Source organism: Delphinus delphis, chromosome 13 (assembly GCF_949987515.2).
Source record: "Delphinus delphis chromosome 13, mDelDel1.2, whole genome shotgun sequence".
Classification (NCBI taxonomy): Eukaryota; Metazoa; Chordata; class Mammalia; order Artiodactyla; family Delphinidae; genus Delphinus; species Delphinus delphis.
This window is the reverse complement of record NC_082695.1, coordinates 88721703-88847175: the sequence shown is the minus strand read 5'-3', so window position 1 is coordinate 88847175 and position 125473 is coordinate 88721703. Positions and strand designations below refer to the sequence as shown.

The window sequence follows — 125473 nt, the reverse complement described above, 5'->3', positions numbered from 1 at the left end:
GCCGGAGCAGCCAGCCAATGGGGGAAGAGTGTGCATGGGACCCCTGGGCACTGCCCCACAGGCCCCTAGGGGCCCCTGTCTTAAGCTGGACTGGAGACTCAGCAGTGGGAATGGGGGTCTGTATTGAAGCTCCCTCCCCTGACCCCCCCCCTCCTGCCACAGTGGACTGGCCTGCCAGCCTCTCACCAGCATCTGTGCAAACTCTCGTGAGAGTTTGAGAGGGTGATGATGTCATTTGAGGGGGTGGGGCGAGTGTGTCGTGCCACGTGACCAATCACGTGGGTTCACCAAAGCTTTGATTTCATTCGCATGGGGTGGGGTGGAGCTAGTGGCAGCAGCAGGAATGGGTGGCCCCGCCCACATCTCAGAGCCAATGGGAAACCAGATGTGAGGAGAAGCCTGCCCTGCCATTGGAGGATAGAACTTGGACTATCAGAACTTTGACAAGTATGCCCTTGATTGACACATCTCGGTGAACTGACTGGATAGGGTCTCCTGACTTAGTAATTATTTTCTGAGAAAATTAATGTCACACCTTTTCTTGAGAATTCTGATTTTTAAGTTAGAGCTGCTACATGTTGTGTAGGAGAAAAGTTAATTGCATACATTTGTTAAATCTCTTAAACGGCCTAGAAGTTCACTGATGCCCAACTCTTTAAAAAATTGTGAGGCAATAATTATTTTTCAAAATGAATGAAATCATGGAGTAGGAGGCTTTCAAAATGCCTTTGGGTCTTCCTTCGTGGAGTCAAGCGCCCAAGGGGGAAGAAAAGGGCCACATTGCCCTCAGAGAACTTGCAGTTTAACGAGAGGCCTGGTGTGTCTTCACACAGCTACTTTAATTTATCGCTCCTCAATAACTATTCCAGACCTTTCTCACTTCATTGAAGCTGCCGGGATAATCCTCAGCTTCCTTTTCAGCAGAAGACCAAGTCTCCTCCTTCTTCCAGAACACCAAGACCATCAGACCTGGTCTCCCTGGAACCCGCTCCTGGCCCCACGCACACGCCTGTTTCCTGAGCAACCGTCCTGATCAGAGGCTGCGTCTGCTCACGCCCTTGGCCAGCACCTTCACCCCTGGCCTGTTTGCCCTGCCCAGCACCTCATTGTCCAGCCCTCCCTCTCCCGTAATTCCAGCTTCTCTCTTTCTACTGGTAACTTCTGTTCAGTTTAGCCCAGTGACTAAAAACATGACAGGCACTAAATAAATGTCTGAGTTAATTTAAAATTGTGTTGAGGGCTTCCCTGGTGGCGCAGTGGTTAAGAATCCGCCTGCCAATGCAGGGGACACGGGTTTGAGCCCTGGTCTGGGAAGATCCCACATGCCGCGGGATCCCACATCCCACATGCAACTGAGCCCGTGCGCCACAACTACCGAGCCTGTGCTCTAGAGCCCGCGAGCCACAACTGCTGAAGCCCACGCACCTAGAGCCCGTGCTCCGCAACAAGAGAAGCCACAGCAATGAGAAGCCCACTCACTGCAAAGAAGAGTAGCCCCCACTCGCCACAACTAGAGAAAAGCCCGCGTGCAGCAACGAAGACCCAACGCAGCCAAAAATAAATACATACATACATAAAATTTATTTTTAAAAATTGTGTTGAATGCTGGGCTGATGTTACTTAGCCACAATTTGCTTTTTTCCTACAGGAATACAGGCCATAACTGAAGGAGAATTTGCTCTTTATAGTTATTTATGAATCATGATTTAATTTGATAATAGATCACAGCAGTAAATGGGTAGGACGTCCCTAGATATCTTTCTTCAAGTAATTATGGGTGTGATGAAAAGTTAAAGCCTTCCAGTCACCCTTGATCTAGACCACGGCGCTCCAGTATGGAGGAATCGTGTCACATTCCTCCCGATGCCTCAGCTGCTTCCACTCCTCACCCTGTGCTCTCTTGTCCCCACCCTCTGCACTCTGTAGATATCCCTTGGCTACCAGTGACCTCCCGACTGTTACACCCATGAACAGATTTTAGCCTCATCTTTTATTTGTAACCTCCTCCCTGTCCTGAAACACTTCCTTCCCAAACATGACCTTTAATCTTCTCCACCCTCTTTGATCGGTCCTTACACCTTTACCAGCTTCCCTTTCTCAGACCATCCTTGAATGTTTGTCCCAGAATTCTTCTGGGACACTTTTGTTCATATTCATCACCACGTCCTATGTGCCAGGCACTGTTCCAGGTATTGGAAACCCCATCCCTTTCAGTTATCACTCTCCATACTCTCCCTTGTTAGTCTCAACTGCAGATTCAAACTTCATTATTTCGATTCCAGTAATGAAGTGTATCCACCTCTTCCCTAAGTTTCAGCTTTGTTTTCTGGCTGCCAACTTGGCAGCTCCACTTGGGTGCCCCAGGTGTTCAAGGCTGAGCCCATCATCCCTCCTCAACAGCCCCTCTAACCGTAAGCAGCGTGCTTACCACCCTTCATCTTTCCCATCTCCAGTTTTCTAATTTTACATCCTAATGCTCCTCAAATCTGTTCCCCCCACCTACAGCCCTCTTGCCATGTGTGCATCTCCTGACAGGAACACCTGCACAGTCAGGCACCGACCTGACCTCCAGCTTTGGTGTCTCAGGGATGCTCTGCAGTCAGCTAGGTAGAGATGCAGCAAAAAGCGAATCTGACCCTGCCATATCCAGTCTTACCTTCAGCCATTCCACCTCCCCCCACCACCGAGGAGCAAGCCCAGCTGGCCAGCTTGGAACACAAGCTCCCCAGAGCTGACCAGTCCAGCCCATCTCCCGCTGCTGCAAACACTATACAGGGTTTGTTCATGGAATTGCTTCCTTCCCTACTACCTGACCTGATCTCTATCCCATTGCCATTAGAGGCTGAGTTCTGGTGGCTTCTCTTCCAGGAAGATCTCCCTGACCACCACGACCGCACAAATACACATGGCGAAATGTGGTGGGTTCTTCTTGACACGCCCAGAGAAGTCTGTGTGTGTCTATCACTTCACTCACCATGCTGTTTGATCATCACCTGCTGACGTGTCTGTCTCTCTCAGCGAGTGCTATACCAAGAGGAGCCATGTCTTCTGATCATCACTGTATCCCTGATGCCTAGGTTACTTTAATAAAATTTATATTCATAAATATTTTAATAAATATCACAAGGTTTTAATAAATGTTGAATTTTCTCCCAACATCTTATGCAAAACTTTGAACATACTGAAAAGTTGAAATAAATGCACAGTGAACACCATCACCTAGATCCTTTTTTTAACAATTATTTTTAAGAGTATCCAGTATTCTTTTCTGTTTTTAATTAATTTATTTATTTTTTGCCTGTGTTGGGTCTTCGTTGCTGCGCGTGGGCTTTCTCTAATTGTGGCGAGCGGGGGCTACTCTTCGTTGCAGCGCGCGGGCTTCTCATCGCGGTGGCTTCTCTTGTTGCAGAGCACGGGCTCTAGGTGCGTGGGCTTCAGTAGTTGTGGCACACAGGCTCATTAGTTGTCGCTCAATGGGCTCCAGAGCTTGGGCTCAGAGCTTGAGCTGTGTCACACGGGCTTAGTTGCTCTGCGGCATGTGGGATCTTCCTGGACCAGGGCTCGAACCCGTGTCCCCTGCATTGGCAGGCGGATTCTTATCCACTGCGCCATCAGGGAAGCCCATCACCACCTGGATCTTATAATGAACAATTTTACTCTATTTGCTTTATCACCCAGCTATCTAACTATTCATCTCTTTCAATTCTTTTTTTTATTGAAGTATAGTTGATTTACAATGCTGTGCCAATCTCTGCTGTACAGCAAAGTGACTCGGTTCTACACATACAGACGTTCTTTTTTTATATACTTTTCCATGATGGTTTATCACAGGGTATTGAATATAGTTTCCTGTGCTCTACAGGAGGACCTTGTTGTTTATCCAACCTGTATACAACAGTTTGCATCTGCTAATCCCAAACTCCCAGTCCTTCCCTCCCTCACCTCCCTCCCCCTTGGCAACCCCGAGTCTGTTCTCTACGTCTGTGAGTCTGTTTCTGTTTCATAGATAGGTTCATTTGTGGTATATTTCAGATTCCACATATAAGTGATATCGTATGGTATTTGTCTTTCTCTTTCTGACTTACTTCACTTAGTGTGATAATCTCTAGGTCCATCCATGTTGCTGCAAATGGCATTATTTTGCTCTTTTTTATGGCTGAGTAATATTCCACTGTGTATATATACCACATCTTCTTTATCCATTCATCTGTTGATGGACATTTAGGTTGTTTCCATGTTTTGGCTAATGTGAATCAACTATTCATCTCTTGTTCCATCTTTTTTTTGTTGTTTTTTGGATGCATTCAAAGGAAATTGCAGACATTGGTCTACTATGTCGCTAAGGTCGCTAAACACTTGAGTATGCATGGATATGTAACAAATGACATTTAAAACTACAATCAACGGCTTTGATGTTGCAAGGACTGTCCCTCCCCATGACAGAGGAATGAGCAATATGACCCAGAGGGACTCAGTCATCAAATCATTCAAAATCAGAAGTTAGACCTGAGGACTTATATGCTGGCCACGTCGTAGCACAAACAAGTGTGTTCTGCTTCTTCTCAACCTACTTGGTGTCGGTACGAGTACAGATGCTTTGATTTTAGCTTCAGTTGAGTCTACAGATGTGCTGGGCTTTTCCTACTCTCTCATCTGGTTCCTTCTATAAAATCAGCATCAGCTTTTGCAATACTCGCTGTCCACCGTAAAAAGAGCAAAATCTGGGTGACCACAGAACGGAGAGAAGTCTTAAACTGGCCCCAGAGCCTGACACGTTGGCCCACAGAGGGAGCCGTTGGGCGTGTGCTGCCCTGAGGGCCCCACCCAGCTTCCAGACAAAGAAAGAAAGAGAAAGGAGTGTCCCTTCCTCTGGGCGGAGCTGGGCTAGCACCCTCTGCAACTGCATCTGGCAACACACAGAGACAACTGTCCACGTGCTCACCTACAATAAAATTAATTGCTACGCTTAATCCAAAACCGCTGAAATGTCTATAGAAGGGGAGATGATATTCCTTGTGAACCCGACATGGGATCTTCCCTTTCTCACCTTGGTTTTACGTTTATTTGTGTGTCTACTAGACGCCAAGGAGACGGTGATGAGCAGAAAAAAGAAGCTCAATCCCTGCTTTCACAGAGCTTAGAGAACAGTGAGGGAGATTGTCATTAGTGAAATAAGTACACAGTGAAAGTTTAATTACCAACTGAGCAGAAGGTAGGCTCTCCAGGTATCTATAGCCCAGAGACCTGATCCGGCTGAGCAGTCCTGATGCAGTGGCAACCTGAGGTCAGAGGGCAAGGAGGCATGAGTTGATCAAGGCAGAGAGAGGTGGTGAGGGGAGATGACTCCGGGCAGTGGGAACAGCCCTGCAAAGCCCGGTGCCTGGGGCAGGTGTGGCACAGGCTGACCAAGGAAACCAGAAGGACTGAATTACAGGTCAGGTCACAGGAAGAAAGTACATTATGAGGGGAAGCTAGGAGCCAGATCAGCAAACCATTTGGGTCTTTTTTAAGACCAGTGAGAAGCCAGTGAAGTGTTTTCAGTGAGTGGGATGACAGCGTGCGATTTGCTTTTGGAGAGCACAGCTGGCTCTAGTGTGGAGGAGAGCAGGTGTGGGAATCAGAGGAGAGTGCCGGAGAGATGCAGGGGGAAGAAGATGGCCATTTGGAACCGGGATTTGGCGGGTAGCCCTGGAGATGGAGAGCAGATAGCTCCAAGAGGTATTTAGGAAGTGAAGTGAACCAGACCTGACAGTGTGGACGGGGCTGTGAGTGAAGTGTCAAGAATGAGGGCAGTGAGGACAGATAGTGGAAACACTGGAAAGAGAATGAAGGGATCACAAGTTTGGTCTTGACAATGTTGAAGAAGGCTGTTGAGACCTCTAGACGCTAAAATCAAATAGTTGGAAATACAGGTCTGGATCTACGAATGCAGGTCTGGGTTAGAAATATAAAGTCACCATAATACAGATAATAATCGAAGCTGTTACTGAACCAAAGTTGGGTCAGCCGGCCTACGCACAGCAAAGCCAATCCGCTGCCACTGGGCTGCGGTGAAGGAAAGGGCGGCGTTTATCGCAGGCACCGTACAAGGAGTCCAGGGTAGCTGGTGCTCAAGAAGCCCGAACTCCCTGAAGGGTTTCAGCAAAGCATTTTTAAAGGCCGGGTGAGGGAGGGAGTGGGGGTCGCGGGGTATGTGATCAGCTCGTGCACAATTCTCTGACTGGTTGATGATGGGGTACCAAGGTGGTGTCACAGGGGTTCACCGTAGGCTCAATCCTTAGGCTCCAGGAGGCCTGGGGGCTATATGCTCATGGTCGTCAGGTAGTCAATTTCTTCCACTTGGTGGTGGTTTTAGCATCTGTAAAACAACTCAGGAAGCGTGCATCAGATACTATTATCCAGGTACTTCAGAGAGGAGCTGCAGCAGAGGATATGGGGGAGGGGTCTGTCCCGAGAAGACCCCATAGGGTCCTGCTCAGTTACAAAGCCATGAACATGGGTGAGAGAGAGTAAAGAGTGAACCAGCACGAAGGAGTGTACTAGATGGGACTTGTCCTTGAAGTCACTTCCACCCTGAGATTCTATGATTTTAATATAATAATAAAGTTAAAATACAAAACACTTTGTAGACAACTGCCTTCCTAGGTTAGTTATGACAAATAAGATAACGGAAAAGTTGAACTGTACAGTCAGTTGGTGGTACTATGTAATCAGCAAAGCATTAGATCCCATACTGATAGAGAATAATTCTAGAAATAATTTCTTCAGAGGAAACGTTTCAGATATGTTCATTCAGATTATCTAGATAAGGAATTGCAAAACTACTGTGAGGGCTGATGGGATTAGGCTTGGTGTGGTATATGACCACTATAATTTAGCTTACAGTTGAATGGTGAACACAACCAAATAATCAGCGGGAAAATGGTCTGTTATGGTAACAAGAGGAGGAGCAATTAACGCAGGCCGGCATGGAGGCGAGCTGGCCAGACAAAGTGATGTCCGTGCGCGCACCTGAGGGGCAGTGCGGATGCATCCAGTTGAAGAGAGAAATAGGGGAGAAATCCAGGTAGAAGAAGCTGCCTGTCCCAAAGCCAGGAAGGAAAAGAAAGCAAGGCACGTTCCGGAAAATAAAAGGTCAGTTTGGTTACCAGTGTAAGGGAGAGAGGCTGGAAGCCAAGCAAGATAGCTTAGAAGAGCAGCGGCAGGGGAGCCAGTAAAGGCCCTGAAGCAGGGCGGGGGCGGGGATCTAAATAGCACAGGCTTCGGAAAGGTCACTCCAGGTTCAGTTGTTAGCATCCTTCTTTTTCAGACAGTTTCACAATCTACGTAAGTCCAGTTTGTCACGTGGAAGTAAATGAAGATCCCCCAAATGAGAACAAACAGAGGCTCTTTATCTGGGTCTGGCTGTAGCAGGCGTGTCAGCCGCCATCACCTGTGTTTGGTAGGGACTCAGAGGCAGGCAGATGAGTGAGAAACCTTTGGAGCGAAAAGGGAAGGCTTCAGGCAGGTGCCCTGGGGAGCTGCAGGCGGCTAAGTAGAGTTGGGACCCCTCGTGTTTGTGGAGCAGACCGGGCTAGGGGGCACATTTGGCTTTTTCTGGCTGGTCCTAAGTTGGAAGTGGAAGCAAAAAATAATAATAATAATAATAAGGAAGCTGGCAGTCACTGACGAAGTCCTGATCATTCCGGGCTGATCGCTGCAGAGGCTGTGAGTCAGAGACTGTCATAAATGGTCTGACCCTTGTCCATTTGTGTATTTAGTCTCTCAGTCCCCTTCCCACTTGGGTCTCTGTCTCACCTGTGGGAAGCTGATCAGTTCAGGGACGGTGAGGGATCCAGGTCTTCACAGCTTGGGGATTCTCTAGCTGTCTCCATCAACAATCATATCACGGGATTTATTTTTTCTTTTAGTTGTCCCGTCATGGCAATCATCTGAGCTGATGAGGGAGCAGCTGCACAGAAGCCCATGAGGCTGGATAGAACGTCGTGACCACAACAAAAACAAGAGCCGTCAGTAGTCCTGTAGGTTGCTTTGAACTAGGAATACCAGCTGCCCAACCTAGGGCGAGAGAAGAACGTCCCGTAGACCATGAGGATTAACCCTAAAGAGACAAACAGCTTTTTCTTTAAGGTGACGTATCATGTGCTCCGCCTGGCCTGTCTCACTGATCCAAGCACAGCAAGTATTAGCAGTGGCGCATGACTGGCCAACCCGAAATCTAGAGCACTGTGGTCATCCCTCTCTGCCCTGCCAGTCTGCAGTTCCCGGGGGTGGGGAGGCGGGGGTGGGGGTGGGGGGTGGTCATAGCTTCCCCAGAGTTAATGGTAACTCTCTTAGAGCCTCTCTCTTTGTGTGGTCCCACATTTGGGAACACTGCTCTGGTTGTTGGCATCACAACGAGTCTGATTCCTCCAGGAAAAGTGCCTGAGTAATCAAGGTGGCCTCATTTCAGAGCTCATGTCTCAGTTAGAATTTCCAGCCTTAGTGACTTCTAGATTTAGGGCCTCTGTGTATAGACAAGTCTGAGAATACGCTTCCTAACGTTCATGAGGGGTTGGTCTGAGGCAGCAGCACCTAAGGTCCTGGTCCCCCAAAACTAGTGCCCAGGAGGGGCCCATGGAGACCCGGTTAAAGAGAAGTTGTCTGGGACGCAAGGCCTTACTTCAGCCGCTTACGTGCTTTGGGCTCTTTCAGGTGGCAAGTGTTTGGCCCATTGCTCTATGAAGGTTGTTAAATTCAAATTTATAATTACCTAGACTCTGATCAATAGATTGTTATAGAGCTTCCCTGGTGGCGCAGTGGTTGGGAGTCTGCCTGCCGATGCAGGGGACACGGGTTCGTGCCCCGGTCTGGGAGGATCCCACATGCCGCGGAGCGGCTGGGCCCGTGAGCCATGGCCGCTGAGCCTGTGCGTCTGGAGCCTGTGCTCCGCAACGGGAGAGGCCACAACAGTGAGAGGCCCGCGTACCACAAAAAAAAAACTAAAAAAAAAAACCAAAAAGTTAGCTGTTTTCAGAAACCCTGAGCTCCTTGGACCAAGAGCGCTCCAATAGCCCTATGGGCATATGGTTGACTCCTCCAGGGATACATCAGTCACCCTGTGATCTGGTAACAGGGAAGGCCGATGCATTTAGGGGTTTCACCTCCAACACTAGACTCCGCCTTCCTGCACACAGGTCACGGCGAAACATTGCAAAGGACTCTCTACTACACCCAGTCCCGTCATCAGCGGCTGAGGCCGCCTCCCCGCAACATCATCCTAAGCCGTCTCTTCATGATCTTCAGCTCAGGGGGCTCGTCTGTTGGAAGAGACACCTGAGAAAACTGCGCCTAAATTTCACTGAAAGGCCCCTTACCACCCACTGTTAACAACAAAAGCCAGCAGTTAAACTCCAGAGTCCCATTTCACAGCTCGGTGCATGATTCCCAACTAGAGAAGCAGTCCGGAATTCCATCTAGCTGGAAGACTATTTCAAAGGGGACCTCAAAATCCAGGGATTCCTTAGAAGCAGCCCATTCAGACAAGACATTCAGAGTGAGCTGATGACCTCTACAGTGGAGCAATTCTGCCCAGGTCTCTAGTGAGTGATGGGTTTGCTGGTTCCCAGGACGCCGAGTTAAAATTCCAAGGGCTCGTCCAGACTGCTTCTCCGCAAACAGACAATGGGGAGTTTGTAGCCAGGATGTGCAGGGAAGGAGGCTGGTGAAGAGCTTTCTTCAGGTTCTGAATGCCTGTTGATATTTGGCTCCAAGAGGAAGAGGACCCTCACTGAGGACTTACTTCGTAAAGACATGATACAATCTTAGAAAAATTTGGCCCCCATTGTCTGCAACATCCAGTTAAGCCTAGAAGTCCTCCCTAGTGTCCTCTGGTGAGGGGTCTGGGATAACTGTGTCTCGTCTTTAGTCTACCGGGAGTGAGCCTTCCTCTTTAGGTAGGTCATACCCTAAATAATGGACTGTTTTGGTAAAATTTGGTAACTTATCTTCCAAAACCTTAAGTCCCTTTTCTTCCAAAGCTGAGAGAGAGTGAATGGAGTCCTTCTCACAGGCTTTGTTCTCTGAGAAAAGTAGGAAATCATGTACATGTTGCGCCAGAACTAAATCATGAGAGAACTTTAGATCCTTCAGGTCTTGGTTCAGGATCCGGGGGGCAGCCTGACAGGGGCAGAGGTTCACCACAGTGGCCAAGTGGCTTCCAGAGCAATTGGACGTAGGATGGTATCTGGGCTCTACTGGGAACTGAGAAATCACAATTTTGCTGATGGCCCTGAGGCCTTGAGCAAAGCAGTGGCCTCACTCATTTGGTTCCTTTGCTTGCAGGACGGAGTGTTGCGAAGGCTAGCGCAGGATATGAGAAGCCTGTGGACGTAAGGCCTTCCACAGAGGTTTGATCTCTTCCTTTGCTTCTTGCTTCAAGGAATATGGGGGAAGCTTAGGAATGGTTTGGTAGGATCTAGTTGAACTATTACAGGTCTGGTCCAATTATGTTTATCCTTGTCAGGTACTGCATCGAGACCTTTACCTGGGGTCTGCATAAATATCGTGGGGGAGGCAAAGGTATATCCAGGGCAGACACAACCTGATTATGAATACAGGAGTCTTTTGGGACTCAAGAAATAGTCCCTGTGGTGTGCGTTTCATCTTCCAATTCCATCAGCAGAATAAGTCGCTCCCTATTGCATTTGCTGGAGTGGTACCACAGAGCAGGAAGGAATGCTTCTCAGCCAATGGCTCAGACATTACAATTAAGGGCTGAGAGATCTGGAAAATCCGGGGGTCATCAGAGATACCTCCCACCTGTTGTGATGTGTTGACTAAAAGGTAGCAGAGTTTAATGTAGGAAGGGTAGCACCCGTATGGACCGGGAACTGATGAAGTTGACCATAACCTCAGTGATCTTAGCTGAGTTAATTCACCTTGAGTGTTTCAGGGCGCTGCTCCCTCCTTGCAGCACCCTCAGGGATCTGAGTCGAGGCTTGGTCTTGGTCTTGGTCTTTCTTTTGCAAGAAGGGATGATCTTTGTTCGAGTGTCCCTCTGTGTACGGTATCTACACACGTTCCGTCAGGAGATGGTTGGTTGGGGGGTGGGCCAGCTGGCTCTTTGATCTGCAGGGTCCCAGGTTTATTCTGGGTCCTGCCTCATTTTTGTTCTAAAGCCAGGTGCTGTCGTTCAGGTGAAGGGCTATTTCCCGTTCTGATTTCTGTTCTTGAATTAGGCCTCCAATCTCAGGTCTAACTGCATAGACCAGATGAGACAAAAGAGCTGCTGTTTCATCAGCACCTTCTTTAACTCCAGAATGTCCTCAAAATCTCCTATAGTTTCACCTTTCTTTGTTTGCATGATGAATTTCGTCCAGTAAATTTTTACAGCAAATGTTTCCTGTATGGCTTTTAGGAAACTCTGGCCTACTTATCTGGCCTTCTTTGTACCCTCAGGTTTATTCTGCAGATCCCTCTCCAAGTCAGTCCAGTCAGCTTTTGCCATCCAGGATTTAGAACCTGAGGTTCTGCTGATATAGGTCAGGCAACCCTGGCTCATATGAGTCCAAAAGAATTTGTTTATTTTTAAAATATTTACCTATTTATTTATTTAGCTGCGACATGCGGGATCCAGTGCCCTGACCGGGGATGAACCCGGGCCCCCTGCACTGGGAGAAGGGCCACGGGGCCACCGGGGGGCCCCTGAATCTGAAAGAACTTCAATCCTATGAAGAGTTGCTGGTTTTATCTGGGTTCAGGGAAATCCTTGATTATAGCTTTTAATTTGGCTTGAGGCCATGGTTTACAGTCCACAGCTGCCTACATATTTGGCTTATGAAAGGTACCTGCCAATTTGGGGTTTTAGGAGAGTTTTGGGGAAAGGCAGGGGGCCTGGACGGGGGAAGAGGCAGGGAGAGTGGGTGCAGGTGCGGAAGGGAAGTGATAGGAGTGGGGGAGGGAGACCTGGGTGCAGGAGGCCCCTCGGGACGGGGCTTCCTAGGGAGGTGAGTAGTTGGTGGGAGCTGAAGTTTGTCAAGTTGTTCATTAGCTTTGGCCAAATACACTTCCAGCGAAAGAATTTGGATTCAGAATTTAATTGGGAGGTCTCCACTAATCAAACAGTGCTGAGATCTCTCAGCGCCATTTGAGCCTGAGAAATCCGGCTCCCTTTCTCTTCTACATACCTCTCAAATGGACCTCTTTTCAAGCCAGATGTTCCCCAGAGGGGCCACTGAAGGCCCAAGTTGTCCTTGGTGAAGTGATGTCATTGAGAACGACAGGTGCAATAACTGGGGTTACAATGAGAGAACATATAAGAAGCAGGGGTTGTCCTGGAAGCGGGGTGGGGCGGGGGATGTAGACGTGGATGAGCCACAAGAGCTGCTGACAGTCGGAAGGAATGTGATGCTCTTGAACATGGTGCCTTTAGCTCCCCCCTGACCGTTGGCCCCAGCAGGTGGAAACCAGAGAGAACCGCTGTCTCTGGACCAAAGCCAGGCTCTCAGGACACAAGCTTGAGATGAAAGAACAATCTCATCCTATGTCGCTGCCGACCCCAAGCAGAGTTTGCCCAAGAGGACGCTGGTCCACAGGAATCACAGACCGCTGGTCTGGGAGGCCAGCTCCAGCCACAGGCTCATGGGACCTATGTCAGGTTCTACTCTGTGATTATAATTATGACCAAACTACTTTTAGTCAGCACAGCGCAAAACAGCAACGCCAAGGCAGCAAAAAAGGACAGAAAGGAATGGTCTGATTCCAGCAAGGATGCCGCACAGATGGGAACGAATAACAAGACCTGGGCACCAAGCACAGTAAACGCTTAGGAACTCACATCAAAGAGAGTGGGACCTCCCGCAAGGGTTTCTGTGGGGACCACAGCTGGTCAGAGGCAGGGGTCCGCGGTGACAGGCAGGACAGACTGGAAATGAGAGCAAGCAGAGGCTGGGTATCAGAGCTGCTGTGGCCAGGGGTCAGCCGCCCCCGTCACAGGCTGGTGGGGCGTGGGAGAGCCTTGGAGTGGGTCAAAGGGAAGCCTCTGTGTGTTGCAAGGAGGCTCCGGGACCAGGGCGCTGCAGGTGGCTCCTTGAAGCAGGGCGCCCTGGGTCTCAGGCTTCGCCTTCTCTGAGCTGGAAGCAGGGTGAGCGACAAGGCGGCTGCATCACTGGCCACGTCCCACCTCCTCTCTCAGGCCCTGGAGCCGGGGCTGAAGCTCGGGGTCTTTGCACTCACCTGACCTGTGCGCAGACAAAGGGGCGTAAGTCAGGGGAACCTGGCCTCCCCTGAGGCGTCTGTGCTTCAACCCCAGAAAGTCCTTAAGACGCAGGGAGTGAAGTTGTGACGGTGGACTGGTGGCTCTCGGGACCTGCTCACCTGAGAAAGGGTCCGTTCCTCCTGAACCCTAGGGCCGTCCAGGCCCCTTTGCGGCCGCGCACTAACAGCCCGGGGACAGGCAGCCTCACCCTGGGTGTCCAGTCCCCCGCCTTGGACGCCCCTCTGGGCAGTGACCGTGGTGGGACCCCACTGCCACCGCCACATTTATGAGTTGGCGATCAGATTTATCTCAGGATTTTGTGTGAAGGTGGAATGAGATGTCGTTTCTAAGTATCTGGGCACAGTGCCTGAAACCAGCCAGCACTTGGGTGACCTGTCTCTCTGCTTGCAGACGTGTATCTGTGTCAGCTGAGTGCTATCAGCCTTACTTCTAGAGAATGGTAGCATCAAAGATAGGTTGTAATTGTCCATTACTGATTGGAAGATGGCAAAAGAGTCCCAATAATTTACTTTATTACCTGATTTTACAAGATTATGTAGATGGAGAAGGGAGAATGGGGGGGGCTTCAACACATAGCAATATGTCACGGCAGTGTTTACGTAGGGTCAAAAATCTAAGCGAAATTGTCATTTTTGAGTGAAGATGATGAGAGGAAGGCAGAGGGTGATCCGCGGATCACTCATGTTTGCTTTCACTGTGGTGAAGTTTATACAATGTGCGCAACGCAGGAGCATTTAGTGCATTCAGAGTGCCATGCGGCCACTACCTCTTTCTTGTTTAAAACCATTTTCATCCCCCCAGGATCACATTCGTATCCATGAAGTAGTCACTCCCCCTCCCCCACCCCCAGCCCCTGACAACCACTGGTCTCTTCTGTCTATGGGTTTGGCTATTCTGGACACTCATATACAAGGAATCAGACAATATGTGAGCTTTTGTAACTGGCTACTTACGTTTAGAATAATGTTCTTGAGGTTCGTCCGAATTATAGCATCTATCATAATTCATTCCCTTTAACGGCTGAATAATATCCCACTGTACATATGCACACTTTTTAATCCATTCATCCACTGACGAACGTTAGAGGTATTTCCATGTTGGGCTATTAGGAATAATGATGTTATAAACATTCATGTGCAAGTTTTTATGAGGATATATGTTTTTATATCTTTTGGTTATATATACAGGAGTGAAATTGCTGGATCATGTGGTAATTCTGTGTTTACCTTTTTGAGGAACTGCCAAACCCTTTTTCTATAGTGGTTTCACCATTTTACAACAATTTAGGAAAGCTCCAATTTATTCACATGCTGCCAATACCTGCTATTTTTCATTGCTGTTATCGTTGCTGTTGCTGTTTTTGTTGTTGTTACCATCCTCATGGATGTGAAGTTGTATCTCATTATGGTTTTGACTTGCATTTTATTAATGACCAGTGATGTTGAACATCTTTTCATGTACATGTTGGCCATTTATATACTTCTTTGGAGAAATGTCTACTAAGATTCTTGACCTATTTTTTAAAATGTGATTTATTTATTTTTGGCTGTGTTGGGTCTCCATTGCTGTGCACAGGCTTTCTCTAGTTGTGGCAAGCAGGGGCTACTCTTCGTTGTGGTGCACAGGCTTTCCCTTGCAGTGGCTTCTCTTGTCGTGGAGCATGGGCCCTAGGCACATGGGCTTCAGTAGTTGTAGCACTCAGGCTCAGTAGTTGTGGCTCACGGGCTCTAGAGCACAGGCTCAGTAGTTGTGGCACACGTGCTTAGTTGCTCCGCGGCATGTGGGATCTTCCCAGACCAGGGCTCGAACCCGTGCCCCCTGCATTGGCAGGCAGACATTTAACCACTGCATGACCAGGGAAGCCTGTCTTTACCCATTTATAAACTGGGTTGTTTGCTTTTTGTTGTTGAGTTGTTAGAATTCTTTATGTGTTATGAATACTAAACTTATCAACACATGATTTGCAAATATCTTCTCTACTCCGTACTTTTATTTTTATTTGTTTGATGATGTCGTTTGATATACGAAAGTTTTGATTTTGATGAAGTCCAGTTATTATTTCTTACGTTGCCCATGTTTTGGTGTCAAACCTAAGAATGCCTTTTTCCAAATCCAAGGACAAAGAGATTTACCCCTATATTTTTTACAAAGAGTTGTATGGTTTTAGCTTTCACACTTTGGCTGTTGATTTTGAGTTGATTTTTGTATACGGAGTGAGGTAGGAATCCAACTCTATTATTTCCTGTGTGCACATCCAGTTGCTGCATCACTATTTGTTGAAGAGACTCTTCTTTCTCACACTGAAGGGTCTCAGCACCCTTGTCAATTGGCCATAAATATATAGGTTTATTACTGGACTCTTCTATTCCATTAGTACATGTGTCTATCCCTATGCTAGTACCAATACCGTTTTGATTACTGCAGCTTTGTGATCAGGTTTAAAACCAGAAGTAGGAGTCTCCCAAATTTGTTTTTCTTTTTCTATTTGTTGTTGGTTATTTGGGAACCCTTGCAATTCTTTTGAATTCTAATGAATTTGAGTAGTGGCTTTTCCATTTCTGCAAAAAAAAAGGCCATTGGAATTTTTATAGGGGTTGCATTGAATAGGTAGTTTGTTTCTGGAGTATTGTCATCTTAACAGTATTGTCTTCCAATTCAAGAATATGGCATATTTTCCCACTTATTTAGGTCTTCTTTACTTTCTTTCATTAATGTTTTGTAGTTTTCAATAAACAAGTCTTTTACCTCCTTGGGTAAGTCAGATCCTAGGTATTTTGGAGAGATGCTATTGTAAATAGAATTGTTTCTTAATTTTCTTTTAGACTGTTCATTATTGATGCAGAGAAACACAACTGCTCTTTGTATGTTAATCTACAAGCAACTTTGCTAAATTTATTTATTAGCTCTACTTTTTTTAATTATTCTTTGGGATTTTCTATATGTAGAATCATCTGCAATTCGAGATAGTTTTACTTCTTTCTTTCCAATTTGGATGCCTTTTATTTATTTTTCTTGCATAATTGCTCTGGCTAGGACATACAGTACAATGTTGAATAGCAGTAGTGAAAGGGAGTATCCTTGTTTTGTTTCTTATCTTTGGGAGAAAGTCTTTTACCATTGAGTAGGACGTTGGTTTTTAGTAGCTGTGGATTTTTCATAAATGTCCTCTATCATGTTAAGGAAGTTTCTGTTTCTAGTTTGCTGAGCATTTTTATCGTGAAAGAGTGTTGAATTTTGTCAAGTGTTTTCTCTGAATCTATTGAGGTGATCATATGGGAGGGGGGGTTCCTTCATTCTATTAATATGGTGGGTTACATTGATTGATTTTCTTATGTTGAGCCACCCTCACATGCCTAGAATAAATCCCACTTGGTCTTGGGGTATAATTCTTTAATGTGCTTTTGGACTCAATTTGCTCAATTTTTAGGTTATGAATTGAATTCTGTTCCCCTGAAGAAAAGGTATGTTGAAGTCCTAATCCCAGATACCTATGAATGTGACCTTATTTGGAAATGAGCTCACTGCAGATGAAATTAGTTAAAATGAGGTCATACTAGAGTTGAATGAACCTCTAATTCAATGTTCCAGATGTCCTTATAAGAAGACAGCCATGTGAAGACAGAGACACAGAGGGAGAATGCTATGTAAAGATGAAGACAGAGACTGAAGTTATGCAGTGCAAACCAAAGAACACCGAAGATTTCTGACAAACCACAAGAGGCTAGGAAGAGGAAGGAAGGATTCCTCTACAGGTTTTGGAGGGAGCATGGCCCTGCTGACACTGACTTTGGATTTCTAGTTTCCCAAACTTTGAGACAATGATTTGTGTTGTATTAAGCTACTTAGTTTGTGGTACTTTGTTCCGGAAGCCCTAGGAAACTAATACACTATATTCATAAGAGACATTGGTCTGTAGTTTTCATTTCTTGTGGTATATTCATCTGGCTTTGGAATCAAGGTAATAGTAGCCTCAGAAAATGTGTTAAGAAGTGTTCCCTCTTCTGTTTTTTGGAAAAGTTTAAGTATGATTGGTGTTTAAGTCTTATTTAAATGCTTGGTACAATTCATCAGTGAAGCCATCTGGTTCTGGGCTTTTTTTTTTTTTAACTAACTAACTAATTAATTAATTAATTTAGTTTTGGCTGTGTTGGGTCTTCATTGCTGCACGTGGGTGTTCTCTAGTTGTGGTAAGTGGGGGCTACTCTTCGTTGCGGTGCGCGGGCTTCTCATTGCGGTGGCTTCTCTTGTTGTGGAGCATGGGCTCTAGGCACGTGGGCTCAGTAGTTGTGGCTCATGGGCTCTATAGCACAGGATCAGTAGTTGTAGTGCACGGGCTTGGTTGCTCTGTGGCATGTGGGATCTCCCCAGACCAGGGCTTGAACCCATGTCCCCTGCATTGGCAGGCAAATTCATAACCACTGTGCCACCAGGGAAGGCCTGGGCTTTCCTTTTGGGGAGAGATTTTTGTTCATTGATTCAATCTTTACTTGTTATTGGTCTGTTGAAATATTCTATTTCTTCTTGAGTCAGTATTGGTAATTTGTCTGTTTCCATGAATTTGTCAAATTCCCCCAGATTATCTAATGTGTTGGCATACAGTTGTTCATAGTATTCTCTTCTAATCCTTTTTATTTCTATAAGTTAGGTAATAATGACCTCCCTTAATTTGTAATTTTCGTTATATGCATCTTCTCTGTTTTTTCCTTTGTTGATCTAGCAAACGTTTGTCAGTTTTGTTGATTTTTTCAAAGAACCAACTTTTGGTTTCATTGACTTTATCATGTTTATATTCTCTATTTCATTTAAATCTGCTCTAATCTTCATTATTTTCTTCCTTCTGCTGGCTTTGGGTTTGGCTTGCTCTCTTTTTCCTCATTCCTAAGGTGTATAAGTTAGACTGTTGATATCTTTCTTTTTTTAGTAATGTAAGCATTTGTAGCTATAAATTTCTCTGTGAGCACTATTTTCACTGCAGGCCATGAGTTTTGGTATATTGTGGTTTTGTTTTCACTCATCTCACATTATTTTCTAATTTGCTTAGCTATTTCTTCTTTGGTCCATTGGTTGTTTAGGAGTATGTTGTTTAATTTCCATATATTTTTGAATTTTCCAGTGTTCCTGTGTTATTGATATCTAGCTTCATTCTACTGTAGTCAGAAGAGATACTTTGTATGATTTCAACCTTTTAAAATTTATTGAGAATTGTTATATGCCTTACATATGATCTATCCTTGGAAAAGTCACTGTACAGATGACTGAACCCCTCAACAAGCAACATCACCAATCCCTGTGGAAGGGGAAGAAGCTGATTTTCAGAATTACCACATAGCAATGTTCAAAATATCCAGTTCTCAACAAAAAATTTACATGGCATACAAAGCAACAGAAAAATGTGGTGTATTCACAGGGGGAAAAAAGCAACTGGCCATAAACATCTCTGAAGAAACCAAGACACTGGATTTACTAGATGAAGACTTTAGCTGTCTTAAATGTGCTCAGGAAGCAGAAAAAAAACATGCACAAGGAACTAAGGGCAATCAGGGGAACAATGCATAAACAGTAGGAAATATCAATAAAGAGATAGAAATTATAAAAAAGGAACCAAATGGAAATTCTGGAGCTGAAAAGTACAATAGCTGAAATTAAAAATTCACTAGAGGTACTTCCCTGGTGGTCCAGTGGTTAAGACTTTGCCTTCCAATGCACGGGGGTGCGGGTTTGATCCCTGGTTGGGGAGCTAAGATCCCACATGCCTCGTGGCCTAAAAAAAACATAAAATAGAAACAATATTGTAACAAATTCAATAAAGACTTTAAAAATGGTCCACATCAAAAAAAAAAAAAATCCACTAGAGAGATCTAGCAGCAGATTTGAGCAGGCAGAAGAAAGGATTAGCAAACTTGAATACAGGGCAACTGAAATTACCCAGTCTGAGGAGCAGAAAGAAAAAAAGACCTACAAGACATCAAGTGTATCAATATCCACATTATGGAGTCCCAGAAGAAGAAGTAGGATAGAAAGGAAGCAGAAAATATTTGAAGAAATAATGGCCAGAAATTTCCCAAATTTGAATCTACACACTCAAGTTCCATGAACTCCAAGCAGGATAAACTCTAAGAGATGTCACTGAAACATGTTACAATCAAACTGTCAAAAGACAAAGACAAAGAGAGAATCCTGAAAGCAGCAAGAGAGAAGCAACTTGTAAAAGCACTCTTCAGTAAGCCAATAAGTCAATTTCTCTTCAGAAACCATTGAAGCCAGTAGGTAATGGGAAAATATATTTAAATTACTGGGGGAAAAAAAACTGTCAACTAAGAATTCTATGTCCAGCAAAATTATCCTTCAAGAAGGAGAAATTAAGAAATTCTCAGAGAAACAAAAGCTAAGAGAATTCATCACGGGTAGACCTCCCCTACAAGAAATTCTAAAGGAAATTCAGGGTGAAATTAAAGGAACCTAGATGGTAACACAAAGTCATACAAAGAAATAAAGATCTCTAGGAAAGGTAAATATATAAGTTAGTATTATTGTGTTGTTGGGTTATAACTCCTCTTCTTTTTTTCCTATATGATTTAGGAGACACATGCATAAAACAATTATTCTACATCTATGTTAATGGGTACACAACATATATAGATGCAATTAGTGATGACAGCAACACAAAGGGGAGATGATGCTGGATCGGAGCAGAGTCAACATATGCTGTTGAAGCTAAGTCTGTGTTTATTCAGTCTAGAGTCATGTAAATTTAGAATTTCACTCTAATCCCCATAGTAACCACTAAGAAAAAACCTAAAAATTATACAGAAAAAAAAAGGGACCCAAAATCAATCCCCAAAAAAGGTGGCAGTATCAGAGGAATTAAAGAACAAAACTAATAACAAATATAGAAAACAAATAGCAAATTGGCAGAAGTAAATCCATCATTGTAAGTAATCACTTTAAATGTAAATAGATTAAACTCATCAATTAAAAGGCAGATATTGGCAGAATGGATTTTAAAACATGATCCAACTATGTGCTGCCTACAGGAGACTCACTTTAGATGCAAAGAGAAAAATAGGCTGAAAGTGAAATGATGGGAAAAGATATTCTATACAAATAGTTACCAAAAGAGCCAGGGTGGCTGGTTATACTAATATGAGACAGTAGATTTAAGTCAAAAATTATTACAAGAGAGAAAGAAGGGCGTTACATATTGATAAAACAGTCAATTCATCAAGAAGATATAAGAGTAATATTTACAATAGCCAAGACATGGAAGCAACCTAAATGTCCATTGACAGATGAATGGATATAGAAGATATGGTATATATATAGATATAAAACGGAATACTATTCAGCCATTAAAGAGAATGAAATAGGTTGGCGCTGCTGCCGGTGGGTGACATGTAGGCCATGCCTGCTCCAATCCCTCCCTCCTCGCCAGGTCTGTGGATCTGTCAGCGGTCAGGCTGTCTTTGCGGACACTGCCCCATGACTGGGAGGGACCTGGCAAGCCTGGTGTGTGGTGCGGACGAGGACGCGGTGGGGCAGCTGCCTGCTGGCATTCTCTGCACTGCCCTCCGCCCCCCGACCTGGCGTGGGAAGTAAATATCAAACCGAAAGTGAGGGAAGCACAGAGGCAGGAGCTGGCAGAGTGATGGGAAGCACAAGAACCAGGGCCGAGAGCCACGTGGCTTACAGGGTCTTGGTGCTCTGGCCGGTTGTCAGGCCTGAGACTCTGAGGTGGGAGAGCTGAGTTCAGGACATTGATCCACCAGAGACCTCCCATTCCCTCATAATATCAATCAGCAAGAGCTCTCCCAGAGATCTCCATCTCAACACTAGGACCCAGCTCCACTCAACGACCAGCAAGCTACAGTGCTGGATACCCCATGTCAAACAACTAGCAAGACAGGGACACAACCCCACTCATTAGCACAGAGGGTGCCGAAAATCATAATAAGTTCACAAACACCCCAAAACGCATCAACAGATGCAGTCCTGCCCACCAGAAAGACAAGATCCAGCCTCATCCACCAGAACACAGGCATCAGTCCCCTCCATCAGGAAGCCTACATAACCCACTGAACCAACCTTGCCCATTGGGGGCAGACACCAAAAACAATGGGAACTACGAACATGCAGCCTGCAAAAAGGAGACCCCAAACACAGTAAGTTAAGCAAAATGAGAAGACAGAGAAACACAGCAGATGAAAGAGCAGGTAAAAACCCACCAGACCAAACAAATGAAGAGGAAATAGGCAGTCTACCTGAAATAGAATTCAGAGTAATGACAGTAAAGGTGATCCAAAATCTTGGAAATAGAATGGAGAAAATACAAGAAATGCTTAACAGGGACCTAGAAGAACTAAAGAGCAAACAAACAATGATGAACAACACAATAAATGAAATTACAAATTCTTTAGAAGGAATCAATACCAGAATAACTGAGGCAGAAGAACAGATAAGTGACCTGGAAGACAAAATAGTGGAAATAACTACCACAGAGCAGAATAAAGAAAAAAGAATGAAAAGAATTGAGTATAGTCTCAGAGACCTCTGGGACAACATTAAACACACCAACATTCGAATTATAGGCGTCCCAGAAGAAGAAGAGAAAAAGAAAGGGACTGAGAAAATATTTGAAGAGATTATAGTTGAAAACTTCCCTACTATGGGAAAGGAAATAGTCAATCAAGTCCAGGAAGCACAGAGAGTCCCATACAGGATAAATCCAAGGAGAAGCATGCCAAGATACAGGCTAATCAAACTATCAAAAATTAAATACAAAGAAAAAATATTAAAAGCAACAAGGGAAAAGCAACAAATAACATAAAAGGAATCCCCATAAGGTTAACAGCTGATCTTTCAGCAGAAACTCTGCAAGCAGAAGGGTGTGGCAAGACATATTTAAAGTGATGAAAGGGAAAAACCTACAACCAAGATTACTCTACCCAGCAAGGATCTTATTCAGATTTGACAGAGAAATTAAAACCTTTACAGACAAGCAAAAGCTAAGAGAATTCAGCACCACCAAACCAGATTTACAACAAACGCTAAAGGAACTTCTCTAGGCAGGAAAGACAAGAGAAGGAAAAGACCTACAATAACAAACCCAAAACAATTTAAAAAATGGTAATAGGAACATACATATTGATAATTACCTTAAATGTAAATGGATTAAATGCTCCAGCCAAAAGACACAGACTGGCTGAATGGATACAAAAACAAGATCCATATATATGCTGTCTACAAGAGACCTGCTTCAGACCTAGGGACACATACAGACTGAAAGTGAGGAATGGAAAAAGATATTCCATGCAAATGGAAATCAAAAGAAAGCTGGAGTAGCAATTCTCATATCAGACAAAATGGGCTTTAAAATAAAGACTATTACAAGAGACAAACAAGGACACTACATAATGATCAAGGGACCAATCCAAGAAGAAGATAGCGGGGCTTCCCTGGTGGCTCAGTGGTTGAGAGTCCGCCTGCCGATGCAGGCGAAACAGGTTCGTGTCCCGGTCCGGGAAGATCCCACATGCCGCGGAGTGGCTGGGCCCGTGAGCCATGACCACTGAGCCTGCGTGTCCAGAGCCTGTGGTCCACAGTGGGAGAGGCCACAACAGTGAGAGGCCCGTGTACCACACACACAAAAAAGAAGATATAACAGTTGTAAATATTTATGCACCCAACAGAGGAGCACCTCAATACATAAGGCAAATGCTAACAGCCATAAAAGGGGAAATCGACAGTAACACAATAATAGTAGGGGACTTTAACACCCCACTTTCACCAATGGACAGATCATCCAAAATGAAATAAATAAGGAAACACAAGCTTTAAGTGACACATTAAACAAGATGGACTTCATTGATATTTATAGGACATTCCATCCAAAAACAACAGAATATAATTTCTTCTCAAGTGCTCATGGAAAATTCTTTAGGATAGATCATATCTTGGGTCACAAATCAAGCCTTGGTAAATTTAAGAAAACTGAAATTGTGTCAAGTATCTTTTCCAACCACAACGCTATAAGACTAGATATCAATTACAGGGAAAAAAAACTATAAAAAATACAGATACATGGAGGCTAAACGATATACTACTAAATAACCAAGAGATCATTGAAGAAATCAAAGAGGAAATCAAAAAATACCTAGAAAGAAATGACAATAAAAACACAATGACCCAAAACCTATGGGATGCAGCAAAAGCAGTTCTAAGAGGAAAGTTTATAGCAATACAATCCTAACTCAGGAAACAAGAAAAATCTCAAATAAGAAAGAAATTAGAGAAAGGAGAACACAAAAACACCAAAGTTAGCAGAAGGAAAGAGATCATAAAAATCAGATCAGAAACAAATGAAAAAGAAATGAAGGAAACAACAGCAAAGATCAATAAAACTAAAAGCTGGTTCTTTGAGAAGATAAACAATATTGATAAACCATTAGCCAGACTCATAAAGAAAAAAGGGAAAAGGCTCAAATCAATATAATTAGAAATGAAAAAAGGAGAAGTAACAACTGACACTGCAGAAATACAAAGGAAAATGAGAGATTACTACAAGCAACAATATGCCAATAAAATAGTCAACCTGGAAGAAAAGGACAAATTCTTAGAAAAGCACAGCCTTCCCAAACTGAACCAGGAAGAAATAGAAAATATAAACAAACCAATCACAAGCACTGAAATTGAAACTGTGATTAAAAATCTTCCAACAAACAAAAGCCCAGGACCAGATGGCTTCACAGGTGAATTCTATCAAACATTTAGAGAAGAGGTAACACCTATCCTTCTCAAACTCTTCCAAAATATAGCAGGAGGAGGAACATTCCCAAACTCATTCTTCAAGGCCACCATCACCCGGATACCAAAACCAGACAAAGATGTCACAAAAAAAGAAAACTACAGGCCAATATCACTGATGAACATAGATGCAAAAATCCTCAACAAAATACTAGCAAACAGAATCCAACAGAACATTAAAAGGATCATACACCATGATCGGTGGGGTTTATCCCAGGAATGCAAGGATTCTTCAATATATGCAAATCAATCAATGTGATAAACCATATTAACAAACAGAAGGAGAAACACCATATGATCATCTCAATAGATGCAGGAAAAGCTTTTGACAAAATTCAACATCCATTTATGACAAAACCCCTCCATAAAGTAGGCACAGAGGGAACTTACCTCAACATAATTAAGGCCATATATTACAAACCCACAGCCAACATCATTCTCGATGGTGAAAAACTGAAACCATTTCCACTAAGATCAGGAAGAAGACAAGGTTGCCCACTCTCACCTCTATTATTCAACATAGTTATGGAAGTTTTAGCCACAGCAATCAGAGAATAAAAAGAAATAAAGGGAATCCAAATCAGAAAAGAAGAAGTAAAACTGTCACTGTTTGCAGATGACTTGATAGTATACATAGAGAATCCTAAAGATGCTACCAGAAAACTACTAGAGCTAATCAATGAATTTGGTAAAGTAGCAGGATACAAAATTAATGCACAGCAATCTCTTGCAATCCTATACACTAACGAGGAAAAATCTGAAAGAGAAATTAAGGAAACACTCCCATTTACCATTGCAACAAAAAGAATAAAATACCTAGGAATAAACCTACCTAAAGAGACAAAAAAACAGTATGCAGAAAACTATAAGACACTGATGAAAGAAACTAAAGATAATACAAACAGATGGAGAGATATACCATGTTGTTGGATTGGGAGAATCAACATTGTGAAAATGACTGTACTATCCAAAGCAATATACAGATTCAATGCAATCCCTATCAAACTACCAATGGCATTTTTCACAGAACTAAAACAAAAAATTTCACAATTTGGATGGAAACACCAAAGCCCCCGAATAACCAAAGCAATCTTGAGAAAGAAAAATGGGGCTGGAGGAATCAGGCTCTGGGACTTCAGACTATACTACAAAGCTACAGTAATCAAGACAGTATGGTACTGGCACAAAAACAGAAATACAGATCAATGGAATAGGATAGAAAGCACAGAGATAAATCCACATACATATGGTCACCTTATCTTTGATAAAGGAGATAAGAATATACAATGGAGAAAAGACAGCCTCTTCAATAAGTGGTGCTGGAAAGACTGGACAGCTACATGTAAAAGAATGAAATTAGAACACTCCCTAACACGATACACAAAAATAAACTGAAAATGGATTAAAGACCTAAATGTAAGGTCAGACACTATAAAACTCTTAGAGGAAACCATAGGCAGAACACTCTATGACATAAATCACAGCAAGATCCTTTTCGACCCACTTCCTAGAGAAAGGGAAATAAAAACAAAAATAAACAAATGGGACCTAATGAAACTTAAAAGCTTTTGCACAGCAAAAGAAACCTTAAGACGAAAAGACAACGCTCAGAATGGGAGAAAATATTTGCAAATGAAGCAACTGACAAAGGATTAATCTCCAAAATATACAAGCAGCTCATGCACATCAATATCAAAAAAAAAAAAAACCAATCCAAAAATGGGCAGGAGACCTAAATAGACATTTCTCCAAAGAAGATATACAGATTGCCAACAAACACATTAAAGGATGCTCAACATCACTAATCATTAGAGAAATGCAGATCAAAACCACAATGGGGTATCACCTCACACTGGTCAGAATGGCCATCATAAAAAAATCTACAAACAACAAATGCTGCAGAGGGTGTGGAGAAAAGGGAACCCTCATGCACTGTTGGTGGGAATGTAAATTGATACAGCCACTATAGAGAACAGTATGGAGGTTCCTTAGAAAACTAAAAATAGAACTACCATACAACCCAGCAATCCCACTACTGGGCATATACCTGGAGAAAACCATAATTCAAAAAGAGTCATGGGGACTTCCCTGGTGGCACAGTGGTTAAGAATCCGGCTGCCAATGCAGGGGACACAGGTTCGAGCCCTTGTCTGGGAAGATCCCATATGCCGCGGAGTAACTAAGCCCGTGTGCCACAACTACTGAGCCTGTGCTCTAGAGCCCACAAGCCACGACTCCTGAGCCTGTGTGCCACAACTACTGAAGCCCACGCACCTAGAGCCCATGCTCCTCAACAAGAGAAGCCACTGCAATGAGAAGCCTGCACACCGCAACGAAGAGTAGCCCACGCTCGCCGCAATTAGAGAAAGCCCATGAGCAGCAACAAAGACCCAATGCAGCCAAATAAATAAATAAACAAACAAATAAATAAGTTTTTAAAAATTATAAAGAAACAAAGGTCATGTACCACAATATTCATTGCAGCTCTATTTACAATAGCCAGGACATGGAATCAACCTAAGTGTCCATCGATAGATGGATGGATAAAGAAGATGTGGCACATATATACAATGGGGTATTACTCAACCATAAAAAGAAATGAAACTGAGTTATTTGTAGTGAGGTGGATGGACCTAGAGACTGTCATACAGAGTGAAATAAGTCAGAAAGAGTAAAACAAATACCATACACTAACACATATATATGGAATCTAAATAAATAAATAAATGGTTCTGGAGAACCTAGTGGCAGGACAGGAATAAAGATGCAGATGTAGAGAACGGACTTGAGGACATGGGGAGGGGGAAGGGTAAGCTGGGACGAAGGGAGAGAGTGGCATGAACATATATACACTACCAAACGTAAAATAGATAGCTAATGGGAAGCAGCCGCATAGCACAGGCAGATCAGCTCGGTGCTTTGTGACCACCTAGAGGGGTGGGATAGGGAGGCGGGGGCAGGGAGATGCAAGAGGGAGGGGATATGGGGATATATGTATACGTATAGCTGATTCACTTTGTTATACAGCAGAAACTAACACACTATTATAAAGCAATTATACTCTAATAAAGATGTTTTTAAAAAAGAATGAAATAATGCCATTTGCAGCAACATGGATGGACCTAGAGATTATCATACTTAGTGATGTAAGTCAGAAAGAAAGAAAAATACCATATGATATCATTTACACGTGGAATCTAAAATACGACGCAAATGAACATAGCTATGAAACAGAAACAGAGTCACAGACATAGAGAACAGCCTGGTGGTTTCCAAGGGTAGGGGGGATGGAAGGATTGGGAGTTTGGGATTAGCAAATACAAACTATTATATATAGGATGGATAAACAGCAAGGTCTTACTGTATAGCACAGGGAACTATATTTAATATCCTGTGATAAACCATAATGGAAAAGATATGAAAATATATATATATATACAGAAATATATGAGTGCATATATATATATATATATATATATATATAAAACTGAGTCACTTTGCTGTACAGCAGAAACTAACACATTGTAAATCAACTATACTTCAGTAATTTTTTAAAAAGATATAACAGTTATAATTATATATGCACTAAAAAGGTGGAGTCTCAAAACATATGAAGCAAATATTGACAGAATTGGAGGGGAAGAGAGACGGTTCTACCAGAACAGTTGCAGATTTCAATTCTCTACTTTCAATAATGGATAGAACATCTAAACAGGAGATCAATAAGGAAACAGAGGACTTGAACAACGTTAAAAACCAATTAAACCTAACAGACATATACAGAAAACTCCACTCAACAGCAGCAGAATACACATTCTTAAGTGCATGTTGGTCATTAAATTTTGAATCAACAGTGAATGTCTGTTCTTTTTTTTAAATTAATTTATTTTTATTTATTTATTTTTGGATGTGTTGGATCTTAGTTGCTGCACGAGGAGCCTTCCTGTATCACAGAACAGTCTAATTTTTCTCTCACCACCCTATGACCGCATCTAAAATGAGCACCTTCTCCAGAGTTCCTGCTACCCAAGGAGAAAGCAATAATGAGGCTTGGCTCTGATTCTGGATAAGAGACACCCACCCCAGGACCATCCTCAGGCTGAGGCAAGAGAGGCATCAAATTGTGCATGTGCAGCAGCATCCCATTATCAAGTAGAAGTGGATTATATTAGTGTTCTCTTAATTAATATATTTCTCCATGCTTTGGTAAGAGTGTCTCAGTGCCTTCTTACCAGAACCTAGGGAGGAAATGTATAAGTGGGTCTTACTTGACATACCCATTCCATTATTTTTTAACTCCTTAAGCCAGGAGATTCCTTTGTATACATTAAATCAAGAAAGTTATGGATCTCAAATCCATTTAACGTGGCCACCAATTACTCTGGCTGTCAGTCAACCAACTAAGAAAATTGTGAGAACAACTCCCAGCTGCTGAGGCTAACGCTGAGTCCAGAATATCTGCTAAGTACCCCATATCAATAGATTCTGTTCAACCCAACATTGTTTTCCTCCGCGTATAATATCAATAAAATCCATTTTCAAACGTTATGCTCAGATATCCGTTGATAACAACTAGAACAAGCCTTTTGCACACCTCTCTCCCCGGGCCAGACTTGGTATGCATCCCCCATGCACAGGGATCTGACTGTGGTGGGTGGGTCTTGAGAATGGCGTTCTCTTGAAAGCTAACTGCCTCGCTGAGAACATTACAAAATCTTCACAAGGGGAGGTTGGTCTCCTCGGATGGCAGAAGGACACTGGACTCTAGCAGTGAGGGAGGTGCAGAGGAACTTGGAGGTTCAAGCTTCTCATACTCATCAGAATCCACCCAAAGATCCCTATTCCACTGCTGAGGGCTCCTCTCTTCCCCAATCAATGCCCTTTTAGTAAAATGCCTGGAGAGGTGTGACGTCATCTTGTGTTGTTCTTCAGAAACCTGAAGGCTAAGATTTGGGTCAAACACAGAGAAGTGGGCTCTTTTACAGCTTGGGGCCCAGCCCACCTGCTTTTGACTCTAAGTGAGAACAGCTTAGGAAAATATAACCAACCTGGTGTCCTTGGGACTCCGTGTGCAGGAAGTTCCTGCCCAGCCCATCAAGCCCCTTTCCCATCAGTACATCCAAGACCTCAGTTCCCGCACAGTATTCCTTGATTTCCTTTTGGCCCCTTTCCACAAGCCCTGCTTTTATTACTCTGAGAAAGTTTCTTGCTCTGAGCTCTCCTCTCTGGATCCTTCACCTCGTTTATGTCTTCATTACTGTTTTCTGTCTCCACCCTACCTGAGAGTTATCTGAGACAACCCTGAAGGCCCCTCACCCTTGAGGGGATCCTCACGGGCTTCTCTTAGAGATTGTAATGAGTTTCTCTTAGAAGCTCAGAAAAGCTCCATAATTAAAACACACACACACACACACACACACACACACACACACACACACACACACACCTTTTTAATGCTGTCAGTTCATGTTTTGTTTGATTTAGTGCTTTCAAAAGCCAGAATAAAGGTCTGACCATTTTAGGAGTCAAGGTAGTAAAATGAAGTGGCCCTGTGTGAACAAACTCCTTTTAAGAGGAAGTAGAGAAATAGAAAAATTCTTAGAAAGGTACAACCTTCCAAGACTGAACCAGGAAGAAATAGAAAATATGAACAGACCAATCACAAGTAATGAAATTGAAACTGTAATTTAAAAACTACCAACAAACAAAAGTCCAGAAGCAGATGGCTTCACAGGTGAATTCTATCAAACATTTAGAGAAGAGCTAACACCTATCCTTCTGAAACCATTCCAAAAAATTGCAGAGGAAGGAACACTCCCAAGCTCATTCTATGAGGCCACCATCACCCTGATACCAAAACCAGGCAAAGATACCACACAAAAAAAGAAAGAAAGAAAATTACAGGCCAATATCTATGATGAACATAGACACAAAAATCCTCAACAAAATACTAGCCAACAGAATCCAACAACACATTAAAAGAATCATACACCATGACCAAGTGGGATTTATCCCAGGGATGCAAGGATTCTTCAATATATGCAAATCAATCAATGTAATACACTACGTTAGCAAACTGAAGAATAAAAACCATATGGTCATCTCAATAAATGCAGAAAAGCTTTTGACAAAATTCAACACCCACTTATGATAAAAACTCTCCAGAAAGTGGGCATAGAGGGAACCTACCTCAGATAATAAAGCCCATATACAACAAACCCTCAACTAACATCTATCTTAATGGTGAAAAACTGAAAGCATTTCCTCTAAAATCAGGAACAAGACAAGAATTTCCACTCTTGCCACTCTTATTCAACATAGTTTTGGAAGTCCTAGCCAAGGCAATCAGAGAAGAAAAACAAATAAAAGGAATCCAAACTGGAAAAGAAGAAGTAAAACTGTCACTGCTTACAGATGACATGATACTATACATAGAAAGTTCTGAAGATGCCACCAGAAAACTACTAGAGCTCTTCAATGAACTTGGGAAAGTTCCAGGATACAAAATTAATACACAGAAATCTGTTGCATTTCTATACACTAACAACGAAAGATCAGAAAGAGAAATTAAAGAAACAATCCCATTTACCATTGCATCGAAAAGAATAAAATACCTAGGAATAAACCTACCTAAGGAGGCAAAAGACCTGTACTCAGAAAACTATAAGATGCTGATGAAAGAAATCAAAGAGGACACAAACAGATTCAGAGAGATATATCATGTTCTTGGATTGGAAGAATCAATATTGTCAAAATGACCATACTACCCAAAGCAATCTACAGATTCAATGCAATACCTATCAAATTACCAATGGCATTTTCACAGAATTAGAAAAAAACATGTTTACAATTTGCATGGTAACACAAAAGACCCCGAATAGCCAAAGCAATCCTGAGAAAGCAAAACGGAGCTGGAGGAATCAGGCTCCCAAACTTCAGACTATACTACAAAGCTACAGTAATCAAGAGAGTATGGTACTGGCACTAAAACAGAAATATAGATCAATGGAACAGGATAGAAAGTCCAGAGATAAACGCATGCACCTATGGTCACCTAATCTATGACAAAGGAGGCAAGAATATACAATGGAGAAAAGACAGTCTCTTCAATAAGTGGTGCTGGGAAAACTGGACAGCTACGTGTAAAAGAATGAAATTAGAACACTCCCTAACACCGTACACATAAATAAACTCAAAATGGATTAAAGACCTAAATGTAAGGCCGTATACTATAAAACTCTTAGAGGAAAACATAGGCAGAACACTCTCTGACATAAATTGCAGCAATATCTTTTTTGATCCATCTCCTAGAGTAATGAAAATAAAAACAAAAATAAACAAATGGGACCTAATGAAACTTAAAAGCTTTTGCACAGCAGAGGAAACCATAAATAAAAAGAAGAGACAACCCTCAGAATGGGAGAAAATATTTGCAAATGAAGTGACCAACAAGGGATTAATCTCCAAAGTACATAAACAGCTCATGCAGCTCAATATCAAAAAACAAATAAACAAACAACCCAATCAAAAAATGCGTGGAAGATCTAAGTAGACAAAAAAGACATACAGGTGGCCAAAAAGCACATGAAAAGTGCTCAACATCACTAATCATTAGAGAAATGCAAATCAAAACTACAATGAGGTATCACCTCACACCAGTCAGAATGGGCATCATCAAAAAAATCTACAAACAATAAATGCTGGTGAGGGTGTGGAGAAAAGGGAACCCTCCCACAATGTTGGTGGGAATGTAAACCATTATAGAGAACAGTATGGAGGCTCCTTAAAAAACTAAATATAGAACTACCATATGACACAGCAACCCACTCCTGGGCATATATCTTGAGAAAACCATAATTTGAAAAGATACATGCACCCCAATTTACACTGCAGCATTATTTACAATAGCCAAGACATGGAAGCAACTTAAATGTTCATCAGCAGAGGAGTGGATAAAGAAGACGTGGTACACATATACAATGGAGTATTACTCAGCCATAAAAAAGAATGAAATAATGCCATTTCCAGCAACATGGATGGACCTAGAGATTGTCATACTGAGTGAAGTAAGTCAGAGAAAGACAAATATCATATGATATTGCTTCTATGTGGAATCTAAAAAACTGTACCAATGAACTTATTTACAAAACATAAATAGAGTCACAAAGGTAGAAAACAAACTTATGGTTACCAGGGGATAAGGTAGGGGGGATAAATTGGGAGATTGGCATTGACATATATACACTACTATGTATAAAATATATAACTAGGACTTCCCTGGTGGGGCAGTGGTTGGGAATCTGCCTGCCAATGCAGGGACACGGGTTCGAGCCCTGGTCCGGGATCCCACAGGCTGTGGAGCAACTGGGCCCGTGCGCCACAACTACTGAGCCTGAGCTCTAGAGCCCGCGAGCCACAGCTGCTGCACCCGAATGCCGCAACTACTGAAGCCCGCGAGCCTGGAGCCCGTGCTCCGCAACGGTGGGGAGTCCACCATGGTGAGAAGCCCGCACACCGCGGCGAGGAGTGGCCCCCGCTCGCCGCAACTAGAAGAAGCCCGTATGCAGCAACGAAAACCCAACACAGCCCAAAATTAAATAAATAAATTTTTTTAAAAAAATAGATAACTAATAAGGACCTACTGTAGAGCACAGTGAAATCTACTCAATACTCTGTAATGGCCTATGTGGGAAAAGATTCTAAAAAACAAACCAAAAAATGGATGTATGTATAACTGATTCACTTTGCAGTACACCTGAAACTAACACAGCATTGTAAATCAACTATATTCCAATTTAAAAAAAAAAAAAAAGAGGAAGTACAGCGTCATTCAGAGAAGAGGAGGAGGAGAAAGTTTCCAAAACTGTCTGGTGTTTCGGAAAACAGCAGTGATGGCTTAGATAGGAGAAGCTAAGTGGGGACCTTCACAGCACAGAGGTGTGGAGGCCGCAGCTCACACGTGCATCACAGACCAGAGCTGAAATACGCTGGAGGGTGTGGGGCAGAGGCCCTAGAAAGCCTAGGGCAGGCTCAAGGTCAAGAGAAGAAGCGAATTTAGAGAAGAACGCAGTCACTCTCGCTCCTTGAAGCCTTACTTTGCTGGGTTTATTCTGCTTTCAAATAGAAAGTAAAGGGGAATTCCCTGGCGGTCTAGTGGTTAGGGCTCGGCGCTTTCACTGCCAGGGCTCAGGTTCAATCCCTGGTTGGGGAACTAAGATCCCACAAGCCACGTGACGCGGCCAAAATAAAAAGAAAAAAAAAAAGAGTAAAAACTTGCTGTTACTAAGGAAGCTTTCTACGAGTGAGGTATGAAGTGCACATCCTTCCTGGGCCACCCAGCCAGCGTCTCGAGAGCGGCACCCTCTCTGGTTCCTCCCAGGAGCCTCGCAGCCTTTGACTACAGGGCTGATTTCTGAGTATCCGCCGCGTGCTCTGGACACCCTGACTTAGCTGACGTGGCACAGGCCACACTCTGCCTTCCTGTTTCAGCTCACAGGTACACATGTTCTTTTGTGGTCCATTTAGTGACACTTTTTTTGCATTTTGGTGCCTTTTCTTTGTGTTTTCAGGGTTCCTGAGCCCAGGAGGAGAAAACACAGTGTTAGATGAGCTGCATTCAGGCTGAATCAGGCGCTGCTGGCCACAAGGTCAATGTTAATGCATCGACAATATGCAGAAGAAGGGCATCTTTAAACAAAAGCACACACAAAGCAAGGTTCTGTTGGTCGGGTGAGGAGAATGCTGTGACCAGAGGCCTGGCGGAAGCTGCCCGGGTAATTCCCGAGGAGCCAGGCTTCACAGTGGCTTTTTGTGCGTAAGGACCTCAGATCCTAAGAATCAACTGTATGTGCCCCTGTGGTGCTCTGCAGAGCACGACCCTCTGCCCCTTTGACGGAAGAGAACACAGCCAGCAATGTCCCACCACAGAGCAGACTGTTAACAGAGCAGAGTGGCTGCATCCCGAGCCCCTCCTCGCTTCACCGTTTCCTTTCGTGTTTCCAGTCTTTCCTCCAGTCATTTCCTTCTGCTTCTCAGGTTCCCCAGAATTAAGTCTCACGAGCTGTTTTAATCAGATTCATCCCGCCATAATGGAGAAATAGCAAAACATTGGGAACTTCTGGCCTCCCAGTGGTATTTTTAAGTTTTTATTAGAAGAGGGATACAAGTGGGACTTCCCTGGTGGTCCAGTGGTTAAGAATCCGCCTTCCAACGTAGGGCATGTGGGTTCGATCCCTGGTCGGGGACCTAAGATCCCACATGCTGCGGGGCAACTAAGCCCGAGCGCCAAAACTACAGAGCCCGCATGTCACAATGAAGACCCAGCACAGCCAAATAAAAAAATCTTAAAAAAGAAGAGGAGGGCTTCCCTGGTGGCGCAGTGGTTGAGAGTCCGCCTGCCGATGCAGGGGACACGGGTTCGTGCCCCGGTCCGCGAAGATCCCACATGCCGCGGAGTGGCTGGGCCCGTGAGCCATGGCCGCTGAGCCTGTGCGTCTGGAGCCTGTGCTCCGCAACGGGAGAGGCCGCAACAGTGAGAGGCCCGCGTACCGCAAAAAAAAAAAAAAAAGAAGAGGAATGCAAGTATTTTTAGGGGGAAAAAGTCATCATTTAAAAATTGGTTTACACACACTTATTCCCAAACTAAAAAACAAACACACAGTTATCATAAAAGGTAGCAAAGGGAAAGGAGAATTAATACTTAATTCTCAAAAATCACAGAGATGTTCTTGTCTCATTTTACAGGTGAGGCAACTGCAACTCAGAGAGACGAAGGAGGTGACTGAATTCACACCCCCAACTGTGTGCAGAGACAGGCCACCGGACTGCACGCTCCTGGTCCTTCCCATTTTCCTGCACGACTGCCACAGGTGTCATAATCACCTCCGACACCGGAACGGAGCCCGCACGGCAGGTGGAGTGCAAACCCCCCATGAGGCGCGGAAGTTGAGCAGAGAACTACCCGAACACTGAGGTCTTCTAAACCTCGTTTTTGGTCATCTTCTCCCTCCATATCTAATTTAGGTTCACTTTCTGGGTTTTGTTCAAGTTCAGAGGCACCACTTAATGACACTGGGACTTGTCTGCCAAGTCATTCCTCCGCGTTCTCCCCACTGTGATTGAAACAGCTTTTGCTGCCGGACACACCTCTCCACTCCCGCCTTTGTCACTGCCTTTCTTTTCTTTCATAAAGTGTTGGTCCCAACCAGCTGGAAATGGAGGTGATTCTTGTTCATTTACATAGCAGAACACACTTTCTTTCAAAAAGCCATGGGAAAAATAATTTCTGAATTGTTTAGAGGAAAAGTTTATGACTGCGTTTTAAAATAAAATGTCAGTGAGGCTCACTTTGAGAACTCATTTGAACTCACTCAGCTAAGAGGATGGCTCTGCAGGTAACATGCATACAGTCACACCTCTCTGCCGAGCACCCTGGCAGGCGCAGATGAAATGGAATCCAGTGAAGGAAGCTTTAAAAGTAGACATTTACAAAAATGCAAACTATATATTTTATATAGAAAACAAAACAGTACGCTACCTAATTCAGAATTTCTCCTTTATCATAATTGTCATGTTTTAATAAATTTTACTCCTTTTCCTATAAAAGCAGAATGCTCACCATTCTTCAAACAGGCACAAAGCTTAAAACTTAGGCTTTAAGATAAAAGCAATCTCCCCCGTCTCCAGCATCGCATGTCACACAGAAGCTTGTCTGCACAATGTAGTGTAATTTTTATATGTGTCGTCTATTCACTTCTTTTTTCTTCCTTAGTGATCTTCTCCTATCCTTCTCCTTTGGGGTTTTACTGTCCTTTATCTAACTCCAAATTATAAAATTAGAAGTAAAATTTGTGTCTGGCCTTGCCCTGCTACACTGCTAATGCTCAAAAGTCATAAACAGGAACCTACATCGTCTGCCCTGTAGACAGTTTGGGTTTGCACTAGCTCTTGGCTGTCCTGGGGGACAGCTGCGCCCCCAGCGGCAGCTGCAGGAGGGTGAGGACCAGCGGGCAGTGCAGTCCTGTTTTGATGTCCTGTGACAGCGCCTGCTTCCAGCCTTTAGAGGGGCCTCCAGGGCCCCAGCCTCCCAAAGTCCCTCAGACTCAGAACGGGGAGGCACAGCCGCTGCCAACAGGAGTCCCTGGGCCTCCCGCGCCCCTTTCTAGTCCAAGACAGACGCTCACCAGGGCCCCTCCCTGGTCTCCCCCCACCAAAACAAGCCACCCAAATAAAAAACGGGCAGAGGACCTGAATAGACATTTTTCCAAAGAAGACATACAGATGGCCAACAGACACATGAAAAGATGCTCAACATCTAATCAGCAGGGGAATGCAAACTAAAACTACGAGATGTCACCTCACACCTGTTAGAAGAATGGCTATTATCAACAAGACAACAAATAACAAATGTTGGTGAGGGTGTGGAGAAAGGGGAACCCCCATGCACTGCTGGTGGGAATGTAAATTGGTGCAGCCTCTATGGAAGTTCTTTTAAAAATTAAAAATAGAACTACCGTAAGATCCAGCAATCCATTTCGTGGGATTCACAAGGACAGCTGAGCAGAGGGCTCCTGGGTTTTGGCTCTCAGACCAAGAAAACGCAAATGGATGTTCTGCTTATAATCGTCAGCTCAGAAAAGACCACACTACCCCGTCCTTTGGCGCATTCCTTCCCAGGACGAATGATCCAGTCCCTTCAAAGTCGCTCAGGAACCTGGAGAGAGCACCAGAGACCGGGCTTCACACTTGAGGGGTTTCTAGCAGGTGGTCCGGTCCCCGCCCCCTTTACCTGCTGACTTTCACAAAACATAGGAGAAAACCATCTGCTAGATTTTCTTTTAAACAAGGGACTGACGTCTTTTCCCCTCGACCTTGCTTCCACGTTCTGCTTTACAAGCCTGCGAAGAACATTTAGCGGTTCTCCCACCTAGAGCCCCGAAGCCGACCGGCCTGGGCGGGATCTGCGACCTCGCGGGCAGCAAACTCTGGGAGCAGGCTCCCCGCCGGCTGCCCCACGGCCCAGGGTCAGAGACTCCTCTTCCCGACCCCGCCCCGCGCCCCGCCGTCCCCCGCCCCAATCCAGGCTAAAGAGAAGGTCCGCTCCCCGGCTCAAAGGAGGTGGGCGGTACTTGCAACAGCTGGAGACCCGCGTCTCCGCCGGCACCCGCGCGGCCAGAGCACGTCGCCCTCGGAGTTGCCCGCCCGCGGTCAGGGGAGGGGGACAGCCCGGGGTCGCCGGCGCCACGTGTCCGGGGCATCGGGCGGGGCCGGCAGCTGCTCCCGCTCGGCCTGGGGGAAGGCTGCGCCGGCCCGCAGCGCCCTGCCACTGCCACTGAGCCCCGCACGCGCCGTGTCCCGGACCCACCCCGCGCCGCACCTGCGCGAGCTCCCAGGTCCGCCTGCAGGTGAAAAGGGCCGGGACGAGGGGGCCGGAGCGAAGGTCGTCCACTTGGCTCAGCGGCTCGAGTAGTTTCCTCCTCAGACCTCGGAGCAGGCGAGGCTTCAGGGTTCCCGCCCTTCCTTCCACCGCTGCAGGCGACCCCGGCCCGGGGCGCGGGAGAGGTGGACGGCTGCCGGGCCGATGGAAGACCACCCTCCTGAGAGCCGGGCGGAGCCGGAGCCGCGAAGCCGGGGCAGCTAGGCGGGCAGCCTCGGTGCGCGAGACCCACGCACGTGCATGGGCGCAGCCTGGGCGGGCGGGGCGCGGGGCCTGCTCTCGGCGCAGGAGCCAAGGACGGAAAAGTGCGGGAGGCGGTAGGGGGGACCCCCCCGGACTATAGCCAGGGGCTGGGCGGTAGGGAGGGGCTGAGGGCGGGGCGGCGGGAGGGGCGGGGCGGCGGGAGGGGGCCGGGGATGAGGCCCAAAGATAATACACCTGTGCGCGCTCAGGGGGCCGTCCTGGGCCGGGGCTGCGGTTCAGGGAGGCGCGGACGCGGCGCCACCTCCTACCCGCTACCTCTGCTGGGCCGGTATCGCTGGCCGGAGGCTGGGGGCCTTGTCCCCAGACCCAGACGAGAGACGGAGGTTCGCAAGGGGAAGAGGCTCGCCCAGGTCTCCAAGCCCTGAGCCTGGGCCTGGACGCAGGTGTGTCTCGGTCACTCCGCGGCGGCCCGCGCTGCGCTGGCGGCCCCGAGACGGCCAATGTTGCCCATGAGAGCTCCGGTCCACGCGTGCAGCCGGTCCGCGCGCAGCCCCCGTGGTGCAGCGGGGAACGGCGAGTGGTGCTACCTCCTGGGAGAAGTTCTCCTGGACATGCCTCGGTGGTTTGCAGAGTGTACTTCCTGGGCCGGCAGCATGCATATCTCCAGGGAGCTCGACAGAAGTTCAGGTGCTCAGGCCTCAGGCCTGCGAATCCGGAGGGCTAGGGTTGGCCTGCGTCTGATCTTACCAGCGCCCCAGGGGTGTACACTGAAGCTTGAGAACCGCTGACATATCTAACAAAATAACAGGCGCTGATACAATAGTTTCTCAGACTGAAACGCGTAGACTCGTTTCGCGTTTCAGCAGCCATTTCGCAGCGAGAGGTGTTTGCAGAGAATGGGTTCACGGATGTGCTCACAAAGCTAGTTTGAGGACTTCACTAGATCAGCACTTCCCAGCCTCTCGTGCTTACTGTGGACTGAGGTATCCGGGGGGCTCGGGAAACCCCCAGGTGTGGACTGTCTCGCAGGACAGGGAGCGAGGTTCTGCATCTCTAACTGGGTTCACTCTGCGAACAGCAAGATCTAGGACAGTATCTCGGAGACGTGCCCACTGCTGCCCTTTTGGAGACACTAAGCACTCGCTAGTAGGAGCCCGGCTCTGACCCAGACACTGGTCAGCTCCTCCAGCGCAGCATTTCACCTCTGCCTGGACCTGTTTCCCTGTTTGTAAGATGAGGACTGAGCTTGCAAGCCCGCGCCTTTCTGTCCCGCTCTCCACACCGACCCCCGCCCTTTGCCTTTTCCCGTCCCTGGATTTCTCCAGTGTGCCGACCTCACCGCCCCGGGACACACCAGTCCTGTCACACGCTGGAAAGGACCCCAGAGACAAAACGAAGGCAACAATATCTTTGGTAGCAAGAAAATAGCCTGCCCATCTTAGGTGTGTCCAGGGATGCACGCTTCCCCTACTAAAGGTGGCATCAGAGCGGCCTCTCCCCGCCCACAGATGAGGGTGCGCAGCGGAGGTCAGGACGGCAGGCTGCCTCTGGCTCTGTGGCCTTGGGCTGGTTATGTAGCCTCTGCCTCAGTGTCCTCATCTATAAATAAAGGCGATAATGGAGTCTGCCTCCGCGGATGCCGAAAGCGCTCTATTGTTACTCTCCTTGGCACCATAGGCTTCTGCTCTCAAACGTGGTAGGTTGTGTCTGATAAACTCATCACCACTAATGGCCAGTAGTGAGTTAGCCTATCCCCCTCCCTGCAGCATCTGGATTTCAGTTGGGGAATTCTCAGGGATTACATCTGTCAGCGTACGTCTGTTCGCAGTTGACAGGACAAGTGAATGTGCTTTAACAGTGCAGATACTCCTCATCTCACTAACGAGAGAAAGGGGCAGAGATGCCCAGGCCATGGTTCTCTGTGCTGCGTCACGTCTGCCCAGCACACCTCAGCCACGGCGTCCAGAGGCAGAAAAAGGGGCGGTCTCCTCTGGCCCCCACTTCTCATCGGCCGAGTGTCCATTTCTAAACCCAGTGCTGGCACGAAGAGCAGGGAACACATGCTGCCCCAGTAGGATTTTGGTTAGCAAGGAGGAGGGGGGACCCCATTACCCCCACATGCTGTGATGTTTCGACCCCAAGAAGCCCACCAGGAACAGTGGGACTTTGGTCAAACTGGTGGACAGTCCAGACCTGCCAGTTACTAGCAGAGTTACTGCTACGAGTTACTGAAGCGCCCAGCGCTAAAGAGCTTCCTCTGTCATGTGGGGTTGCCAGCACCTGCATCCTCGGGGTGTTGTTAAGGAACACCCGAGACTGCCCTCGGTCAGAGTGTGGTGAATGTCAGCTGCTACGACTATCATTACGTCCTTTCTCCCAAGGGCCTTCCTCTACTTAAACTACTTAGTGTGGATACTTAAATGCTTAACTGCATAAATATTAATGTTTTTGAGCCAGTGTGCTGCTGCCTCAAACCTTACGGATTTCAGATAAGGGATCACAGGCCTATGGGTACTTTTCAGAGGTGTTACTGGTATAAGTAAGATAAAATTTTGTCTTTCTTGAATCTTTGTATGTCAGCTATTTGCACACATTTTCCCAAACTTTTTATTGTGGTAAAATATACGAAACAAAATATACCATCCTAACTATGTTTAAGTGTACAGTTCAGTGGTACGAAATATTCATATTGTGGTGCAACCATCACCGCCATCCATCTCTGTAACTCTTTTCATCTTGTAAAGCTGAAATTCTATAAGAATTAAAAACTAACTGCCTATCCCCTCTCCCCTCAGCTCCTGGCAACCACTACTCTACTGACTGTCTCTATGATTTTTGAGCACTCTAAGTACTGCATATAAGTGGAATCATACAGTAATTTGGGTTTTTGTCACTGGCTTATTTCACTTAGCATAATGTCCTCAAGGCTCATCAATGTTGTAGCATATTGCAAAGTTTCCTTCCTTTTTAAGGCTGAATGATATTCCATTGTATGGACATACCACATTTTGTTTATCAATTCTTTGGGGTGTATACCCAAGAGCGGAATTGCTGTATCATTTGGCAGTTCCATTTTTAATTTTTTGAGGAACAGCCATACAGTTTTCCACAGTGGCTATACCATTTTACATTCCCAGCAACAGTGCACAAGGGTTCAAATTTCTCCACATTCCCGAGAACACTTGTAATTTTCTGTTATTTTTTAAAATAGTAGCCATCCTAATGGTTGTGAGTTGGTATCTTGTAGTTTTGATTTGCATTTCCCTAATGATTAGTGATATTGCACATCTTTTCATATGGTTTTTGGTCACTTGTACATCTTCTCTGGAGAGATTTCTATTCAAGTCCTTTGTCTGTTTTTGAATTGTTTTGTTGTCCTTGTCATTGAGTTGTAGTCATTTTTAATATATTCTAGATATTAATTCCTTATCAGATATATGATTTGCAAATATTATCTCCCATTCTGTGGACTGCCTTTTTATTTTACTGATACTGGCTCTGCACAAAATTTTAAGATTTTCATGAAGTCCAATTTGTCTAATTTTTCTTTTTCTTTTTGGCCACACCATGCAGCATGCAGGATCCTAGTTCCCCGACCAGGGACTGAACCCACACCCCCTGCAGTGGAAGCGTGGAGTCTTTTTTTTTTTTTTAAATCTATGAACCAATCAGGATTCATGAATTTCTTTTTATTATTATTATTTGGCTGCGTTGGGTCTTCGTTGCTATGCACGGGCTTTCTCCAGTTGTGGCAAGCGGGGGCTACTCTTCATTGTGGTGTGCGGGCTTCTCATTGCCTTGGCTTCTCTTGTTGCAGAGCAGGGGCTCTAGGCATCTGAGCTCAGTAGTTGTGGCTCGTGGGCTCAGTAGTTGTGGTGCACGGGCTTGGTTGCTCCGCGGCATGTGGGATCTTCCTGGACCAGAGCTCGAACCCATGTCCCCTGCATTGGCAGGCAGATTCTTAACCACTGCGCCACCAGGGAAGCCTGGAAGCCTGGAGTCTTAACCCCTGCCACTGGACCACCAGGGAAGTTCCTATTTTTTCTTTTGTTGCCTGTGCATTTTGTGACACGTCCAAGAAATCATTGCCAAATTCAATGTTCTGAAGCTTTAGTCCTATGTTTTCTTTTAAGAGTTTTATAGTGGGTTTTGTTTGTTTGTTTTGCTGCATTGCACGGCTTATGGGATCTTAGTTCCCCAACGAGGGGTCGAACCTATGCCCTCAGCAGTGAAAGCATGGAGTCCTAACCACTAGACTGCCAGGTTACTCCCTATACTGTTAAGTCTTACATTTAGGTCTTTGATACATTTTAAGTCAATTTTTGTATTTGGTGTTAGGTAAAGGCCCAACTTCATACTTCTGCATGTGGATATCTAGTTTTCCCAGCATCATTTACTGAGAAGACTCTCCTTTCCCCATTGAATGATCTTGGCACCTTTGTCAAAAATCATCTGGCCAGGGACTTTCCTGGTGGCCCGGTGGTTAAGAATCCGCCTTCCAATGCATGGGACATGGGTTCGATCCCTGATCAGGGAACTAAGATCCCACATGCCACAGGGCAACTAATCCCGTGCACCACAACTACTGAGCCCACGCACCACAACTAGAGAGAAGCCTGTGTGCCGCAACAAAGATCCTGTGTGCTGCAACTAAGACTCAATGCAGCCATAAATAAATAAGAAGTAAAATATTAAAAAACAAAAATCGTCTGGCCATATACGTGAGGGTCCACTTCTGGGCTCTCTATTCTATTCCATTGGTCTATATGTCTGTCTTTAAGCCAGTAGCACCCTGTTTTGACTAGTTTTTGCAGTAAGTTTTGAAACTGGGAACCGAAAATCATCCAGTTTTGTTCTTTTTCAGGATTGTGTTGACTATCAGGATCCCTTGAGATTCCTTATGAAATTTAGTATAAGTTTTACAATTTCTGAGAAAAAATCATCAGGATTTTGATCGGGATTGCACTGAACCTGCAGAACACTTTTCAGTAATATTGGTGTTTTAATAGTAAGTCTTCCCATTAGTGAACACAGGAGGTTTCCACGTATTTCTCTTAATTTCTTTCAGAATGTCTTGTAGTTTTCATTGTACACGTCTTTCTCCTTCCTGGTTATTTCCTAAGCATTCTATTCTTTTTGGTGCTATTGTAAATGTAATTATTATTGTAATATGGTGGGGGGGGGTGTGTGTGTTTTTTTTGGCTGCACCACACAGCTTGTGGGATCTTCATTCCCCAACCAGGGATTGAACCCAGGCCCTGGCAGTGAAAGCGCTGAGTCCTAACCACTAGACTGCCAGGGAATTCGCTGTAATGTCTTCAGATCATTCATTCCTCATGTATAGAAATGCAACTGCTTTTTGTGTGTTAACTTCGAATCCTGCTACTTTGTAGAATTCATTGATCAGATCTAACAGCTTTTTGCATGTGGTATCTTTATGATATTCCACACATAAGACCATTCATCTGCAAACAGATGAGTTTACTTTTTCCTTTCTAATTTGAGGCCTTTTCTTTTTCTTACCTACTTGCTCTGGCTGGAACGTTCAGTACCATGTTGAACAGAAATGGTGAAAGCAGGCACACATCTTTGTCTTGTTTCTGACCTTAGAGGAAAAGCTTTCAGTCTTTCACCATTATTGTGTTTGCTGTGGGTTTCTCATATACAGATATTATAAATATTAAGGTCTCCTCCTATTCCTATTTTGTTGAGTGTTTTTTCATGAAAGGCTGTTGAATTTCGTCTCGTTTTTTTCTGCATGATTTGAGATGATCATGTGGTTTTTCCTATCATTTTGTTGATGTGGCATGTAACACTGACTTTCCTGTGTTGAACTTTGCATTCCAGGAATATATCCCACTTGGTCATGGTGTATAATCTTTTTTTTTTTTTAAGGCTAGTTTTTTAAAGTTTTAAAATTTATTTACTTTTGGCTGCATTGGGTCTTCATTGCTGCATGTGCGCTTTCTCTAGTTGAGGCGAGTGGGGGCTACTCTTGGTTGCAGTGCACAGGCTTCTCATTGCAGTGTCTTCTCTTGTTGTGGAGCATGGGCTCTAGGCATATGGGCTTCAGCAGTTGTGGCACACGGGCTCAGTAGTTGTGGACAGTGGGCTCTAGAATGCAGGCTCAGTAGTTGTGGCACACAGGCTTAGTTGCTCTGTGGCATGTGGTAACTTCCCGGACCAGGGCACGAATCCATATCCCCTGCATTGGTAGGTGGATTCTTAACCACTGCGCCACCAGGGAAGCCCTAATCCTTTCAACATGCTGCTGAAACCTGTTTGCTAGTATTTTGTTGAGGATTTTTACATCAATGTCCAAAGGATATTGGTCTTTACTTTTCTTACTTTGTAGTGTCTTTGTCTGGCTTTGGTATTGGGGTTATACTGGCCTTCTAGAGTAAGGTGGGAAGCGTTCCTGCCTCTTCATTTTGGGGGGGAAAAGTTAGGATACAGTGCTCTGTTATATGTACTACACTGCCAGCCTCTAAGAGTTACACAGATAGAATTCAGGCAAGATTTTGCAATGAATCTTTTGTCATTTCTCAATGGTTCTTTCTCCACTTTTCCTCTTCTGGTCACTAAAATACACTCACACACAATCATTCTTGGCTTTGTGACCAAGATTAATATATCTCTGATGAAACCTGCCTTGAAGATCCAGTAGTTGGGCATGGGAGCCAGATGGGGCTTCTTGATCCCAATAGTGTGTGATGCAGCCATCCAGCCCACAAGGCAAGTTGCAAGTCGTGGGCCTGAGCAGGGACTGACATCAGGAATTGCACTTATCCAGATGGAAGGACCAGCCTACGCAACACAGATGCCACCATCATGCTGGTCACGGTATGAACACAGCTGGCTGCTCTTCTGACATGGCTCAGCACCCGCCCACCAGCCCCCACCCCACACCGAATGTTTGCCAGCTTCGGGGGCATCTCTCCCCATTGCATTTCACTAATTTCTGCAGAACCTGCATCAAGCACGTTTCCAAAGCCAGTGCCTGAGCCATCTGCATGCAGTGGAGGCACAGAGGGGAATTTTATGTTTGGGGCTGAGGGAAGAAGCTTTATTGGACATTTGAGAGTTCCTTCTATACACATTCTTCCCAGAACAGCTTACTTTAAAAAGCTGTACCTAGTAATGTCATGCTCCATGTTGAGAGGTGCTAGGCATAAGTGAATTTGAAAATACGTACAGAAAACAGTGTTGCAAGGACCTGCATTCTATAAAACTGGGAACCGTTGTCCAGAGCTAAATAAAATATATTGTAGGCTACATTTTTTTCCTTCAGTTACCGAAAACCTATTTTTTAAAAATAGATGTAAGTTAGATTGCTTCCACATTTACCAGGAACACTTGGATTCTGATCTCAGCAGCAGTTGTATAGTGACTGCATGTCATCTTGGATTATGTGGCACAATGAGACGTCCCACATCCGTCTTCCACCAAAGATTCCTCAGAGCTGTGAAGGGAAGGGAGTTCTCTTAACACTGGTCTGATTACCTGTGTGCACTTCACGGAGGGTAAGGGGAGACGGTGAAAGGCTGAGTCAGAACTGCTTCCCACACAGCATGGCCAGCAAAGTGCCTGGTTAGACAGAGCTTAAGTTTTCTCAGGGAAAGAAGCTGCTGCTTGGATGTTTCTAGAGGTGAGTCGTTGGGCACCCAAGCACCCACCCCCAGGGGAATGTGACAGTACCTTCCATCTGCCCTCTGCACCTGGGGGACAGAGAATTCACTCCTGACACCTTGCATGGCTGAAATCTGGAAGATGGGCCAATCTGCATAGTTCCTGTTCTAGAAGGGAAAGAAGCATGATTCCCTCCACCCTGCCTCCAACCCTCGTCGCACCAAGATTCAGAGTTTCAGAAACCAAGGCCTGGTGGCAGGGAAGGCTACCAAGACTCTTGCACTAAGACACTGCACTGACAGTGTGTGTGTTGGAGGGGGGGGATTAGAAAGGGAAGGTGCCCCGAGATCTAGGAAAGCTGGAATTCTGCTGCCATCCTACTAGACTTGGCCAGTTTGGTGCTGTTACCACTGCAAAGCAGGGGTTCCTCCCAATGCAAGCAGAAGACATGTTTCTTCAACGTGAATGCTACTGCAGCGCCATGAATTTTCATGCAAAACTGAGACGTCATCTCTTCAGCCTCTGAGGGCATGAGTGTGAGTTCTGGTCTCGGCCTGGCAAGACAGGAGCATCAGAAACGCCCAGGAGGCATCCAGAAAGACAAGGCAATGTATCCGAGCACGTGGAGCTTGAGGCCTGCAAACGAGCCAAGCTGGGGAGGGAGGTTTGGAAACAAAACAGAGAAGCCCCTAACGGGACCTGGTGGGTCTTTGTTGACCACTGGCCTTGGACTGTGTGATGCTCTGTTGCATCTTTTCATCTCCTCCATACTGTTTATCCCGGATGTCTGAGTCCCATCTCCTCCGAGGGGGCTCCTGAGACCCCATGACCGGCTTAACAGGGTGGACTGTGGCCACAGCTTGGGAATCTCAACATAGGAGGTTATAAGGAGTCCACACCTAAGAATCACACTAAGCTTCACTTTCCAGAATGAAAACAACTTGTCAACATTCAGCTTCCTGTTCGGGTGTTATTCAAGTCTAGTGCTGGACGGTATTCAAATTAATGCAGAAGAGCCACACAGGGGTACTCATGTTCCAAAGACAAAACCTAAGAGAGAAGGCTGTTTGTGCTTCTGCTTTCCCAACAGGATTTATTTTGGGGTTGCAGAGATGTTTGCATAAATAAGGCTCTTCAGGTGTATCCTTGGTGCTCTGGGTTCTGATCAACAAATTTCACTTCTAACAGGCAGACTCCGATCTCCTCCTTTCATCTTCATGTCCCAAAGACATGAAAACCTGGCCACGTGTACAATTCAGTCACGTCTGTGGGCCCACCCTGCAGAGGCCCAGCCAGCTCCAGCCAGGGGCACCTACAGTCCTGCTCTGCACGTCCTCACGAGGTAGACTGTGTGCATCTCCACCAAAGGACATGACGGAACCAACTGCCCCCCTCAGTCCCTTTACTTGTCACTGAAACCAAAGCCCTAGGAAGGCAGCACCGAGAACTGGGACTCGTGGAGCACACACCATGTGCCAGGCTCTGCTAAGTGCTGCCACACGTGCCACCCAGGCAGTCCTCCCAGTGACCTCTGAGGTAGATGCTACCAGTATCCCGACCACGGAGAAAACGGAGCAGAGGCCACTCCGCCACCAAGCGTCAGATCCAAGCACTGAACCCAGGGCAGCAGGTTTAAGAGTCAAATGGCTGGAAAGCCCTTCTCTGCAGCACATTGCCTCTTCCGCCTGTCGGACCTGGATGACCCAGGGCTCCACCCTCCTTGTATGCAGAGAATCGTGTCTTGTCTTCTCTCTGCTTCTCCCACTCACCCTCAAACCCGGATTTTTTCCAGTGATCCTAATGCCCAATGTCTGTCTGGTTTCTTGGCTCCGCATCTGTTTCTTCTCTGCTTTTCTCAGGCACAGGGTGAGAAAGAGCCTCAAAGCCACTCCTGCGTTTGCTGCTTGTCTTCTCCTTCCTCTGAGCAAGAACGTCTGCCTTCGACTTTGGGGCAAACCTGAACAGCAGTCCACTGCTGGCGGATCGGCACGTGCTCCACTCTTGCCTAGCAGGTCTCGAGGACCGTGGCTCTCCCCGAGAGGCTGACGCTCACATTTCAGGGCCTTGGGGACTGGGTTATGGGCATGTGGGCTCTTCACCAGGAGAGGCGGGAGCAGCGGGACAAGCGTGAGCCCTGATGCAGCTGCAGGAGCAAGCGCAGTGAGGCACCGGGAGGGGAGACTGTGCGCAAGCGTGGACCCTGCCCACAGGGCTGTGGCTCGAGTGGCCTCTTGTGCTGAGGGGTCCTGGAGAGAAACAAGCCTGCAGGCGGGTGACAAGTGGGGGGCTGGGGAAAAGACGGGTGAATGTGAGTCAAACACTTAGCAAGGAGCCTTTGCCTCTAACAGAGGTAACATCTCAAGGTAAAAATGCAGATTCAAAGCTGACCTGCAGGTGCCCCAGGCGGGGAGCTCAGGCCTCCTCCTCAGCTGCTGCTGCCGGTCTTGGTCTCAGCTCCCCTCTACCACGGAACAACCTTGCAGCTTGCCCTGCGTGTCTCACAACAGGCTTAGCCAACCCTTCCCAGGGCATCGTCCCCTACCATCGAAGTCCTGTTTAAACTCGGCTCCAGGGTCCGGTGCCAGAGTGACAGCCACCCCCGGCCAAGCCGCAGCTCCCATCCACAGCCTCAGCAGCGCGCCCGCCTCAGCTCAGCCAGAACTCAGTGGGACCACCAGACCCTTTTCACCTAACCCACAATCCTGTAGCTTATTAACATTTTAAATCTCAAACACAGGAGTCTGTGTGTATTCCTGTCAAATTTCATCTGATAGATTTTGGTTCTTCATCTCGAACTGTCTTTAAAAGGCAAATTTGAGCTCTACCTTGTCACATGACGCATGGTTCTTTCCAGTGTTCCATTCACACAGCTTTGACAACCTTCAATTAAGTGTTGAGCAAATTCTGAAACGCGACCTTCGGATACGGGTGTCCACACCTCTCAACAGGCTGGTGTTGAGCCCACAGGCAGGTAGACGATGGGGCAGTTCACTTGCTCAGGCTTTCCCCATCTTTTACTCTAGAGCTTAGATATGTCACAGTTTTGATGGTGATGACTTGAATATGCTTTTTAAAACATATGATGAAAACTACTTACTCTTTTTATTAAAAAAAAAACAGAAAACTATACGTATCACAAATTCTTGAACAGAAGATGCCGTAAGAAAATTTTAGGTATTCTGAACTTTACTGATAGGACTTGGAAGGCCAAGACATCAGAGGAAAACTCAAGGTAGGAAAACCCTTTTGAAGAACATGAAGTTTTTCAAGACTAAAAGTAACTTTCGTGGGCAGTGCTCCCCTGGAAGACTGTCAATTTTTCTTTCCTATTGGCTGTTTTCACATGCTTAATATTCGGTCATCTTCAGCTTTGTTCTTTGGCTGCTCAGAGGGCCCTTTCTAAGATATCCATAGTCAGAGTCCCTTTGTTCTGTCTTCAGTAAGTTTAAATTGTAGGACATCTGGTTGCTAATGAGCTCCACCTGCAGGTCACTGGTTTACTATGACAGGATGTAACCCGGGAACAGCCAGATGGAACAGGTGCACAGGGCGAGGGACCGGGAAGGGCACGGAGCTTCCCCCCATCTCTGAGAGGCCACTCCCCAGCTCCACGCGTCCAGCAGCCTGGGAGCTCCTTCCATGTGCTCTGAGGAAGCAAAGTTCTATGCCCTTTGAATGACACGAAAGGTGAGCTGGGTGCGTCCTGTATTCAGTTTTGTCTCTTTTCACATCAAATGTGCAGCGTGCCTGCAGCTATTACACGGCATCTGCACTTGTGGTGAGGTGCCTGGGGCAGGTGCAGGGCTGTCAGGGATCAGCCGTCCCAGCACCGGCATTCCAGGGCCTGTGGAGGACATCCAGGGTCATGTTCCAGGCTCCTTCCTTTTACACCGTCTGTCTGACTCCTGGCCCCTCTTGTACCCTTACAAACCACTGTAACTCCTTCCTGTAAGAGTATGGAGCAAAACCAAAAACTCCTGGTCTGAGCAAAAAACTCCTGTTCCTGCCACTTAACTTCACAGAGAACTTAGGCTGGGGCACAGGCAGGAAGAAGGGCAAGCGGCATCGTGCACCCGCCTCTCCTACGGTCCCGGCTTCTTGCACCCACAGGGCCGGTGCACTCATCGCCTGCCACCATGCTTGCCCCTCGCAATTTGGGATCTGGGCACTTTCTGCAGTGTAGGCCCAGACGCAGTCAGTGGAGAAGACTGCTCAGTGCTGTCGGGTATTAACCACGGTGTTTATTTTCTGTAATGTTCTGACATCCTGGGGGCCTGTGGGCTGGGGAGAGATCCCTCCGCAAGCTGGCTAGCTCCCCGTGAGCGCACCACTCACACGCAAACCAGCCAAGCCCGAGCCCTCCCCGGCCAGTGTCTCCTCTGCCCCAAGTCACCCCAGGGCCAGGGACTGGACAACTGGAAGCCACCCCTAGAGCCCGGAGCCTGCTGAAATGACCAAGCTGTCCGACCCCAGGCCTGCCCAGACGTGCTCATCCTACCTGGCCCACTCCGTCCTCCAGGAGCCTCGAGACAGGTTCAGCCACGCTTCCTCCTCACCCTCGGCCTGCTGACAGACCCTGGCGCTCCTCGTGGGCCCCGTGCAGCGTGGTGCACCCCTCCTCTCAGGAGCTGTGAGTCAAGAACTCTTCTTTCAAGGTAGCAGTTTCCAACTCTGTCATCTTACCACACCTGATCAGGACACATCCCGTGCACATTTTAACACAGGTCAATCCTCCCTCTGGACATTTCTTCTCTGGTCGTAAGAGGCTGTGTAAGCAACCCACACTCCTAATGGAAACAGCCCCCACACAGGCTACGTGCACCCTTCCGGGGCAGGATCCCACAAGCACCACTCAAACAGCAACATGCCTGGAGCATCCACAGGGCGGCCCGTGATGCCGTCCCTTCAGAGGGGGCCAGTGTCCCGGCAGAGACGGAGCTTCCTGGTGCCATATCCCTGCTGGGGCATCACACCTGGTCCCAGATGCCGACACGGAAAGTGGCATTTGGGGCTTGCCACTGCTGCAGAGGCAAGGCAACGCTTTCCTTCCCGAAACAGTTTACAGGCAGGGAAATTACACTCCCTGAAAAGCCACGTTACAGGTTTCCTTGCTTTAGCTTAATAGTGTACCTTTCTCCAATAATCTGAACTTTATCATTTTCAGTGTTTCAAGGTCAATGATAGTTGGGAAATGGAGATGCCCCAAGCCCAGGACAACGTTTCTGTGTCAGAATTAAATGATTATTTATTTCCTAAAGAGGCTCATCTAACACGTGCTTTCTCTAGGAAACACATCACGGCCTCTTGCACTTAGGCACCATGAGTGAAATCTCTGTCAGAAGGCACTAACGTGGCGCTAACCCGATCAGAGAGGGTGGCTGTTCACAGCCCAAGATGGACAGAGCAGTGCCTGGTGTGACCACAGGCCACATGTGCATCCCACTCGTCTGTGCGTGTCCAAGAACGACCATGAAAGTGCCACAAGTATGGATCTGGGGGCCGTGGACAAACTCTAGTGAGCAAGCGAACATGCAAGCCTGGAACCCCAAATATGGACAGCAGACCGCACGCCATTGACCTAAGAGATTTCACACCCTCTCCACAGCCTCGCCCCATCTCTCACTGCAGCACAGCAATAGGTCTGAAGGGCTCAGAGGTGACACCCGCACAGCTCAGCCTGCACCTGTACGAGGGCATCCCAGGGGCACCAGCAGCACGGGTCTCTGTGTGCTCACGGGAGCGGGTCAGGACCCGCGATCCTTTCTCTCTGCCTCTGGTTCCCCTCTGCCCCTGGAGCCCCCTTGCGTCCTGGGGTGTGCTCCTCGGGAAGGGCCCCGTCGTCCAGGGGCCCATCACTCCCCGTCTCCCACAGGCAGTCCTTGGGCAGGAGGTCGTCGTCCACGCAGGGCCCGGCCTTCCTCTTCCTCATCAGCTCAGCTGTGGGCTCCAGCCACGCTGGGCCCGTGCTCCCACACCCCTTCTCTCTCCTCCTCTTGTACTCCAGGATCTGCTTGTTGAGAGCCTCGTGGTCGATCCCACACAGACTTGACGGTGCGGCAGGGCCCAGGGTACCACGTGGCGATGTAGTGTCCAGGGCCTCGGGGGCGCTGGAGGGGAGAAGAAATCCACACCATGCACAATACTTCCTAGAGCCATTTGCTTATGCACTGTCCTAGCACCTCTCTAAGGGAAACTGTGGAAACTGGACAAAAGGGGAGTTTGGTCTGGCGTTCTCCAGTCCAGAACCTCTCGGCCAGCACTCTTGAAGCCCGTGTGTGGCTCAGGCCAGCATACTTCTGGTGCAGCCATTGTGTACTGACATTAAATGCGTTTTCATTTTTTCCCCACTTAAACACGGCTAGTACACTAGGCTAGTTAAACAGAGTTATTGGGGGGACGGGGGAGGGTTCTTTAGATCTGTCGCTCAGGTTACTTGATGAACCAAAAGAGAAGCATCTATTCTGAGAGCAAAACCAGAGCAATCTTTTCAAAACCCAAATCTGGCCACATCCTGCCTCTAACCCCAACTCTCTGATCTGGAAGGGCTCCCCACCCGCCTCTCCCCACGTCCACTCATTGCTGATCTGGAACCCGGGGACTCACTGCCGCCTGGGGCCTCTGCTCTAGCTCAGGGGTCTGAGTGCTGCAGCCCATCCCCTGGCAGGCTGGCTGGGGGTCCCCACCCCGAGGCCCTGACGGTACCCATGTGATGCTGACACAGTTGATCTATGGAACACAGGCCAGACACGTGGTGCAGCTGCTCCCTCACCTGGAATGGGGCTCCCCCCACCTCCGAATCCTCACGTCACCTTCTCAGAGGCCTAACCTGACATTTACTGTTCACAGATGTTCCCTAAGTACGAGAACAGGGCCTGCCAGGCAGCAGTGTGCCAAGGGAGTGGAGAGGATGAACCGCTACTGCCAGCACTCAGAGTCCAGGCCCCAGCACTTCTGTGTGGACCCCCAAGGCCCTCCTGACAGCCTCGCCCAGGTGCTGGGTAGCTCACCAGTTGCACGCCGGCACCGGGCCGGGCCCCAGGGCAAGAGCCAAGCGCACAAAGCAGGACCTGCTGCCCCTTGACACCTGGCTGGGGACAGGCAGGACTGTGCAGCTGCTGTGGAGACCAGCAAGTCCACACCTGGGTGTCTGCCCGAATCAAAAACATATGCCCACACGTATCACCTGAAATCATTTTGCTCAAAGTCTTTTTCATCCGGGGGTCCAAAATCAGCGATTGCCAGTAACCGATCAACCTGAAAAGGAACAGACAGAGGGTGATGCTCGACGCACTGCCTGCGTCGGAGCCGGGCGCCGGCTGAGTGCGAGCATCCGCTGCCCGGTGCCAGCCCCACCACGGCCTCAAGCCTGCCCGCCGCCCTTCCTCCACGTGCCGCTGCCCACACCCGCTACCTCAAGCCCGCCCGCCGCCCTTCCTCCCCGTGCCGCTGCCCACACCCGCTACCTCAAGCACACTTTCTCTGATAATGAACTGAGGCTTCTTGAAAACTACACTTAAAACTTGTAAATGTCAGTCAAATTTACAAAGAAACCAGTTAAATATTAGTTGAATTACTAACGCTTACTGGCTTCTAACGAAGTTTCATAAAATGCTTCAATTTTGCTGCAGAATTTGCGGGGAAACCCCCCAGTGCGGTAACGTGAGCGTCCCAAGTCTAGCGTGTGGCTCCGGTCCTGCAGGGGCTGAGGGGCCTACGCTGGGGACAGACCCTGCTCCTCAGCAGGGCCCGTCAAGGGCCTCTCCACCTTCACGCGTCTCTTCTGACTGCCGCCAGGTCGTTCTACTGGGGCCGTGCACTGAGACCCGACCTCCTGCTTCAGTGCAAGCCCCGGCGAGCCTGGTCCACAACTGGGCCCTGTCATATGCAGGAACTAAAGCATCATCACCAACCGGTGACACACCAATCAAACCACAAAGGTGAAAAGAAGAACTGGAGACAAATCAGTCCACAGAAAATACCAGGAACAGGACTGACGATGCTACAAAACAAGGACAAAGCGGCCTCCTCCAAAGTTAAAAGTGGGAGAAAATATTCACAATGAAGATTTCTGCCAACTGACTTGTACCAGATATACAATGAACCTACACAACTCAATAATAAGCAAACCTTATTAAAAATGGGCAAGAGACTTTAACTGATCCACAAAAGGAGGAATGACCAGCAGGCACATGAAAAGACGCTCAATATAATTAGTCACCAAGAAAATGTAAGTTTAGGGGGCTTCCCTGGTGGCACAGTGGTTAAGAATCCGCCTTCCAATGCAGGGGCTGCGGGTTCCATCCCTGGTCGGGGAACTAAGATCCCACATGCCACGGGGCAACTAAACCCGCACGCTGCAACTAGAGAGAAGCCCACAACGAAGAGCCGGCACGCTGCAACAGAGACACAGCGCAGCTAAAATTAAAAAAAGAAAATGCAAGCTTAAGCCATCAGGATGGCAACGCCAGGGGCTGGCGAGGGCGTGGAGGCCCAGGGACCCTGACGCTGCAGTGGGAGTGCCTACAGCACGGCCGTGGTTAAAGCAGCCTGGCAGCTTTCTGACAGTTAAACATACGCCTGCTGCTCCTAGGAACTGACCTAAATGAAACAAAACATACATCCACAAACATCTATACGCAAACGTTCACAGTGCTTCACTCTTTATAGCCAAGGAGTGGGAAAAAAGACAAATGTCTATGAAAAAGTGAATGGGTTAGTAAACTGCAGTACAGCTGTACAATGGATGCCGCTTACCAATAAAAAGGGAACTACTTACACGTGAAACAACGTGGATGAATCTCAAAAACACTGTGCCGAGCAAAGCCAGAGGCAAAAGACAACATCCCGATTCTATTCATGTGAAATTACAGAAATCTCAGCAGGCAAAACTAACCTACAGTGACTGAAACCAGACGGGTGGTAGGGGAGAGCTGACCGGGGTGAGCAGGGGTGGCGATGACACAAAGGTATGCGTTTGTCAAAGGAGGCGCAACTCAACATAAATTAAGCCTCGGTAAAGCTTATTTTATTAACAAAGAACCAAATCCAAACACAACCTCAAACTCTAACACTTTCAACACAGGCCGCCGGGCTAACTTCTTGTGGAAGGGGAGCTCTGAGCTCAGGTGGTGCGGGCCAGACCATGCGCAGTGGGGCAGTGGGTGCCCCTGCGCGGTGGTCGCCGGCTGCCCGACACCTGCTCTCGGAAGCCTGACCGTCAGTGGGGAGACGAGTGTGCATGCACCACAACACTGGCGTCAGAGTTTATGTATTTCCCTTAAAAATTCAGATAAAAAAGTTGTTTCCTCTATAGTTACAGTAAAAATCAACATTTTAAAAACCTCTTGACTGAAGTGCAACATCTGTGGGAAAGGCACACAAACCATGAAGCGTAGCTCAGTGACATCCCACACATTGAACACACGTGTGGGCACGGCCGCGACACTTAGAAGGTGAAGCCCAGAGGCCTCCTCAGGCCCCTCCTGCTCACTCCCCTCCCCGTGACAGCCATTACTTTTACTTCCAACACCAAGGATTAGCCAGGCTCTTCCTGAACGTTTTATGAACAGAAGCTCTCAGCGCGTGGCCTTTCCTTGGCTCCACGGCCGGAGGGAGGTGGGTCAGGGGACTGTTCCAGAGCACGTCCGTCCATTCTGCTAACTGCACTCGCCAGAGACCCTGTGCCAATGTTCCCGGCCAAGTCCGTGGGTACTGCGGGGGGTGGGGGTAGGGGGCCTCGAGGGTCACAGACTCAGCTTCCCTGGGGACGCGGCCAGTCTCTAGCGCGGCACTGTGAGCCGCCCTTCCGCCAGGCCCCACCCCTCGGCGCTCGCACCCTCACTCCTGTAAGGAAAGCCCTCACGGAGGGGTGCGCGCTGGAATCCGGTTTCCGTTCGCCCTCTCCTGACGAGCGCCTCCGCCTGTGTTTACTGACAGTACCATCAATATTGCTGAATTACTCAGGGTGCAGTTTGGACAGAGCTCATTACTAGTTCTCTTTCAAATGTCCAGACTGGTGACCTGAAGATTATCCTGAGGATGCAAGGTAAGCTGCTGAAACTGGTAACACTTTAGCAGTTGCAACTACCTGTGATTTTTGGTGCAACCAACATAAGACAGAAATAAACGGACTGATAGAAGACTCAGAGTTTCGTCCAGGACTCCCAATTTCAAATGTCTGTCTCTAGCCAAGTGCTTTATCAACAGCTGACTTTAAATCTATTAAAAACATACACAGTGTTTGAAAAACACTGCCCTGACTTACGCCAGGGGAAGCAATGACCATGTCCTCAAATGATCACCTACCCAGATCAGAAACCCCTCTGGTCCAGCCTTCACTTCTAACTACAGTGAGGCGGAAACTGCAGGACTCTGAGGCGCCAGCCAAGGCCTGACCGACCCTTGGCCCCCAGGTCAACAGCTGAGTTCTGGGCACATGCAGGACCCACCATCACCGCGTGGCACGTGTCCGACCCTTGGCCACTTCCCCGGAGCACACGGGGCAGGACAGACGCTAGAGGTCTCCAATGCAAACACCCATCAGCACGGCCTCCGGAATAAGGCCCTCCCAGAAACGCTTAAGCTCGCATGCACCTCCCTCCCTCCAGTGACTTTTTCTGGAAAGGAACCCACACAGCCAGGTAGGACCTTGCAGCTCTGAATTCTTCCTCCACAGAGAGAGGGATGAGCCAGCTGAGGGCTCATCCTCTGAGACAGGTGGGTCCTCCCACCAGCCCCACCCGACGTGCCCGGGGATTCCTGCTGAGTATCTGCACAGCACACCCATGACCTAAACTCCACTTGAGCTGTAAGCGGCACTGCAACTTCACTCCTGTTCCCCTTCTAGCTAGGAAATCACACATCTATCAAAGTTATCCACATAATGTTTTCAGTATCGCTTGTATCATGAATAACAAAGGACGACAATGTACAATTAGACTTTTTTTCCCCTCTGTGAATCTGAATACTATCTAGTCCTACAGTGAGTAACAGCAACCTAATCATAATCCCATAAATGCTATTGTTTCTTCGGTAAACTTTTTAAATGTGTAACATACCTTAATAACCACGAAGCAACCACCACCCAGATTAAAACGTATGTATGTTTTAACAGGTTTTTAACCTTTATAATTAACCTATACCTAAAACAAGGAAAATAAGTATGAAACAATTACAGTTACAGGACAGAACGTAAGTGTGTCAGCCTTAACAGTGTAAAGTAACCAGAGACAGACTGAAATCTAGGGAAGTGAGAGAAGGAGGTAAGCACAGGAGGGCAGCTCTGACTGCTTCAAGTTTGTAAACAGAGAGAGAGGGATCTGCTTTACTAGTTAGGGCTATACTGACAAGCATTCAAACATTAAAGCCATACAAAATGGTTACCTCTGGGGAACAGGGCTGAGAACAAGGCACAGGTGCCTTACTTTTCATCTGTACCCTTCTATTACCTTTTAAAAACTGTATACGTTATCTTTTGAATATTTAAAAATTAAATTTAAAATCTTACCCATATAAAAGTTTACATCATAAACAGGTAATTATGTAAAAGCCTTACCTCCACTGCAGCTGCATTTCTTTTGTCCTGAACAAACACTATTGGCGGCATGTTCCTCAGGGTCTGCTGGGACATCAAAAGGTGCCTGGAGAGAAAAAGAGATTTGTGCAGTCACAGGTGACACTTGGTGGAGGGGTGACAGTGCCAGAAACAGAAAATGTCATCTCACAAAGAGGTGAGCCATGATTTTTTAAAATTAATTAATTAATACATTTATTTTATTTATTTGGCTGCATTGGGTCTTCATTGCTGGGCGTGGGCTTTCTCTAGTTGCAGCGAGCGGGGGCTACTCTTCGTTGCGGTGCACAGGCTTCTCACTGCGGTGGCTTCTCTTGTTGCGGAGCATGGGCTCTAGGCACGCGGGCTTCAGTAGTTGTGGCACGTGGGCTCAGTAGCTGTGGCTCGTGGGCTCTAGAGAGTAGGATCAGTAGTTGTGGCACACGGGCTTAGTTGCTCCGCGGCATGTGGGATCTTCCCGGACCGGGGCTCGAACCCGTGTCCCCTGCATCGGCAGGCGGATTCTCAGCCACTGCACCACCAGGAGAGCCCTGAGGCATGAGTTTTGCTTATCACATTCTTCAAAGATGAAAAGTCTTCCTTAGCCAACTGCCACATTTCAACAGGGATACAAAATGCATGATCACAATTGTTTTTAATTCTCTAAATGCAGCTTCTGAGATCCTTATAAATAGTCTGACCTGAACTTGGGACATTCCTGGGCATCACTGTGGCCTTGGGCTGTGGTTTGGGCACCAACAACCTGCCAGCATTTCGTCCCTCCATCCAACCGACACTCATCGGCAACAGCGCCACAGAAGTGTGGCTGCCGGCCGTGCTTCCCGGACGTCAGACACAGAAACGATCTTCATATTACCCAGTCATGCAATACATGCGGATCCAGGGGCGACAAGCATCCAGTGAAAACACTGCTGTGACACACAGCACATCTGCTCAGTGACGCAGTTATGGGAAAACGTTTACACTAAACCTTGGTGATCAGAAGAATTGGGAAAAGGGACATTCTGTTCAACTGAATTTTCTGTTACCTAAAAACTAATCAGAAAACAGCAGGAACTCCAGTCCTGAGGGCTGCCCTGCCAGGCCTCTCTGCGTCTTTAAGACTGAGGAGAAAACTGAGTAGCTTCTTTACTCTCACCCAGCTCAGCGGTTCTCAAAATCCTTGGTCTCAGGACCCCCTTTATACTCTTAAAAATTATTGAGGACGCCAAAGACCTTTTGTTTATGTGGGTTACATCTACCAATATATACCAGACTAGAAATTAAAGCTGAAAATATGTATTTATTAATTCATTTAAAGTAACTTTTTTTTTTTTTGCGGTACGTGGGCCTCTCACTGCTGTGGCCTCTCCCGTTGCGGAGCACAGGCTCCAGACGCGCAGGCCCAGCGGCCATGGCTTACGGGCTCTGTGGCATGTGGGATCTTCCCGGATCGGGGCACAAACCCGCGTCCCCTGCATCAGCAGGCGGACTCTCAACCACTGCGCCACCAGGGAAGCCCACTACTATATTTTAAAAGAAATTAATGAGAAGAGTGGCATTACTTATGTAGTTGCAGATTCCTTTAATACCCAGCATAATGGAACAGCTGGATTCTCATCTGTTATCTGTATTCAATCTGTTGTTATTTTGTTTAAAATAGAAGAAAATCTGGCCTCACACAGATCTGTAACTGAAAAGTAAAGGGTATATCAACAGCCTTTCAGAAAAGTGTAGATCTTCTTTGATGCTACACAAGAACTCAACAAACAGTAGTTTATTCAAGACTGCAATGTGGAATCTGAAACCAGATCCATGAACAGCGTTCTCTGTACATGAAAATCCACTGGCCCTCTTGCCCTGTGAATCGATCTCTCCCTGTGTGTGATTTTGTAACCTCATGCCTTGGTCTTTTAGAAAATACTGGTTCAGCAGGTCACACAGATTTTCAGAATGGTGATGTATTTTACAATACGTCACCTCCAATCTCATCAAAAGGGTCTTATGTACCATGAGGCTGTCAAACTCAGAGTGGTGGATACAAGTTTTCTAAAATTCTGATTTTCACTGAAAGCTTAAATTTTACCACTGGCAACAAATATGGTCAGCTGTGCCCCTGAAGTGACAGGTTCACTCTGCTCACTTTGGAGAAAATGTCTGTCCTATACCCACATCTGAATAACCATAGTTATGAATGGATAAAGAAGATGTGGCACATATATACAATGGAATGTTATTCAGCCATAAAAAGAAACGAAATTGAGCTATTTGTAATGAGGTGGATAGACCTAGAGTCTGTCATACAGAGTGAAGTAAGTCAGAAAGAGAAAAACAAATACTGTATGCTAACACATATATATGGAATTTAAGAAAAAAAAATGTCATGAAGAACCTAGGGGTAAGACAGGAATAAAGACACAGACCTACTAGAGAACGGACTTGAGGATATGGGGAGGGGGAAGGGTGAGCTGTGACAAAGCGAGAGAGAGGCATGGACACATATACACTACCAAACGTAAGGTAGATAGCTAGTGGGAAGCAGCCGCATAGCACAGGGAAATCAGCTCGGTGCTTTGTGACCGCCTGGAGGGGTGGGATAGGGAGGGTGGGAGGGAGGGAGACGCTAGAGGGAAGAGATATGGGGACATGTGTATATGTATGGCTGATTCGTTTTGTTATGGAGCAGAAACTAACACACCACTGTAAAGCAATTATACTCCAATAAAGATGTTAAAAAAAAAATGAATAACCACAGTTGGTTCACTTGTTCTTTGAAGTGAAGCGTCTATTTTGGGTCACAGTCAGCAACTGCAGTGTTCCGAGACAACCACCAGAGCTTCTTGCACACTTCCCACCACAGATACTAACAAGATGTGCCAAAGGGTCGAGATACGCGTCACGGGTGCTCTTAAATAAAGCTGGCAGCACACTACCACAAGCACGTGCGGAAGCTACAGTGACCACCAGGACATCTGGGCCAGCAGTTTTACCCCCATAGCTTCAGTACAACATGTCAACACGGTGGAAACGGAAAACCACACCTCATTGTGAAGAAGCTCTCACCTCATCAACCTCCCCCTACAAAGGACCCGGGATCACACTTCAAGAACAGCTAACCTAGGTTATGGCTTATATGAAGGCGTAAGTTCTGCTCTGAAATTCAAGAAAATGCTTCCCAAATTTTCCTTAAAAGCAAAAATAGTGGACAAAACCAGCTGGAAGGCAGGGTCAAGGAGAGGCCTCACCTCATGTGCGCAGCGCTCCTCTGCAGGACGGCCCCCACGTTTGCGTTCTGAGCCTCAGAGACAGTCGTCCTCCAGTACACGCGGCAGGTGGAGAAGTCTGAAGTCAGAGAGACCTGAGCCCAGCCCCAATTACTCTCAGCTCACCTGGGCTCCTGGAGACAGAGCGCGTCACGAGAGGCGCACTAACTCACGGGCAGTCCTGGCTTCAGGCTCCCACTGCCAGGGCCAGCGCCCCAAGCACACTGCTGGGGACGGGGGAAACGTCCCCTTCCCCGGGGGGAGCCCAGCCTCACCCCACGCACAGCAACGCCTCAGCTGCTGCTACTGCCCCTCCTCCTTTCCCTCTGGCTGCACGCACTCTGCTCTGGGGGCACAGACGGCAGAAGCTGCCTCCCGTGTCTTTACACCAAGATGAAGGCAGATCACCCACCGCTCACCTGACCCCCAGACCTTCAGACGCCCCACTTCATCACTTACTGGGCTCTGAGCACCCTCGGTGCTGTCTGGCCAAACACCACCCGTGCACAGTGAGACACTGCTTTTGCACCCCACAAGCACCTTCCTCTCCTTAATACCCAGACGGCCACGCTGAGCATCCCTTCCGCCTTTTCTAACTGTCAGGCGACGACAGAGGCGCGAGGCCCGCAGTCCCTCCCTGGCCCCAAGGCCTACCTTGGAGAGCTCCACATTCAAGTCGCAGAGCTCCTGGCTCACTTCCGGGGTGCACAGCAACTCAGTCAGCGCTTTGTAGAGGAGGCCGTTCAGGGCCCTCAGGCGCACGTGGTCTTCCCTCCTGGCTCTCTTGGAGGTGCTCTTTGTCAGGGATGCCAACTGAGACGGCTTGTGAGTCTCCGTTAAGAAGAAAGGCAGACACACACGCAACATTACAACTGCACATAAACTTGTACTAACTGACGATAAAGGTCATTCTTGGCCATCTTAGTTTTCATGAAGATACAGTTTCTTTTACAGACCAGGACCCTTCTAGATTTCACCTACCATCCCTTAAAGATCAAGAGTACTGCCAAGCATATATTTTTTTCCAAAAAAAATTTTATTGAAATATAATCCACACAGCATAAAATTCTCCCTCTTAAAAAGTACAATTCGAGGGGCTTCCCTGGTGGCGCAGTGGTTGAGAGTCCACTTGCCGATGCAGGGGACACGGGTTCGTGCCCCGGTCTGGAAAGACCCCACGTGCCGTGGAGCGGCTGGGCCCGTGAGCCATGGCCGCTGAGCCTGCGCGTCCCGAGCCTGCGCTCCGCAACGGGAGAGGCCACAACAGTGAGAGGCCCGCATACCGCAAAAAAAAAAAAAGTACAATTCGGTGGTTTCTAGTATATACAGTGTATTTTTTTCTATCAAGAACCATTCATTACATAAACTCTCACAGTACAGGTATATTTCAGAGATATTGCAGGTTCATTCCAGACCATCGCAATAAAGCAAATATCACAATAAAGTGAGTCACATGCATTTTTTGGTTTCTCAGTGCATATAAAAGTTATGTTTACACTATACTGTAGTCTATTAAAGTGTGCAATAACAATGTCTAAAAACAATATACATACCTTAATTAAAAATATTGCTAAAAAATGCTAACATCACCTGCTAACGCAGGGTTGTCATAAACCTTCTGTTTGTAAAAAACACGGTATCCGGGAAATGCAATAAAACAAGGTATGCCTGTGTATCTACACATATCTGTGTTATACATACACACACACACACACACACACACAGACACACACACACACACACTGAATGGACATTACCATGTTAGAATTTGATAACAGATATGACATCCCGTAAATTTTGTTTTCTTTTTTCTCCGGCCGCACTGTGCGGCATGTGGGATCTTAGTTCCCCAACCAGGGATCGAACCCACACCCCCTGCAGCGGAGGGTTAACCACTGGAAGTGCACAGTCTTAACCACTGGACTGCCAGGAAGTCCCCTGGTGTAATTTTTTTTTAAAGGTAAAAATTCTGTGGTTCCAGTGTGTCTAGTCCCACTGCTACAGACCGTGTCCCCTCCAATACTGAAATGGAAGGGCTGGAGAGCTGCCGACTTTTGGAGCCTCACACCCACCGAGATTCTCAAGCGGCTCATCGCTACTACTCTATACTTACCAAGTGAGAGCCCAAGGAAGGACCTTCATACCAAAACTTCTTCCTATGGGGAGAAAATAAGAACTATGCTGGATACTGACGGCAAATCAATAACAAACAGTTACAAAAGCTAACGTCGTAACTGTTTCTAAGGGGCTAGCCCTGGACATAGAAATTAGGTTACTAGGGGCCTAAAAGATTTAGATACCCAATGAACAGCAGCACGGGTTGTGGGGACAGACAGACAACAGTTTCAGTTCAAGCTCGTAACTTTTACCTAAAGTCTACCTCTAGTCCCAAAGGTAGAGAATGAGGACCTTAAAAACACACCTACCAAACTGCACATGAGCACTGTCCTCTACTGAACAAAGCTGTTTCCCAGGGGAGGGTTAACGCCTGATACCGCCACACATCAACTGGGACTGAACAGCTAAGTAAACAGAAGGCAGATGGGGGATCCAGGCCCCTCGCTATTGCAGACAAGCAAGGGAAGGAAGTGAGAATGATTCGTGTGCTAGTGGATTAGGGCTGGAGATCAGTACAAACTTAAGTTTCACTTACTACAGCTACAGGTGGTGACACACAGAAACGTTTGTAGATAAGCACAGACACAGGGATTAACATAAACACTATTTTTTTTTTGCTTTGCCAGCTGAAAGGGTCTAAAAGACAGACACCCCAGTAGCAATAAACATACTAAGCTCTCAGATCATGGTTTCTGACCCCTGTTTCCAATCAAGGAACCAGAGCTCCTTGGAGAAATGGCTGATTCTAGGGCCGAGGCATCCTGTGGTGCCAGAAAGTAAGGAAGTGCTAAAAAAAAAAAAAAAAAGTTTTCTAATTTAAAAACTACTTCAAAACCCCATAACAACGGGGTGTGTCAAAGGGATATAGGAGCCTGAAAGAGCTCGCAATGGTCAAAGCTGGAACAACTCGAGCAAAATTAAGTAGTACTGGATTATAACCCATGAGTCCATCCTGCTGAGTTAATAAATGAAGAAACACACCTCCCCTGCAAAATTTTGAATAATTCATGAATTTCGAATAATTCCCCACTCCTTAGGTGTGAGCTGCATACGGTGACGTTCCCCCCAAAGAAGACAGTATGGAATTGGGGGGCTGGGCGGTAACTTTACAGTGGATAAACCTGACAGACACAGATGACCGCAGTCAATCAAGACCAGCATCAACAGTGATACACCATGTTGAGAGCATGTGTGTGTCCACAGGATGTGATGAAATGGCGCTTCACACCTGTGGTCTTCCTCCCCCAAACCAAAGCCCAGTATCCTCAAGAGAAAAACATCACGCCAATCCCAACAAAAGGGCATCCTACAAAATATCTAACCGGTACTCTTCAAGCTGTCGAGGTCATCAAAACAGGGACAGTTAGAAACTGCCACAGTCAAGAGGAGCCTAAAAAGATGACGACTAAATGTAATGCGGTCCCTGGATGGGATACTGGAACAGAAAAAAGACTTTAGGGAAAGACTAAGGAAACGTGAATAAGACATGGCCTTTAGTTAATAATAATGTGTCAATGCTGGCTCATCAATTGTAACAAATGTGCCGCACTAACATAAGAGGTTAACAGAAGGGAAACTGAGTGCGCTTACGTGGGAACTCTACTCATCCTTGCCAAGTTTTCTGTAAACCTTAAACTTTTAAAAACGTGTATTAAAACAAAGACATACATATATACATATCTACAATTAAATGAAGATGATATGAAGTCAACATATTTTATTATACTTACGTCTCGTCATAAAAAAACCTATCGTGACAAGCTTTCTTTATTCCTCAAATTAACCCCACAGAGAAAGCACTAATATGGAAAGGAAATTCTTCCTTCTCTCTTTACGTGATGCAACTACTCTCCCGAAAAACGCTTCTAGTAACAAGAATCATCATCCTTCAGTATCTGTGGGGAATTGGTTACAAGACCCCAAAGATACCAAAATTGGAGGATGCGCAACGCGCTGTATTTGCATAGAACCTCCGCACACCCTCCCGGATACATTAACTCATCTCTAGGTTACTTAATGCTACGTAAAGAGTTGCCAGCAAGGCAAGTTCAGGTTTTGTGTTTTAGAACTTTCTGGAGTTTTTTCGGAACATTTTCAATCCAAGGTTGGTTGAATCCGAGGATTGGGAACCTCGGACCCAGAGTGGACTGTAAATGTATACATCACTTTGCTTCATAAATTCATGATGCACTCTTAGCTTTTAGGAGACTTAGAACTTTACCGTCACAGCTGTGTGAAAGAACAGAAAAAAGGCTGGGTGGGAAAAACGTTAACTGTCAGAGGTGGGCTCCCTGGTGAGCTTTCAACAGCCATTAACCTAACAGGCAGCGGCTGCGCTTACTGACACGGCTGGGAGCTCTGGCGCCGGCCAATGCGTCGGCGGTGGAACCCCTGCGGACCCCTAGCCCCGCCGAGCGCCCCGCCCGCGGAGCCTCCCGCTCCACGGAGCTCCCCGCCCGCGGACGCCCCGCCCCGCCGAGCCTCCTGCCCACGGAGCCCCCCGCCCCGCCGAGCTTCCCGCCCGCGGAGCCCCCACCCCGCCGAGCCTCCCGCCCGCCGAGCCCCCCGCCCCGCCGAGCCTCCCGCCCGCGAAGCCCCCACCCCGCCGAGCCTCCCGCCCGCGGAGCCCCCCGCCCCGCCGAGCCCCCGCCCCGCCCCGCCGAGACCCCCGCCCGCGGAGCCCCCACCCCGCCGAGCCCCCCGCCCCGCCGAGCCTCCCGCCCGCGGAACACCCTGCCCCGCCGAGACCCCCGCCCCGCCGAGCCTCCCGCCCGCGGAGCCCCCCGCCCCACCGAGCCCCCGCCCCGCCGAGCCTCCCGCCAGCGGACCCCCCGCCCCGCCGAGCCTCCCGCCCGCGGACCCCCCGCCCCGCCAAGCCTCCCGCCCGCGGATCCCCCGCCCCGCCAAGCCTCCCACCCGCGAAGCCCCCATCCCGGGCCACCGTCCCCGGAGCCCCCGCCCCCACTGGGGTAACAGTACTTGGTTTTCGAAGCAAATTTCTTGAGTAGGTTCTTGCCGCAGGAGACAGGCGAGCTGTGCAGGCCTCGAGCGCCGCCCAGAAGGAGCCCCACATGGAGACCCCCGGCCCCGCCGAGAGCCGCCCACATCTCAGCCGAGCAACGGCCTACTGGGTGACGCGAGGCGGGCTGAGGTTGGCAGTGAGACGTGGGGCGGGGAAACGCGGGGCGGAAAGACGTGCAAACGGAACGACGTGAGGCGGCTCGGGGCGACGTGGGGCGAGGCGACGTGCGAAGTCGCCGGGAGACTGTGGGCGGGACGAGAGGACGAGGCGGCATCTGGAGGACAGGTAGGCGGGACGTGAAGCGGCGGGGCGGAGCGACGTGCGGCTAGGGCCAGGGACAGGCGTGACGACGCGTGAGGGAGGGGCGGCTAGACACGGCGTGGGTGGGGTAGTAGGCGGGGCCGGGTGACGTGAAGGACGGGACGCCTGTGGGCGGGGCCAGACGACACGTGGTGGAGAGCGGGGCCTGATGACGTAACTGAGGAGCGGGGACGGGACGTGATGACGTTTGTGCGGGGGCAGGGCCAGCTGGCGCGTGGGCGGAGCGACTGGGCCACGCACCCGCCGTACTCCCACGGCGAGCTGGGTTCAGCCAGATGCCGCCGAGTGCAAGGGAGGTTGGGACTCTGTGGTGGGGAAGCGCACAAACCACCCGGATGCGGAGATTGCGGAGCGAGGAATACACTTTACGGAAACGCACGAAGCTAACAGAGAAGGGTGCATTTCAACTCCCTTGCCACAGAATATCAAATGAAGAGCAGGGAGGTAAGAGGTCTTAACTGGGTGGGCGTCCCGGAGCAGAGCTCCTTCTGCCTGCACCACTAGGAAGGACTCGAGTTTCTTCCTCTTTACGCTGCCAGTTCGTTTGCTCACTTCCTGTAATACCTCCTCACCAGTCTACGTGGAGAAAGACACAGCTTCCAAACTACTCCAGAAAGGCGGCATAGTCACCTCAGACCCCTCTTCATGGTCATCCCTGATAATTCCATACTGGGCATTGACAGTGGGGACTTTTTTTCCTATAGCAGCCCCAGCACTTAGAACAGGACTTGGCACATAGAAGGTGCTCAGTAATCCTTTTTTTTTTTTTTAATGATTGAAACAAATGGATAGTGATTAGAGTATCAGGGGGACTATGTAATCCAATAAAGTATCAGAATTTATCAGGATCGAAAGCAACATAGCTCACTGGGAAATCCGTAGACCTAGTGCAGGCTTTTGGACTTTGGACAAGTAATTCTCTGTGCTCAGTTTCATTACGAATCATAACAACATAACTTCCCTCATACAGCTGCCTTGAGGATGAAGTGAGAGTGTAAGGAAAGAATTTAACAAACTCTCAACGGGTGGTAACTATGATTACTATTCCTTAAGTTTTTCATCTAAGTAGTATTAATTCAATCTATATAATGGACTCTTAACATACAAAGTAAGTGTTTTTGGTCCATTTAATCTGCCATGTTTTCATCCCATTGAATTCTCAGCCCACATAAATCATTTAAATAGCACTTCATTAAGAATAGGAAGGCCATTGAGAGAAGCCAGGATGCTTTCAACCAAATTTTCCATTGTCTGTCGTCTTGCTTGATGAGTTGCACTTCCAATGTGAGGTGTCAGAGTGACGTTCTTCAACTCCAACAAAGGATGATCTCTGAAAAACAGATTAATTGAGGAAAACTATTCAGAGTTGTTTCATTTCTTTAATGTCATGTTATGGTTTCATATCCCCTACGCTGAGATGGGGAAGGCTGTGGGAGCCTTATGGCGTACTCTTAATGACACCTAGGTATGACCACTGCTCATCTAACCCTGGTTTGGGTGACCCAGCATTTCTGGGTGTAAAATACATATCCTAACTGCACCCAGGCCATTAGTTCCCAATTGCACAACATGCATGATGGATTAAATGACACTGACCCACAGGACAAGAAAGGGCCTTGGGGAATTAGGTGTTGATCTAGGCATCTTGGGACAAGCTGAATGTGCCTGTAATGGGAATAGCATTCAGAGGGGAAAGATTTATTAACTAGAATTAGCAGATTAGAGGGAGCTCTCGTCCAGGAAGAAGGCAAAGGATGGGAGTTAGCCTGGAAAGATAATGAGGTTTTAGTGAAGTGGGTCAGGCAGACTCAAGCATAATGATGGATAATATTAGCACCCAGGATTGGGAAAGTGCTATGATCTGGCCCAGCGGGCATCCTGACTATTTTAATAGAGGCCAAAGTAGACATGTGGCAGTGGTCCCCCATCATAGATACTGAGGCTCAAGGGGCACACCCTTGAGAATCTTACAGACCCCCAAACCTATGGAAGTTCTCTGGGGGCACCTGTAATTTATATCAAGGCAGTTTGACTGCCCTCACCTCCAGGAATGACTGAAGTAAGACATATCCTGTGGTACAGTTAGCAGTGGTAGAAACTATTCTGAAAAACACCCAACCTCCCCTTATGAAGGAGGTGGGTCCTACTATATAACATCACACGCTGGAAAACAGTACAAGGGTGCGAACTGAGACAGGGTGACTGGCTTTGTCCCAACTGACTTGGAACCCAGAAAGAACTGAATCACGGCCAACTGTACAACACCTGCCCATAATAATATCTGGTGTATAGGCAAGAGACAGTTTTGTTGAGAAGGCATAGCAAATACCTCTGCAATTGTTATCGATTTGTTATGTAATGAAACTGCATTGTACCACGACAATATTGCAATATGGTATAACACTGGCATTGTTGGTAAGATTTAAGTACCTCATGTAAATAAGTCAGATGACAATAGTGACATTGACGATCGATGGGAAATGACTGGCCTGAGGAAATACTGGATTTAGGTCAATACCAGCTAATTTATATACTAAATAGTGCTACACAAGTTCATCATAATGTACAAATAGTGGTAGATCAAGGGGTTGGGGGGAACAAGTCATCATATTGGTACAAAAATACAATGGGTTAGTTTCTTTAAATCTATCCCTGCCCCACATTGGCTCCTCCAAATGTTAGGCGAAGTCATACTGTATCTGTCATATAAATACTGTAATAAATGTAGATAATCCAATAAACATCATTTTGCTCTGAGACAGCTAAGGCCAAGGGCCAGTGGCTGGCCTGTGTAGTAAAGAATTAACTCAGCAGGCAGGCTTGGAGTTCTTGAACCCTGCACATTCCAAAGATAGGACTGGCCTTTGACTGGCCTCTGGAAGATAACCTGTGAGCCCTTGAGATATACTGCCTGGTAAGAGTGTCTTATACTTGGGGCCTTGAGCAAAGCCAGATAGTTTATGCTAGTGATTTAATTTGTGGAGAATACCTGTTTTTGTTCACCTAGGGCTCTAGGCCAATCTGTATCAGTTTGACCTCTGCAGGTTCTGGAGACTACGAAGCCAGTGTCAGACATGTGGGCACTCCACACCTACATGACTGACCCCCTGATACCAACGCTGGGATGAGCTTCCCTGGTTGGAAATACTTAACGTGTGTTGTCACACACCATTGCTGGAGGTGGTAGCACTGTCCACACAACTCCATTGGGGGGACAACTGGAAGTGCAAGCCTGGTTCTCCTCGACTCCCCTATGAGTTTTCTCCCTTTGCTGATTTTAAACTATATCATTTCACTGTAATAAACTGTAACTGTGAGTAGAAAAGCTTTTCTGAGTTCTGTGAGTCTTGCTAGCAAATCATAAAGGCTGAAGGTGATCTTGGGGACTCCTGGCGCTATTGGCAAATGAATTTTTTCTTTTTAAAATAATATACAGGGGGCTTCCCTGGTGGCGCAGTGGTTGAGAGTCCACCTGCTGATGCAGGGGACGCAGGGTCGTGCCCCGGTCCGGGAGAATCCCACATGCCACGGAGCGGCTGGGCCCGTGAGCCATGGTCGCTGAGCCTGTGCTCCGCAACAGGAGAGGCCACAGCAGTGACAGGCCCGCGTACCGCAAAAAAAAAAAAAAAAAAAAAACCACAGTAAATCCTTTTGTAAAGCAAAGAATACTTATGTAGTATGACTAAATAACCACAGGTTTCCGACTTTTTAAATTACTTTTTTCACAGTAAGTGGCATCAAAATGTCTCCCTGAAAAACCAAGATGAAAACTCAGACCTATCTGATAAATATACAGATTAGAAATTAACATGGGATCTGAATATAAGTTATTCATAAAATAGTTGTTAAACCTCTTGGCCACAAGAATGATTTCACATGGGACACTGGGAGTGCATCACCTATTAGAATAAACTAAGCTTTGGGATATAACCCTAGTATTTGCCTTGTGACTTGTGAGTAAAAGTTCATTTTAGCAGGCAACAGGGGTGATAACATGACTTCTCCGTTTTTGAGTAAGTTGACAACTGTCTACAATGGTCATGCTTCTTCATTTATATTGAAATTATTTTCTGTTCTAGATTAGTTGCTCTCTTATTTGGTCTTTACACTCTTAAAAATTGAGAACCCCAAAGAACATGTGTTTATGAGGGTTATGCCTATCAACATTTATTGTATTAGAAATTAAAACTGAAAAAAATTTAATACAGTCATACAGAAGCACACATTTCATTAGCTGTCAGAGTGATGATGTCATCACATGTCCTTAAGTCTCTGGAAGACTCCACGGTACACTTGTGTGAGAAAACATGAGTGGAAATAAATAACATCTTACAGTATCATGAAAATAGTTTTGACTTGGGAGCTCCTCTCTACTTGCTAGATAGGATGCTGCCTGATTCATGAATTATTAAATAAATCCAGTTAGACCTTTAAAAAGAAAAAAAAGTTAGTTTTGACTTCACAGACCCCCTGAAAGGGTCTCCAGACCACATTTTGAGAAACTCTGCTCTGAATAAATTATTGTTTTTCTCAGAAATCTCTGTAAGTTCTATGACCAATCTTGATAAACTTAGGTATTAAATTTGGTCATAATGTCAAACATTCATCTGACAGTAATTTGCTTACTGGATAGAAATCAAAGCTGGAGGAATCAAAGCTAGGAATAGCTGGTTTAATGAATGACAGCATCAAGATTCCAAATAAGTGACAGACCAAGACTCCAGTCCCAACAGGCTGGATCACTGGGTCAAAACACACAAGCAAATGAAATTAAATACAAATAAGTGTAAAATTCCACACATAAACTTAAAAAACAGTTGAGAGAATAACAATTTCAATTTTAGCTGACTAAAAACTTAACGAGTTAAGGTGCAGTGAGGCTTCGAGGAAGGGTGCTGCCAACACAGCCTTTGTGTGATTTCTCCACAGTGGTCAGGCCACAACATGAATGCTGTGTGCCATTCTCAGGAGCACATTTTCAAAGGACTGTAAAATCTAAAGTGCTGCAAGGCAAGGTGTCTGGAAATGACATCATTTAGGCTGCAACTGAAGGATAGGAAGATACTTAGCCTCAAAAAAAAAGAGACTAAGATGAAATGTAGTGGTTGTCTTAAAATACATGAAGGTTTGTAAAGAGGAGAATAATCAGAGCTCGCCTTTGATGCTGCAGAAGGCAAACCAGGGTCGGTGGGTAAAGGGAGGACTACTTGGCTTGATCTGAGAACGGCTGTCCTGTGCAGCCTCCATCCACGGCGGGGGTTCTGGGTACGTCACATCGAGCGCTGCTGCTTTAATGATCCCGGTCTGAAGGGCTTCCACCAGGGCGTCTTGATCAACTAACAGACCTGGGTGGACGAGACCCCTCCTCGGTAGGTCCCACAGACAGTGCACTCTGGTCACATTCACTACTGTTCAAACACGTCTTGATCTTGTCACAGGTTTGACAGCATGTGAACTTCATTCTGCCATTTCGTTCTCAGACACAGAGAGCCTGCTGCATGCCAGGCGGCGCACTAAACCCTTTACAGATGCTGTCTCGCCACCTCCTCCACTTACCCAGCAAAAGTCAATACTCTTTTTACACGTGAGGCTTGTAGGTTACATGCTCAGCCAAAGTCACGAGCTTCTAAAGCATCTGCCCAGATCCGAGGCCAGGTCTGTCTGGCCCTGAGCCTGGGCCCTGCCACTTCACCACACCGCCTCCCAAAGCCACCGCAGGTTCCGGGAAACAGCCCCCAGATAGTAGTTTTAGGTACACGTTCAAAAACCAAACAGCCACAAACATCACCCATAACTGCATTTCAAATACAAGATAGCAGCAGCAGCTGAGAAGGAAACCCCTTCCTCCCAGCAGAGACCTTCAAGGAACCTCCTTCCCGCTGGCGTGCTGAGCCGCCCTACAGGTCAAGACACAGCACCCAGCCTGCCTGTGCTGCTGGTGGAGAAACCTAGTCCCAAGCTCCTACCTGGGGTGTTTGTTTTTCCAGAATCTTTACTTCGTCACCAACCTCTGACATTACCAAAAGCATATAATGCACTGGTCCTTCCTGCTCATCTACAGGGTCTGAATTTTCAGAAAACCTTCAAGCATACTAGCTTGGCCCTGTGGGGTTTCACGGCAAGCCCTGTTTTCCTTGTTTTACAGATGAGACACAGGTGGTTGCTGGTGACGCCAGCTCTCACATGTCTTCTGCCCCCGATCCCAAAGGCAAGCCGCCTGCACGTTTGAGGCCAGCACCGATCCTCACGTGTGCTGGCACCCCCAGCGTCGAGCACTCCGACGCTTTCTTCTTCACAAATGCCACACCAACCCACCAGAAAATCTGGTTATCGCGCGGGGCCTAAAGCCTCCTGTATGCAAACACACAAAGCTCTACGAAAATGTCAGAGAACCAACCACACTAACTAACACAAAGTTATTTTTTTAAACTGAGGCTTGATTCTACGTGGAAGGTCAAACTGTGATTCTGCTACCCGAGGAGATGCCTGTACTTGGATCTGAAAACGCCACAGTATACGATTCTCATTCTTTTTGTTACTAATTTGAGGTTCAAAATGACGTGAAGACAAAAATCAGACGTATTTCTAAATATAAAGTAAAACCCCTTTAACTCACCACCCAGCAGTCTAAGTGGATTTTTCAGACCATTCAGGGAAAAGCTTGCCTGGGAATGCTGAGAGGATGGCCATGGCTGGGGGCGGGGCCCTCCGGCACAGCCCCCACAGCCCCCCAGCCTCCACACAGCGGTGGAGCGCGCACCGCTGCCGATGTTGAGAGAGTAGCAGTGGGTTCCATCGCACTCAGCTCGCGCCTCCGGATCAGGCCCCGGGCCTGGGGCGTCAGGCTCACAGCCAACATCACAAAGTCCGATCGCTGAAGCAGGTCATCCAGCCTCTCACAGCAAGTGGCCCCAATGGCTTCCTCCTCCTCCGATTTTCTATGAAGGGAACAAGGGAGAAAAACCACGTTCTCTAGTTAGAAATTCATCAACTCCCGGAAGGAGTTTCTGAGAGGAGCCATGGACTCAGTCTGTCCTCCCGTGGGCCAGACCCCCACCTGGGTCCAGAGGCGGCTGGACCCCGAGGCCAGGGCTCACCCATGGAAACGCCGTGGGCGTCTCTGGGTGCTCTGAGCCCCGTGTCTGTGGGGTGTCACACCAGACTGCGAGCCCCTTGAGGTCAGGAGCTTCCTCTCACTCAACTTTGAGCCCCCAGAGTCTGGTACAAGCCCGATGGTGTCAGACATGCTTTCAGTGACGTCCAGCATTGCTGCATATGGGCAAACACATCAGAATTTCCAGAGAAAAATAACAAAACGGGAGAGAGCCTGGGAGTGCCATCTGTTCAACAGACAGCAAGGATCCAAGGGTCTGGTGCGGGCAGGATTGAGTGCTCTGTTTTGGGTCCAATCCTAACTCCTGCTCTGGGCACCCCAGACAGCTGATTATTCAACAGAAATTCCAAGCTCCAGGAGGTCACAGCATCCCTGGTAGCTGCTACTGCCCTACAAACATGGAATACAAAAATACATGAATTCTTTCTACACATCTTGGCCAGCAGAGCACCTGAAGGAAAGAGGAACGGCCGGCACACGCTGCCACTGTGAAAGCCCTGCCCACCTCGCGCGCCTTGTCCTGGCCTCTGCGGCGGCCCTCGCCGCACTGGGAGCGGTGACAGCTACCGAAGCCTCGCCACTATCCACTGTGCAAACAGGGTGACTGAAAAGGGGGCAGTCCTGACGTGAAGTCTCCCAGCTCACCCTGCCTCTGGGAGTGGAAATCTATTCCGTGGCAACAGAAGCCACTGAAAGGCTGCAAACAGCGCCATCATCTGGCCGGTCTGCAGACGGGGCTGAAGTTCGAGAGCAGAGAGCAGCCCCTTAGAGGGCAGGGCAGGTGAGAAAGGCCGGGGCCTAGGCCGGTGGCAGGTGGCAGCGATGAAGTGAGAGTGAACAGGCAGGTCTGAGGGTTGTTCTGAGACAAAATTAACAGGACTGGGTGTTGGGCTGAATGCTGCTGGTGGAGTATGAGGAAGAGGGTTTCAGACTGAATACTGGGGGGGGAAGCATACACCTGTGTGTTATGTGTGTTCAAGTGTGGACAGCATCTCCCATGATCAGAAAGAATCGCTGTACAAACTGAAACAGAGCACAGCTGTAGGTGAGCCAAAATCTCTTTTCTCTCTGGTGAAATTTTTTCAATGAAGAGAAGATTATCTGCTGCATTTCTGGGTGATCATAAAAACACCACAGTCCCTTCCTTGATCATCAATGCTTTTTGGAGAAACAGAATAGGAGAATTGTATGAAAAGTGGAGGAATAATATATCTAAACTATATTTAAGGCAGTGATGGTGCAAGTTCTGCTCAGTCAATTTCAAGTCCATTTTCTGAATTTTACCTGCGTTTCCTACTGCGGTAGAGAATCTCCATTTCAAATGCTCTGGCCCTCTGAGCAATCTTACAGTCAATGCTCCCCACGCCGATAATTCCCAGAGTGGTCCCTGTCACTTCTTAACCCATCCAGTTTGTAGAAAAGTTCTCCGTATGTGGCGAAATGGCCAAATGATGGCCTAAAATAAACACGATGCAGAGTGGGCAGTGTGGACAGCACCACACACAAAATCCCCACAACCCTCACTGGGCCGCCAGAAGGGGAGATGAGGCTACAGGAAGTCCAGGGCGGACCCTGGGCGCTCACTCATTCCTATCCGACAGCAAAATGTTTCTGCAAGGGAAGAATGACAGGAACAGGGCAGTTTCCTCATAACAAACCCCAGCCTCCTGGCAGAATGCTTTAAAAGAGCAACTTCTGGAACTTCCCTGGTGGTGCAGTGGTTAAGACTCCAGGCTCCCAATGCAGGGGGCCCGGGTTCGATCCTTTGTCAGGGAACTAGATCCCACATGCATGCCGCAACTAAGAGTTCATATGCCACAACTAAGGAGCCCATGTGCTGCAACTAAGGAGCAGGTGAGCCGCAACTAAGGAGCCTGCCTGCCGTAACTAAGATCCAGTGCAACCAAATAAATAAATATAAAAAAAAAAAACCCAGCAACTTCTTTCACATTAAGGGAGGATTTCTGGTTAAAATTTGTTGGTTTTGGGGCTTCCCTGGTGGTGCAGTGGTTGAGAGTCCGCCTGCCAATGCAGGGGACACGGGTTCGTGTCCCAGTCCGGGAAGATCCCACATGCCGCGGAGCGGCTGGGCCCGTGAGCCATGGCCACTGAGCCTGCGCGTCCGGAGCCTGTGCTCCGCAACGGGAGAGGCCACAACAGTGAGAGGCCCGCGTACCGCAAAAAAAACAAAAAAATTTGTTGGTTTTGGCGTGTGCAAGTGTCTGTACATTTGTTACTACATGTATGTGTATGTGTGTGTGACTGTGCATATGTTTGTGTGTGCATGTGTGTGTGTGTGTCTGTGAGTGTGCACACGTGAACCAGCAGTCAGAAACAGAACCGGCTCGGACTTCCCTGGTGGCGCAGTGGTTAAGAATCCTCCTGCCAATGCAGGGGACAGGGGTTCAATCCCTGGTCCGGGAAGATCCCACATGCCGCGGAGCAACTAAGCCCGTGCGCCACGACTACTGAGCCTGCGCTCTAGAGCCCGCAAGCCACAACTACCGTGCCCGTGTGCCACAACTACTGAAGCCCACGCGCCTAGAGCCCGTGCTCCGCAACAAGAGAAGCCACCGCAGTGAGAAGCCTGCGCACCGCAGCAAAGAGTAGACTCCGCTTGCCGCAGCTAGAGAAAGCCCGCGGGCAGCAACAAAGACCCAACGCAGCCAAAAATTAAAAATTAAAATTTTGGAAAAAAAAAAAAAGAAACAGAACCTGCTTGGTTCTTGCCTCCTTTCCTCAAGCCCCTTCACCCCAGAGCTCCACCAGGACGACGGCCAAGTGCTGAAGTGCTGCGCTGCTCCTCGCGGGGCGTGCCCAGCCAGGTCCAGTGTGTGGGGAGCTGGGGTTCTGCCTGCTCACTTGGGGGCCTTCACCCCAGGGTAGCATGCTGAACAGCCAGTGAACTACTCCAAGGGCATTTCCGCAGTGGTGCTGAAACTACTTCACACGTTGCGTAGTTAGTGGAATTTGGTGGAGGAGAAAACAGTGTATCAGACAGATCACGTGGACTGCATGTGCCTGGGTGCCAAGCTTGGCCCTGACTAGGCTGAAACGACCAAAAGTCGCTCCAAGTCCAGGGCAACAAAGTCCTGGACGCAGTGTGAAGAGATCAGGGCCTTATCAGGTGTGATATTAAGTATCTGTCATCTGATCTCTGGAAAACAAGCGTCTCCTGCCTGTTTACCTTCCACGACTCTCCGAGCTGCGGCCAGCAGCAAGGCCATCCCCAGGTCTGCCGTGGGGTTGGAAAGGGCGTGTGGCGTGTTGGCCGCCTTCACACCAAAGCTGGCAACGAGTCCCGGGTCCAGGTGGTCCGGCCCCGCCCCTACGTCAGCAACGATCTTCAAGCAGGGCGGGGTGCGCAGCTCCTGGCTAACGGCCGGCCTTCCGCCCCAGATGTACACGGCTCGGGTCTTTGGACCCAACTGTGTTTTATTTTCCAAAAATTCTTGCATGGTAATGAGATTAAAGCGTTTCTGCAGGTCTCCAGCAGAAATATGATCTTCACATATACCATACTGTCCTTCAAGTCCAGACACCAAAACTCCAGGTAGGTCCTGATCGCCCGTGGCCTGCAGAAAGATAGATGCAATTTCTGCTGTCAAAGAGAGTCTTCAAGAGAACAACCCATATGCTCTTCTACTGCTCTTTAGATTTTCTAAATTACAACAGGACTGGAATTCATTTTATTTCCTGGAAAAATTCCTGTAAAACCTGTAACACAGCAGAGCTGGACTCTGAAGGTACCCATGCTCCCATCACTGCCACTTTCCTCCCCACCCGACGGGGGTCTTTATTTCTGCCCTTCGGCTGCGGTGGCAGCCTCCGGGCCCCCTCCGACAGGCACTCCTTGTGATCAGGCCCTCGTGAGACCCCCAGCCTGGAGTGCACTTCTCGTGAAGAGAATGCAGCAGAAGCGAAGGCGGGTCCTGCTCTCCCCTGCTCCCCCCTCTCCCGGGGGGCCAGGGCCATGCTGGGAGGCAGCCCTGTGCCAAGGCCCAAGTGAGTGAGAGGCAGGACTTAAGAGGCTGGCCAACGGCCTGGGAGCCTGGGGATGACCGCAGCCCTGGCCAGCGCCTTGACTAAAGTTTCCCGAGGGACCCTGAGCCAGAACCGCCCAGGTAAGCCACTCCTGGACTGCGACCTGAAGACATAGCGGGTAACAGAAGTTTATGATTTTCAGCCACTAAAATTTAGGGTAATTTTATGCAACAATAACTAACAAATAAAACTGACCATCTTTTACTGTGAAAGTAAGATACTTTTTACTGTCTGTCAAACAAATTAAATAATGTTTTATGTTCTTTGTTCCTAATTAAAAAGAAGATATCTTTAACATTTTATAGCTTTCTTCCAAAAAGAAAACCAGTTGCTTTCAAGAGTCGAGGCTAGTGAATGCATTTTATCTTTGGGTCACAAACTTAGCTAAAAATGTTTACAATGTGTTCAAAGCTCAGAGCACAATGGGCTAAAAAACTTGTTTACTTTTTGGACTTTCAGTAAAAGATTAATAGAGTTTCATTCAAGATAAGATCTCAGTTATTTTGATAGAAAGGAGTCTCAACTCCTGACTGCTTTAACGTTGGTTATGGAGCAATGACACACAGCCATCACACCATTATTGCCAGTGGTCGTACATGGAAAAGACCCAAGATCCTCCAAGTGACTCGTGGCTGCTCCACGAGTGAAGAGGGAGACAGTCCCAGCTGGGGCAGATAGACGCAGCAGGGATGGGAGCACCGGGCACATTCAAGAGCTCGCTCCATCCTTGGGCTCTGTCTCTTGCTCTATAATTCCTTTCACGAGCACCAGCCTCTGACCATCTCCACTCACAGCCAGGAGTCCAGCAAAGGAGCACGAGACCGGAAGTGGGACCCACCGTCAACAGCTTCCTGAGAAGGAGCGTGAGCCCTGTTCGCTGCTGATGCCGAGCCCTGTGCGCAGAGGAGCGGGCGGGGCCGCAAGACGAGAACTTTGGCTCCGGCACAGCTCTGCGGCTGATCACGTGTCTCCCGGGCTTCCTGCGTTCTTGGTGAAACCGGAGTGATATCAACAGGTAGTGCTTTACAGTTGCACCGTAAGATCACATTTCATTCTCCTCCCCTAATTTCTGCATAAAGAGAGCTAAGTGGACATGCCTCTGGCAGGTGTCCTTGCATGCACAGTACTGACATGACGGTTAGGTTGGGAACATTCTGACTGACATGACGGTTAGGTTGGGAACTCACCACAAAGTAGGTGTATTTTTACACAACTGCATTTCGTCTAAGTCAAAAGATAAACCCATGTGTGAAATTTGGAAAAGTCAAAAATTTTTGTTTTTGGTTAACAGAGTGATAGTTGTTTTTGGTTAACAGTGATAGTTGAGACATGAAATGCAGCTAGACTGCGTTTTCTAACTGCTACGTGCATTCTCCTTACACTGTTGAATTTGAACTGCTAGCACAGATTAAAAATTAGTTTTCTCCTTGCGAAATGATTGCTTCATTTAAAAATAAAAGAATATGTATTAACTTTGTGGAAATTGCCTTCAACAGACCCAAGGCTCTAAATTCAGGATTTTCTTCTTTTAAAGTCCCTGTAAAATTGAGACCCAGAAAGAAAAAAGTAGAATGAACTTCCAACCTCTTCTTTCAAAGGAAAGTAAGACCGACGTTTGTACAGCACTCATGAGAGGGAAGTGTGGAGGGAGGCATGCAGACCCGTGACCAGTGACTGTGACTGCCCAGCGGGACTCTGGGCCCAGAAGAGGACAGGGCAGGAGGAGTTCTGGGGTAACACAAGCACAGAGAGAACAAATTCAAATCACAGAAGGGGCAAGGACGGGGGCAGGCAAGGGGCAGGGGAGTAAGGAAGGTATTTTTAACTTAAAAAGCAAAAATGAAAATAAAAACCAACTGCAACCAATAAAAATATGTTTTAGTTTTTGGGACAGAGAGAAAGAAACAAAGACGGGGTGAGGGCAGCAAGAGGACAAAGCAGGACCGAGTGCAAAGGAGGAGCTGGGCGTTGGGTTCAGGCTGCTCGGCCTGGCTGTGCTTCCCTCTGAAACTCGCTATCCTCCAACGTAAAGTGAGGGGAACAGACAGCCTGACGTGGTGGCCCTGACAGTGAAAGAGAACACTCAGAGCCTGGAGAACCTACTGCAAGCCTTCAATGAATGGGAGTTACTAATGTTTAAATCTGAACGACAATTTAGGTATTTACCCAGGTGTCTAGAAACAAACTTACACCAAAGAGGGAGACTGAATTCATACAACACAGTAACATTTCTTAAAATCCTATTTCCTCATGAAGCTTCCTCTCTTAATATTTGAGAGGTGAGTCCAATACCACCCCCATCATCCTCACGTACCCAACGTGCCAAGACTTGCTTCAAACTGGCACCAACTGACTTTTAACTTCTCTCCCTGCCACTCTGTCCTCTTATCCTCTCTCCAATCCCTTTCAAAGTCTATCCTCACCTCACCTACCAAGCAGTTCTCCGCCCTGTCTATGGGTATAAAATTAAAGTTGTTTGCTTTTTGTCCTCTACAAATCCCCAGCCCAGATTCTGCTCCAAAGAGGCTCAGAAAACAGCTTGGAAAAAAAAAAAGAATTCTCCGTAATGAGGGGTAGGTGACGCCATGGTTAGCCCCTCTGCTCTTATAATCATCCTTAGCTTGATATTCTGGATTTGCTGGAGAACAATCTGTTCACTCATGACTAGGTAAGAGTACCTAAAAGTTTAAGATATACCAAAGGGCATATCCTTGAGGGTGTGTTTGCTAGTTCTAGCTTAATGAAAACTGCACTGTTTACACCCTTTATGTGAGGTTTCTCCAGTCACCAGGTATCAACAAATCCAATGTAATTTAAAACCAATACTGTCACAATGTGTCTCGGCAAAAACAGTTGCTTCCCTCCTAAGAAATGGTTTGTCAGGACCTGCTAAACATTAAGGAAAAGAAAGACAAGATTAAAAAAACCTAGGGACTTCCCTGGTGGCGCAGTGGTTAAGAATCCACCTGCCAATGCAGGGGACACGGGTTCAAGTCCAGGTCCGGGAAGATCCCATGTGCCACGGAGCAACTAAGTCCGTGCACCACAACTACTGAGCCTGCGCTCTAGAGCCTGTGAGCCACAACAACTGAAGCCCGTGCGCGCCTAGAGCCCGTGCTGCGCAACAAGAGAAACCACCACCGCAGTGAGAAGCCCGCGCACCGCAGTGAAGAGTGTCCCCTGCTCGCCACAACTAGAGAAAGCCCATGCAGCAATGAAGATCCAAAACAGGCAAAAATAAATATATTTAAAAAACCAAACCAACCTGGATTCATGCAGGGGAATAAACTATAAAATCTGATGTGGATACCTGAATCTATTCATTTACAGCTTAATCTGCCACGGCCTGGAGCTGAGAAAACAGTACCTGTCCAAAATGACCTTTAGATTCTCGCCGTGTCTGAAGCCGCCTTAAGTCTTCTCTCGAACAAGGCAAGTACAAATAACAACAATGTATTTTCCTTATTAAATTCTTCAGGATCGTGCCCTGCAAGCCCAGAAGGGTCTTAGGATTCTAATGCTGCCCACCTGCCCCAGGTGAAGTTCGAGGTCAGTCACACCACGCGGCAGAGCTCAGTCCAGTCTCCCGCCCACAACGCGACATCCGGGTCTTTTAAAAAGACCCCAGATTTAAGGGACGCTCCAGCAGGCCCAGTCTCCCAGGCAAGACCCGGACAGCGAAGGCGCGAGGTCAAAGAGAGTAGTGCCCCCGCCCCAGTCCTACGGCCAGCCACGCTAGAGCCAGGCCCCAAAGCTCGTCGACCACACCTCCCAGCCGAGCCCCCAAACCGCCGACCACACACCTTCAGCCACTCCCTAAGCCCGCCTGCCGTGCCCAAGGCCACGCCCCAAGCTCCACAGCTTGGTCCTCGTCTGCTAGCCCCGCCCAATCAACTAGGCCGCGTCCACATCTCCGGCGCTCGGTTCGCGGCCGGGAACTCTGGGCGCCAGGAGTGCGCATGCGAGAAGCCACCTGGAGGGCAGGTTGCCGAGGCCCCGCGCCTGGCGGGCGGGCTTGGGGTGGAGCCTCCTTCAGGAGCGGAGTCTGGGTGGTCGAGTGTGGGGACTGTGTGGTGGGGAAGGTTGCTGGCCTGCTTCAGCGTGAGGAGTGTGAAAATTAATACACAGAAACCTCATTTAAGATGGAGCCGGGAGTCCAGAAGGGATAGCTCTGGCACCACTCCCCCTCGATTGGAGATCCAGCAGGAAAAAGGGCACAACCTCGCTACAGGCGGGGTAGGAAGCCTTTCTCCGAGTCTGGAAACAGCCCAGCCAATGGGAAGCTACTACACTTCCAACTCGGGGTTCCCTCCAATGGGCTCTTTGTTTATAACAAGCAGCCACGCCCAACTCCCCCTTCTCTTCTATAAAAGGGTTTCCCCTGCGTTGTTCTTTGCACTTGCCTGTGGTTTGCTATAGGTTGAACGTTTTAAATTGCAGTTTTTTTGCTGTTCCTGAATAAACCCATTCTGCTGGTAATCAGCTATTTTATTGTTTTAGGTGGTCGGGTGGGGGGACCTTGCGGGGGCGCATTGTTGGGCAGGGTCTGCACGCTGGCGCCTGGCTGGCTTCTGTAAAGAGCAAGTCTCACCCTGAGATCAGGACTGCCTTCTTTCCGGGAAAGTGGGCAGGGGATGACGCAGGCCCTCCCTGCGGCAAGAGGCCTCCTCCTTTTTGGCGCGGCCTAGGCCCTGCTCTAAGTCACCCGCGAGGGTTTACTCCTGTGTCTCCACGGTTCTGGGTCAGTGTGTCACAAATTCAGTCATTTTTCATAGTCACACACCATCTGTGTTGCTATTTACTCATTTTCTCCCCTAAGTAAATTAAAAATCAACTCAAGTGTTTACTTACCTAGTCAAAAATAATACTATCTGGGGATATCTCTGGTATTTTTAAAATTAGGCTAGATGGTGCTACTGAGAGCAGGTAATGAACAGGTATAGTCCTCTTTAGGAAACACTGATAAGCGTTTCATCCAGTGTCCTGGCTTCACTTGCTGCCTTCTACTCTGATGGCTCTCAAACTTTTATCTCCAGCCCAGAACTCCTCTCTGGCAGCTTTCATTGCCCTGATGCTAGTCTCCCTACTTCCCTCTCTTCAAGTACTCCCTTTGCAATCCTTTCTCCTGTACATGGCAGCCTAGATGCCTGAAGGACATATAAATCTGACATGTTAATCCCCAGCTTAAAGCCCCTTGTTCATATGGTAGAGTACAAAATCCTAAGCACAGAGGTCCCATTATCTGGCCTGCCCACCCAGCAAACCACTTGTGTGTGCTGATCATTTCAGCTGCACATTTACCCAAACTGCCATGCTCCTGGCACTGGACTTGTTCCCTGGCTGCCTGGACTGGACCCCAGCTCTTCCCCTAGTTCTCACTCATCTTGCAGGTCCCCATTTAAGCGTAATATCCTCAAGGAAGCCTTTCCTGAACTCCTTAAACTAAGTGTGTTCCTGCTAAATGTTCTCTTAATACCCTAAACTCTTTACCTGTAGGACTTTGCTGTGAATCCAAATTCAGTGTACGATCTTCTGTGTAACGTCAGGCCTTCTGCTAGACTACACTCCGTGAGGGCAGGGACTCAGTCTTGTTATTGTTCTATTTCTTGATAACAGCACCTGATATCCTGTCTGGCACATGTACATGCTCAATAAATATTTGTTGAAAAACTAAAGAATAAATAAAATACAAATAAGGGAGGAAAGCTTCTTAGAACTGTTTGGAAAGTCTAGACTGAAAGAGGACATAGAGTTTTACTATTCTATCTCAAGATCATAAAAAAGCTCTTGAGAAAGCATCGCCTTGCAAAAGTGAATACTACCTGTCACAAAAGATTATTTGGAGTTTTATTACCATCCAGCTACCTAGCCAGAGGGCCTCTATTGAATTTGGTCCAGCAAGAAGAATTCACAGATTGCCAGAATCCCTGCTGTGTTCAGTTGGGAGTAAATATAATGAAAAAATTAGAATTTGATAAAACTGGCCTTAACTTTTAAATTAAATACACGTTACAAATACACAATGTTATAAAATATGCATGTTATGAAAACAGCAATAAAATGAGCCCCTGGTTATATACCACCAAACTTAAGAAATATACCATTACCGCTGCTTTTGACTTTCCCTGTGCCACTCCCTGCTGCTCCAGATATAACTCCTATCTTGAATTTTATGATATAGATAGATAGATAGATAGAAAATCTGCCTAAATAATATATTGTCTGGTTTGGCATATTTTTGCATTTTATGTTAATGGAATTATACCTTATGTAGTCTTTGGTAACCTGCTTTTTTTCTAAGCTTGTCAGTATGTGAGATTCATCCCCGTTTATACATGGAGGTGTAGTCATTCATCTTTACAGCTATATAATATCAGTAAATACACCTCAGTTTATCTATTTTTCTGCAGTCAGATATTTGCATTGCTCTTAGGGTAAGTAAGGTTGAGCGCTGGCCACTTTCAAAGAGAGCACACTGCATAAATTTGAGGGTTTCTCCCAAGAGTTCAACTCTGGTCCCTTTAGCAGGCCTGGATGTAGAAATTTCTTCAGCTAAGCATACAGTCCTGGGTGACAGCGTCTTTTGCCTCCTGACCATTTCCCGCCCAAAGTGAGGGGTTCTTTTAGAACTCCTTTGCTTGGCTTGAGGCAGGATGGAAGCATCCCTCTCTTTCCCAAAGAGAAGAGAATGAGAATGGGACTGTACATCACTCCACAAGTTCCTCCAGAGAAACGATGTCACAATTTTTCCCTAACACATTTTCTTACCTCCTCTGCAAAATCTGGAAAAAGCTGGCCTGCCTTCTTTATTTGGAATATGGCATTTTCAATCATTTAATCTTCAATTTGGGGCCTCTGCTGAAATTGAGAGGAAAGTCTCACTGTAACACTGTCTTACATATGACTTAAAACATTTCTTCTTTTAAAAATGCAAATCCCTCTAGAAAAGTTATAAGCCTCTCCAGTGATTTTTTTATTAGTAACAATTAGTTCAGTCAAATTGCCGCCTTCTCAACTTAACTCAAGCCAGTTGCTCTGCAGGAATGGGCACTCTGTCTGGACATGTGTATCCTTTCCCAGTTAGGAGACACAGGGACATCTTCCACCAAACATCTGTCTTGCTCTTACTTGAGAACATGAGACTGCATTATTTAATGCTTATGTTTAGTCATTTTCTTAAATGAAGAATTCAATTTCTAAAGACAAAATGTAATTAAAGGAACTTCCCTGGTGGTCCAGCGGTAAAGAATCCGCCTTACAATGCAGGGAACATGGGTTCAATCCCTTGTCAGGGAACTAAGATACCACATGCCCAGGGGCAACTAAGCCCGTGTGCCACAACTACTGAGCTCTAGCACGCCTCAACTAGAGCCCGCCTACTGCAAACTACAGAGCCCACACTCTGGAACCCGCGCGCCACAACTACAGAGCTCATGCACCCTGGAGCCTGCGTGCCACAACTAGAGAAGAGAAAACCCGTGCACCACAACCAAGAGCCCGCGCACCTCAATGAAAGATTCCGCATGCCGCAAGGAAGATCCTGAGTGCCGCGACGAAGACCCGACGCAGCCAAAAATAAAATAAATAAATAAATAATAAATAAATCTTTTTAAAAAATGTAATTCAAGAAGTTTGATTAACTCAGAGATGATTTAGCCTATTTATTCCCATTCTCTAAATGATCAGATACTTTTTGAGGAAATGGAAGTAGAAATGCAGAGTCTTGGTCAAATAATCGATTTTTCTTGTCTGGGCTGGTGACTTCAACTCATTCTTTGAGGCCACTATTATCAAAATCAGACAAAGATACCACAAGAAAACTACAGACCAATATCCCTTGTGAGTTACAGACACAAAATCTTCAATAAAATACTAGCAAACCAAATCCAGCGACATATTTTGAAAAGTTACTGTGACCAAATAGGATTTATCCTAGGAATGCAAGACTAGTTTAACACACAAAAATCAATGCGGTACACCATGTTAAGAGCATAAAGGACAAAACTCACACGATCATCTCAACAGATGCATTAGAAAAAGCATCTGACAAAACCTAACAACATTTCATGATTAAAAAAAAAAAAACACTCAACAAAGTAGGAATAGAAGAGAATTTCCTTAACCTCATAAAGGGCATTTGTGAAAAGCCCACAGTAAATATCATAATAGTGAAAATCTGAGTGCTTCCCCCCTAGGATCAGGAACAAGACAAAATGTCTACTCTTGCCACTTCTATTCAACATCGTACTGGATGTTTTAGGGCAGTTAGACAAGGAAAAACTAAAAAGCATCCAGATTGGAAGGGAAGAAGTAAACTGTCCCTATTTGCAGATGATATGATCTTATATATAGAAAATCCCAAGGAATCCACTAAAAAACTATTCAAAATAATAAATGATTCAGCAAGGTTGCAGACTACAAGATCACTATACAAAACTCAATTGTGTTTTGTGGTATACAGAAATAGCAAATCACGATGTTGTGCACCAGGAACTAACACAGTGTTGTAGGTCAATTATACTTCAAAAAACAAACAAAAAATTCATGGAAAAACAGATAAGATTTGTGGTTACCAGTGGTGGGGGGGTGGGGGGAGGGGGAATCATAAGAAGGTGGTCGGAAGGTACAAACTTTCAGCTATAAGATAAGTACTAGAGATGTAATGTACAACATGATTAATATAATTAATACTGCTGTATATTACGTATGAAAGTTGTTAAGAGTATACATCCTGAGTTCTCATCACAAGGAAAAAGTATTTTTTCTTTTTCTTTTCTTTTGCAGCTATATGAGATACTGGATGGTCACTAAACTTATTGTGATAATCATTTCATGATGTACATAGGTCAAAGCATTATGCTGTACACCTTAAACTTATACAGTGCTATATGTCAATTACATCTCAATAAAACTGGGAGAAAAACAAAATAAATAAAAACAAATGAAAAAAATCGATTGTATTTTGCAGTCTCCATATTACTATGTTTTTTCAGTGTGATAACATAGATTTGTAAAATCTACAAGCATGCAAACATCACTTTCCATATACATTCAAAGAGCTTCAAATTGACCTCTACCTAATAGATTCTTAGGAGTAACTGCATTTCTTCATTCTCTTCACAAACCAAGCTGAATGCTCAAGCGGCTCCCTATACATCTGTGCATTTTTGCTGTCACCAGTTGAATTATATGTGATCGAATTTAATCCCAAACCAGTTTATGCAAATTTTGTGGATTACTGAAGTTACATAATTTAAATGTCCCATAAAACTATGAAGTATGAGTGCAAAAGGCATAGAATGCTTATATCTATGACGACTAAGTTATATGCTTTAGAGAGGCACTAAAGACGCGTCACTAAAAATTTCCATTGAATTATGTGTGGTTGATACAACTTTAAAAGATTCAAAAAATAAAATAAAAATAAAAAATGATTGTTCCCTCCCTCCTCCAAAAATCTATTCTATTTCTATACACTGATTACGAATAGTCTGAAAATATTTAAAATAACAATTCCATTTAAATAGCATCAAATGGAATAAAATATTTAGGAATAAAATTAATAAAAAGGGCAAGACATGAATACTGGAAACTATAAAAGTCATAAAAATTAAAGAAGGTCTAAATAAATGGAAAGACATCCCATATCCATGGATTGGATGACTTAATAGTGTTAAGATGGCAATACTCCCTAAATTGGTGTACAGATTCAACACAATTCCTATCAAAATCCCAGATGCTTTCTTTTTTTTGGCAGAAATTGACAAACTAATCCTAAAGATCATATGGAAATGCGAGGGACCCAGAATGGCCAAATCAATCTTGACAAGGAACAAAGTCGGAGGACTTACACTTCCTGATTTCAAAACTTATCACGAAGCTACGCTAATCAAGCCAGTGTGGTACTGACATAAGGCTAGACATACAGATCAATGGAATTGAATTGCGACTACAGAAATAAATCCTTATATTTAAAGTCAATTGATTTTCAACAAGGGAGCCAAGGCAATGTGATGGGGAAAGAAAACTCTTTCCAATAAATGGTGCTGGGACACCTGGATATCCACATACAAAAGAACAGAGCTGTCAATCCCTGGTGGGGGAACTAAGATCCCACAAGCTGCGTGGCACCGCCAAAACAAAACAAAACAAAAAACAAAAAGAATAGAGTTGGACACCTACCTAACACCGTGCATAAAAATTTATTCACGATGATCACAGACCTAAAAGTAAGAGTTAAAATTTTAAAAGTCTAAGAAGAAAAGAGGAATAAATATTCATGATCTTGAGTTAGGCAATGGTTTCTCAGACACGATACCAAAAGCACAAGCAACAAAGGGAAAAACAGATACCTTGGACTTAATAAAAATTTAAAAGTTTTATGCTGCAAATGATACCAATAAAAAGTGAAAAGTCAATTCATAAAATGGGAGGAGGGCTTCCCTGGTGGCGCAGTGGTTGAGAGTCCACCTGCCGATGCAGGGGACTCGGGTTCGTGCCCTGGTCCGGGAAGATCCCACATGCCGCGGAGCGGCTGGGCCCGTGAGCCATGGCCGCTGAGCCTGCGCGTCCGGAGCCTGTGCTCCGCAACGGGAGAGGCCACAACAGTGAGAGGCCCACGTACCGCAAAAAACAAAAAAAAAAAAAAAAAAAAAAAGGGAGGAAGTATTTTCTTATATCTGATGAGGAATTTCTATCCAGAATATATGAAGAACTCTTCCAACTCAATAATAAAAAGACAACTAATCCATTTTTAAGTGGCCAAAGGACATGAATAGACATTTCTCCAAATTGCCAATAAGTACATTAAAAGATGCTCTATATCTCTAGCCATTAGGGAAATGCAAGTCAAAACCATAGTAAGACATCACTTCACAACTACCAGGGTATCATTGTAAAAAAACAAAAACAAAAACACACAAATAAGAGTAGACAAAGATGTGGAGAAATCCAACCCCACCACATTGCTGTTGGAAATGTAAAATGGTATAGCCGCTTTCAAATACAGTGTGGCAATTTCTCAAAACAGTAAACATCACATGATTCAACCACGCCACCTGCATACCCAAGAGAAATGAAGACTTAAAATCCATACAAAAACTCGTACACAAATGTTCATAGCAGCATTTTTCACAACAGCCAAAGAGTGGAAACAACCCTGATGTCAATTAACTGATGGAGAGATAAAATGCAATATATCCAAACAATAGATTAATCAGCAACAAAAAGGAACCAAGTACAGCTGACCCTTCAACCATGACCCTCTGTGAAGTCAGAAATCCACGCATAATTTTCCGGTTGGCCCTTCATATCCGCGGTTCCCCATCTGCAGATTTAACCAATTGCAGATCATGTAGTACACATATTACATGTATAAGTTCAAACCCCTGTTGCTCAAGCGTCAAGTGTGCTGATGCCTGCTACAGTGTGGGTGAACCTTGAGAGTATTAGGCTAAGTGAACAAAGTCAGTCACAAAAGACTACATACTTATGCTTCCATTTACGTGAAATGTCTAGGATAGATTAGTAGTTGACAAAAGCCAAAGGGATGGGAGGAGTATGGTACTGACTGCTAATGAGTACAGGATTTGGGGTGATGAAAATTTTCCATAATCAGACTGTAGTGTTCCACAACTCTGGGAAAAACCATCTTATTTGAAATGGGGGAATCACTTTATGGTATGTGAATAATACCTCAACAAAGCTTTTTAACAAAAGAAGTATTTGGAGTGGTGATGGCTGTACAAGGATGTCAACGATGCCACTGAACTATATGGCTAAAATGGTAAATTTTATATTATATATATTTTACCACAATAAAATATGTTTAGAAATATTAATTTTAATAAATTATTTGGGCGCGTGTAAGTCTTACCAGGACTCTTCTGTTAATTACTTGCTTTTGACAAATAAAGCAACTGTGTTTACGTCTGGAAAGCGTGACCGCCAAAATGATTAATTTGGGGGACTTCGCCTGGGGGTAAACGGGGACGAGCCCTTCCTCAGCGATGCCATCCTCTCCGTCCAGCCCGGGGTCCCGGCGGGCCGGTCCGTCCACCCCGGGCCCCGGTGGCACCGTAGGAGCTCAGACTCCGATGGACCAACCGGAGAGGCAGCAGGTCTGGACCAGCCCTACCCAGCCGAACCGCCTCCGAGTCTCTCACCATAAGGACCTCCCAGCCACGCCCGTCACTGCGGCGCCCAGTCGGCCCCCAGGCCCCTGCCCGGGGGCGCGCGCACGCACTCGCCGGCGCGCACGCACTGCGGGCGTGCGTACACGCCCGGAAGGAACGCTGAGCCGCAGGGCCCAGTGTGCGTGCCGGGCCGGGCGCCGGAGCGGGTGGCGAGGGAGGCGTGGGTGCACGACCGCAAGGGTCCCTTCGCCCTGGGTTCTGGGCCGCGGGGCGGAGGCGATCCGTTGGTGGGGTCGGTCGGGGTCTGGGGTCGAGGTGGAAGCGGGCCTGGCCTTCCCGGCAGCGCACCGACTGCCCCGCGGGGTGAGGCTCCGTGGGGTGGGGGCCCCGCGGGGTGAGGCTCCGTGGGGTGGGGGCCCCGTGGGTGCTCCGCGCTGGAGCTGGGAGGAGCTGGCCGGTGGTTCCCTCCCGCAGACCCGTCGGCCCCAAGATGTCGTACATGCTCCCGCACCTGCACAATGGCTGGCAAGTGGATCAGGCCATCCTCTCGGAAGAAGACCGCGTGGTCGTCATTCGGTTTGGACACGACTGGGACCCTACTTGTATGAAGATGGACGAGGTTCTGTACAGCATAGCTGAAAAGGTAACGCAGCCCCGCCTCACAACGCGTCCCGCCTTCCGTTTGGTCATTTCATCGTGTTGGATTGCTTTGCCGGTAAGATTTAAAGAAGAACCTAGGGGTAAGACAGGAATAAAGACACAGACGTACTAGAGAATGGACTTGAGGATATGGGGAGGGGGAAGGGTAAGCTGTGACAAAGCGAGAGAGTGGCATGGACATATATACACTACCAAACGTAAAATAGATCGCTAGTGGGAAGCAGCCGCATAGCACAAGGAGATCAGCTCGGTGCTTTGTGACCACCTAGAGGGGTGGGATAGGGAGGGTGGGAGGCAGGGAGACGCAAGAGGGAAGAGATATGGGAACCTATGTATATGTATAACTGAGTCACTTTGTTATAAAGCAGAAACTAACACACCATTTTAAAGCAATTATACTCCAATAAAAAAAAGAATAAATGTAAAAACTAAAAAAAAAAACAGTGCGGCACGTTCACCGGCGAAAGAGAAGCAGTAGGATTCACAAACGGCCAGTCTTCCCTTGGGATGTGAGGATGGGCTCCCTGAAATTGGTCAGAATAGCTTATGTTCTTTTCTGGGAGAATTTTCCATAGATTTTCAAATTTTTAAGAAGTTCATGATCTCTCCCCCCTAAAGAAGTTCATAATTCCTATTAACTTACAGGGGTTTTAACTGAGAGGGTGTTTTCAAAAATTTTCATCTGTAGTGCCCAGAGCAAAACACATTTGCAGACTGGCAGGAGCTTAGGAGCTTACTTTGAATAGCTTAGTTTAAAAGGATTGTCCTTTTTTTGGTACCATGTTTATTTGTTGCGTTTATAAAGCAGAACATTTATGTTGATAGCGTAGTAAATACCGTTCTTTTTCTTTGGGTCGTTTCTTTACCCCACCGGTGCTCTTTTAAGTGACCCGATTTATAGCTTAGAGTGACTCAGATGCAGGAAACATTGGGAGAAAGTAGAACTATACTTGTTAGAGCTAATTTTCCTAATTCTTAAATGTAGTACACTGGATTGTCTCTGGCCTTTGTTTGCTGACAGTAAAGTGCAATTGTAGGGCACTGTTGAATAACCAGGGCTTAATTCTTTTTCTATAATTGTCTCATAGGGATTCTAAGATAACTTTGATTTAGATTTTTGCAGGTGTAGCAATAGGGCAAAAGGCAAAAGGATGCTAATAAAATATTTAACTTATTAATATTCCATAATAATTTGAGAGGTTATTCATTTTAATGAAGAGTAAAAGTAAGAAACATTGAAGCCATCTTTTCTTTCACAGGAGTAGGATATGCTAATATGGGCTGAGTTAAAATAACGCCTTTGAGTAAAGAGTAACAGGTGTAAGGATATATTTTGTATTTAGGAAAGGAAAAATGATCTGACCTGCCATCGGTAATTTCCACTGTCTCCTACTTGGTGGGACAGGCAGAGTTGGGGGAGGTGGCCTTGTGAACATTAGGGACCGTCCTTCTGTGTCTGTCAGCGTAAGTATCGCTTGGGATACCAAAGTGCATCTCAGAGATCCTGATTCTACAAGTCTGCGGCGAGGTCCAGAAACGGCTTTTTAAAGAAGCTCCCCAGGGAATTCTGACATGACTTTCAGAATCCCCTCAACGAGGTCAGGGTCAGAGTAGGAGTGCTGTGATTATAGCCGTTCCCCTCTGCTTCCTCTTGGGCGCCTAGACATTGCGGGAGCTTGAGGAGGTGCCTGGGGAACTCAGGAGAGCAGGGTTCTCCCCCGGGGGTCCTCCCAGTCCCGTCAGAGGTCAAGAGTGAGGTGGTGTCGGGGACTCGTGTCTGCATGGCTTAAGCTACAGTAGTCAAGGGCAGAGACTGCAGGCTTCAGTGAAGATGGGCAAAGACACTGTTCAGTAAGCGAACCACTGCTGTGTTGACTCTGAAGTAACTTAGGTGTGTGTTCTGGATTCTGCCTTGCAGGTAGCACCAGGGGATGTCCAGACCCGGTTGCCCCCAGCACGAGGCTAGGATGGCAGAGGCGTGAGGGTGGTTTGCTCTTCGTATCTGAGCAAAACTCAGCAAGATGCTCTTAGCTAGGAGGCAGATTTTGTGTCAGCGTAAGTTTTTAGGGAGCTTTACCGGAACTGTTCCTTTCTGATCCCTATATATCAGTCAGAGAGCAAATCGCTGTAGGACTAGCAGACGTGCTCTTTTGCTACAGTTTAACTGGGCTCACTTTGAGTGCTTTTCTTTGGTCTTTTAAGTTTTTCCATTTCTTTTGTCCAAAACTTGGATTTCTATTTTAATAAACTTTCAATACTATATTACAGTATAGTTATTCAGAATGCAAGCTTGAAATGCATTACAAGACTATTAATGTTTTATTTTCTACTTAGTATAAGGGCAGAATATGAGTTTATAATTCTGGAAGCCCTTTCTGGGGAAGCACAATAGGAATTTTTGAAATTTAAGGTTTTAGTATAAAGAACAATTTAACTGTCTATCTCCCTCTGCAGAAACGGCAGATAATGGGGCATCTTCCTCGTCTTGTTGCGAGCCCTGTTTGGATACCCCAGCTGTGTTAAAGTGAGTAAGAGTCCCAGTGCTGAGGCTGGACTTGACCGCTCTGTCCCTCCTGGAACGGGACTCACCGACTCGCTGCTTGGTAGCTCCAGCCCTGCCGCGTGCTGCGCTCGTTTTGAGCTGTATGGAAAACCTAGAGATATGTTTAAAGTTGACAGATGCCTGGAGTTTGGTAGAGTGATAACCAAAATAAAGGTTCCTGTCGAGTGGGTTGATTTTACGCACAGCTTCGAAGCGAGACTACTTCGTGTACTTCTGAGCTGTCTTGCCATTTTGTAGGAACGCACTTTGCCACAGCTCACTGTTTCTAAATCCCATTATATGTAAGAGTAAGTGGGATGTTTCATTTTGGTCTGTTTACAAAGCTCATACAGATAGAGTTTAAAATACGCAAAACCTCAGTGATACTATCTCATAGCCATAAGTGCTAATTAGATTGTACACAAGGTAAATGTATTCATGGAACTACGTAGGAATGACTTCAGGGGGTCATTCTTAAGCATGAGATAAAGTAGGTTGAATCAGCAGAAATTTATGCTCAAATGAGGAATGTCATAGGAACCAACAGCCAATCAGGGCAAACAGTAATTTGAGAAAATGAAGTTATCATGCAGTTTTTTGATGGCTTTGAAGTGAACTATCTAAAAATGTAAAAATTGACACTTCAAAAATACATAGTGCCAATTGACAGTCAAGAACATTTTTCCCAGAATCTTAGGTGGCTTCTTAGCTAGTGGAGGAGCTCTGCACAGAAGGGTGGAAGCGCGGCTGGCAGCACCGACGGCCTTCAGCCTTGGTGACTTGCACGAGTTACATTAACCCGGAGGCACCTGGCAGCATGCAGGACCACTGAACTGCATAATCACTGACTTGCTGAAGAAGCAGCCTGCTTGTAAAATGTGTGGCAGCAGGGTTGGAAAGGACAGTTACTAGTTTAGACAATCAAAAGGACATATACTAGAAAACAACTTGATAATAGAAGGGAAATTTGTACATCTGGTTCTTGATTTAAAAAAAAATACTATTCAACAGCTGCTTAACATTACTGCAAATCTAGTGGGCAAAATATTATTGTAGATACTGTAGACTCCTGCAGGTCAGTTTAAAGTACCATTTAAAAAGGTAAGACCCCTGTGGATAAATGGGCACAGAACTGGAAAAAAAGAGGAAATTCCAACGGTTAAATAAACTTCAAAGAAGCACACGTTAAAATAGTGTACTGTCATTTTTCAGGTGTATCAAAGGTCTAACTCTTAGGGCGTACGTTGAAAGCAGACCTAACACTCAGGCAGAAGTGGAGCAGGTACAGCCCCTGGGAAGCAGCTCGGCATTGGGTGAAGAGCCCTAAGGACAGCCATGCCTTAGGCTCCCTGAGACTGTTGCTGTGATTGATAGCAAAACCGGAAAGAACCGTGATGCCCAGTGAAGGGGGAGCACGCTTATGACCGTAATCTCCAGTGTGTGGCGCGTAGCCCCGTCACGGTGATAGGTGGGAAATGGACTCCCGGCGTGGTCCTCACGGCAGCTCCCAAGAGACAGGTGCCACGAAGTAGTTTGTCCGGGCTCAGAAATGGGGCGTTAGGATTTAAAGTGGAGCATCTTCTCCCCTGGATGGGATATTATTTGACCATTAAAAATGATTTCCTAAGAGCTTTATTTAGTAACGTGGGGGAACATTGGTTAATGACATTAGCTGGAGAAAAGCAGAATGTATGCAGTTTTCTCACAAGAGAACATGTGGGTCTGGGGAAAGGGAAACATTTACTTTTCATTTTAAAGCACTTATATACTATTGATTTTATTTGACTGTCATATACTTTTTTTTTTTGGCCGGGCTGCGCGGCTGTGTGATTTTAGTTCCCCAACCAGGGATTGAACTCGGGCCCTGGCGGTGAAAGCACCAAGTCCTTAACCACTGGACCGCCAGGGAATTTCCTGACTGTCATGTACTTTTAAATTATATAACTTGTTTTAAAAATACTGGGCTGGAAACAAAGCAGTGATGTTTCCATTCCATTTCTGTGTTTTCAAAATGGACATTTTTTAAATGGAGAAAAGATCATAGACACCTAGCTTATTTCAGTTTTATATAAAAAATACACAAGGGTTATAGTTAATTGCAGATTCATTAATGGATGTGAAACATTCAGGAGAAATAGTTCAGCCCTTGTAGAAAGCATCATGATAGAATCCGTGCAACCCCCTTTAGGACAAGCTCTTCCAAAGGAGAGAAGCTGGGAGGGTCACAGAATTAGAGAAAGGCCAGCTGGTGCTGTGGGCCTTCTCCTCCCAGAGCTGCAGGGGCTGGAGGACCCGTCAGGGCACCTCCTCTAAGGAAGAAGCGGGACCAGACCATCTCTTAATGCAGGTCTGTTTGAACTCAGGATTAGGTAATTAAGTCCATAATGACAATAATATATTTCCTGAATTTTGAAATATAGGTTTATTTCTAAAGTTCATTCTTTAATAAATATCGCAGGTGTGGTTCCCGACCTTGTGAGGCGTCATGATGTGGTTTATGTGGAGGGAAGAGAAAATGAAATCCTGTCGTGTCAGTTGTTTTTTGCTTCTGAATGAGCTACGGTTTTCTTACTCATCACTGAAGGCAAAAGAAAATAAGGCCTTTTTAGAAAATCTCACATAAAAACCAGTGTTTACACTGTGAAAATTATATGACATTGAGTTGGGATAGTTGAATGTCCTCATACATGAACTAGTTGAGATATATTCTAGTAACTTTTAAGAGAATGTGGTTTCTCCGGTCGATTTCTGCTTTAACTTGGGAGATCTGGAGGTTCTAGGAAGCAGAACCAATTGGCTTCCGTTGGATTGAAGGGTGTCTGGGACTCCTGTTGGATTGTCATCTTACGCTTTAGGAGGCAGATGTGTGTGTGTGTGTTTGTGTTTGGTTATACTGTGATGTTAGTATCTATCTTTTTAATTATAATATCTGTTTTTTATATATATAATATCTGTTTTATTATGTGGGAAGAAATAAAATATGTCTGCTTAGTGAAATTGGATGTGGGCAGAACCTTAAACACCAGCGGGGTGACTTTTGCAGGAAGCAGTTCTGCCAGCGCGTGGCTGGCCTTGCCCAGTCCTCCACCTCGGTGTCTGCTGTGGCCACGTGAGCACGTGGTGCTCAGCTCACTCTCCACCTTCTGCAGGTGTGTTCTCTCCTTTCACCAGGAAAGGGGCATGTGGCTGGGAGAGACACCTGTTCTTCCCCTACCTCAGCACCGAGGTCTGTCCTCAGAAGGAGTGCCCACTAAATGTAAACTTCCTTCCCTCCTTTCTCTGGGTGATGGTGGTTTAAATTTCCATATTAAATACTTCTTCATATTCCCAAGTGAAGGGGAGAGAACAGTGAATTCCTCTGTACCTACTGCAATCACCAATATTTTGTCAGTCTTGTACCGTTTAACCCCTCAAACGCTTTTCATGCTGCAGTATTGAAAGCAAATCCCCAATACCGTATTATTTCATCTGTAAATTACAGTTAGGCTTTTAGAGTTAGTTTTATATGAAAAAACGTTGTGCATTTTCTATGAATTTCCGGGGGTTGCTGTAGCAAAGTGCCACAAACCGGGCAGATTAAAACAACAGAAATTTATTACCTCACATCCTGGAGGTCAGAAATCCGAAATCAAGGTGTCAGCAGGGCCGTGCTCCCTCTGAAACCCTCAAGGGAGAATCCCCTCTTGTTTCTTCCAGCTCCTGGCGTCTTCCGCGATCTGTGGCACTCCATGGCTTATAGGTGTGCGTCACTCCAATCCTCCGTGTTCATGTGGCTTCTCCCTTGGTGTGTTTTCACATGGCCCTTTTCCTATAGGAACACCAGTCAGATTGGATTAGGGGTCAGACTCCAGTATGACCTCGTTTGACCTTCACTGATGAGCTCTGCAGGCACCCTTTTTCCAGATCAGGTCACATTCTGAGTACTGGGGGTCAGGACTTCAGTATATCTTCTTGCGGGGTGAAAGGGCATAAATCAACCCATGATATAAATCGGTATAACTTCCTAAAAGGCGTTGAGACAGTATTTACAAGGAGCCTTTAAAATGTCATGTCTTTTGTTCTAAAGATTCTATTTTAGGTGTTTATCCTTAGGAAATAATGAAGTATGTATGTGAATTTAAGGGTAATAATGTGCACATGTGAAGAATTGATATCAGTGAACATCTGAATTATTTATATTCATGAAAAGTCAAAGGAAATGACAAAAGAATGGTAAAAATAATGGCTTAGCCACTTGGTGAACTGTTATGTAGCCGTAAAATTTTGGTTTTGTTTTTCTCTTATGTAAAGTGTACGATTCATGTAAGAGGATGCTCATAATTAAAGCAGGATGCAAAATCTTGTAGTGTGATCACGCTATGATCACATTTGTTAAAAGAGTATAAACATATATACCAGAAAAAATGGGAAGGAATATAGTGAAAGTATATTCTCAGCAGTCAGCTCGGGGTGTTGGGGTTGAAGGTTGTTTTATTTATGGTTTTCTGGGTTTTCCAGATGTTCTCTGATGAGCTTCCAGCTGTGGAAGAAATTAAAGAACCTTAGTTACCTGCAGCGTGATTTGGGGTGTTAGGCCGTTAGTATGTGCAAGTGTCCAGACCTCAGTAAGAGGGGAGTGTGTGGCTGAATCCCAAAGGCATGTTTTAAAGCAGTTGTTTAATGCGTGTAATTCAGTATTTGTGAAAGTACGAATTGGAAAAGTTCACATAGATTATTGCTAGATCAGCGTGCATAATGTATCTGTGGACGTCTTCTGCAGGATTCTCATAACTTGCTGTTCTGAAAAACATTAAATGAGATGTTAATGGACGGTTGCTCAGGACCCTGATCCTCTTGAAGTAATTTCCTACATGGCAGCTCTACTGGGAAAAAATGTTGCAGAGTCAGTTTGAAAATTGTCCTGTTATACACAAATTCTTCTGTTTTTGTTTTTGAATGTGCTTTTACAGAATAAAAAGTTGATTTGTTATTTTAGTTTTTTTCCCCCAATCTCCTTTACTTTTAGGTTAAAAATTTCGCAGTTATTTATCTTGTGGATATTACAGAAGTACCTGACTTCAACAAAATGTATGAGTTATACGATCCGTGCACTGTCATGTTTTTCTTCAGGTATGTTCTCTTATCTTAAAGTTGTTGTTTAAATTGAATAGATGGTCTGGAAGTTTAATGAGATCAAGAAATCTTTAGATTCTTTTATTTAGGAGGAAATCAGTTATGCAGTCATATTATAATATAGTTTGTATCACCAGGCAATCAATCTTTTAAATAATTTTCAGAGTAACAATTCCAGTTTTAGCATTTACTCAGTAACAAATTACCATTTTGAAATAACTGCCCAGGAACCTAGGGGAAGTGTTATTAAATGGAAGACATTCTTACTGAAATTTAAGATACCTTTAAATTTAATCTGTTGATGAAAAATGTCTTTAAAATAACTCACTTTTTAAATGTATCAATGACTCTATTTAGCATCCTTTTGTGATATCCAAGAGGAAAACCTGTACTTAATTACTTTGCTTATAAATACAAAATCTTGTAAAAAGTCTTTTATCAGCTGAAAAATTCTATTGTGTACCCTAGTCAGTCAGTCATGGGCTCAAGGAATAGACTTTCCCTAATCACCTTAAATTAATTTGTACCATGATTGGCAGCTTTGCATGAAAGGAAAATGCGGAGTTAGGCACACAAGAGTCCGATGCAGACGCAAATACCTTTGATGGTATTTATATAATAAAGTTAAGTAACATCATGAGTGAAAAAAATTCTGTTGTGGAGGTTTAATTTGGAAAGAACTCACCATTTTAAAAAAAAATCACTGTTTTTACTTGTCAAAATTTCGTACTGTTTATTGTTACTACAAAAGTTAGTAAGTAGCAATATAAACATTAGGCCATACTGCAGAAGCGGAGCTCCCTAAAGGTCGAGGAAGGTCTGGGTGGAGTGTGCAGGGTGTGTATTCGTTTTCTATTTTCTGTAACAAACTTGGTGGCTGAAAACAACACCATTTATGAGCTCAAGGTCTGTAGGGCAGAGTCCAGGCAGGCTCAGTGGGTTCTGCCTCGAGGTCTCACAAGGCCAGAGTCACGGGCTGGGCTGTCATGTAGGCAGTTGGTCAGGGAAGAATCCACGTGGCTCACCGGGGCTGTGGGCTGGATCCATCTCCCGGTGATTGGGGGTCTGAGGTCTGTTGCCGCCGGGGCCGCTGTCTGCCTCTAGAGGCCCGTCTGTCTTCGAAGCCCTGAGCAGCGAGTTGAGTCCTTTTCGTACAGCTGCTCCAGCTTCCTGTTCTGCTTTCAGAGGGCACTTGTGATTGGATTAGACTCACCCAATAATCCAGGAAGGTCTTCTTATTTTAAAATCAACTGATGAGTAACCTTAGGGACATCTGCAGAATTCCCTCTGCAGTGCAGTGTAACTGATCAGAGGCATGGTGTCCCATCATAGCACCGTCCCAGGGATTAGGGCGGGAAGTAGCAGGAGTTATTTTAGCATTTTGCCTACTGCAGCCTGCCCTCCGGCTCCCAAAGATTCACATCCCTCCCATGTGCAAAATTGGGTGTGGCTGAGGCTTCCCAGGTGACCCATTAAGCACAGCTCCTGGACACAGCTCCGTATCTGTGGCCCCCTCTCCAGGACGCAGTGTGGGACAGGCACAGGAAGCGATTTGGGTTCACCGTGGGGCGTCAGGGTTCGGAAGGGGGCTCTGATGCGGCACTGGGACCATAGTCCTGGCCCAGTGCCTCCCCCTGGGAGGGTTCTACCCAGTTTTTCCTGCCTTTTTTATGAAAGGCATTTGCAGCTGGTTCATTTTTCAACCTGCTTCCTGCCAGCAGCATTTTGGGGTTGCATCAGCCCCTCTCACTGCGTGCTCTGTCCCTCTTAGCCTGAGCCAGTCATGTTTCTGTCCTGGGCACCGGGGCTGCCCTCTGCCCGATGGCTGCTTCCTGGGGGAAGATCCTGTCCTGTGACTGAACCTTCTGACTTTTAGGTCTTTACTAGGTTTCAGCAGAAGGTGGTGTGCCCTCTGTGTCAACAGCTCAGCAGCCATTTCTGGATTTCAGCATCTTTTGCTACCTGGAGAGGCTGAGAAATCTTCTGGGTTAACGGATCTTACTCCGGTTTGTCTCCCTCCTTTTACTATAAGCAGTACGAACCCAGGCAGCGCCTTCAAGACTTTGCTTACGTGTCCTCGGCTGGTATCCATGCTCATCACTTTGCAGCGTCACAGACATTCTGCCGCTGTGCAGCAAGGATCCCTTTCCTCCACTCCCCGAAATGCATCCCCACCTCCTTCCAAGCCACGTTTCCACTAACAGGCTGTTTAAGGCAATCTCGGCCTTTTCTGCCGTGCTTCTCACGTTTTCCCAGAGCCCTCCAGGTGGGCCGTGGGCACCGCACTGTGTAGGGCCCACCTGGGCGGGGCTGCCCTGACGGGGAAGGAGGTTGCAGAAAGGAGTCGAGTGGCGCTGCGGCCACCGTGTGTTTTGATAGTTTAGGACTGATGCTGCACTTCGAAAAGGGGACAAAACCTACTGTTTCTGTGACCCGGGATTCCAGGATTCTAAGACAAGTAGTAACAGTATTTTAATTAATTTATTCACCAAGTATATATACGTATAGGGTCCTGCTGGCTTTTATGTCTAGTGCTGGGACATTAAGTCAGATAAGACAGGCTTCCTCCTATCACAGACCGTCATCTGATGGCGACAGCTGAGTAAATTAGCACAAGGAACCAGGGAGATGCAAGGGGACAGGTGATAAAGGGGTTCCCAGGCCCAGTTGCAACGTGTGTGCGTGTGCGCGTGTGCAGCCTTCCCTACGCCAACAGGCGATTCTTGGGCACCCTGCTGGAGGGATCTAGAAGTCACCTTCATTAACAAACTCACTGTGACAGAAAGGGTGCTTATGTACCCGTTTCACCTTTATGGCCCTAAAGCGTCTTCAGGAACGGAGGACTAGAGTCCAAATATCCCATCACTCTTATTGCAGGAAATTCCGAAGGTTTTGCAGCTGTGAGCCAGGATCTGTGGGTGAAGACCAAATGCATATGAGAAATATATTCTTCTGAGTGACCAAGTATATATTTTCCCTATAAATCACAGTATTGCAACAGGTGTTTACAGAGGCACAAACACTGAGCGCAGCAGGGTGATAGGGAGTGCCCAAAGGCTGCTGGGTAAGGTTGGCATGAGCCACGTGCATCCCAACGGGCGAGCGCAGGCAGGGGCACAGGGCAGCGCAGGCCGCACGTTTGGGGACCTGCGGGGATGAGGGAGGACGGGCAGGTGAGGGCTGGGGAGTGGCGGGTGCTCAGGGGAGAGCGTGTCGGGGCCCAGATGCCCGGTTTCCTGGGCCAGTGTGTGGACTTGGAAGGTTCCTGGAAGTGAGTGTTTGCAGCAAGAGAGAAGCATCAGGTCTGCCTTTTGGAAGCTCGCCCTGGCTGAAAGGAGGCCACGCTGTGACCTCAGGATGGATGGGGCACGCACCATGGAACAGCAGCCGGGGGCCAGACGCACAACCTTGCAGAAACGGGAAGCTAAATTGATAAAAGTCAGTGCAGCTGGTACAAGAAGCGTTAATGTCTTTCTTTTATGCAGTGCCCCTATAAATTCATTTCAGAAAGAAGCGTCTTGAAAGGTCAGTCTACGAAGAATTATAGAAATGCAAAATATCATTTATTTCACAGTTAGTATGGCTTTCAATGAAATTTACACCAGGTGCTCACAAGAACACCGTGACAAACGCACACATTGCCTTTTTCAGGTGAATTAGTGCAGCCCTCTGGAAAACAGTTTGTCTTTCCACGTGACTGAAGCTGTGTCCTTTGGCCTTGATTGCCCTGTAGGTTTTTTGTCTTAGGGAGTGCAGAGCACGCGGAAGGAGCTGTGTGTTTCTTTAAGCAGCATTTAGGTGGTTTCCAGCCTGCTAAACAGTGGCGGACCCGCTTGATTGTGTGTGTCCTCGTTCGCAGTGGGAGATACAGGTAGGTTTTCCATAGGATTCTGCTTCAGAAGCATTTTCACGAGCACGGACCCCCTCTTGCCCACCTACAGGAACAAGCACATCATGATCGACCTGGGCACTGGCAACAACAACAAGATCAACTGGGCCATGGAAGACAAGCAGGAGATGATCGACATCATCGAGACGGTGTACCGGGGGGCCCGGAAGGGCCGCGGCCTGGTCGTGTCCCCGAAGGACTACTCCACCAAGTACAGATACTGAGCCCCGTCCAGTCCTTGTGCATGCGGTGCCGTGGGGTCGTTCTCACGCGGAAACATTTTCAACTATTTAAAGCCTGTGAGAAAGCGTTTGGGGAAGTACACAGAGCTCAAGGAGCTGGAGGGTTCTGCAGTGAGGGTGGCATTGCCTCAACTTTCAGTCTGCCTGGTCCTTGTATTTTTGTATCAGCAAATATCTGTAAATATCTAGCTGAAATAAATAAAATACATGGTGATGGGAACAGTCAAAATCATTTCTTATGAAAAGTAGTGTATAGATTAGTGATTTTGGTAGTCAAGAATTAACTCTTCACTGTTGAGTGAGGTTCAGGTGTGGGTCCCGTGGGGCTGCTGTGGTTTGCACACTTGTCAGAGTCTGTCTGAGTTTCCTGGGTCTCCTGTAATTAGGGACCTCAGACTGGTGACGCGACACAGTTCTGGAGGCTGGGGTCAGATCCACGTGTCGGCAGGGCTGGTCCTCCGGGGCCTGACGGGGAGTCTGTTCCTAACCCCTGCTGGCCCTGGTGGTTTCTGGCATCTTTGGGTCCCTTGGCTGGTGATGCCTCACCCCAGGCCCAGCATTCGTCTTCACGCGGTGTTCTCCCCGTGTGCGTGTCTGTGTGCAAGTGTCCCCACTGGGTGGGGGCCACCCTGCTCCAGCATGACCTCATCTCGACTAGTTACACCTGCAACAGCCCCGTCTCTAGAAAGGGCACATTCTGAGGTCCTGGGGTGAGGATTCCCAACATGTGAACTTTCAGGGGGCACAATTCGACCCACAGCAGAACCAAAGGCTTGAGTTCAGGAAAAGGGAAAAAATCATTTTTTATTCTTCTGGTTATAAAAACAGTGCAATAATGATTTTTGGACTCCGTTTAAATATAAAAAGTAAGAGGTGTTTCTCATGCCTCCTAAGATTGCATCTAACGCACTTAAATGCATCGTATTTTCCATAGCAACCATGACCCTTCAGTCCGTGTAGCTAGTTTCCTTATCACAATCTCAAGTTTCTCTCCTGAGTCTCTTACCCCAGCAGCGTGTTGTTGGTTGGGATCTTCACAGGCACATCTCAGGGCACACAGCCTCTGAGGTGAAAGAGGGTACATACGGCGTGGAGGCAGCCCGGGGCCTGTGGGGGGCACACCCTGGAGCCCCTACCTGGTTTCACAGCCAGGCTCTGTCGTTACTGAGGACCTTGGGCGAGTGGCCCCCAGAGCTCCGTTTCCTCCCATGTGACGAGGATGATGGTGTCTGCTGTCCGACCTGTGTTACACGCAGATCAATTAGAACAGGGCTGGTGGGCCCTCCGTGATGTGAAAACACCCACTGCCTCGTCAGATTGACTCATTGTTGAAACACGAGGAGTACATACCAAAGAATGAAATTAACAAATACAAGAAAAGCTACACACTTACTCGAAGGAGTGTACTTTTAAATGGATATAAAATTCAGATGTAAATCTGCAGTTTAATATCTCCAGCTTTAATTTTCCCATTTACAAAATAGTATAATACCATATCAAATGAAGTGCTAATGAAAAAAGTCAACGTGACCCCAAGTACCTGGCATATAAGAGACATTCAATAATATATTTCCGGGACTTCCCTGGTGGCACACTGCTTAAGAATCCACCTGCCAATGCAGGGGACACGGGTTCGAGCCCTGGTCCAGGAAGACCCCACGTGCTGCAGAGCAACTAAGCCCGTGCGCCACAACTACTGAGCCTGCGCTCTAGAGCCCACGAGCCACAACTACTGAGCCTACGAGCCACAACTACTGAGCCTGTGCACCTGGAGCCCATGCTCTGCAACAAGAGAAGCCACCGCAATGAGAAGCCTGCTCACCGCGACAGAGTAGCCCCCGCTCGTGGCAACTAGAGAAAGCCTGCACGCAGCAACGAAGACCCAACGCAGCCACAAATAAATAAATAAATTTATTTAAAAAAAACAATAATATACTTCCGACACTTACTCAAAACAAATACTGTAGCCAGTAATCACCTGAAAAGACGCTCACCGTCATTTCTGTGAATGTACCAAAAATCATTGAATTGGATGCTTTAATTGGATGAATTGTACGGCATGTGAATTAGATCTCATCAATAAAGCTTTATTAACTGTTAACAAAAAAATAAGCAAGCAAAAAGCTTACACTTTACATTTGTAAACACTGTATATTTATCGTAAATTTTATTTATAAGTTCATTCACATTTGACTTTAATAACTATCTTTTTCACTGGTGCTTTGTAACTGCAATATTGTTGAATTTATAATGATTTGGCCTCTTCATTCCAAGTTTATATCTTATTGTTATAAGCTTATCATTGTAATAATAAGCTTATAGCTTATCACTATCTACCTCACCCTGAACCAAGTAACTTATAAGCCATTTTCTCAAATCCGTCCAAGCACCTGCCACGTAGATAGTCTGCAGAGAAGGAAACTAAAGCATAGATTGCCCAAAGTTACAACTAGTCGCAGAGGACATGAATTCAAAACCTAGGTCTGCAGGGCTACCAAACCTTACCTCACTGCTGTGCATACTGCTTTAGTCAAGTTGAAATTAACTAGTAGAGAAAGTATGCTGATACCCCTGGTTCTCTGGGCATCGAGTGACTTCTGTTTCCCAACCTTCCCAGGATGGCTTTTATGCAAAGTCCAGGAATGGCAGCTGACACAGAGGCAACCAGCCTAGGAGGTACAGAACATATTCAGGAATATAGTAGGTCATCAGGTACACTAGAGAGACTGACATACACACAGCAGACATGCAAGAGTACTCACTGCAGCACCATTTGGAAACCAATGGCAAAGAGTCAAAGGACTATTACACTGAAGTTAGTTACGTTGTCTAGACCTATACATATCAACACAGGTGAATCTCAAACTGCTGAATGGAAAAGCCAGGTCCGGAGGACACTACGGCATGATGCCATTCATATAGTTTTAAGACACTGAAAACAAGATGTGAAACAGTAAAACCATTAGCAGCCACAGTGTTTGCACTAGGCTGTTACGTAGGCGTCCAAGGGTCTGTGGGCTTGACTGCCCTATTCTGCCTGCGCCGAGTCCGGACGAGACGGGGAGCTTGGGGCACCAACAGAATCAAAGCATCTCCCATGTAAAACTACCCTAGAAAACCGCATCACCGATGATTGCAAAGACCACACTGAAAGTTTGCTTTCTCGGGTTGCTCAGTCAAAATGCAGGGTGTTCTTGTGACCTCCCCAGATTGCCTGGGAAAGTCTGAGGTCTTGAAAATCAGACCAGGACATTTTGGAAGACTTGCTTTGAGTGGGTATCATTTTGAATTGTTTTTCCTACACTGTTTTTATTAATGGCTTTTAAAATGCATCTGATCGTAGCATTCTTCTGTGGCGTTTTTACATTTATCATCAAAGCTCCCCCAGGAGCTCAGCGTCACCTCCCCTGCTCTCTGGGGGCCACACCACGCTAGTCTCCTCCAGTCATTGCTGTTGTCCCCAGCCCTCCCTCTGGCCTCCGGTTTTCTTGTTCAAAAAGTGGTCAAGTTTTCACACATCTCCATGGACAAAAAGATTGCAAAGTATTCTGAAGCTCTCCAAATTCATTCATTAATTCAAAGAAAATGTTTGAGTAGCATCTGGGCACCTGGGGTGAACAAAATCAATCCAGTTGCTGCCTTGTGGAGAAGACAATCAAGTGATCACAGAAAAGTAAAGTTACAGCCGTGACAGTCAGCAAGAGACCCCATAAAAGTACTTCAGACCCGGACAGGCGCTCAGGAAAGAATCTCTGAGGAAATTATTTTCAAGCTGCGATCAGATATAAAAAGTGCTAACTAGGCGTGTGCGTGTGTGTGTGTGTGTGTGTGTGTGTGTGTGTGTGTGTGTGTAACTCCATTCCAGAGGGGACCTCAGGAGCCAGTGGTGGGAGGGAGCGGGGCTCGTCCTGCGGGGAGAGTGTAGCGGGATGCGGGGCGGGCGGGGCGGGCGGGGGTGGGGGGTGGGGGGGGGAGGGGGGTGCTGGCAGCTTTGGAGGCTTTGCTTGGGGAAGGAGGTGTAAGGTGATGGAATTTCAGTTCTGAAAAGATCTTTCTTGCCCAAGCTTGGAGCGGCTGAAGGGAGATTTGTGGGGAGTTAAAAATCTATGGTAATAGATTGGGCAATTGTAAAAAAGGAAGTGAAATGTGAGAATTTAAAACTTCAGACAACTGCACCCGGAACTTCTGCCTTATAGATTCATCCCTTTATTATTAAGCTTTATGTTTTCATAAGTTTCATAACAGATACACGAATGCAGGATTTGATATTGAAGTAACTCCATTTTACTTAAGTAAAATGCTTTCTACTAAAATGTTGTTAGTCCAATTTAGATTAGAATAAGAGTATTTAAATACATGTAAATCCATCTGTTACTTTCCCTCTTTTCCCTATGAAAACATTCTCGTTTCTTTTAAATATATGTAACAGGGTGCTGGAAAAACGCAATTCTTAATAAAAACATTAGGAAGATATAGAAACAGGTATGATATTATGAAATGCCAAATAATCTCTTTAAAGCTAGATGTCTGTGGTTTGAGTGAATAATTGAGATGTCAGTCAGATGAGCCAATAAAAGGGGATCAGCCTGGGACTTTCTTTAGAAAGAAGTTAGCATATTTTGGACAATATCAATGTTTTTATTTTACTTAATAACTAATAGAAGCTTTCTTTTCTACTTATTTAATTTCTTAAAAATCCTGGACTCTAAATTGTGTTCTATATTATTGATGAAGGCTCAAATCTGTTTAGTTTACTTTAATTCAAGTATTTGCCCCAGTTTCTACTAAAATTATAATTATGGCTAAGATGCTTTGAGATTTTTCACATAATCAAATGGAAATATCGTGATTTTAAACCACCAAGAATATTGGATTTAAATGATGCTATTTTAAAACTTTGGGTTTAAACTTTGGGTTTGCATCACTGTCGGGGGTGTGAAATGACCCTTCCTTTCTTTTCTTAGGTGCATTCTGCTCAGTGCGCTTGGCCTGTGGTCATACTTCTGGCCCTAGTGAAATGTGCAGAGAATTCGTGGATAACAGTGCTCATTAAAGCATGATTTATAATAGCAAGGAAGTGAGACATAACCGCGAAGTCCAAGGAATACTTAAGGGGATGGTTAAATTATTTCAACCACATAATAGAATATTAGTAACCATAAAAAGTGGGTATGAAACTTTCACCTGGGGAAAAGTGTTTATGATATGAGAGCAGGATATTAGATTATAAACAATATGATCAGCTATATAAAAGTCCCTGCATAGAAAAAAGTATTGACAGTGGTTAATTCTAAATTGTAGAATTATGAGTGATTTTGACTTTTGTATAAAGAGTATGATTTATTTTATATGCAGGAATAATGTTATTCTTTACAATGAGAGCCTTTTTAGGTGATCATAGCTCTATTCGTACTTCGGCTCAGAGACAGGTGAATTGAACAATTGTTTGAAAGCATCTCTAACTGACAAATTAAACTTAGGTGCAATCTTTGTGCATCTCCTTGGTAACTACCTCTGTGGGGGCTGGAGCAGGTGAGGGTGTCCCAGGAAGCAGTCATGGAACTCCTGCATCACCTGTTTCTTTGGCTGTCCTTTGATTGGTTTCCTTTGATTTGGAGAACATACTGTTAGAATTTGCTTGGACTGGGCAAATTAAACCAAGTCTTCCCCAAAACTGTGTGACTGGAATTATTGAATTGGAATGCAGTTATTAAAAAAGCAACTTCTGGGATTTCCCTGGCAGTCCAGTGGTTAAGACTCTGCACTTCCAATACAGGGGTTGTGGGTTCGATCCCTGGTTGGGGAACTAAGATCCCACATGCTGCAGTGGACAAAAAAAAAAAAAAAAAAAAAGCAACTTCTATCAGAAAACTTCTTGTGGTATTTTAAAGAAGGATCTATATAGAACTTAATTCTGGAAACAAAATTGCCCTCATGTAACTCGTGCTTTTCCTCCATGATTTACAAACGTTAGGTGTGCATTGAAAGGTGTGCTGCCAGTTTACAACCATCGTTGTGAAGTGGTTGGTCGCCTTCTTACTTACATTCTTATTGCATCGCCTGTGTTCTTTTAATGCTTTAGTTTACTAAAGTGAATTCTTAAATACTAAAAATAAGAACTCGTGTTAGGTAGATTATTACTCAAAAAGTACAGTTTTCACTGTTTCACATTTTCAAATGACTGGTCTACTGTCCTCAAGTCTGTAAGAAAAAAGTGGAAAGAAGTAACGATTGATTTTATATATCAATTAATGTACAGTTACGTAAACTGGAATCCAAAGCTATCAATAAAATTAGCTTACTTTCTCGTAATTACTAGAACAGTTTTGTACAGGAAAAATTCGGAATATAGAAAACCCTAAATGTTAGATGATGTTCACTTTAGTCAGATGGAGTCTGTGTGGATTCACAGCTTAAGGGGTGTGTTCTTCAAGTGACAAAGCATCACTTTGCATCAACAGTGTGGAGAGGTTCTCCTCAGACAACAGCGTGCCTGCTTCCTTGCAGCAGGAAAGGTGTTCAGATGTCGGGGCGGCGGGCCAAATCCGCTGGCATACGGAACAGTAGCTCCTACCATCTGGGGGTCATGGACTCCCCTCCCCACAGCAGGAGCACAGCAAGTTTAGGGGGTTTGCCGAATCCCCTGAAATCCACAGCGCTGTGCTAGGAATCCTTGACCCAGCAAAACCAACAAGCACAGATTTAGACTCACTCAGGTCCTTCTTTTAATTTAAAAGGCATTATCAGCTTTTAAACACGCTTTTAGATATCTGACCTTCTCTCATGCTGCTTTAAATAATGGCTGTACGTGCATCAAAAAAGTGAAGTTTTGGGGCTTCCCTGGTGGCGCAGTGGTTGAGAGTGCGCCTGCCGATGCAGGGGACACGGGTTCGTGCCCCGGTCCGGGAAGACCCCACATGCCGCGGAGCGGCTGGGCCCGTAAGCCATGGCCGCTGAGCCTGCGCGTCCGGAGCCTGTGCTCTGCAACGGGAGAGGCCGCGACAGTGAGAGGCCCGCGTACCGCAAAAAAAAAAAAAAGTGAAGTTTTGATACCTACTCATCCATTTAATTTGATGCCTAATATATGGTGGGTTTTGACCAAATTTAAAACAGCCAGCTGGAGTCTGGGTGATGACAGGAAGGAACTAAGTTACTGGCCGCCATCCCCTTCCTGGCAGCGTGCCCAGAGCTGGGCTTGGTGCCCTGCAGAACCTGGTCCTCAGCACCCAGAGGGTGGAGGGAGGAGAAGGCTCCAGGGCAGGTGGACCCGTCTGACGCAACCTCCCTGGGTAGAGCTAAGTATTCATCCTGCAGACAGAACTGGAGCGCCCTCCCCGAGGTCTGCAGCTCGTGTGTGCAGGACACAGATTCCAATGACCCTTTCTACCAGAACAGCGGATGTAGAAATTGATAAATAAGTCACTGACAGGTGAACTCACTCTGATTCAGCAGGATGAGCACGGATGGTCTGCCAGCTGACTTGGGATAACAATTGACAGAGAAATAGGAAAGCAAGGAAAACAACAGCATCTAATTGTTCAACTAAAATTAGAATGTGCTCATAGGATCAGAAGATTATGTCAGTGCAGCATGCTTGAGTATCTTCACAAAAGACAGAAGGTTTGTGTCTCCAGGTATGTCACACAGATACATATTCAGTCCAAGACCCGAAGCCAAGCATTTACCTGCATCTTCAAGATGAAGTGCAGAAAAAAACCCAAAACACTAATTCGAAAAGATACGTGCACCCCAATGTTCATTGCAGCATTATTCACAATTGCCAAGATAACGGAAGCAACCCAAGTGTCCATCAACAGATGATGGATAAAGAAGATGTGGTGTGTATATACAATGGAATACTTCTCAGCCATAATAAAAGAATGAAATTTGCCATTTGCAGCAACATGGATGGACTTGGAGGGCATCATGCTAAGTGAAATAAGTCAGACAGAGAAAGCCAAATACTGTATGATTTCACTTATATGTAGGAAATCTAAAAAATACAACAAACTAGTGAATATAACAGAAAAGAAGCAGACTCACAGGGCTTCCCTGGTGGCGCAGTGGTTGAGAGTCCGCCTGCCGATGCAGGGGACACGGGTTCGTGCCCCGGTCCGGGAAGATCCCACATGCCGTGGAGCGGCTGGGCCCGTGAGCCATGGCCGCTGAGCCTGCGCGTCTGGAGCCTGTGCTCCGCAACGGGAGAGGCCACAACAGTGAGAGGCCCGCGTACCACAAAAAAAAAAGCAGACTCACAGATATAGAGAACAAATTAGTGGTTACCATTGGGGAGAGGGAAGGGGGAGAGGCAACTAGGGGTAGGGGATTAAGAGGTACAAACCATTATGTATAAAATAAGCTACAAGGATACATTGTACAACATGGGTAATACAGCCAATATTCTCTAATAACTATAAATGGAGTATAACATTTAAAAATTGTGAATCACTACCTTGTACACCTATAACTTATACACTATTGTACGTCAACTACAATAAAACCTTCAATTAAAAAATAAAACTAAGACTAAAAATTAAAAATAAAATAGTAAAAGAAAAAAGATGAAATGCAAAATTCCACTGGAAAAGAAATATTTGCATTCTGGGGGGCGGGGTGGGCTCCTCAGGAACCACCCATGAAATGGGGTGAGAACCTAATGCACATGTGTCTTCTTTAAATCCTTCCATGAACGTCTCAAACAGAAGCCACTAGTTGTCATCCCCAAGCACTCATTCATCATGACTTGTGTTTTGATTGAAAACTAATTTGAGGGATGAGGGTGAAAAGTACTTTAACAAAATCCAATTTTTAAATAATAGTTTTCCTTTAAAATGTGCACTTTTTAAGGAACAATGACAAAGAGTGTTTCTGTTCTATTTAGAAAAGAGCATTTGTGAATTTTTTTTATTATTCCTGAAGGTTTTTCATGTAGTGCAGAAGCAGTAGTTCCCTTAGTGAACAAATATGGGCTTAAATGTTTCAAGATGAAAGCAGAAGATATGTAAACGGTGAACACCTGAGTGCCTTAATAAGGCCTCGCCATTTGCTCTTGAGCAGAACTTTCAATCCCAGCTTGCACCATCAAGTCGTTCACATTCTTCTGCAAGTCTTCAATGCGGCCTCCCATTTCTTCCAGTACGAGGTTAAGGAGAACAGCACATGGAATACGGGCACCTACCCAGGTCCCTCAAAGCCTCCACGTAAACTGCATCACCAGGGCTGATAAAAATGCCCTGTGGTGCATCTAAAATGAGGGAATCAAAGGCAGCGGATGTGTACTAACACCTTAAGTCAGTGCACGTTAATCACATCCCTGAGGGTCTGTACGCGCCTTTAATCTTTGCACGCTGAGCCCGGTTCTGAAACCTTGGCTCCCTTTCTGTGGACATGGATTCGGGGATATGAGGTTGTCTGGTATGTTTAACTATGTTTTAACCAAACTCTAATCAGTATGTAAATACAATGAAAATTAACTGTGTTTAAAACAAACTTTCCTACTGTTTATAATTTTATCCTGTTTCAGAATCTCTTTTTCCCTGTGGGAGCCCATCTACAGGATCGCTCTGCAAACAATTTGTACACATTTTAAGGCAGGAGTTTAATTGTGTGAAGTGAGTTCACTTGGCCAAGTCTTAGGGCAAGTGTCCCTTTTTCTGGATTTTCTTAAACCGGAAACAAACATTCCACCTAACTCTGTTTGAATCCATGGCTTACCAAATGGCGAGCTGCTGAAGTTACAAAACAAAACAAGGCAAGGAGAGCCAGATAGCGTACCCTGCACTGGAGACCTAACCAGTACCTGTGCAGGGTTGACTGTTTGGGGGAGTATAAGTGCTATTTAGCAGACTAACCAGATTTCTTTAGGGCTTGCTGGGAAGCCCCACTGGGTGGTATGTGTTGTTCGTGTGTCCTTGTGTTTTATCCTTGCCTCATGAAATGCCCTGTATTGCTGGTCAAGCAGGAAGTAATTACCTGTGAGCGGTAATTAATACATCAGGATGCCATGTAAAGGCACAGACGTAACCACCAGGAAGTCTTAGGTCAACAATTATCCACTAATACAGAAAACAACAAGATGGTCCACGACAGTTCAATAGTCCAAAAGCAACCGCAGTGTTTGTTATGAGACAGAAAAGGATATTTCTCAGGTTTAACGTTGCAGTCAGAGCTTGAAAGTGTTCTTGAAGTTCCTGAAATAGATTTTCTGCCTGAAAAATGAACCACAAGTGAATATATATTTCCTTGTGAGGCAGAGCATTCTAAGCGCCATGGAAGAGAACCATCTATATATTCCATTAGTTGATTCCCGACCAGGTGTTAAGGCCTTCCCACTCAAAGGGTAAGGAAGGTCTAGTCAACCAACAGCACTGAACAGTGCTAGCCAAATGCGTAACTGCCTAAATAAGCCGGCCCGACCTTCACCGCACACCACGCACAACAAGTGACTCACTAAATAAGCCGGCCCGACCTTCACCGCACACCATGCACAACAAGTAACTCAAAATGATCACACGCTTAAATATAAGCGATAACCTATCAGACGTCTAGAAGATAACGTAGGAGAAAGTCTTATTAACCTTGGGCTCCTCAAGGACTTCTCGAGAAGGCCTGAGACAGTCACCAGACGCACCCACCGTGGGCCTCTTGCTCGCCCACACTTGTGGGGATTTATTAGCTGGGATTGGGGTTGCAGAAATTGTTTACCAGGCCGTACGGATATATCATCTATGGTGACTGACAGCAGGCGGTATTGTAAGTCGCCCCACAGTTTACAGATTTAAATCTCATACCATTTACGACACAGTTCACTCCTGGCACCCGTGTATTATCTCCATTTTAGAGCCCAGGATATGGAGGCGGATCTCCACCTGGAGCCTGCGTTTACGCATGCAGAAGGCCCTCTGTCAGGAGCTCTTCCCCTCAATCATGTCAGGAAAACGTGGATTCGAGTGTGCACAGCTAACCAATTCTTTTTAACGAGGCAAACTGATCAGTCCTGACCACTGGTTGTCTCCTCTCGGCGCTGCGGCTCCTTCAGCGAACGGGAAGCAGGACCGCTGGCCTCCCGGCGCTGGGCGGGGTGGGAGGGGGGGGAGGGGAGGGAAGGGATGGGAGGGGGAGGGGGAGGGAAGGAGGAGGGGAGGGAGGAGGAGGGGGGAGGGGAGGGGAGGTAGGGGAGGGGAGGGTGTCCAGCCCGGGAGCGAAGCTTGGCGCGCGCGGGGTCCGACTTACCGCGTCCCGCAGCGCGCGCCCGCTGGGGGCTTCGGGGCCCCGCGCGGCCATGGGGGTGTCCCCTGGGTCCGGGGTGCGGGGTGTCCAGGTGGGTCGGCTGGTCCCGGGGCCGGTGGCTCTGTCGGCTCCGCTCCGCCGCCCGCGGCTCCCGCGGCGATGGCCGTGGATCCACCCGCGCGGCCCGGGCTGTGCGCCCGAACTGGGCCGAGCAGCCTGGCACGGAGGTGAGGCCGTAGCGGGGCGCAGGTGGCCGTCCGGGCGGGGCGGGACCTCGCCGGACCAGCCGATCCCGGCTACGCTGTTGGCTTCGTTTTCATTGCGTCAGAGCCCAGAGTGAGCACGACCTTTTCATTATCACTGTGGCAAAGAACATACAACCTACACGCCGTTCTCGCTGTTTTTCGGGGCGCAGTGCGGTGGCGTTAGGTACGTTCACGCTGTTGTGCAAACCACCACCCGCCCCCCCCCCCCCGCGACTTCCTAACCTTCCCACACCAAGCTCTGCATCCAGGAGACACCGGCTCCCCAGCCTCACCAGCCCCCAGCACTCGACCTTCCCCTGTGTCCCGTCGTGTTTTTGCAAGGCTGTCACCCGTCTAATGGGGGATCCTGGAGGCAGGGGTGGGGATGGAATGTGGCTGCAGCCACCACACAGCCCAAGTTCGCACTGCGGTCCTGGGACCTGTGACCATCCATCCAGGAGGCTCGGCCATCTCTCCGGACCCCTGCCATGTCTGCTGTCAACTTTAAGATTAAGAATATTTATGCTCTGGGACTCCCCTGACGGTCCAGTGGTTAGGACTCCAAGCTCTCACTGCCAAAGGCCCAGGTTCAGTCCCCAGGTGGGGGAATTCAGATCCCACAAGCAACACGCTGCATGGTTAAAGAATAGTTATGTTCTGTGACCAACTCCAACAGGCTGCCAACACTCGCATCTCTGCTCTGATTTTATCAAAGATCTGGAAGGAAGGCCTCACTGTGACTTTCCCTCCCTCAGATGCCCTTTAGGCCTGTCTGGATTGTGGCTCATGGGGCATTTTATGAGTGATGTCCCAGGACCCTGTTCTTAGCGAGTACCTGCTTTGTTTACATGTCTGTACCCCTCTGTGGGGCAGGGCTGTGTCTGTCTGGGTCCTGCCAACATCCCAGGAGCCCAGCCAAGTGACTACGTGGGGACACCTGGTTGCTGAATGTGTGTGAAACACAGCCTTGCATGCAGAGAAACCCAACATCCTTAGTCATCATGAGAATGCAAATCAAAACCACCACAAGATCCACTTCACATGCACTGTGATGGCTAAAATCAAAAGAGACAATAACAAGTGTGGACGAGGGTGTGGCAAAGTCAGAACGTCACATGCTGGTGGGAATGTAAAGTCGTGCAGCTAGTCTAGCAGGTCCATAAAAACTTAAACATAGAGTTACCATAGAATCTCAGTTCTACGTGTAGGTATGTACCCAAGGGAAATGACAGCATATGTCCACACAAAAACATGTACACAAATGTCTATAGCAGCATTATTAACACTAGTCAAAAGGTAGAAACAACCCAAATGTCCATCAACAGACGAATGGATAAACAAAATGTGGTCCCTCCCCTCGATGGAATATAATTCAGGCATAAGAAGGAATGAAGCCCTGACACATGACACAACATGGATGAACCTTGGGAACATGATGCTCAGTGAGAGAAGCCAATCACAAGAGGACACGTGGTTGGATTCCACTCATGTGACGTGTCCAGATTGGCAAATCCATGGAGACAGGAAGTTGAGGGGGAAGGGGAGAGACTGCCATAGTTAAGGGGTTTCTTCTTGGGGGCAAAAATATTCTAAGATCAAATCGTGGGGGGACTTCCTTGATGGTCCAGTGGGTAAGACTGCGCTTCCACTGCAGGAGGCCCAGGTTCGATCCCTGGTTGGGGAACTAGATCCCGCATGCTACAACTAAGAAGTCCGCATGCCACAACTAAAGATCCCGTGTGCCACAATTAAGACCTGGCTCAGCCAAAATAAATAAATAAATAAATATTTAAGGACAAATCGTGGCGACGGTTGCACAACCCTGTGAATATATTAAAAATCATTGAATTGGGGCTTCCCTGGTGGCGCAGTGATTGAGAGTCCGCCTGCCGATGCAGGGGACACGGGTTCGTGCCCCGGTCCGGGAAGATCCCACATGCCGCGGAGCTGCTGGGCCCGTGAGCCGTGGCCGCTGAGCCTGCGCGTCCGGAGCCTGTGCTCCGCAACGGGAGAGGCCACAACGGTGAGAAGCCCGCGTACCGCAAAAAAAAAAAAAAAAAAAAAAAAAAATCATTGAATTGTATACTTTAAATGGGTGGATTGTATCGCATATATATGTGAATTACATCTCAATAGGGTTGTTAAAGTTGTAACTTTTTTATTGAAGTATAGTTGAAGTATACAATATCGCATTAGTTTTCAGGTGTACAGCAAAAGGCTTCAGATATCTACCTCTATCTCTATCCTAGATCTAGATCTATATTCAGATTCTTTTCCATTATAGGTTATTCAAGATACTGAATATAGTTCCCCGCGTTACACAGTGAATCCTTGTTGCTTATCTGTTTTATGTATTGTCGTGTGTATCTGTTAATCCCGTACTCCTAATTTATCCCTCCTTCCCTTTCCCCTTTGGTAACCATAATTTTGTATTTTATGTCTGTGAGTCTGTTTCTGTTTTGTATATACATTCATTTGTATTATTTTTTAGATTCCACATATAAGTGATGGCATATAATATTTGTCTTTCTCTGACTTACTTCACTTAGTATAATAATCTCTAGCTCCATCCATGTTGCTGCAAATGGCAATATTTCATTCTTTTTATGGCTGAGTATCTATACCTCTGTATATCTATGTCTCTCTATATAGATCTCACATTTTCTTAAACCAGTCATCTGTTGATGGACACTTAGGTTGTTTCCATGTCTTGGCTATTGTAAATAGTGCTGTTATGAACATGGGTGTGCCTGTATCTTTACAAATTAGAGTTTTCATCTTTTCTGGATATATGCCCAGGAGTGGGATTGTTGGATCTATTTTCAGTTTTTTTTTTAAGGAACCTCCATACTGTTTATCATAGTGGCTGGCTGCACTCATTTACATTCCCGCCAACAGTGTAGGAGGGTTCCCTTTTCTCCACACCTTTTCCAGCATTTATTATTTGTAGACAGTGTGAGGTGATAACTCACTGTGGTTTTGATTTGCATTTCTCTAATAATTAACGACGTAGAGCATCTTTTCATGTGTCTGTTGGCCATCTGCATGTCTTCTTTGGAGAAATACAATAACTTTTCAAAAGCACGGCCGTCTTGCCACTTTTCTGTGTGGCAAGATGCTAAAAAGAGCTGTGAGGGCTGCCCCTTCCCTGGAGGGGCCTCTCTGTGTGGCCACCGCCTGGCCTGAGGTTCTTTCAGTTCAAGCTTCCAGAACAGCTTGACCAGGGCGACTAGCATCAGGGGTGCACAGCGGGCCACTGGGGAGGTGGATTCACCTGTGGAAACAAAGCCCCAGGCCCTCGCCCAGAGTGGGTGGAGGTAGGGGTGGGTGACAGGGGTCTCCCCAGGTGGATCTGGCGGAGACGGCCCAGGTCCACCCTCGGGGAGGCACAGCCTCGGGAACGCCTGAGGCTGGAGCCTGGAGGGCTCCCTAAGAGCGGGAATCAGGATGCTACAGCAATTCCTCAAGAAATCAAACATACAGTTACCATATGAATCAATTCCACTTCTGGGTATAAACCCCAAAGAACTGAAAACAGGGACTTGAACAAATATTTGTACACCATGTTTATAGCAGCATCATTCACAATAGCCAAAAGGAGGAAGCAACCCGTGTCTATCGACGGATGAGTGAATGGATAAATAAAATTATATATAATTTATTTTTAAAAAGGAAGAAAATTCTGACACATGCTACAAGGCTCATGGATGAGCCTTGAGGAATTATGCTAAGTGAAAGAAGCTAATCATAAAAGGGATCAATTTCGTATGATTCCACTTATATGAGGTCCCCAGAGCAGTCAAATCCACAGAGATAGAAAGTAGACGGTGGGTGCCAGGGGCTGGGGAGAGGGGTAATGCATTAGTGTTTAGTGAGTGCAGAGTTTCAGTTGGGAAAGATGAAAAATTCTGCAGATGGACGGTGGTGATGGCTGCACAACAAGTATGGATGTACTTAATGCCAGCGAACTGTACACTTAAAAATGGTTAAGATTACACCTGAAACTAACACAATGTTGCAAATCAACTGTACTTCAATAAAAAACAATAAAGATGATGAATTTGATGTTATGTATATTCTACCACAATATACATATATTTTAAGTACATCACCCCAGCTTCAATGCCTAGGCTAAGAATTCCAGGAGCTAGGAAACCTGTGACTCTCTTTCCCTACCCCTTTGTGTTTTTTAGTATGTGTCTATCTTTCTGAACTGTAATCTCTGTGGTCCAGTGGAAACCTCCTAGACATTCTCTGATAACCCTGAGAACCCAATCTCTAATGGAGAAATAGAATCTGTCATCCTACATCTAGCACCTGAATGGTTTTTCACTTATGCTGCCTAATTAGGGATCAGATTCTTAGTTCTGCATCCGTGGGGGACAAAATCATTAATATGGAAGCAAGAATCACTCAACAAAAATTCATTTTGTTAAGGATATTAAATTTCAGGAACTAGGTTCAGGGGAAAAATTCTCGAATGCAATTCATCTTGCAAATCTACAATAGGAGAGTATTCAAGTGTGCTGTGAAGCTGCAGAAATTAGATGATGTTTTTAATGGTGCAAAGATAGTTTGGGGAGGAAAATAGAGTCTAGGTAAGAAGTACATAATGGAATCAAAGACACAGACCACAAGAGCGGCAGCTAAATATGAAACAAAACTTCAAATTAGAAAAGTGAAATTTTAACTTTGATAGATGAGATTATAGGGTGACCGAATGTAAGAGGAAGTTCTATCCTGTGAGGCGTGAATGCAGGTGGAAGCGCCCAGATGCTCCTTTGATTCCATGTGAATGGCTTCATTTCTAAGGCCTTAAACCTAAGACGCTGCTGATTTTAAGATGCACCATTACTGCCAAGAAAGGGAGGAATGCTGCTGATTAGACGGTGCTGTTCTTTATTTTATATTCATTAAAAGGGCTTTTTTATAGTTATTGGTGCTGGGTGATGGATACATGGAATTCACTGTGCTATAATCTCTACTTTTGTGTATGTTTGAAATTCTCACTTAAAAATTCTGTAAGCAAAGAAGGGTTCTTTCAGGGTACTGATTTGGACATACAGATTTGAGCATAGAATTTTTTGCTTCCTTTTATTGATTCTAAAATTGTTGCAATGTTTTCATAATTTTAACTTTTTTGTGTTTATCTTTTTTTGCGGTACGTGGGTCTCTCACTGTTGTGGCCTCTCCCGTTGCGGAGCACAGGCTCCAGACGCGCAGGCTCAGCGGCCATGGCTCACGGGCCCAGTCACTCTGCGGCATGTGGGATCTTCCCAGACCGGGGCACGAACCCGTGTCCCCTGCATCGGCAGGCAGACTCTCAACCACTGCACCACCACGGAAGCCCTTAACTTTTATTTTTAATGCAACATAATTAACTATTTTTTTAACGTACTATTTATTATGCAATTCTGGCCCCATTTACAGTAAGTTGCCTTTCCCAGAAGCAATTATCCTGAGTCATGAGGACCTCCGGTACTAGTTGTGAATTTTAAAACAGTGGCTCTCAGACCTGGCTGCATGATAGAGCCACGTAACATTTGTCAGCACTCTGGACGCCTTGGCATTTGTGGTTTTAAAGCCCTCCAGGGGTTTCGGTGTGTGAACAAGCAGTCAAAACTGCAGAATGAACAGATTGAGGAAAACAGAAAAGGAGGAACTGGCTTAAACCTCCCCAAAGGCAGAAAGGGTCTTCATTTTCTCAAATTTGGACATAGACCAATGTCTTACTGCCAGCTGTTTAGAACTTGAAATAAGATAGATTTTCGAAAGATTCTTTCTTCTGCTTGTTCAAATCTGCCTTTGATTTCTCTAGTGAGTTTTTCATTACAGCTATTGTACTTTTCAGCTCCAGAATTTCTTTTTGGTTTCTTTTAGGTTTTCTCCCTCGTTACTGATAGCTCCACTGTTCACACATTGCTTTCTCAACGTTCTATGTTCCTTTAGTTCTTTGAGCATCTTTAAGGCAGTTGTTTTAAAGTCTTCATAGAGTAGATCTGTCATCAGGTCTTCTTTAGGGCCAGTTTCTATTAAATAATTGTTCCCTTTGAACAGGTCATACTCTCCTGTTTCTTTGTATGCCTTGTGATTTTTATTTTGTTGTTGCTGAAAATTGGACATTTGAATCCAATAATGTGGTAACTCTGGAAATCGGATTCTCCCCCTTCCTCAAGGTCTGATGCTTTTTGTTATTGTTTTTGTTCTTTGCTTGTTGTAGGTTGTCTGAGCTGAGGCTCAGCCTGAGGTGGAAACTTAATGTCTGCTCAGGTCTTTCCTGAGCCTTTCCTGGGCATGTGCCATCATTTTCTGTCTTTTCGTGTCTATGCAGTTGTTTTTCAATGCCCTAGTCTTTAATGTCTGGCTTGAAAAGGGGGAAAAGAGAAAAACAAAGGGGGATAAACGGGGCACTCGCCCTTGAAATCCACTTGGTTGGGGAGGGGTTTGCAACAAGGGGGGAGGTGTGGCAACAATGGCCACCTGCCTCTTTGGCTGCAGCTCTGCCATCTTAAGCAGCATCAGAGCACAGATTCCTGATATTGGAGGACAAGGTCCTTTTGGTCCACCCTGGCTGGCTTCTGCAAGCTGCTCTAGAAACACGTGTATGGCCTCCTGCCATGTGGCTGAGGGTGGGACGGGTAGGTGCTACGTGCTAAGACCTGAAAGTCACCACAATTGACTGCAGTAACCATCCAGCACTTCCCCTGGAACTTGCAAGCCTTAACCAGCTCTGGATTCCAAGTTAGTTACATCAGACAGCTTCTGTCCCTGCAGTTGTGGTCCAGGTGGGGGCCATTCCCGGTGCTTCTTGCTCTGCCATCATCCCAGAATCCTCTCCAACCTATAAACTTCTTTAAAAGCTTTTAAATACTTACTTCCAAGGTTGCCCCAACTCTTGCTCTGACCAGCCCAGCATCTGGTTTTTGTTCTGCATTGGTCAGTGTCAGTGTTGGTGTTCCCACCACTCCAACAACTCCTCTCAAAGGCCACCCCAAGGAAAATACACAATGAAGAAACAGCTTTCTTTACCGAGTAAAAATAAAATCAGCTCGCCTTTTTCCACTTCAGGAAAATCAGTGTCTTGCTGTCAGCCCCTCAGAGGTAGAAACTCTGGGGCTGGGGGCTGGCTCCTGGCCACCCCCCACCCCATGTTAGCATTCACAGGTACTTCTGAGCCTCTCAGTGGGCACCTGTCTGTGGCCCACAGTTGCCTTGGGAAGAAAAGAAAATCCAAAGTCTGAGTTAAAAATGAAGTTGCTTCTTTTCCAGGTAAACAATTTTATCACGTCACAATCTTCCGTTTTTTTCTGCCGCACCACGTGGCTTGTGGGAGCTTGTTCCCCAGCCAGGGATCAAACCCAAGCACCCCCCCCATCCTCCCTGCACCCCCGTAGTGAAAGCGCTGAGTCCTAACCACTGGGATGCCAGGGAATTCCCTGTCACATCACAGTCTCAATGAGGGACCTCAAGGAAACACTTGCGTGAGCTTTAGAGAATGTGTCCAGCTGGACGAAAGTGTCCAGCTCTCTGGGGAGCCTCGGGTGCTTGTTCCAGCCCCAGCGAGGAGTGAGGGCCCAGGAAACTCTCAGGCAAGGTGCGGGGAGGGAGAGAGGGAAGGAGGGAGGGAGGAAACATTCAAGAAGCCTCTGGGTGATTGGTTGCAAGTTAATGCACACTTTGTATTTAAAAATTCTGTTTAGTACAGTCTATTTTCCCTTTACTGTATGACTTCTCAAATAAAAAATTGTGCTTTTTGCTACTGGTCAGGTCACAGTCTTAAGAGGTAAGATACTTGAGGAAATGTGAATGACAGAAAACTTAAGTCGCCTGAAACGTTTCTGGAGCTCAAGCACATCAATTATCATTTAAAAAGCAGGCCACCAGGCAGCTGAGCAGAAGGGGGGCTCCGGGGGCCCCTGGAGGGAATGAGCATCCTGCTCCCCTGCTTCCTTGGTGTAAACATGATGCTGGTAGAAGCAGCAGACACAAGGCCAGCATCGTGTGAGTCCATTTTCTGAAACGTCCAGAACAGGCAAAGGCATAAAGACTGAGAGCAGACTGCTGGTTTCCAGGGCTGGAGGGGGCAGGGGCTGGGGAGGAACTGCCTAAGAGGCGTGAGGTTTTATTGGGGGATGAAAATGTTCCAGAACCAGATGGAAATGGTGCTCCCACCACACTGTGAATGTACTGTATGCCACTGAGGTGTTCATTTAACAGAGCTAATTTTCTGTTGCATGAATTTTGCCTCAATTAAAAACAAAGAAGAGGAAGGTTCACAGGCAAAAGCGTGCGCTTCTGGAGACGGGATCGTGCGTGTGTGCTGTGTGCTCCTGAGGGCACCCCTCAGCGTAAGCACTGCTGTTCTCGGCTGACTGGTAGTAATCTGCACCTTGAGCCTGCATTCTGCATCTTCTTTCCAGCAAGAGTTCCTTTCGCTGAATGAGTGAGTGGTGAACCCCGAGGACGCGGCCTTTCTCTCCGCGAAGCCACCTCGAATTCACAGGCGATGCTGCCTCTGGACGCCTCCTCCATTTCTGCTGTCAGCCCTCACGCCCTCTGCTGCCGCCTCCAGCTCCGTCCTCGTCTTTCCCTTCCTCTGCTGCCGCCTCCAGCTCTGTCCTCGTCTTTCCCTTCCTGAGTCAGTCCCCTTTGCAGTCATGAACTTCTGCTATTAGAGCTTGTTGCGAACCACTGCCTTTTGTTTGTTTTTGTGCTACAAGATCTTGCATTCATTTTCAGTGGATTTTCAGCCAAACACAGTGAACAAAGGTCACATTCCAACTTCTCTGTTTTTATTTTTCATCTCACAGGTAGCTGAGATCTAATTACCTGGTTTGAATTTGAAATGGTTTCTATTCCAACTATTAACAAAGAATTTTGAACATGAGACGCCTTCATTTGCCTTCTCTTACTTTCCCTGTGCTCACTGGCCACATAGTCTGCTGGATAAACCAACTGCACGGAACTTCCATGTCACTTTTTAAAATAAGCGAAACCTTTTCTGGGTCTTTTGAGACTTCTGATGTGACCCCATCGGTCCTTTGAGCTCTGCACGTTGTTCACATCTGGACGGTTCTTTGTCTGGTAACTGCACACGCTTATTCTGGTCTTTTCTTTTTCGATGTGATCAGATTCAGACCTCATCTTTACTCAGTTTAATTTCACTATGGGCTTTTTCTCTGCATGTTTTACAAAACAATTCCTTGATAAAACTTGTAACTATGTAGTTCCATAGCCTTCTAGCCTTCCTCTAGTCTTCAACCTACGCGCAGATTTCCCACTAGCATTTGTTTAGTTTCTTCAAACTGCAGTTTTACCCCCCAGCTCAGCCTCTTTTTCAGAGAGCATCTTGTTCTGTACACACTTCCGGCCTCCCGCAAGGATGGCTCACTTAACTAGGGGATATGACATCGTTGCCACAATGCTACTGGCTAAACTGCAGACGTTAGATCTGTCCAGTTTCACAGGCACGTTTGCTTATTCACTTACTTTTGGTGCATAATGCTACCATCACCCGACAAATTTTAAGAATTGCATCTATTTCTCTGAAGATATTTAAAAACGTTCGCACACTCTGCTGTTCAGTCGCTGGCGTCTTTTGCACTTTCTGGAAAGTGAAGTTCCCAGAAGTGGCAAAGCAATCGATTCCTGACAAAGCAGTGAGGGTGCCGGGCGCCCAGGTACTTCATGAAAACCAGGCTCAGACCCCCGTGGGCAGCACCGCCAGGGCCCCCGGGCGCTGCTCCACTCGTGATTCTCAAAGGTCTCCGACACCAGCCTCTGCACCCTTGCTTCCTACTCGTCTCTTGGAGGCCGACGGGGCTCTAACTAGTTCCCAACCTTCCTACCACCCGCCTCTCAAGCTGGGGGCTTGCTCTGTAATTCGGGGCCCAGCCGGTGGTCTCCCGGCTGCGGGACACCCCTGCCCCGTTCACTTTGCTCAGGTGGTGTCCCACCTCTGTGCTCGGGCAGCCGCCCCACGTGCTGTGTGGTCTTTGGTGTTTCTGCTGCCCTCCTGATTTCACTGCAGGTGGAGTCTGCATTTCTGTGTAGGGGTTCCTCACTGCTTTGGGGGAGGGACATGTGCATCTAGGCTGGTGCTCTGTCTGGCCGGGCCTGCGGCCCAGGAGCTCTGTCTCCATCTCACCAGGGAAACCTCGGGGCTTCACAACCAGGAGCCGGACAGGACACCTCTCAGGATGCACATCTTTCCTTTCCTGCTTTTAAAAGAACATTCTCTCCCCTTTGTTGTCCTTTTATCTTACTTTTGTGTGTTTGTCATTTACAATCTATGGAGGTGACAGCGTTCTTGTGTAAGGTCCTAGCAGTCCATCGGCTACATGACACTCCCGCACAAAGGCTGAGGTGGGGGGCCCTCCAGCATGGGGCTCTGGAAGGCAGAGGCAAGGCTGAGAAGGGTGGTCATATCCTCGACCTTCGAGGATGTCCAGGGCCTGAGCTGAGTCCAGTAGAGGCCAGAGGAGACCTGGAAGGGTGATGGCCTGTCCCAAGGCCTGCGGAGATGGGACATGCGGCGGGTGCAGGGGCGGGAGCACAGTTCTGTGCTCTCTGCAGGTGTTCTTCGCCTGCAGAACCATTGTTTATGGAGCAACTGCAGAGCCGCGTGCTGTCAATGAGTGTTGATGCTAATGAGAGGTGCCCTTCACGTCTACCGCCTGCTCTGTGTGGGGCCGAGGGCAACTCGGGTGGGCTTGCAGTGGCTCCACCACGTGGGAACACAGGTGCCAGTCTGGAAAGTCAGCAGTGGGCTCATGTGGGCTGTTAGGGGCCACTGGGCTGGGGTTTGTGTAGTATGGTTGACTGTTGTTAGATGCCACTTGGGAAGCGCTAAAGTTGTGGACACTTCAGAATTCGTGTGTGTGTGAGGGGAAGTGATGCTCCTCTGTAATGAACAACGCCTGTTCCAGTGGTTGAGCCCAGCGACATTCTCATTGGTGGCCACGCCCTAGCGGAGCTCTCTACTACCTTGTTCGCACCTGGCCAGCAGGAGAGGGCGAGCAAGGAGGGTGGGGTGGAGACTGGCGGGGCCAGGCACCTCCACCCATGTCACTGGCCAGAGGTCAGCCGCACGGCCGCCCCGAGGCAAGGGGTGGGCCTGGGGGCCAGCAGTGAGCCCGGCCTCACATGGTAAAGGCACGAGCTCAGGATACATGAAAATAGACATTCGCCAGGCAGAAGCCAAGGCCGGGCCCATGATGCCCTGCAGCTGCCCTTCCCAACCGCCCCGCTCTGCAGCCTCTACAAGCCTCAGCTGGGTGCTTTGTCCACAGCCCCTGGATTCTATTTCGTCTACATTCAGAGGCAGAATGGAGTTCTCAGAAACAACCCGTAAGCACATCCTCCGGCAACGGGATGCATGGACCCTCGGGTGACTCTCAGCCCGCGCGTCCTCATCGTGCCGGCTCAGCGCAAGCCCTCAGCCTGGTGGGCTCAGTGACTTCGGCGAGAGCTCACCTTTCTCGGTGCTGTTTCCATATTCTGGACTCGTTCCAAAAATAGCACCTGTGCGCTGAGGAGAACGTAAGAGCTCACACCTGGAGCCCATCTGCCTCAGCTAGAGCCTTGCAATGGAGCCCACAGGCATCCAACAAGTGGCATGTGCTTGGCTCAAGGGCAAACGGGGGACACGTCTGGATGCCACACGACCCAAGTGTGGGACATGCTTTCACTTCTGGGGAGAGGTAGCAATACAGAAACTCGCCTTTTCTTCTGGTAAAGTGGAGCCATGTATTTTTTTCAATTAGAAAAGTCATACAGGGACTTCCCTGCTGGTCCAGGGGTTAGGACTCCGAGCTTCCACTGAAGGGGGCACGGGTTCGATCGCTGGTTGGGGAACTAAGATCCCGCATGCTGTGTTGCAGCCAAAAAATAAATATTCCCCCCAAAAATCATACATACTCACTGTAAAAAATTTAAGCCAGGGATTTCCCTGGTGGCTCAGTGGTTAAGAATCGGGGATTCTGCCAATGCAGGGGACATGGGTTGGAGCCCTGGTCCAGGAAGATCCCACGTGCCACGGAGCAGCTAAGCCCGTGCACCACAACTACTGAGCCTGTGCTCTAGAGCCCCTGAGGCACAACTACTGAGCCCGCAAGCCACAACTGCTGAGCCCGCGTGCCACAACTACTGAAGCCCGCGCGCCTAGAGCCCGTGCTCCACAACAAGAGAAGCCACTGCAATGAGAAGCCCGCGCACTGCAATGAAGAGTAGCCCCTGCTCGCTGCAACTAGAGAAAGCCCGCACAGCAAAGCAACAAAGACCCAATGCAGCCAAACATAAAACAAATTAATTAGTTAAAAAAATTTAAACCACACAGAAAGGTATAAAATAGTCATATGAGAGATAAGTATTAAGAATTGAGGCTTTATCTGCTCAGACTTGTTTCTCACGCACTTACTCATATACGTGAATAAATTACTAATGGTCTTGCTGACGCTCCGTCTTTTTTGCAGCATAGAAGCAATTCCCTTGGGAGGGCGAAGGGCCAGCAGCATTGCCTGAGACAGCTGTCCCTGTCACCCATCTGCTCACAGACCTCCGTGGTCCTCTTCCCTGTATTTCTGCTGCACAGGACACCACATACCCCAGGGACAGTGTCGCTTGCGGAGGCTTATTTCTGAACCTCACCCAGCCTGACAAT

The 125473-nt window shown here is 46.5% G+C and overlaps 4 protein-coding genes across 9 annotated transcripts; 1 reads left to right on the top strand and 3 right to left on the bottom strand.

The window, feature by feature from the left end:
• Positions 1 to 50545: 50545 nt before the first annotated feature.
• On the bottom strand, positions 50546 to 65430 carry RBFA (ribosome binding factor A). The gene is made up of 7 exons (XM_060029281.1): positions 65238 to 65430; positions 62254 to 62296; positions 60795 to 60971; positions 60123 to 60235; positions 56881 to 56965; positions 52510 to 52580; positions 50546 to 51433 (listed from the first exon to the last, which is right to left on the bottom strand). The coding sequence occupies exons 1-7, from the start codon at positions 65363 to 65365 to the stop codon at positions 51058 to 51060; spliced, it is 993 nt and encodes a 330-aa protein (XP_059885264.1). The 5' UTR covers positions 65366 to 65430; the 3' UTR covers positions 50546 to 51057.
• A 948-nt stretch (positions 65431 to 66378) lies between these two features.
• LOC132436366 (putative 2-hydroxyacid dehydrogenase SE_1879) lies at positions 66379 to 89069 on the bottom strand. Its single transcript, XM_060029280.1, is given in 8 exon segments — positions 66379 to 66931; positions 69074 to 69076; positions 70853 to 70946; positions 72362 to 72376; positions 72379 to 72539; positions 74000 to 74171; positions 75903 to 76290; positions 88924 to 89069. Coding segments are annotated over 8 exon segments (993 nt in total). The 5' UTR covers positions 88927 to 89069; the 3' UTR covers positions 66379 to 66774.
• TXNL4A (thioredoxin like 4A) lies at positions 88970 to 104880 on the top strand. 4 transcript variants are annotated; one of them, XM_060029274.1, is made up of 4 exons: positions 88970 to 89071; positions 89368 to 89608; positions 97101 to 97204; positions 101149 to 104880. In XM_060029274.1, exons 2-4 carry the CDS (start codon positions 89384 to 89386, stop codon positions 101318 to 101320), a joined length of 501 nt encoding a protein of 166 aa, XP_059885257.1. In that variant the 5' UTR covers positions 88970 to 89071; positions 89368 to 89383; the 3' UTR covers positions 101321 to 104880. The 4 variants fall into 4 exon arrangements, with proteins under 4 accessions (XP_059885257.1, XP_059885255.1, XP_059885258.1 ...); XM_060029272.1 differs by lacking the exon at positions 88970 to 89071 and adding an exon at positions 89078 to 89256 and having other exon boundaries at positions 101149 to 102166; XM_060029275.1 differs by lacking the exon at positions 88970 to 89071 and adding an exon at positions 89078 to 89256 and having other exon boundaries at positions 89368 to 89536; positions 101149 to 102153.
• Positions 99648 to 112968, bottom strand: HSBP1L1 (heat shock factor binding protein 1 like 1). Of its 3 annotated transcripts, none has more exons than XM_060029279.1 (4): positions 112571 to 112968; positions 111480 to 111546; positions 110355 to 110473; positions 99648 to 100119 (listed from the first exon to the last, which is right to left on the bottom strand). In XM_060029279.1, exons 1-3 carry the CDS (start codon positions 112619 to 112621, stop codon positions 110364 to 110366), a joined length of 228 nt encoding a protein of 75 aa, XP_059885262.1. In that variant the 5' UTR covers positions 112622 to 112968; the 3' UTR covers positions 99648 to 100119; positions 110355 to 110363. The 3 variants fall into 3 exon arrangements, with proteins under 3 accessions (XP_059885262.1, XP_059885261.1, XP_059885260.1); XM_060029278.1 differs by lacking the exon at positions 99648 to 100119 and adding an exon at positions 108409 to 109524; XM_060029277.1 differs by lacking the exon at positions 99648 to 100119 and having other exon boundaries at positions 108409 to 110473.
• Positions 112969 to 125473: the final 12505 nt, after the last annotated feature.

What these genes read in the sequence shown, in the direction of transcription:
- RBFA (XM_060029281.1), bottom strand. Translation starts at nt 65,365, where the DNA reads ATGTGGGCGGCTCTCGGCGGGGCCGGGGGTCTCCATGTGGGGCTCCTT. An exon ending in GAAATGCAGCTGCAGTGGAG is followed by an intron (nt 52,581 to 56,880) that starts GTAAGGCTTTTA and finishes GTTCCTTTTCAG; the next exon opens with GTTGATCGGTTACTGGCAAT. An exon ending in TTTGAGCAAAATGATTTCAG is followed by an intron (nt 51,434 to 52,509) that starts GTGATACGTGTG and finishes TCTCCCCTCCAG; the next exon opens with CGCCCCCGAGGCCCTGGACA.
- TXNL4A (XM_060029274.1), top strand. Translation starts at nt 89,384, where the DNA reads ATGTCGTACATGCTCCCGCACCTGCACAATGGCTGGCAAGTGGATCAG. An exon ending in CGTGTTGGATTGCTTTGCCG is followed by an intron (nt 89,609 to 97,100) that starts GTAAGATTTAAA and finishes CTTTACTTTTAG; the next exon opens with GTTAAAAATTTCGCAGTTAT. An exon ending in ACTGTCATGTTTTTCTTCAG is followed by an intron (nt 97,205 to 101,148) that starts GTATGTTCTCTT and finishes GCCCACCTACAG; the next exon opens with GAACAAGCACATCATGATCG.
- HSBP1L1 (XM_060029279.1), bottom strand. Translation starts at nt 112,621, where the DNA reads ATGGCCGCGCGGGGCCCCGAAGCCCCCAGCGGGCGCGCGCTGCGGGAC. An exon ending in GGCGCGCGCTGCGGGACGCG is followed by an intron (nt 111,547 to 112,570) that starts GTAAGTCGGACC and finishes TTCATTTTTCAG; the next exon opens with GCAGAAAATCTATTTCAGGA. An exon ending in TGCAACGTTAAACCTGAGAA is followed by an intron (nt 110,474 to 111,479) that starts ATATCCTTTTCT and finishes TTAACCTCGTAC; the next exon opens with TGGAAGAAATGGGAGGCCGC.